The sequence below is a fragment of the Micromys minutus genome, assembly GCF_963924665.1.
Source record: "Micromys minutus genome assembly, chromosome: 1".
NCBI classification, from domain to species: Eukaryota; Metazoa; Chordata; class Mammalia; order Rodentia; family Muridae; genus Micromys; species Micromys minutus.
The window spans coordinates 175,386,883-175,531,061 of NC_137969.1; the positions used below are offsets into that span (position 1 = coordinate 175,386,883).

The 144,179-nt window shown below is 45.2% G+C and overlaps 1 pseudogene across 1 annotated transcript; it reads right to left on the bottom strand.

The window, feature by feature from the left end:
* Positions 1 to 36,223: 36,223 nt before the first annotated feature.
* LOC308416818 (tubulin alpha-1A chain-like) lies at positions 36,224 to 103,421 on the bottom strand (annotated as a pseudogene). The gene is made up of 2 exons: positions 102,764 to 103,421; positions 36,224 to 36,361 (listed from the first exon to the last, which is right to left on the bottom strand). The product of its transcript is annotated as a tubulin alpha-1A chain-like (transcript).
* Positions 103,422 to 144,179: the final 40,758 nt, after the last annotated feature.

Here is a 144,179-nt window from a genome sequence, read left to right on the forward strand (position 1 = left end):
AGGAGCACCTGAGCTCCTTATTTGGGGCCAGGGGAAGAACCACAATGAATATTTAACGGCTTTTCCTGAGGCCCCTGCAGAGCATTTTTCAGCTAAGGGTCAGTTCGGAGACTCCTTGAGTCCCACTGTCAGTGCCTCACTGTCCCTGCCAAGAGTTCAAAGGACACTCAATTTTTGCCTCATTAATATTAACTTCACTGCTATGGGGGCTTGTCCTGATGACATCTTCTCTTATTAAATATTCATTGCTGAAGTGAGTTGTGCTCTGGAGATTCACTGTTAGTTGGGGACATTGCAGCTAATTGTCACAGTTAGTCTCCCTGAACCTTGAGAGTCAGTGTCCTTGTCAGAGAGGTCTAACCTGGTCTTTTGGGGGGATTGATAAGTCCCTCAGATGTTATTCTTGGTGCACCAAAGGCCATGGACCCAGGGGACTGTGTGGGAGAAGCCTGTGTCATATTCCTCATTCAGTGGGCAGGACTCTGCCACCTGTAATTGGACATATCCGTCTATAACCTCATCAATAATGGATGTTCATGTAAACAGAACTTTCTAGACCAAACCCTCATTTTAAGAACCACATTCAGAGACACCAGGGAGTTAACCAGCTATATACAAACTGAGTTGGGGAGACCGGAGGAAAGTCTGGACTTTCACTAGGCTGCTTAGTTGTGAAACAAGAGCTGTCCATCTGTAATCAAGTCATGTTCAGATCTAGAGACCTTTAAAGTCAATCTGCTTACCCAAGTGTTTTCAATAGTCGTCAGTGAAGATTAACTGACCCACCCTTGATAGTGCCCAGCATTGATGGATACAGATGAGTAAGAGCTGTTCATAGGAAGGGTGTCCAGACCAGGTGCCAGCATCAACCACTATCTAACACTGTCCAATTACCACACAGCCAGCCACAGACTTCCAATCCAATGTACTCTGTTTAAGCTCAAGGCACTGCCCGCCTTTAAGAAGTAGAGGGTCTTCCACACACTGTCTAAGGAATCTCTGTACTGTTTTCCACCGTGGTTGTGCCATGCCATATTTTCATAAACAGCAAACAGCATTTGGATTCTCACCTTCATTAACTTCTGGTTTTGATAGTGGGCTTTGCAGAAGTGGGGTCGAAGCTGGAGCACAATTGTTGCTGGTATATTAACCAATTCATGACTAGTCTTTGACTGAAAACTCAAAGCTTTGTTGAGGTGGCTGGGGGTCTGATATGGCTAAAGTTTAAATTAAAAAAATCTTTGAAAAAATTTAAAAGGACTGATCTAATATTAAATATTTCTTTTACAGTAATAAATAGATAAACAGGGCCCACAGGGAGCTTGGCTTTGCTTGACACCATTTAAATAACTTTCAGAAGATTCATATTTAAAGTTAGAAGTAAGGTCTAAGATTTTCCCCAGATGTCTGGTTTTCGCAGAAACTCCAACTTAAGCATGCCTTAATCTATGTCTCCAAGTTCACAACCTTGAAGAAAAAAAGAGGCAGTGATCCCAGTCTGCTTTGGAAAAATGCCTTGGCCCTGTGCTGTTACAAGGTCAAGCCATGAGTCTACCACTGCTGAGCTCCTGGTGCACTTGGGGAGGCTGTGAGGTGGCCGTGGCAGTGCTACTGTAGACCTGCTGCCATGTGGCCCATAGCTGTTTCTGGGGTTAGGAGTTCATGGAATTAATACAAAGCAAAATGTGGGCAGAAAGTGTGTCCCATAGACCTAGAGACCCTCCATGTTGGTTCCGTCCTCTCTGAGGTGGGGACAGCTTGGGGACCACATGGAGAGGGTGACTGAGGTGACTGAGAACATGTATGACTCATTGTTTTGGGTGCATTAGAAAAGACACTCAGTGGGGGTTTCACAGACTTCAGTCAGCTCTGACATCACCCTGTAGTTTGAACTTGCTTGCAATAAGTCCAGGATGGTTTCTATGGTGTGGGGCTGGCTGTATATATATGTCACTCTAGATCAGGGACGGAAGGGGAGGCATGCTCCAGTCCTCAACGTATCCAAGTCCTCCCATGGCTTCCTCTGAGCCCTTGTCTCTTTCCATCACACTGAGCCTCTTTATGATGTGAGGGACACATAGCCTTGGACAATTCACTCCCATCCCAGGGAGACTCTTGCACTGAAGCAGGGTCTCAAAACACACTTGCAGTTCTCAGATTTTCTTTCTTTTTTTTTTTTAAATTCAACAAACTCTGCAAAAATAAATGAAATTTTGCAATTAGCTTCTTATTGTCCCTGAACTCAGTAATGAAGGAGTTGGGGGGTGTTTTCCTTTATCATTTTCGTGTTTCATTGTACCCTAAAATGAATGGTGCCATTTACTCTCAGGTAACTATGTAGAGTGACACGAGCTAATTGCATACTCTGCAACCTCAAATCAGCAGAATCTCACAATATATCATGATAATGCTCCTGTATTTCACTGAGGAAACGGGCTGTTGAATACCAGGTTAATTATGCATGCATTTAATAGAATCATGGTGTGGGGTGGTCGGTGGGGGAGTTGAGGGAGAGAAGATGTGGAGTCAGCTCCTTCACACACACACACACACACACACACACACACACACACACACACACACACACGGTACTTACTACTACAGAGTTGTCATCCATTGCCTTGGTGTGCATGAGTGTGTACTTATTTGTGCAATTCTATATAAAAAGGGCTCTGCCATGCAGTTTGTCCTCTGCGAACTACATTCGTGGATAGTATTGTATTGGTTCACAAGCAAACTTAGGAATTAGTAGGCAAACAAATGACTCCTGTGATTTTTTTTTAAAAAATAATTAAATAAAGAAACTGAGGCTCAGGAAGATTGTGCCTTGAAATAGCCATCTTTTTTTTTTTTTTCCTACAATAGTCAGATAGCTGGTCCAAAACTTAATACAGAAGGCAGCAACATACTATGCTTTTCTTAATTCAGACACTGCATTAAGTTTGCAGCCTACACACGTGGGACTGCCCTCAACCTTACATACTAAAGCCCTTAGGATTTTCATCACTTAAATGATGCCTAAGTCTGTTTTCTTGAATCCTCGTCTTCTCACGGGATGCTTGAAAAGTTGTCATTAGGGGTCTGCACCACTATGTGAATCTGGGGTGTTAGCATTACCCTGTTCAGGACACCTCCCTTACTTCAAGATGCAGAGCCTCATTCGCTCTGCACATGCCTCTTCAAGGTCTTGTTTTCCTTCCTTTCTTGTCATCTAGCATTGTGTGCATCATGCTTGGTAGACCTTCTGGCATATGCCCATTACCTGAAGACAAGAGTATCTGCTCATCAAGTGATGGATTCTCACATAGCTGCCTAGTGTGGGCACCATTGCCTTAGTTCCCACTGGGACTCCATTGTGAATGATGTGATGTTTATTTCACAAAGGAAAAGACAGGTAGCTCACAGGGAGAAGTGGCTCTTCTGGGTATCCAAAAATATTGGACTAGGTAAGGAAGCTGACATGTCCCTTGATAATGGGGCCTACAGAGTATGATTGTTGGTTTTCAACTGGCCCCTGGCTGTGGGCAGGTCTTATCCCATATCCTGTTGGAGGTGGACGGTAGACACCATTGATCCTCTGCCTTCAAGTTTCAAATCGGGTGATGCTGAATCCAGAATTTTTCCTCTTGGGAAGGATCCAGGCTATTGTGCTGCTACTGAGCTATGGAGAGAAGTGTGAGACAGGGAGTATGTCCTAAACCTGCAGTGTACAGGGCTCAGAGAACACCTCCTGGCAGATTCAAGGGTGTCCACAATGAGTTGTCGCTAGAGATAGGGTAAAGGAAGTCAGCTTTTCTACACACACAGCTATCAAAAGATCTTAGTAGAAGCCTCCTTTGTGGAGTTAGTGCATGGAGAGCTACACACAAATGTTTATGTGCTTACATATATGTTAATTATTCATGCCCCCCCCCCCCGATAACACTTCTTTGCCTTTGTGAATTGTGCTATGATAAACTTACTGTCAGGTAATGCCCATTCCATCCTTGCCCCATCATGGTGGACATGGTAGAGATTCTAGTGGACATGCAGGGTAGAACTAGATTCTCTCTAAGTCCATGAAGCCACACCTTGACCTGTAGCAGTCGTTCATAGATTTGGGATTTGTAAAGCCTGCATTGGGCTTGCATCTGTAACCCATTAGCAGGTAAGTTTCTGCCTTGAACCCTCCCATCCCAGGCCCCTGTTCTCTCTGATGTTCTGCATATTGACTTTGCTGGGATTGGATAACTTCATAGGCTGATTGAGGAAACCACATAATGGAAACCATCAAAGGCCTCTGGATCCAAGGTTGACCCATATGGACCAGTTCTGGCTTGGCAGATATAAACAGTACTAAACCGTGGTAGCAGAGGAAAATATAAACTAGGAACAGGGCAGAAGAGAGAAGGGTCAAGAGGCAGGGAGGAAACAGCTCTCTCTCTCTCTCTCTCTCTCTCTCTCTCTCTCTCTCTCTCTCTCTCTCTCTCTGTGTGTGTGTGTGTGTGTGTGTGTGTGTGTGTGTGATCTGTTATATATGTCCAGTCTCTGTGGCATGGTCTGTGGTGTGTCTGGAGATTGTATGCACTGTATATGTATATTTGTATATTGTGTGTGCATGTGTACATCAGCAATATCTACACATATATGCATCACCATGAAGGGTACTATCGGGCTCTATTGGCTTTTGTTCCCAGTGCACGGCTTCCATTGAAGTAGCTCTTAAAAGCTAAGGTAGTAGATATTTCTGACCCAAAGTCCTAATAAAATGCCCAGCTTTCCCTCTCTCCTCAGAATCTACCTGGGCCCAGGGCTACTGCCAATAGGAGCTACAGGCTACTGAAAGGCCCAGAGGATGAGGGCTTGACGGTCAGTAGGGTGCCCCTTGTTTTCAAACACAGGGAGGAGCTGCAGTGTGAGCATAGAGGTCCTCTGCTTGACTGGAAGTGGCTCAGATGGGGAACGGCACATCCACCAACCCCCAGTTTAGGGTACAGTGTGAAGAAGAAGGTTGCAAGAGTTGGGAAAGGAAGGCTTGGATGGCAACATGGTGCTTGAGAAGTTGGTGCAATCTCTAGTCATTTGTCCATTCATCTGTCTGTCCATCTATTCAAGGCTTCTCATATGACAGAGAGATACTCTCCAGCCTGGTGGGCAGTGTGGAGGGAAACCATCAAACAGGAGATGGTGCTGCCTCACACTAGCTTGGAGACTCAATGTTGCTGGCACAGCCTCACATGCACCTTACAATGTTCCACATACTGGATAAAGGACATTTTCCTTCCTCAACTGCAGAGAGTTTCAGAGAGTTATCTAGGGCTGTGTAGATAACACGGTAGCAAGGAGAGCCATGGTTTCAATTCCAGGTGTGTGATGCAGCACCAGGTATGTGTTATAAACCCCTGAAATGTAGACAACAGTCCCTTTCAAGCTCTGATCTTATTTCAACACAATTCTCTCCTTTTTCTTTAGGTGTGTCATTAAGGGCTTACTTTAGCATGGAGAGACAATGTGTTCAGAATAATCACATACTTCCAGGCATGCAGGCAACATGGCTAGGGTCAGGACTAACCATCTAAGTCCAGCAATCAGGATGTCACTGAGACAGACATTTTAGGATGTTCTGGGACTTTGGGCCTCACCTCTTCTCTACCTCTTAGTATCTTTAGATCCTCATTGTCTCTTACTTTCTCCCCTTCCCTCCTTTGCCCCCTTTAATACATATGTCTATGTATATACACATATGAACTTATATAATCTATATTCTGTACGTGAGAGAAAGTGTACAATATTTGTCTTTCTGGGTGTCCGAGTCTGAATTATTTTGACCAACACTATAATCTCCAGTTCTATCAAATTTCCTTCAAGTGGCATAGTTTGACTACTCTTTATGGCCAACTAGAATCGCACTGTGTTTGTATGCCACACTTCATTCATCTGGTGGTAGACACTGAGGCTGGTTTCAGCCTCTTGGGATTTGTGCAACAAGTATACAAGTATCTATCTATATGGCATCTTGAGTCCTTGGGTTAATACCAAGGTCTGTAGCTGGATTATGTGATAGTTTTGGTGTTTGCTTTTTAATTTTCAGAGGAAATTCCATTCAGCTTTCCAGGTATCTGCAGAAATTTCCATTCTCACCGGCAGTGTGGAGTGTGGGGAGAGAACCCTTTCCCTACATGGCCACCAGCATTTGCTGTCCCTCTTCTCAGTGAGGGCCATTCTGATTGATGAGATGGTATCTCAATATACTTTAATTTGCATTTCTCTTGTGTCTGTGATTTCTTTATGGATAACATGTGTATGCTGGATTATTCCCAGGTGTGGGAGAGTCAGAAAGGATTGAGTTAAAACCTGAAACCAAAACTGAAATGTCAGGTAACTCTATTATAGTCAACTTGCATAAATTAGACAAGAGACATGTATAGTGTGTAATGGGAGCTTTGAGACACACGCTTCCAGGAAAGAAGAAGAGGCCAGCAACAGGGGATTGCTTTCATTGGGCTGCAGGAAAAACCTCGGTGTGGTGACCTATGGTTAGTGGGGTGAGGGACTGGTGACCTGGAACTGGGATCAACAGGAGCTTTTGGCTTCAGCACTAGTCTTGGTATGATCAGAACTGATCTATTTGAGAGGAGCAGAGAGGCCATGGGGTCAGAGGTCAGTGGTGATGGGGATCTTCCATTTCACAGCTATGGAAGACTGTGGAAATTTTGTTACTTAAATGATAGTATATAAGGCAGTCAGAACTTTGATCAAAGAAGTGAGCTACATTTTAGAAAGTGGCTGTGCATGGATTAGACCACAAAGGGAAGGGGGATGATACATCCATATGAGGGAAAGGAAGAAATAAAGAATGATTAAGTTTTGCCAAAGGAGTCCTGAATGGCACTGTCATTTGTCAAGATGGGAAATGACAGTGCTGGTTGTCTCAGGGATGGAAAAGAGGACTCTGCTTTTGAAGGTTAGCTAAGAATGTGTGTTAAACAATAAACAGAAGTCATGTCAAGGATCAAGTAATATCAGCCTGTGCCAGGAATATTGTCAAGATAAGAGGCAGAGATAGCATACAGGTGGGACTTAAAGTTATGAGTCCAGAAAGAGTCACCTTCAGAGTAGCACAGAGAAGAATGTGGGGGCCAAGCCTGAGGCCAGAGATAAGGAGAAGCTGTGGAAAGAACATCTATAGGGGATGCTGTGATGTGGCAGTGTGAAAATGTGCCATGTGTTATTAGAATTAATAAAGGCTGGCAACGGGCTGGGTCATTGGTTCAGATTTGCTCAAGGGAGCACGTCTATGAAATGTGGCTTTTAGTGAGATTGTCACAGGGGTGAGTCCATGGAGAGAAAACAGGCGACAGCCTTATGAGGCAGTAGGATGGACACTTGAGAAGGACCTGGAAGCTGTGTGTCCCTTTTGCATTAGGTAGTTGTTGCCATATCATGACAGGATTCCAATGGGAATTGAAAAGGTAGAGGTTGATACAAAAGAGGTTTAGGAGCATCCATATGGGCAGATGGGATAGGATGAGATGCAGTCCATAACACAGGCTCTCAGTGGAAGTGTAAAATTCTGTATGTGGACAGGTATGGCAGCACCGTAGCATAGCTAGAAGCTGGGAGATAGGTGGGTAGAGAAAAGTGAGTATACAGAAGTTATGTTTTGATTGCTTCCATTTTTAAAATAATAAGACATAAAGTCATTAAATGAGTATGAAGTGAAGAGGGGAGCTGGGACTTGAGGAGATAGAACAAAACACCTCCACAAGAGGGGAGTGTGTTTCGACTAACACAACTTGAAAACAACTGGAAGGCAACGAGAAAGGTTCACCTACCTGTAATCCTAAATCGGACATGAGAAAGTCCATGCAGTTCTGTGTCTGTGAGGGTGTGTGCATTATATGAGAACAGAATGTTTTGTTCATGAGCAGACAAAAGCTGTAACCCAGCCTGGTGGCTTTTAGGTGGAGTGTGCATGGGGACAAAGCTCCAGAAGTGCATGAGTTACTCTTTCATTGCTATGGTGACACCGTGGTAAATGCAACTTATGGAAGAGTTTATTTCTGCTCAGGGTTCCAGAGGGGGAGAGCCCATAGTGCTGGAGACGATGTGGTAACAGGAACGCCATAGATGGCATCTCTGTCTATAAGCAGGGAACAGAAAGAGTGAGCGGGAGCGAGGAAACAAGAGATGGCACAGCAAGGTTCTATCTCCTAAAGGTTCCATATTCTTCCTAAAATGCAACACTGCCAACTAGGAACCAGGTGTTTAGTATGTGACAATATGTGAGTCCCTGGAGGACGTTTTTTATTCAAACTACCATTTGAGGCATGTGAACTATACGTATGCTGACAGCCATGAAAGAGTCTAAACAGTGAAAAGACGGTAGGTGATTGGGACACAAGATGGACTACACCGAATGTTCTGGTGCAGTGGTTCTCAACCTGTGGGTCAGGACCCTTTTGGGGGTCAAAAGACCATTGCATGGGGTCACCTAAGAGCTTTGGAAAACATAGATATTTGCACTATGCTTAACAACAGTAGCAAAATTACAGATATGAACAAAAACAATGTTATAGTTGGTGGTCACCACGACATGAGGGACTGTATTAAAGGGTCACAGCATTAGGAAAGTTGAGAAGCACTGCTCTAGAGTAAGTGATCTGGAAGCATGTAGGGATCAGAGGATAAGGTTTTGAAGTCAAGACCTTGAAAATGACAAGCTGCAGGAGATGCAGATTTAACACTTATACATCTCCATAAAGTTTGGCTCCTTCATTATGTGTGGGGGCTAATGTAGGACATCTATGTAGGCTGAAGGAAAAGGTTAAATGAAGTGATGTGAATTCACTTTTCTTCTTCAGCAGAGATGTGCATCTTGGAGGTTAAGTTATCATGGGATTTGAATTCCAGGACCAACCAGATTTTATTCCAGGCCTGAGTTAGCATCTCTTTGAAGATGTGGTCTAGAATAACAGGCTCCAGCCCAGGGTTTATGAACCTATTGCTATGGAGTTCTCACAGGGCCACAGCAGGGCTGGCTAAAGAGCTGGATCACCATCGGATCTGCCTTCTGGATAACAACAGTGTATCTTTAGAAACTTCTGTGTTCTTTGTGCCTGCTATGTGTTTTCATAGCCTGGTTCCTAGATGCTGTAAAGGGTGAAGGGTACAGGAAACCACATTCATGTGTGACTTGAGCCCACATAGGCAGAGGATGAGATGGCCTAGAGGATGGGGATTTCAGGCAGGTATTTTATTCTGAATGGCTTTGGTAATCTATCACCAGCTTGAACTCACTTTCTGGATGCGAGAGAGCAGGCAGTGTTATGCAGAACCCTGGAAATCTGAGTGAAGCCCAAGTTCCAGCAGATACTTTGTTGGAGCCATGGTGGTAATTCCCACTCTCTGTGAAAATAACTTTGGAAATCTCTAACCACCCTGGTGCACAAAGTTGAAGACAATCAGCCCAAAGTCTTGAGTTGAGATTCAGTCCATTTCACTGTGACTGTGGGATTCTACTGTTGACGTAACACTGAAAGCCTGCACCAGAAAAGGAGGTGGTCATCCCCGAGGCATGGCCATGAGCTACGCTGTGAGTTCACTTGAATCTGGAATACAGACAAGCAGAGAGCAGCTTGCTGTCTGACACCAGCCCTAATAACTTCTCTTACAGGAGGCATGGCCTGTAGGGCATCTATGAGCTGTTGGGAAGGAACCTTCAAGGGCTTCTACGGTACACTATTCTCTATGCCTCCTCCTATTCATTCATATGTACAAAGTCCTTTCAGAGCATGTCACACCATCCTAGGATTTGGTAATTTTTCATCTGGCCCATCTGCAACCATTTTTTCTACAAGCTGAATGTGCTCCTTGGGGCAACTGCAGAGCAGAGTTTACATCATCCTTACTAGAGTTCAGCAGTACTTGCATGGTCTCACTGTGGCTATTAAAGAAGACAGGTATTGGGGGATGCATACCAGAGATTACTGGCTCCTTCTTGTCTCTGATGGACACCCATTGAACACCTTCTATTGCTAGGATCTGTCTTGGGCACTGAATACCAGGTACTTAAGACAATGAAGTGCATCTAGAATGTCTTTTGTGTATCTTCTCTACAACATCTTACTTCGACAACATGCTCTTTTGCCCCAATTGTTTCAATAGCCTCCAAAGCAAGTTTTTCTGTTTCTGGTTTTGTTTTGCCACTCACTGTGCACCCAAGGTAATTGGAGCCCTCTGCCATCACTCCCTGGCTTGGAACCAACCAATTCTCTCAGAACCAAGTATCTAACTTCTCTTGGGACTGGGAACAAATGCCCCCCTTGGCCCGAGGGATGCCTTCTCAGCCATGTCTCAACTCCCTGCTCCCATTTATCCTCTGTTGAAGCCACAACCAATTACTCTCAGTTCATTAAGCTAGCCATCTTGCCTCACACCTCCAGATCACTGCTCATGCTGTTTACTCTGCCTGCAATGGTGTTCTCCCTGACTCTGCATTTTAATTGCCTATTTATAACTCCATCCATGAAAGCAGTAATCAGACGATCGGGTGTGGAGAGCCTTATGGCATTGCCAGTGCCTAGCATAGTGCGCGCACGCACATGCACACACATGCACACACTTCCAGTGTTTAGCCTTGTATCTACACACACACACACACACACACACACACACACATGCACACACTTCCAGTGTTTAGCCTAGTATCTACACATACACACACACATACACACACATGGACACACTTCCAGTGCCTAACATAGTGCACACACACACACACACACACACACACACACACACACTTCCAGTGTCTAGCCTAGTATACACACACACACACCACACACACACACACATACACTTCCAGTGCCTAGAATAATGCAAACAAACACATTCACACACACTTCCAGTGCCTAGCATAGTGCTCTCTCTCTCTCTCTCTCTCTCTCTCTCTCTCTCTCTCTCTCTCTCTCTCTTCCTCTTTCTCTCCTCCTCACACCACACACTGGTAGGAGAATGAGAGATCTTAATAGACCTAATAAATTCATGTATTAGTTAGTTGTGACACTTAATTGCCAATGTCCCAAATACTAGCTGTTGTGTCCTACCAGTGGGTACTCTGGGTGGCTGTGGAATGCTGTTAGCTCTTCTCCTGTGACCAAATGACCTAGACACCCAGTTACTAGTGAGTGTTCAGAAGGCTCTTCTATCTTCTCTCCAGAAAAGCTGCTGAAAGATTTTATAAAATAGAACCACTCATGCTGAAGGAAGAGGAGAAAATGAGTTTGTTAAACAATGAGGAATAAAACACATTTTTACTTCCTGGTCTCACAGTATCACAATACTCATGTCACGCAGTTTCTTTGAGTTTTAAAATAAGTTGCATCTGTGTGATGCACCATGCAGCCATGCTTGAACCATCTGTCCATAAGATACTAGATGCTATCCTTGGTCCTTTTCAGGAATTTCCCCCCTTTGCACTGTTTCTCTCTCTGTGGCCTAGTATTAGGCAACAGTTTTATGTCAAAGTTCTGAGCTGTGTTTCCAGTCTCCCATAGACCCCTATCAGAAGCTCCTCATGGGGAGGATAAATACCAGTGTTTTCTCTCCCACTACACTGAAGTAGCAATGTCAGATCAAAGTGTGCTTGGAGCATCAAGCTCTTCTACCAAAGCTAGGGCACATTGCTCTCATAGGCTGTGCTCTGGAACAATTTTGAAATCTGAATTTTAAACTAATGGTATTTAGGCCCTGTCCTCTAAATTGCTATAAAATAGCAAGTCCAGCTGGTGCCCACAAGAATTCTGGACACTTGGAGGAAGACACTGCTGCCCGAGTCATACTTGCTTTCAGTACTGTGGTCATCTCACAGAGAGCTCATCGTAGTGGGCTTAAAGGCTGTCCTAATCAGCTTCATGGAAACTCTGAAAGGCTTTTTAACAGACATTTCATTAGAGTCTAAATAAGTTTTTCTTATTGTTATCTCTACCAGTGCCCAATTTGGATTTGGGAATGCTTCATCGGCCCAACATTGTGGAACAAAAGGATGTTCTACACAGAAGACTTCCTCAAACAGCTAACATTTACCAACTTGAGCTGCAAAGCTCAGATAAGCAAGTTGATTCTGATCAACTCAGAAATACTTGCAAGTATTTCTAAGGTGGGCCACCCATTTTCCTTATGCAATGTTTGCAGGACATCTTCAGCTGTTCACCCAAGTCACAGATAGGAGCTGCTGCATGCTGCTGATGGGTTCTCTAGGCAGCTGTGGACTCTTCCAGTCTTCCGCCACCAAATGACCTAGGCACCTAGAGACCAGGGACTGCTCAGGAGGCTTCTATCTCTTTTCTCCTGAGTTTATGGCCTCCCAGAAAATAGAAAAAATATAAATAGAAAAAAAGTAGAGCTTTTTTTTCTCTACTCCAGATTCTCTAAGTGAAAATATTAGTTGACATGACTTTCTTTAATGTAAAATCTTTTTTAAGTAAAAAGGTGTTAACAGATTAGCATATACTTGGAAAGTAGACGAGAGGACCACTTCCAGGGTAAGTCGAGGGGTTATAGAGAAAGGCATGGGTCAGACGTGATTCTACTAAGGACATTGAGACTTTTTTCATTTTTTTCAGACTTGTATATGGTGTATCCACCCCTCACTTCTCCATCCATCTCTCCTTAAGATCCCCCACTTAGTTTCCCCCTCAACTTCATGTTCCTGAAATTAATTAATTTGTTTGTTTATTATCCATGAAGTCTGATTAGTGTTGCTGATATACAGCATGTGGTTATCCACTGGGACACAGGGAACTTATCAATTGCCACATTCTTAAAGAAAAGTGGCTTTTCCTCCCTGAGCAGACATTGCTGCCAGTAGCTCTCAGTGTAGCCTCAGGAACCCTCCCCTGCCAACTCAGGAATTAAAGAAAATGTGAATGTATGTGATCATGTGTATGTGTGCTTATGTGCTGTGCATGTATATGTATATGTATATGTATATGTGTATGTGTATGTGTATGTGTATGTGTATGTGTATGTGTATGTGTATGTGTATGTGTATGTGTATGTGTATGTGTATGTGTATGTGTATATGTATATGTATATGTATATGTATATGTATATGTATGTATATGTGTATATGTGCATGTGTATGTGTGCTTATGTGCTGTGCATGTATATGTATATGTGCATGTGTGCTTATGTGTTGTGTTTGTATATGTGAGTGTATGTGTGCTTATGTGCTATGTATGTATACACACACACACACACATACACACACTCACACACATACACACACGAGCATGAACCTGTGCCTGAAGAAGCCAGAGGCATTAGAATCTCTAGAGATGTAGTTGTAGTAAGCATCCAGACATGGGTTTTGGGAATCAAATTTGGTTCTCTTCAGTAGCAGTGCCCACTGTCTGCTGAGCCATTCTCCAGCCTTTATTGTGTAACTCTTAATGGCTTGGTCTTGTGCAGGCCTTACATTGGGAATCGCAGCCTCTGCGAGTTCATTGTGTTACAGCCTTACCTGGTCTGCATTTCACAGCTCCCCCACCCCATCTTCTGGTTCGTAACCATGTTCTGCATCCTCTTCTATCATGTTCTCCAAGTGAAGTTCTACAAATTCACGAATGCAAAGTATCAACACATGAGAAATTCAGGGTGGTTCCTTGTGGTGGTATCCTGTAGTGGGAGGCGTGGGGTTGTATCTGGAGAGGGTTTCCCACTTTGACAGTTTCTGTTCCAACTTTGGCTCTGTCCCTTAGAGGCTAGGTATTCTGATTAAGACTCACCTGATTTCCTCCAGGGACTATGGCCAGCACTCTCAGATTCCCTGTATAGAGTCAGGTTGGACTTGGCTGAGGGATTTTTGCTATGGTATTGGAACTGTTCAGACCTGAGATACTTTCATTGCATTGAGTCAATGGATGTTATCTGTGGTCTTCTGCCATTTTCTGTTGCTAAGTATACAATGTTACAAATGAGAAAGTTAAAAGAGAAAGTTATTTTGGCTCATGCTTCCTATACCAGCTGGAGGGCCCCATCCTTTTTGCTGGTGGGGCCCAAAGGCAGTATAGAGCCAGGACTGAAAGGGTTGCTCATTCTGGTCTCGATCTACCAAGCTGCAATTATTTCTTAATATCCTTCCCATTCCTGTAATGTGTACTTCCAGTACATGATATTCAGGGATATACTAAAACTCCAGCCAAGCCATAGCACTCTTTACTCAAATACTGGTTTAAGCCCTGGTTCCATTGTGAGTAAGCAGTCTTGGTAAGCTGACTTCAAGCTCTTTTATGCTGGTTTGTAAGACTTCCAAGATTATGTGCTTTATGAGATTAGTGATCAGAAAATTGCCAGGTATGGTGGCACATATGCCTGTAATCTTTTCACTTGGGAGGCAGAGACAGGAATGTATCAGGTTCAAAGCCAGCCTGAGCTACATGGAAATGTTGTGTCTTGGATAAAAACATGTGTGTCAGTGACCCAAATCAAAGGATCTATTTACTTAGAGATTTATGCCAAATGTACCTATTGTGCTCCTGACATAAAGAACTGGTCTCTTATACAATGTACTCACGGGCCAGGGATGTATTCCACACTCCAGTGGTTCTGCAGAGCAGAGGTTCTTCATTAAAGGACGTCAGGAAAACAGGGGTGAAGGGCAGCCCAACCTTGGAGAAAGGGCCAGTGACCTCAGTGTGCAGCCAGACTGAAGACTCTGTGCTGAGGCTCAGAAGAGACCCCAGTAGGTAAAGAAAAACCACAGGTGAGAAGAGGTGACATTTTCCCCAGCAGTGTGTCTCTCCCCAGGGAGCTCCCTGCCTAGTCCCTGCGCCTCCACCACCAGGACACTCCAGGAGGTCCCTCTGCTCCTCTAAAATCCCATTTTCTTGGTTCTTCTTATCTCTGAGGTGACAGGGTGACTTTTGAAAAATCCTTTATAAATTCTATGAGGAAACCAGAAGGGAATGATTACAGGTTAAAAATAGTCAAGTTCTCTAGCAGGCGCCTCATGCCTGCCTGGATGGCTCCTGTTAGCTCTCTGCAAATGGCCTTCTCTGTTCTCCATACCACCCACTACTGTGGGCATGGGCTCTGCCTCTCTGCAGCCCCGGGGGATTATCTCTATGTGCCTTTCTAGACAGATGGCTCACCTGTCCCTCTGATCTCTGGGTTCTCCCATCTCTCTCTTCTCTTTCCTAGAGAGATCTAATCTTTAGCCCTTGTCCCTTGAGGAAGTGGCTTTTCTCCGGCTGCCCTTGCTCGACAGATTCCAGTCCCTGGGACACAGTTTTCTCTCAGAGTCCCCTGACTTCAGTTCACAGTGTGGTGACATTTGCCGGTAGACTCCTCATAAGGTTGCATCATGTCATGTGCAGCTTCTTAGTTTCCATTTCAATGGTGATTTAAGGTCCTTGGCTACCTGTCATTTGATTCAACCAAATTCGAGTCTCTTATCCTTCAAGTGACAGTCCCCAGTGTTTCTCTTCTACCAGAGGGGAACATCCAGTCTGCAAATGCTTCCCACCAGTGTTGCCATGATGGGGTTTTCTTAACCTTGTGTGTGTTAGTTCTAACATTAAAACAACAGAAAATGAGGCTACAGAGAGATTTTTATCAACAGGAAAGGGAAACTGTGTAGGTCTCTACAGAAGCTTTGTCTATAGGACATGTTACCCAAGCTAGCCACAGAGGTGTGACACATCTATTTGGCTTCCAAAAGAGTCTTACTGAGTATCTCAGGCCATGGGCTTCATAGTCGGGTCCCCCAAGGCTGAAAAATGTAAATGCTTCCTGCTCTGTAAGCAGCAGCCCGGGAAGAGAGACAAAAAAAATCCATAGGGTGATGCTTCAGTTATAGGCACTGGGAATTAAGTTCTAGAAGTAGTAAAGGAGTCAAGCATGAACACAGAGAACATGCAGGAGTGTGAGTTTCTCTGTTATGGAGCAGGCACCGTGGTGAAGGAGTCCCTGAATGAAAGAGGATTCCCAGAGAAGCCAGTAAGGTCTTACAGGCTAGATGGGCCAGTGTGGTCAGCACATCAGCAGGCCTACTAGAGGCATGGCTGCATGGGTGAGGGGGAGAGAAGAGAAAGGAGAGGAAGGGCAATGGAAGAGAGGACTTGGAGTCCCTGCCCCTAGGAGGCCTTGCGGATTTGGTCATCTAGTCAAGGCGAGATGGGTAAACTGAGGAATTTTGAGAGTAGCACTTTCGGATGTGAATGGGAACCAGCAGAGGTGCTGGGTGAGCCCACTAAGGAGCACATGGAGGCTGTTCAGGAGTGAGGAGGGAGAACCAGACCAAGGGCTTGGTAGAAGGGGTCCCCAAAGAGCTTACCCCATGGTGTAGGTGACAAAACTTCATGAGCACAGTGAGCATGTCACCATCTAGAGGTGGGGACAGAAACCAGGGCATGGAACTCTGAGACTAGGAAATTTCAAGCAACCACATGCAACGCTTGAGGTACAGAACTACAGAAGTGAAGCTCTGCCAGAAGGCAAGTTTGTCCTTGCTTCCTGTGTGTGTGGGGGGGTCTATCATTTCCCACAAAGCCTTAGTGTTTCAGGCCAGCTCTCCACGTGGAATGATAGGCACAAGCGTTGTGCAGGACTCTCGGCAACACCCTGTGCACACTAATGACAGGGTACCAGTGATGGTGAGGGAATCTCAAATCCACAAACTCGGTGATTAGGCAGTGATGAGACTGTTCTCGTGATGCCAGGACTGATGATAGAAGGTGAAGACATGCCAATCCAGCACCAGCATTATGGAACTCATAGCATAAGTATAGTGTAGAGTGGAGTATGAATGCGTGGCGTCAGATGGTATGTGTGCTTATGTATGTTAAGTGTGGTGTATGTATTTTTACATGTTTGTAGTATATGTAGTATGTAGTGTACATGCTATATGTGTATGTGTGAGTGGTAAGGTATGTAATGTGCATAGTATATGTGTGCATTGAGTATGTATTACACATATGATATATGGTGTATGGTATGTGGTATGCATGTGTGGTATATATGTATGTATGGTGTATTATGTGTGGGGTGTATGTGTGTGTGGTATATGTTGTATGTTTCTGTGGGATGTGTGTGTGTGTGTGTGTGTGTGTGGTAAGGTGTATGTGTGTGTATGAGGTGTATCTGGAGTATGCGTGTGCATTATGTGTTGTGTATGTGATATGTTTCAGTTGACATGTGTGTGTATGTGCGCTGTGGAGTGTGGTATGTGTGGTGTGTGTGGTATATGCTGTGTAGTGTGTGTGTATGTGTGGTATGTGTGAGTGTTTATGTGTGGTGATTGTGTATATAGTGTATATGGTGTGTGTGTCTGTGATATATGGTGTGTGTGTGTGTGTGTGTGTTGTGTGTTATGTATCTGTGTGGTATATGTGATGTATGTGTGTGTGTGTGTGTGTGTGTGTGTGTGTGTGTGTGTGGTATGTATCTGTCCCTTATTTGTATGTGTGTGCTATGGTATGTTACTTTGGTCTCTGTGTTTAGCTGTATCTGTGGAGGAAGTAGATACAGCATTTAATTCCAACTCCAGGGAAGATGTCAAATGCTAAGCTCCCCAGCAAGCCCTACTTTTAGTGCTAAGTGAAATGTTTTTTTCTAAGCCGAGGCTCTAAGGGGAGATGCCATTCCCTCTACCGAGTTCAGTGGTTGCCATTTTTCCTGTTTGGTGGTAGGGGGGCTGCTATTCTCTTATAAGGAGCAGGAAGAGAGCATACCACCTGACCTATTCACCACCATGTTCTGCATGGTTTCAGCACAGTCGCTGGGATATTTCTGTTGGTCAGTAAGCACGTGGCTTTCAGTGAATGAATGCAAATGTGAGGAAGGCTGCAGTCACCACTAGTTTTGAGTTAGAAGTCAGATGGAGAGCTGAAAGGGCACCACAACAAAGCTGCTATGCTGATGCATGTGCAGGGATGTGAGAGATACTGTGTAAGATGATGCTCTAGGCGGCAGCTCGGATGGTAGAGTATTTGTCTAGCACGTACAAAGCCCTAGCTTTGACCCCCAGCACTTGCATAAACCAGGTATTATGGCACATACCAGGAATCCCAATGCTTGGGAGAAAATAAAATTAAAAAAAATTTCAAGGTGACCCTCAGCTTCATAGCAAATTCAAGGCCATCTGTAATGCACAAGACAGTCTCAATGAGAGAAATCACGTTCTGTGCTACAGTCCCATTGGGCCACACCACTGAAGCACAAGCCCCACTGCCTCTTTCCCCCTCTGTGTCCTTGATGTCTGCAGGCTCAGACAGAGCATGTTCCCAATCATTATTCCCAAGGTCCCATCACATTAGGTTAGACTCCCCCACTGGACCACACTGCCAAATATTAAAGGTTAAAAGGGAAGGGGCAAGGATCCATTGCTTTCTCCTGGTCTGGCCTGGGTGCCTTTATGCTATTTTCTATTGGGAAGGCATTCTTTAAGCTCCAAGGCTGTTTTGAACCACACAGTAGGTGTGTTGCTGCTGATCTCTGTCCTACTATGTTCTTAACTTTGCTCTCACTTCTTCAAACACACTTGAAGATTCTTTGACTCTCTAAGGACATGTTGCAGTGCATGTCTACTCTGCCTAAGGCTCCTCTGCCATCTTCCTGTGTGTCTGTCTCTCTATGTCTACTGTTAACTCCATCTGAGCTCTTTGTGCACTTGGCATGTAGTGCTGGCAGAGTCTTCATATTCATTCACTTCTTTTGTGATAGGACAAGCAGTTGGCAGGTTTTGCAAGACAGGTGTGGGGTTAATTTATTTTCTTTCTTCCTATCTGTCTAATTTAAGTGAACAAAATGTAGTGCATGCCATTCTTCAGTGGAAGATACTTACTTTGGATTCAGTAAGTGCTAGCAAAGGAACGAACTAACGTAAATTTAAGACTTGTTTCCTGGAAGGAAAAGATGGCTCAACACCCCATTGTGTAGTGAGAGGAGATGGGGTCTTGTGGTTCTGGCAACAGACTTCCAAGAGTTGGGAGCAAGCCCTGTGCTCTTGAAATGGGGTAACTGGTCCTTCAAGGCATCAGAGAAAAGATAGGAAGCTGAAACCACAGCTGAAAAGAGTCAGCCAGCAATCAAGACAATGTGTTCTATTCAGCAAAAGAATGGGACAGTGTACTCCAAACAGGATTCCCAAGCGTCCTAGGGATATATGGCAGATCTGGAGGAACTGAGGGCCTACACCATGTGGCCTACACCTCAGGGAAAGGGAAAAGAATGCCATTCTGGTCACAGACCCCCGGATGCTTCTGGTCTCTTTTAGTTGGATCTGAGCAGATAGGAATTCAGTACCAGAGTAATGAATGTATAGAAGGTGGTTAGAAGCAGGGTACCAAAGAGAAACGAAAAGGGTTGTGGCTCATGTGAGTGAAGTAAAAATCAAACTAAAATAAATAACACAAAAAGGTGGAGTCATAGGGACCCTCTTCCCCAAACATAAACATACCTAAACAAATACAAACAAACAGGAGGTAACATGTAGACCTTGTCCTCAAACAAAACAAAACACACCAATCAACCCACCAAAGGAAAGACAACAAAATAAAGGAAAGTATAGATTTCATTTCAAAACAAAATAATATAAATGGAAGAAACAGGAAAGACACATAAACTTTATTATCCTAACCAGCCAACCAACCAACCAACCAGCCAACAACTAACCAACTAATCAACAAACCAAACAACCAAACAACTAACCAACCAACCAACCAACCAACCAACCAACCAACCAACCAACCAACAGAACAAAAACAACCATGAAAGAAAATAGTTAACATTTGGACCGTGTCAGAAAATTGAGAGGGAGGACAGATAGACAGGTGGACAGACAAATTGGCTGGAAAAATTGAGTTGGTGACTAGCAATTGATTGTTGTTTAGCCTCAGGCAACATGAAGCAGGAGGGAGCACAGATCAGTGGCAACTTTCTGATGTCACCAAATCACAAGGATGCTGGCCAGGCTGTAGCAAAGCATGAAGGAAAAGTGGTGTGTGTGTGTGTGTGTGTGTGTGTGTGTGTGTGTGTGTGTGTGTGTGTGTGTTTTGAGGGGCTCTCTGCCCACCCTGGGAAGAATGCTGAGTATACAGAGGAAGAGACTCAGCATATGGGAACAGCTTGAGGAACCACAAGAGGCTGTTTGAAGAAGGGAGCCAGAAAAAGAGAGGATATTTCCACCTTATACTCCTACAAGTCAGGGCTCATTGTTACCCCAGCCGGAAAGAGATGGGCCCTCAAAGAAATCATCTAAAAAGCCATTGACATTTACTCAGAGCCTGCATTCAGCTTTTCCAGAGAAAGTCAAAGAACACACAAGTACAACCATGTGTATAATGCCACCGTAGCTCCCGTCCCAGAGTTACCAGTCCCTCCAGATCCTGCAAGCAGCTCCAGGCATCTCCATCTTTGCCCCTGAAGTTCTTTTTTTCTTTTTTTAAAATGTATTTTTCTTTTCTTTTATTGGATATTTTCTTTATTTACATTTCAAATGTTATCCCCTTTCCTGGTTTCCCCTTCGAAAATCCTATCCCACTCCTCCTGTTTCCCTGAAGGTGCTCTCTCACCCATCCATCCACCCACTTCCTCCTGCCTCCCTGCCCTGGCATTCCCCTACACTGGGGCATTGAGCCTTCACAGAACTGAGGGCCTCTCCTTCCATTTGTGCCTGACAAGACCATCATCCTCTGATGCACATGTGGCTGGAGCCATGGGTTGCTCCATGTGTATTCTTTGGTGGTTTAGTCTCTGGGAGCTCTGGGGGTCTGGTTGGTTGATATTGTTGTTCTTCCTATGGGATTGCAAACCCCTTCAGTTCCTTCAGTTCTTTTTCTAACTTCTCCATTGGGGACCTCATTCTCAGTCCAATGGTTGGCTTTGAGCATCTGCCTCTGTATTTGTCAGGCTCTGGAAGAGCCTTTCAGGAGACAGCTATATCAAGCTCCTGTCAGCATCCCAAATATCAAGCTGTATTACAGAGCAATAGTAATAAAAACTGTATGGTATTGGTACAGAGACAGGCAGGTAGATTGGTAGAATAGAAATGAAGACCCAGAAACAAACCCTCACACCTATGGTCACTTGATCTTTGACAAAGAAGCTAAAATCATCCAGCATTTTCAAAAGACAGCATTTTCACCAAATGGTGCTGATTTAACTGACATTTGGCATGTAGAAGAATTCAAATAGTTCCATTCTTATTTCCTTGTACAAAGCTCAAGTCCAAATGGATCAAGAACCTCTACATAAAACCAGATGTACTGAAACTAATAGGAGAGAAAGTGGGAAAGAACGTCAAATACATGTGCACAGTGAAAATTTTCCTGACGAGAACACCAATGGATTATGCTCTAAGATAAACAATAGACAAATGGGACCTCATAAAATTGCAAAGCTCTGTAAGGCAAAGGACACTGTCAGTAGGACAAAACTGCAACAAACAGATTGGGAAAAGATCTTTATCAATCCATATCTGATAGAGGGCTAGTATCCAATATATTCAAAGAACTCAAGAGACTCCAGAGAACCAGATAACCCTACTAAAAAATGGGGGACAGAGCTAAACAGAGAATTCTCAACTGAGGAATATCAAATGGCTGAGAAGCACCTAAAGAAATATTCAGCATTCTTAGTCGTCAGGGAAATGCAAATCAAAACAGCCCTGAGATTCCACCATCAGAATGAACCTTAGGCCACAGAGCATGTTCTCACTGAAACAGCCCTTAGCTGTCTGATTCCAAACTGTATAAGTACCCTGTGCATGCGTGTTTGAAGCATGCACTCTTGGCGACATACATAGGTACGCATGTTTCACCTTCATGAACACAGAGCCTGCAGGTACATGTCTCTGTACTGCTCTGTGTCCCATAGGCAGCTGTCAACCTTGCATATATCTGCTGCAATGCACCGGGACAAAGGTGTGCAAAAGGAATTGTTAATTCTAGCTGGTCTGCATGAGAGACACACAATCTAGGAATTTTATTTACAAGCTGTAAGCTTAGATTGAGCAGATTCTGGAGCTGTTCTAACCTACATCTCAGCCATATGTCCCTTATTGCCACACACATGCTCATGGTCCATCTCCTCTCATGTCTGCTTCCTCCTCTTTCTGTCTCCTTTGCTTCTCCTCCTCTCCCCCTCCTCCCCCTCCCCCTTCCCCCTCCTCCTCTCCTTCCTCTCCCTCATTCTCCTCCTCTTCTTTTTTTCTCCCCCTCCTTCCCCTCTTCCCCTTCCTCCCCCTCTCCCTCCTCCCCCTCCCTTCCTCCTTCCCCTCTCCACCTCCCCATTCCCCTCCCCCTCCTGCCCCTTCTCCTCCTCCCTTCTTTTTTTCCTCCCCTCTCCACCTGTGACCTCCAGCAAGGAACCTGAAAACCTGCCTGCCTCTATCTGTTACTCAACCTTAGGCTTTAGCCTTTTATTGACCAATTAACTTGAGGAACAAGAGTTGTACAAAAAAAAAAAAAAAAAAAAAAAAAAAAAAAGCCAGTTCTTGGGGTACAGAATTTAACATTTGAATCATATAGCAGGGTCACATCTATGGTATCCATGGTGATCTGGTTCCAGGTTTCCCAGGTATACCTGCTGCCCGAGACAGAGTGAAAAAAAATGATGCCAGTGTTGGCAAGGATGAGCTCCCAACCCCTTGCCTTTCTCTGTTTCCAAAATCAATGTGACTTCCTTTGAAGGAGACTTCAGCTTTCTGTGGATGTTCCTGCCACATATCCCCTCCTGGATGCCAGTGCGGCTGGCAGGCAAATCAATTGGTCCAGCAGCTCTGCCATGCAAAACACAGAGCTGAGCTGACATCTCCCAGAGAGCCCCAGAGATTCGGTCTGGGCACCTGGGTCTGTTCAGTGCAGAGCAACAGGCAGGCACTGGGCGTGCTGTCAGCTGAGCAGGGAAAAGGGACAAGCTGCTGTGTCAAAAGTGACACTTCAGCTTCTGCCGGTCTTGCAGAGATATCTGCCTTGATGTGACTGTGGCTGACATCCCGCAACAGAAGTGGCTGGTTTCTGCACTGGATTGAAATCCATCCAGCTCCCTGCATTCACAACGATGATTTCTAACGCTAATTCTCAGCGAGCCAGGCATGAAATATATGCACAGGCTCTGCTCGCGAGGGCCTTTGGAGTTATTGGCGGTACCTGGGATGAAAACATCTGTGCCATTCGCTTTTGTGAATTTTCCTTTCCTCGGTTTCAATTATGCAGTCAAAGACTCTCTGGGCAAGAGAGAGAAGGCGAGAGTGTGCTGCGATGCCCCTCTCCTCTTGATAAGAGTCAGTGTCTGGCCGCTGCCTGATCAGGGAAGCATGAGAAGAGAGGGGTAGCCTTTCATCTTCCGGGAGACACAGCACTCTGCTCATGCAAATGAGATTGTCTAAAAGCATCCCTGCCTCCCACAGAGCTGCCTGGGGTCCCTGAGCCATTCTCTCCACAGGACAAATGCAGGGTGAATTTGCTGAGATCAGGTCTGTGATCATAAGTAGTTGATAGAGCTGCCAGCTATAGAAAGGATGGAGGTATGGTAATATAGCACATGGCAGCAAACTAGGGCTGGGTGTAGACAATACACACTTGCACATCGGTGTGCAGATGTGTGTGTGTGTGTGTGTGTGTGAGAGAGAGAGAGAGAGAGAGAGAGAGAGAGAGAGAGAGAGAGAGATTCCTATTTCACACCCGCCTCTCACAAAGCTTCTCCATGGTAGATCTCTATTCCGTCCTAGAGAATGTGCGCTAATCACAGAACTTGTGGAAGACATTAGCATGTGGTCTGAAACCAAGACTGCACCATGAGGCAGAGGTGAACTAAGAATCCAGGTCTTTTGTTTGCATGGGAAAATATACCCCACATGCCTCTTGCCCTTTGGAGGCTTCTTATCTGTGACCTGTTGGTTGTTTCTCACTTTCCAGAACTCATGGTGGGGCTCCAAATGGGGGTGCTTCCATGCCCATCCACCCCCAGCTTTCTCATCTAGCTGTGCAGCATTTTGAAGGGCGTTCACATTTGATTTGCAATTGCTTTATGTGGCTTAGTTATTAAAGGGAGCACAGAAAGAAGCCAATTTCATTATTCCGAAAGTAGAAGTCCACAGACATGGTATGGAAGCTTTGAGGCGGAGACAAAACATCTCTGGGCAAAATCTGGCCCCTTGACCTGTTATCCATTCAAAGTAAAGTACTGTCATAGAATGGAGCAAGAGCTCAATCCTGAATAAGCCAGCTAGACCCATTCACTCGTAGTTAACTTACATTTTGATTCTGAAGAGCATGAAGCTGGCCAATACATGACTAACTTCCTACTGGCTGACTGGAGACAATGCTTTGGATGTTACGGCAGCTGCCCGATGTCTGCTTTCAGTAAACCCACAATTCCACCAGAGCTTCAGATACTGATAGACCAACCTAACCAGACAAGGGGCTTTCACCCCATTTCTATAGTTCATCCATTTTCTTTGCTGTTTTAAACCTGAGGTCAGACTCTCCTTCACTCTGCATATAGATATGGTCATCATTTGAAGGTATTTTGTCTAAGACTCCATTATAGGATGATGCCGATTTGTGTGAATGTGTTTCTCCTCCTGGGCTTTGTGCTTTTTTGGCAACTTCAACACCTAGAGTCTTTTAGTCTTGGGAGTAGTCAAACCATAAGATGGGACATTTGTACAAGATACTGTATATATTTTAACATGATTTTGGATGACATTAGTACCTTTTAGCCTAGCAAGCACAAGGCTAAAATTTTAGCACACAAGAATGGAAATATCTTTCAAACCACATAGAGCCAGTGAACAATTATCAAATGTCTACCTATCCTGAAAAAAAAGTTCTACTGCCTTTGCTTATCTTGGCATGGCTGCAAGATGCTGTGATCCTCCTGCCTCAGCCTCTGGAGGGCTAAGATTATAGATGTGTATGGCTACAGGGTCTCTTCTGCTCCAAGCTGAAGCTCTCAACAAGAAACACTGGCTTTGCTACTGATATGTGGCTTGGTCTAATTTCTACTGTTATAAGCCCTACTGTCTGGACCATCTTTAACTTGATCACCTGTCCCAGTTTTGTCTGAGGACACCTATCCAATCCAGGTACCAAATTCACATATCCTAGGGACTAGACTGTTTTTGCTCTGGTGAAGAATCCATCCTTTTTCTTTGGTTCTCTCTTTTGTAGTCTTCTGTCCTGTCTGTGACTTTCTGATGAAACCCTGGGTTCTCTTCATGATCCCTCCAGATTCCCCCAAATTACATGTTCCTAACAGAGTTCATTTGTTCCATTTTCTTTTTTTCCCATCAAAATTTAAGCCCCTATGGCAATAGGCCAAGGAACCTTGCACAGAAGGTACACTGTCACTTTGAGCCCAGTAAGACTGTTTGAGTCATGGCTGTTTCAGGTCCAATTCATCTCCTGCCTCATCTGAAAAAGAGGCCTGGGAAGCAGGGTGTGGCTTCCTGGGCCATTTCTCTCCTGCACACTGCAGGCTCAGTACTGAGACAGATGCTAATTGTAGGTGCTCAGGCAAGGTTATCTCTGTCCTCACTTCTTCTTTTGGCTCTTATTGTATTTTGCTCAAATTATCTCTTGAATAAGCATTCATTTCCCACCACTGGGCTTTTGTACTTGGTTGTCTTTCTGTAGACCAAAGGTTGTGTGAGGCAGAGCCTGAGGCACCCCACTAGCCAGTGGGGTGGTACAGGAAAGGAAACCCTGGCTGGTGGGTTGATTGGATGGGTGCCCTTATGAAGATCTCCTTTCTTCCCTTCTCAGGGCCTGGCCTTTTCCTCCTCGACCTCTCTCCAGTTTCAGAGAATGGGGGTGAGGGTGGGGGAGGTGATAAGGTTGTAGTGACATTGTTTAGTGAAGAAGAAACAGGGAGGAGAGAGGACAGCTTCAACCCAAAGACCTAATGGGGAGCAAAAGAATCTCAGACCCAAGGAAATCACATTCAGGAGTGGTAGGCCTGTCCTTGGTTCCCTGGTATCCCCCCAGGCTTGTTTGCTCAGATTAACATGAGTGTTAATAATGCACTGCTCATAAGCTGCATGTGGCCAAGGAGAGCTATGAATGTGGCCCAGGGAGAAAAAAAAACTATAAATTTACCTGAAACATCATGAGACTTTGTGATTTTTATTTTTGAAACCTCATCTTGATTGTGGTGTTTGTAGATGACCCATCTAGCTGCAATGTCAAAGATTGGACATAAAGGTCCTATGTGCTGTGTGTCTCCTGCTCTGGCTACCTGAACTCAGGCTGTACATTCCACCTACCCCTCAGATGTTAACAAAAATAGTAAAAAAGGCCAAAGTGTGGAGAGGCCTCTAGGATAGCCTGGAGAGAGAAAGGCTAGACTGGGGTCTTTGTATATCAACAGGCAACCTCTGCAGTTCCTTCCTTTCTCCTTCCTTCCTTCCTTCCTTCCTTCCTTCCTTCCTTCCTTCCTTCCTTCCTTCTGTTAGTGTCCTAATCTGTGAAATGGGATCATTGCTTGGAAAAGATATTTAACTCAGTTCCTAAGCACAGTCCCTTCCCAAGGCTACAGACTATCTTGTTTCTGCTGTCTGGGTTCAGTGACGCAGGGCTGTGTGCACAGAGCAAACAGGATTCAGGAAGGGAAAGAGGAATTAGAGCAAGGAAAAAATGACCACTGTCAGCCGCACCAGATGTTGCCGTTGCCATTCTGCTGGGAAGTTTTCAGAAACAGCTGGGGTCTAGTACATCCTATAACCTGGGTTTTAAACATTTTTTAAAGCAGTACATACATATGTGTGTATGGTCCTTGTATGTTAAATGTTTCTGTATATAGTGCCTCTGTAGTGTGTGTGTATGGGTATGTGTATGTGGTACTTATATGCTTATAGGTGTGTGCTTTTATATGTGGTGTTCAGGTTTATAGTATGTTTTGTGTATTATCATGGTTGTGCTATTAGTGAGTATTTAAGTGTATATGTTTGTATGTGTGCTGTTTGTGTGCTAATGAGTATGCTTAGGTGTTTGCATGTATGTATTTGTGTTTATAGGTGTGTGTGTGTGTGTGTGTGTGCGCATGTTTATGGGTGTTTTGTGTGTTTGTGTGATATTTGCTTATTCATATGTGTATTTATGTTTTTAATATGTATAGAGTTTGTACACATTGCCTGGGTGATGTTTTTGTGTATGTGTTGTCTTTGTATGTGCTCTCTCTCTCTCTCTCTGTGTGTGTGTGTGTGTGTGTGTGTGTGTGTTTGAAAGACAAAAGGCAGCTATTGGGGGTGATAGGGAGTACTGCTCTGGGGCTACAGAGAGGAGATGGATTTGGGGAGTCTTTCCTTTCTCCTAATTATTTCTGGTTGGCTGCTGTGTTCTCCCCCCTCCCGTCTCCCCTGCCTCATTCAAAGTGTCTGTCGATCAATAATAGCTGAGGCTGAGAACCTTGGAGGGAGCCAGCCGCCACTTTAGCTGCCAGGCAGGATGGAGTCTGAGGCAGTGGGCAGAAACCCAGGCTGGGTAAATGCACAGCCTGTCAGCCCCAGGCCACCTCCACCACCACATTTGCTCTGCCCACACTCCTGGGACTCAGAGCAATGACCCTGCACCACTCCAAGGGCCTCTTGCTGCTCCCCACTCTGCAACACGTGATCTTTCTCAATTCCACACCAGCCTGCCAAAGGATATTACCTTCCTTACTTGGTGCCTGAGAACAATCAAGGGCTTGGGGCTTGGGGATGCTGGATAAGACTCCAGATCACAAGGGAGAGAACTTTCCAGGCCACATCAGGAGGGAAAGTCACAGCTCACTTGCAGCAAAAAGCCTGAGTCTGAGATTCATTCCAGACTTGCAGGTTGGTCTTCAAAGAGAAATGCAGGCCTGAGGCTTATACCTGAGGCACTCAGTCATCTGCAAGGAGCCTGTGGAGATGTGCTCCCTGCCCTTTGGCTGATGTTCCAGTGCCTCTCCCTTGTATGCTACCTTGTGGGGGAAAGGGTGGGAGAGGTCACTGGAAGTCAGGAGACTACTGGCAGAATTATTGTTAGAACTTCCCTGGGGAAGTCTCACTGGGATGTGTTAATTGTGGATTCTGAACTAAGCTAATATGGGCTTTGCTATTCACAAAAAAGCTCTGTTCTGCTACCAATGTTAGAAACGAGATCGCATAGCATATGCGAAAGATTTCTTTGTTAATCATAACAATCCATGGTTTTAAAAGGGACTGACCAGACGAGACCGTGCTCCTTCAAGAACCTCACAGCCAAGTGAAGGCTTGTTAGACACACCTGCCACCACTTGACATGCCTAAGGATGCCCAGGGTGATCCAGTGAATAAGGGTGTCATGATGACGACACATGTCAGTCAGTTCCCTGTGGGTCTCATTGTCCAGAAAAACCTCCACGTCACAATGGGCTTGAAGACGGAAGAGAATGAAACTGGGGTCCGAAGACAGAGCTGTCCTCCTCCATGCTCTGGGATCTCGGGGCTGAATTCTGATCACGTCCCCAGATTTCAGCAGCACCTCTTTCTATGATACATGTGTGTTGGTACACAGGACACAAGGGTTGCTTCTCCCCTTCCCCCTCTTTCCATGTGAACAGGAGGCGCCTGTCTCTAGCAAAGAAAAAGCAGGGAGTGAGAACATGAAAGGCCTCTCTTGTCTCAAAGCAGCTAGTGAGGCTTCCTTGTGTTGTTTACTCTGTGGAAGGCCCCAAGTGACCCAGATACACAAGTTTCCTGCCAGCCAAGGGGAGGGAAGGTGCTCTGAGAAAGGAGAGGGCTTGGCCTCTGTGAGTCTTTCTCTAGAGTTTGTGCCCATTAATTTAAAAAGTAAAAGAAAGCCTGATTCCTACAGGTACACTTTGTCCTGGAGAAGGAATGGTAGGGTCCCCAGCCTGTGGCTGGACATGCCAGTTTCACTTTTTTTTTCTAATGAGCAGAATACCAGAACAAGAATGAAAAAGAGAAGGAAGCAGTCTGAGTCCAATGAGCTCCTACCAATTCTGCTAATAGTGGTTTTTCAAAAATGTGGTGTACCCTGAGTCTGATGTTCTAGTCTCGATGTTTGCATATGAAAAACAGATGTGCATCTCAGAATGAGGAGAAGCTCCACTAGTGCTGTGCCTCTTGGGCAGATCAGTGCCCTTTGTACACACGCTGTTGCACCTCTGTTTAAACATCTCTTAAATGGGCTTGGCCGTGAACTTCCAATGTGCCCACAACCTGTGTGTTCTGTGACAGAGATTTTGGGACAGTGTGGGTTTGTTTCATAAACCATCCAAGTTGTTTCCCTCAAAGACTCCTGCATCTTGCTGCCCCAATCCTTGTCATCTGATCTAGCAGGTACATGTACAGGGCCCCTCAGTCCTGACGGTCCTCTGTGCCGCCCTACATACAACTTCCTGCAGTCTCCTGAGTGGTGTGCACTATATGGCATCAGAGCTTGCCCTTGTTTCTAGGGACAGGTGATTAGAGGACTCCAGATGGCTGCCAGGAATGCTGTACCATCCATTCTGTCTCCAGCTCTGGGCTGGGCTGGCCTAGCATCCTGGCATTTAATAATGCAGAGGCCTTTACCTATTAATTATTAACCATCCTTTCTGCATTTCTAAGGACAGAAAGGAGATGGGCTTTAAGACGGAAGAAAATGGGACTGAGATCCACAGACAGAGTTGTCTTCCTTTGTGCTCTGAGACCTCAGGGTTGAATTCTGGCCATGAACTCAGATTTTGGCAGCACCTCTTTCTGTGATGCGGGTGCATTTGTGCACAGGGCACAAGGGCTGCTGCACCTCCCTGCCCCCATGTGAACAGGAGGTGTGTATCTCTCACAAGAAAAAGCAGGGAGCTAAAACATGAAAGGCCTCTCTTGTCTCAAAGCAGCTAGTGAGGCTTCCTGCGTTGTTTACTCTGTAGAAGATAAGGCCCCACGTGGCCCAGATACATGAGTTCCCTGTCAGCTGTGGGGTGGGAACGTGCTCTCCCTGCTAATTGCAACAGCATCTGTGGCTTTACAGCATTGCCCACTGCTCTTGCTATGTTGCTGCTTCTGATGCCAGCTAGAGATTTCACATTCGCAGGGACTTGTGCCACAGCAGCTGAGAGGCCATCTCAGGATGCTTAGTTTCTTTCTTTCCTCCAACCTGGCCCTGGCATTGGGCAGCTGCTCAGGACCAACCAGGGCTGCAGAGGCAAGGAAGGTTGTTGGGTGTCACCTCAACACTTGCAGACTCAACACCCCTTCCCTGATACATTCTCTTCCTCTTACCCGGACAAAGCTCAGCTGCTCCCGAGTGGCATAACAGCAAGAAAAGAGGTGAAGAATACATGGTTTCCTCAGGTTTTTCACCCAAGTGCTGAGTAGGGTGATCATTAGCGTGGACATGACTGTGTTTGTCTTCAGTGTAGAGGAGCTTGAAGGTGGATCTCTACAGGCAGATGGGGTTCTGTGACCCTGATGACCTACATTCTGTTGAAGTCTGTGGTCACTTGAGTGGCCACCTTCACTGTCTATGAATCAGTCTGACCCTGTTAATGATGAACTCAGAGTCACCAATAATGTGTAGGTGTCTCATTAAGGAAAAGATGTTAAGAAGAAATTCTCCTTAGTGCAATTTAACTAACAAAGGGCTTGGATTTAAATCTCTGCTTCTCTTTCCCTATGTCTGCTGTAATTTTCTTTCTGGGGTGTGAGTCTGGATCTGTGCTTGTCTATATGCTGACTTGTGAATCTGTCTGTCTCCATCCCCAACCAAGGGCTTTGTCTGCTCTTTATTGAACAATAAAGAGAGCGTCACATGCAGAAGGAAAGAGAGATATGTTACAAAAATCTTTAACAAGTTTTTTTTTCAAGAAATTAAGTCACTGACTCCAACTGAACCTAGATAAACTAACAAATGCTATCAAGAAATATCTATATGTTGCTTTGAACATTCATTGAGGGTAGTCACTTTATAAGGCTGCCTTTGACTTCTTCTCTGTTATATACACATACATTACTTGTGGGTATAGAGTATGGGAGGATACACTACACTACACTACACTACACACACATACACACACATATACACACACATACACACACATACACATACACATACATACACATATATACATACACACACATACACACACACAAACACATACATACATACACACACATACACACATACATATACACACATACACATACATACACACATATACACACACATACATACACATACATACACACATACACACACATACACACATACACACATACATACACACATATACATACACACATACACACACATATACACATACATACATACACACATATACACACAAATACATACACACACATACATACACACACACACATACACACACACATTCAGATTTCAGCTCTTCATTAGCTTAGGTCATAAGCATTAATTATGTGAAAAGCCCAAGGGAATTAAGGTACTTGTTACATTGTTCTCTTAAAGGCAGGTTAAACTAACTGGCGGGACACGGATGGATAGCCGTCTTCCGTGATCTCAAGTGTGTTATTAACTCTCTCTGTGAGGTCTAGTAAACGTTCCAGTCTCTTCACCTGTTCTTCCTCTTGTGTCAGCCAGGACTTCCTGTTCTCCTCCTTAAGTCATAGCCTCAACTCCCACTTAATTTCTTCCTAGAATCCCATGGACAATGATTTAGAGCCAGGTGGTATCACTAAACTCTGTTCCCTTTTCTATCCCCTAGACTTCAGCTAGCTTAGGACATGATCTTTTGCTGGAGGGTTAAAGGGGCAGCCCCCTTGGGTTACTGTTGGCTCAAGTCCATCACAGATGCACAAAGTTTATGTGCCTGTCACTCCCTGCAGAGGATATCTAGGGTGTCCATTGCTCCAAGATGGGACATGAACTCCCAGTAGTGTGTATGGGTTCTTGGTACCTGGTGGCACTTAGGTTCTGTACCTGATCATCTTCACCAAGCTCCGTCTTCTGCACTCATCTATCAATAGGTCCAGACCCAGTCTCCTGTCTGTGGCTTTCCCAAGTGTCCTCATGTGGGTTCAGCATGTCAGTTTTCCCCAACCACACAAAGGTTGTTATTTTATAGAATGTTGTCTCAACCCTTTCATTCTGATGACTTTGCCCCTCTCTTTCTCCACAGTCCTCCTAAGGTCTGATGCTGCATCTACAAGCTGTGGCTTCCCAACCCCCCTTCTTTATTTACTTGGCCTTTCCTATCTGATACAGAGAAACTATGAGTGTGGACCCTGTGCTTCCATGCTCAGGGGTCTGATAACCACAGTACCAAGCAGCAGGCCCAGGCCTTGGTCTCCCCTTCTAATCTGTAATCTGCACCAGTCCTCTGCAGGACTGTGTGCCTTGAATGAACTATGTGGCTTTAATGGTCAAAATACTATTGACATAAGTTTGACTCCTGGTGAACATGATTCAGTTCAATAACATGTGACTGACTATATGGATGTCTTTCTTTGAGTATGTGTGGTGTCCAGACCCTGTGGAGAAGCAGAAGTAAGGGGAGAAGTAGGAGTCTAGGCTGGAGAAACAGATCTGAGCCCCTCCCTACCAGAGGCAGATATAATGATTCAGACACTGGTTTTCAGATGAGGTCACTAAGAGACCCCAGAACCTTGCATAGCAATTTTTGATTCCTAAGGACTTGTCTGTGGGGGTGGAACTGAGTTTAGGGAGGCCCTTATCTGAGAAGCCATGTGTAGGCTTTGGGAATGCTCTTGGAACCACGTCAGGTGTCAGCTGCTGAGCAGGCTTATATCCTTAGAGGTCTCTTCTGTAGCATCCCTTGGAGAGCCTGGCTGGCAAGAAGCCCTTGCCCTCTATGTGAACTGTGTTCCAGTCCCAGACATGGCATAGAGACTCCTCCCCAAGCCTGATAACTTGGAATGGTTTGTGTAGACAAATCTGAACATGCCATTCTAAGATCTCAATCTCTCTCCCAACAGTCCTGGCCCTGGGTCAGAAACTTGATGGCTTTGCCTTGTCCTGGCTTGCAGGGTTTTCATGTACCATGTGCCCCTTCATAGATTCCTGGTGAGATCTATGCTTGCTATTCATAGAGATTTGGATGATGTCCCTGTGTATAGAGGGCTTGAGTCTAGTCCAGGTCATCACAGCAAAGGGAGAACACAGCTGGATAGCATGCCCTGCCCACAGCAGGGCTGTTTCATAAGATAGTATGGGCAGGGAACCATCCAAGTACAGAGAATCTAGACTGGCTGTTTCAGCACCAAGGGTTCAAGAGAAGCAACGACGATAAGTCATATTAAATGACAATTTGGTGACAAGGGAAGAGGTCATATGAACCGGCAGCCCTGGTTAACAGGAGGCTGTGAGCAGAATCATTATATGTGATATGTGAGATAAGACACAAGTAATAGGGCAAGTTGGGAGAGGGAAAGTTGGGAAATCAGGAAGAGCAGGTGGTGAACGCTATTGCTCAGAGGGAAGGTGTCCCTTGAGGAGCTGAGGAGCTTCCTGAGATGAGCAAGGCCAGATGAGGCAAAGACATAATATCCCCCAGGGATCAATTCTGCTCTGCAAAGAAGCCATCTCGATGATCGAATGCCTCTCCTGCCTCTGCCTTAATGATGAGGTGCACAGCCAGAGAGCAGGGGAGGACTCAGCCTAGGTGGGAAGCTGGGAAATTGTACTGTAAGGATGCTTCCACGCCTTCTGCGTCTCCTGCCCTGTTTTGATTGGGATGCTGTGTTCCGGTTAGCCATCAGAGCCAGAAGACTGTTCTCAGAGACTTCACAAAGTCAAACGTTTGCTCCAACTACGAAATCAATCTTTGCTGGACAGCAGAAGCTCCGAAATCTGGACAGGAGGATTAAGAAGGGGCTGCCGGTAGGGTGGTGAGGCCCACAGCTATCCCAAGGGGAGGGGGAGCAGGCAATGACTCCAGGCAACCAGCACTGTGCTATGGCTGTCTAGGTCTCCAAGTGAGAAAGCAGGATATCAAACCCCAAAGGAAATGGGGGAGGCACCTGCAGCCAATCAGAACTGGCATCCTCACCAGACCAGTACTGTCCAAGATATACCTGCAGATTCACTAGGATCTACATTATACTAGATATGCCCAGAGAGACCTCCATACAGGGAGGAACAGGTATAGGAGCTGATGTCAGGTCTGTTCTTGCCTGTGCTAAATACCTGCTGCCAGAAGTGATCACCACCATCGTCATGGCTTCCAGGAACCCACTCCTAACCAAATCCTTGCAGTGCACCTTGGCCAGTTAGGGCCTGGCTCAGGCTCTCACACAGCTGCTGCTATGATGCGGAGCAGTTTGCTTGTCTTCTGGATGCCGGACCATGCACTGTATACTTCCAACCTTGCTCAGGCTGAAGACAGAGTCTAGTTTCTATTGGTTATGTAGCCAGTTGCCTTCTGGAGGCCACCTGAAGCTCCTGAAGGCCATCTTTTACTACTAAAAGTCAATGGTGGCTCCTCAGGGTTATTCCACTCATTGCCATATAGGGTTTCCCAGCAGAACCTTCCCACTTCATCTATTAAGACAAGCAGAGGAGAGGGGAGGAAGGGGAGAGTGAAAAGGGAGTGAGAAGAACAGAGTAGAGGGGGGAAGGGGAAGGGAAAGGGAATAGGGGAGGGGAAGGGAAGAGGGAGAGGAGAGAGGGAAGGTAAATGGGGAAGGGGAAAAGGAGACAAGGAAGAGGGGATAGAGGAGAGGATTGGAAGAGGAGAAGGAGGAAGGAAGGGAAAGAGACAGAGAAAAAGGGGGAGAGAATTGATTTTTTAATTAATTAACTAATATATCCAGGCAGTTGAGAGCAAGCACAGGTGTGACCCATGTGACATAATAGTCTTACCTCTAGAATATTCTGTTTGTTAGAAGGAAAGGCCTGCTAAGACCCATGTGGTAAAGGCTTGGTCCCTACGAGGTTGATATTAGGAAGTGGCAGAATCTCTCAAGAGATGGGGCCTAGAAGATGAAAGGTCCCTGGGTGTGTGGCCTGGAACTGGAGTAAGAGGGAGGAGCTATGAGCTCTGTACATGGAAGCTGTCTTCATAGCTCCAGGCCTCTTGTAGGCAGAGATAGATCTGTTGAATGTGGTGGTTTGAATAGGTTTGGCCCCCACAGACTCATGTGTTTGAGTACTTGGTCCATAGGGAATGCTACTATCAGGAGGTATAGCCTTGTTGGAATAGGCATGGCCTTGTTAGAGGAAGTGTGTCACTGTGGTGGCAGGCTTTGAGGTCTCATTCATATATGATCAAGCTACATCAAGTGTGACAAACAGTCTCCTGCTGCCGTCGGATCAAGATGGAGAACTCTTGGCTCCTCCAGCTCCATGTCTGACTGTGTGCTGCCATGCTCCCACCATGATGATAAAGGACTAAACCTCTGAAACTCTAAATCAGCCCCAATTAAATGTTTGCCTTTATAAGAGTTGCCTTGGTCATGATGTCTCTTCACAGCAATGAAACCCCAACTGAGACAGAACTTGGTGCTGGGATCGGGTTTCAAACTGCAGACCTAAGTTTAGAATCTGTGCTAATGAAGTCTGCCCACACTGGGGTGAGATCAGAGGCACCCCACTCAGGTAAATCTAGGCATCTTCTTCACAGCCCTGGCCCTGCTCATGGCTCACTCCTAGAGCCTGTCTTCTTCAAGATGAGGTGCTGAGTATCTCACACACTTCTCAGGGGAAGTTCTTCCCATCAACACACTATATGACCACACCTCACACAAAACAAGGTGTTGATGAGAAGAATAGTTTTGGTCTTCCCACCTTCAGGGAAACTCATATCTTTCATGGCTCTCTTTGCCCAGAGAACCATCTCTTTTCATCTAACCTCTCCTTTCCCTGCCCATAAAGTACCCCACTTTACAGCCCTTTCTCCCACTGTCGCTCCAAGCCTTTTGATGCCTATGCTGAATACGACAGGCAAGTATATACCCCTATCTTCACCTTGCTCTTAGCCTCCCTCTACCTCTACACAGGTGACCTTGGATGTCCTCTACTCCTGACATCACCTCTCTAGCTCTTCTGCTTTTGTCTGCTTCTTCCATTCCTTGCAGCTTTGCCCCTTCCCACAGCAGTGTGACAACCTCCATGAATCTGCTGTGCTTTATACACATCTTTTCACACAATTAGGCGATTGAGTTGCTGGTGATTATGCTAATACATATCTTCATGTGCACATGTGTCTCTATTTGTAGCTCTGATAGTCTTGTCATGGGAAATTTGTAACTGCCCCCAAGCTGCCCTCCCCTCCCCACGGGTCTCCTTGCCCCCTAAAGCATCTCCCTGGACACCAGCAGGAAATGCCGTTCTCCCCGCTGAGTCTCCATGACCTTTCGAACAGGCTGCATCACGTCACTTCTCACATCGACCTTGCATCCCAGTGTTGCTCTCCGATCCGTGTGGGCTCCCTAAGGTGGTGCAGTGTGGGGCTATTCATCTGTAGGCCCACAAGAGCCTCATTGCGAGACTCTCTGCCCTCATCAGCCCTGGAGTTAGCGCCCTGCCTAACCTTCAGCTTCTGAGTGTATTCTGTATGAATCCAACACCCACTGCCAGGGTCTGCTGCCGCAGTGAACTAGCACATGCAGATTCACTGGTACTGTGTCTGCTAAACAAGCCTCAGGTGCAGGAAAGCAGGGGTGGATAAAGACGTTCCTTGGGATAGAAATGAGTGGGACAAGAAAGCAAAAAGAGCAAGCCAGTCAGACAATCAATCGAACGTCCTTTTACCATCTGACTTCAGCCACTATAAAATGTCCTGAAAGTAAAAGCGTTTATACATAAACTCATTGGAAGCCCCTCCCCACCCAAGCCTTGCTGTAGAGACTCCTTCATCTTTTCCACTGCCCTGGAGAAGATTTAGGGTCAAGGCTTTTAATGGTAGATCTTAGAGATTGGTAAAGCCTCAAAATTGAAAGAATTAGAAATTACCCAAATTCTTAGGGTGAGAGAAATATTTTTACCCTGACGGATTTAGATTCAGATCTGGACTTGAAAATTAAAATGGTACTGGGTGTAATGACTCGCACTTTAAATGTTCTGAGGACAGTCACCTTCTGTGTACTTGATGACAAGATAGATTTAAAAATGTCTATACAACTCTTTCACAGAGTCCAGGTGCTTCTCCCTGTGGGAGCGCATTGATGATCTATTGATAAGGCCGTCAGCAATCAATGCCCAGGGCTGCCACCTCCACGCTTTCCTTGTGCTCATCCTGAGAGGTCTAAGCCCATCTTGTTTCTGTTCCCTACCCGCTCTTTTCCTAGTCCTATCTCAGAAAGAAGCATCAGGATGGAGATTGCTTCTAGAGAAACTCACAGCCTCTGATTTAAGTCAGGGCCCCCCAGCTTCCATTCTTCCAGGCTGCTGATGAGGGTGTGAGAATTCAGAGATGCGAGCTGTATTTTACATCCCCGAGTTTATTACCAAGGTAGCAGCCTGTTGATGTGCGTGTCTCCGTGGATCTCCAGAAATGAATTTCCTGACATTTCGCTCCCTCCCTCTCTCTCTCTCTCTTTTTAAAAAAGTATATGTGTTGCTTGTCAAAAGCAGGGTTATTTATATGTCCCTAAATTCATAGGTTCTTGCAGCTAATCTTCACGAATATTACTTGATGGGACATTATAGGCAAGATTTACTTGATATTTGTCCTTTTGGTAAGCCTGCACATTCATTTAGAATAGCATCCTGGGTTCTCTGCTGAGGAACAGCCTGCAGACCCAGCCATCCTCTGCCTGGGCCTCTGCCAAGCATTGATTGCTCAAAAGATAATGGCCTCCCCAGCAGCAGTATGGGGAGGGGGAGGGGGAGACGCTCTGGTAAGTTAAAAATGAACAAGGAGGACCTGGCTCTCTGCCGAGAAGACCAGAGAAATAGACAAACCAGATGCAGAGTGGAAGATGCTTTTTAAAAAACAGTTTGTCTTTGCAACATGTGAAGAAACCCAATCCACAGTGCCTGTCTTTGTCCATCTTCCTGGCAGGGCGGACCTGGGCAAGTGTGCCAGGGTGAGTCTAAGTAGGAAATGTCCTTCCTATTTGACTAAGAAAGAATAGGACTAGGACAGCCCCAAAGTCCTTGGCTATAAGCAATGCTAGAGTTTAAAATGACTCCCCCATCTCTCATGAGAATGCTGAAATGGGTGTCTCCCTCAGGCATCTGATGCTCTGGACATGGACCAGGTGACCTGAGCACAGTGGGCAGTGTGTTGGATATTGAGTTCAAAGGAGGCTGTTAACTCCCTGAAGTCCCTCATCTGCCTGGCACCCATTCCCTTACAAGGCAATGGGGTATCTCAGCATCTGAGGCTCTTGCAAGCCATGATACCACATTCTCCCAGTGTATTTCTGACCCATGCCCAAAGATGGTCCTAGGTACTGGCAGTGCAAAAATGATGAGCCAAACATGGGAAGAAGAGGCAAGTACGTATGGGATGTCTCTGAGAGTGGTGTAAGACAGGGACGTGGGCACAGAGTTCTCCCTGGCAGGGATAAGGGGATTTTAGAAGCAGCCTTGGCCAAATGAGGGGTGTGTGTTGTTCAGTGAAGAATCTCCCACAGGGGTACTTACAGGGAAGGGCCATGTAGTTCATAGGGTTTTTACCCTCCCTCACCTGCCATATTCACCACTGGATTTGGGTGTTGGAAGAACCTCTATTTCCTCCAGTAGACTAAAGCTTACAAAGAGAGTACTGTAGGGGAAATCAGCTCACTGCCTATCTAGAAATTAAATAGGTTTCCTAGCCATATGCCCCACCTGCCTGCTCCCGCTCAGCTAGACCCCTGTACTTTGAAAACATGTTCCCCTCGACTGGGTGGTGAGGGTCCTGAATTCATAGTTGAAGGTCCTGACAAAAGGACTGGGGCAAGTAGAGACCCTGCACACTTCTGCTTTTTACCACAAGAGGGCGAAGCAACAGACGCCATTTTAGAGGCAGAGAGCCTTCAGCAAAGGAGAATCTTCAGGCTCATTAATCCTGGATCCCAGCATCCACAGCAAGAAGGCACATGTCTCTGTGCTTACAAACAGCTATGGTGTCTTGTTGAAGCAGCTAATGCAGATCCAGACAACAACAATCTTCTGCCCGCCCCATTATTGTGAAGTAGTCTCCATAAATGCGCAGTACATCTGAAGATGCGAACAAGTTTTCCAGTTTCTTCCCATGGTATTTAATCATCGGCATTGACTGGACTAGGACTCCAGTCTACTGATGTCTTCCTGATACTGCTCTCTCTTTCTGGCTCAGAGGTCACGAAACTATCTCACCTCAGCTACCTTCCAGCTCACTATTTGTCTCCTAGTTTCTAGTTCTTCCAAACTCTTTTCCCCTTTCTTTCGGAGAGTCAGGGTTTCTTTATTATATAGCCATGGACTGGTACTCATTGTATAGAGCAAGTGGTCTCAAACTCACAAAGATCTGCCCGCCTGCCCCCCTTTGCCTCCCTAGTGCTGGGATTAAAGGTTTGCACCAACTAACCTGGCTTTGAATCTTGACCTTGTGACTTTGGTGGGACACCAGGTTACACCTTGGTTATTTTTCCTTCCCTTTGTTTTAAATGTTTCTCGGTGGGAGGGTTCAGTGCCTCACATCTCTAGTTCACAAACATTTCTGGACTCTGCCTGTTCCAGCTTTCCCAGTGATGCTTCTATCTAGACGTCTGGCAGATAAGGCCCACTTGGCATCCAGTGCCCAATGTCTTGTCTTTCTTGCTGAATGCCCTCCTTCAGCTCTGTCCTCATTATCTTAGGCAAAAGAACGTAGCAGTAGTAGAGCCAGCGGCACACATCTGTAGCCTCAGCACACAGGAACTGGATACAGGAGAATCTCAAGTTTGAGGTCATCCTGGGTTATGTAGACAAGAAAGCCTGTGCCATATAGTGTTTTTTAGTTAGGGTTTGTACTGTTGTAGTAAAATACCATAGCCAAAAGAATTTTGGAGGAAAGAGTTTATTTGGGTTATGCTCCCACAACACAATCCATTATCTAAGGAAGTCAGAGCAAGAACTCAAGACGAGACCCTGTAGTCAGGAACTGAAGGAAGAGCCATGGAGGGATACTGCTTACTGGCTTGCTGCCCATGGCTTACTCCATGTTTTTTTTATTATAGAGCTTTATTATAGAGCTCAGGACCACTAGTCCAGGGGTGGCACCACATATAATAGACGATCCACCTATAATTACAAGTTAGAAATAATACCCTACAAGTTCCCCTATAGGCCAATCTGATGGAAGAAGTGTTTCAAATGTGGTTCCCTTTTCTCAACTAACTCTAGAATGTGTCAGTTGTCATAGTGGGACTCTGTATAAAGATCTAAAGGAAGGAAAAGCAAAGATACCACGTCATCTCCCATCATTCCCTTTGTCTCATACATTGAACCCAGCACTGGTGGAGAGGCTGCTAAGAACTGTCACCAAAGCCCAACCACACTCTTGCTCCATGGCTGACCCCTCTCAGCTGGTGTTTTAGTTAGGGTTTCATTGCTGTGAAGAGACACCATGACCAAGGCAACTCTACTAAAGGCAAACATTGAATTGAGGCTGGCTTACAAAGTTTTAGTCCATTATTATCATAGTGAGAAGCATGGCAGTGTACAAGCAGTCATGGTGCTAGAGGAGCAGAGAGTTCTACATCTTGATCTGACAGCATCAGAAGATTGGATTCCACAGTGAGCTGAGGTTGGAACATGGGAGACATCATTTAATTGAGGGCATGCTTACAGCTTCAGAGTTTTGGTCCATTATCATCATTGTGAGGAGCATAAGCGATAAGACCCAGGTAAGCAGGTAACTGGCCCAGGCTGACTTAGGGACAGTTAGACTAGCTGGAACCTGCTGGGGCCACAAGGCACTGTTTGTGTGATAGATGCAAAGAGCACCTAAGAAAGATGCCTTTACCCAGGTCTTTTCTGAGGTCTGGAACCATGTGTCTGGGAAGAACTATCATTCCATCCTTCAGCCCTGAAGGATGCAGAAGAGGATTGCCCTCTTATCCAGGGTCTGTGAACAGAATTGAGATGACCCACTAGAAGATGGCATCTCACACTTCCTACTCCCCCACCCTGTACCACTGAGCAGAAAAGACAAGAGGGGAAGATGGCTATTCTTTCTGCTGAACTGAGTGTCACACCTCATGGGTCAGGAGAGGGTCCCGGGGCCATTCTGTGACAGATGCAAGCTTATGTTTACTGACCTCCAGTTGCATTTTCTCTAGTTGCCTCTGCTACTGTTTTACCCCGGATTGGGAATTACCTTGGTTGGAGCTGACTAGAATGCATATTGAGGTGTGGAAGACACCCTATGGGTTCCACATGCCCTAGATACTCTTACATTGCATGCTCACATCTCACAGTCTGTGAGCACTGATGAGAGTTCTGAATAGTAGGCTCTTCTGCTGGAGAAAGAAGGAGAAAGGGCCTGACATTTCACAGCTAGAGTCTGTAGGCATGAATGACCAGAAGTATGCAGGAAGAGTGCAGAAGAAAAACCCACTGATTATAGCAAGCTCTGACCATCAGTGCAGACTTGTGACCAGAGGTCAAGGGCATAGACAGACACTGGTCACTGAAGACTGAGAGCTTGGCCAACTTCCTTTAAGGCTGGTTGGGATCATTGGGCATTGATCTAAGGAGTTTTATGTGGCCAAAGTGGCAATAAGGCTGTTCTTTAAAACAAATCATGGCTCCTGTGTCCAGCCACAACTCAGGACTTGCTTCTCTGCAAGAAGCTTATTCTTTGTCTGAGCCTGCATGGGCAGTGGCTCCAGCCAGCCCTCAACTGCTCTCTGGCTTCATCAGTCTTGTGGCTTCTCTCCAGGTGCTGATTTTAATCTGTAGCAGATGATACTCTGAATGCTCGTGGCATATTGCAAAAGAAGGCCTAGGGGCTGAATGCTTGTCCAAACACTGAAATGCCCTAGGAGACAGGCAGCCCTCAGGGTGGACCCATACCCTCTCTGGATGCTTCTTCTAGAGTCATATTATAGGGCTAACACAGTGACTTTCAGGTCACATAGATCTTCTTAAAGGTCTGGCTTCCACAATTTCCCAGCTCCATAAGGGATAGGCTGCCTTGGAGTTGGGACCTTCTCTAGAGTCACTGCATGTACAGCTTTTTCCCCATCGTAAGACCTTGCCAGGCTGGACTCAGTGTTGGCCACATGAGGAGAGATGGAGGACCGTGTGTCTCATGTAGGGATTGAAGGAAGTTTAAGCTTTGAGACAAGAGGACCACTGGCTGTGGAATAGACTTCCTGGCTATGTTGGCATTCACTGGATCTGTCTGCCCAGAGGAAGGATCGTCACTGATAAAATATTTGTTTGTGAAGTCACATGTGGTTAACAAAATGATGACCCTGCATGGTACTTGTCTTCACTAGGATCTGAATCTAGGATCTGAAACCCAGGAAATGTCCACCGTACTTCAGGCACAAGTCCCTCTCACTTCAGCTCTGACACCAAAGAGGATCCTCCAAACACTGGCTGTGAGTGACAGAAAGCTGAAGCTGGTAATTACCAAAAAGGAGTGCAGAGAGATGCTGTTCCAGAAGGACTGTTTCACTTTGTGTCTTTGTGATGTATCTGGGATACAGAAAACAACATCTTCGTAGCCCAGTGACTTTGCCCATCAGAGGGCAGACCCATAGCTGACTCTCCTTTGCATTTGACTGTGTACTTCGGGACAGACCAGAAGAATGTAGGTCTATGCCCCACCCACCCAGAGGCCTCGATAAGAAGACTCATGCTTCCTCTTCTCTTGGCCTTACCTAAAATGGGAATATCGAGGCAAACCATATCATTCAGAAATGGGTGGTGTCAGGGAATACAGTCACCTGGGGACCACTTCTTGATGGAAAGATGTTCATACCTGAGCCTGCATGGGCAGTGACTGCAAGCATCCCTCCACTGCTGTCAGGTCTCCTCAGTCGAATGGCTGCTCTCTATGTGTTCATTTTTAGTCAGGTCCAGATGACATTCTGTGTGCTTATTGGCCTAGAACTGGCTGCTTGCCCAAACACTGAGATGCCATACAGAAGGTCTAGGGTTCATGGGCAGGCTGGGAAGCTTTGCACCAGTTTTTAATATGAGACATTAAGAAGAAATGCTGAGAGCAGAGGTTGTGTGTGTATTTCTTCTTGTTAGGTACTGGAGCTATATTCTTCCTGCAGAGTGAATATAAAAGTCTGGAAGGAGGTATAGGAGGGAAGCTCTGGCCTCCCTGCTGCACAGGGCTGTGCTAAGTACCCGAGAACAGCATCCCTGAGCATGTCTTTTATGGGTGTCCTCAGCCTGGTCTTCAGGGTAGCCAGCAGGATGCAGGGACACTTGAGGGCTACACAGACAGCTTCCTTAAAGGGAAGAGATGGCTCTCATTTTCCCAGCATCTATATCCAGGTTTCACCAGAGAGCACAATTTAGCATCTATGACTGATGCTCACGAAAGCTCAAGTAGACACTTAAAAGGGGGTTTTTTCAGGAGGAGCATTACCATGAGGTTTTTCTCTCCTAAAAATGTCACAGGCATGAATTTGAGTTATACTCCATCTTATTGCCCCATGGAGAGGAGGTGTTCCTTTTATTTCAAGTGAAAGTAAGCTCGGTATTGTACTTTACAAATAACTAATATTTATCGTCTATTCCCAATGTGTTGGGCACCATGCAAGTGAGACTTCAGGGAGCTAGGTTGTTGTAGAGCAGAGCCCATCAGCCAGGCTATGGGGAAGGCACTTCATAGGTACCACATAGTGAGTCCTACATGCTCAGAGGTGGGAAGATGGGTCCTTCAGTGTGAGGCTAGCACTCTAATGGAAAAGTTCTGACTCAGAAGGAGCAGGTTAAAAGTGGCCCTTTCTCCTCATAGGTGCCATGAGAGTCTGCAGGAGCCAGTTTGTTGTTGAGAACAGACTCCCCAGGGATGCTGCCCTGTGAGGGAACCAGAGCCGGGAACTTCCTGGAGAAGGCAGCCTGTGTGGTTGTTCGGAGTGTACCAGGCATCCAAGGATTGTGCATGGTATGTGCATGAGCCTGGGCTTGTGCTGAAAAGGTCCAGTGACCTTCCTATGTGAGCAGTGGGCAGTGGTAGAAAGAAAGCCTCGGACGCCCAGAGGCCCAGAGGCATCCAAGCATCACATAAAACTGCCTCGTCCACTCCCATCCCTCCTCCAGAGAGTGTGGTGGGTGCCTGGATTTGCTGCAGCCTGGGTACCCAGCTCTCAGAAGCTCGGCACCGCTGTTGCGGGACCTAGTCTATCTCTCAGCTGCCGAGATTATTTTTCAGCAGTTGGTCTCATCCTCAAGGACTCTGAGACAGAGCAAGGGCTAAAGACACAGATCGATTTGCAAAGACAAAGCAGATCAGCCATTTGACCACTTCTGTCCCATTTTTGAGCGTGTATGCACTTTAAAAGTGTGCCCACAACGCTGAAATAATGTGATGGTGGAAATCCTTGGAAATAAATAAGCTTTAAGGGATATATTTATTAGAAATGATGGAGGATGGAGATGAAATTTGCCGTCTGAGAGTTCACTGCAAGAGCACTTGATCCTGTCCATTTTTTTATCTCATTCACCCATTGCAGTTACTACCAAAGCTGCCAGGGAAGAAAGAAGCCCCAAGTTTGGGTAGAAGCACAGGAGTGCCTAGGAAGCTGGCCTCAGCAGATGTAATGCCATCTTGACCTCTCTGGAGCTCTGCTGGGCAGAACCAGTCCCAGCCGGACCCCAGGTTCCTTTGCCTGGCTCTGACTCTTGAGGCTCTAAATGCCTTGCTGGAAAGATTTCAACTTTTGAGAAGACACTGCAGAGCTGAAGTGGAGATCAGGACCTTCAGTGGGACCAGGAACCTAGCTGAGGTCCCCAGAGTAAGAGCGTTGCGGGTTGCTATGTACATTAGCATGAGGAGGCTTACAACAACAGAGACTGATTCGTTCACAGCTCTGGCTTCAAAATCCCAAAGCCAGGTGTTGGAGATGCGGTGATCCCCCTGAAGCCTCCGAGAGAGTCAGCCAGCGAATCCTATTGTCAATTTGATTGGACCGAGAGAGCACAGATTAGTAAAGCGCACCCGCGGGCGTGGTGTCTGTGAGGGTGGATGAGGGATGAGTAGATCTTATGGGCTCAGACCTGATGAACGCTTCCATCGATCTGATGGAATCGAACAGGAGGTAACTAGAAGGTGAAAGGTGTGGCTTAGTTGGAAGAAGCTGGGCACTGGTCACGTGTGTCCTTGAGGTCCTGGACCCAGACATCACTGCACTCTCCTCCAGGAATTTTGTAGCAGAAAAGGAGTGGAGTCTCTGAGGCTGGGCCACAGAAATCTTTGCTTCAGTATTCACCTGATCACAGTAGTAGTCTAATGAACACAGGGATGAACCTTATTCATTCCAGATGCGGGAGGCTCAAGTGTCCTTTGTTCTGGCTCCACCTCCCAAACCTCTGCTTCTATGGTGTCCTCTGGGCATGCCACTGTATGTCTCTGTGACTGTCTCCAAAGACACTTGGATACAGGGTTATGAGACTCTCATGCTGATAACATGTGCAAAGACTGCAGGTAAGACTACCTCAAGAGATCTGGGGATTTTGACCCTGACAGCCTTTTGGAGACATAGTTATTATACAGCATGGCCGAGCTCTAGTTCTGAAGATGAGATTAGCCTGAGCAAGTTGGAGAATCTGGGCAGTGACCAGGAAGGCTGACTGATATGGAATCATTACAAGTAACAAAGACACATGTGAGCTAGACCAACAGGTGGGCAGGAATATTGTGCCTTGTGCTTTCCTGATGACCCCACATCATCTGTTGTCTTGTCATGCAACACTCTTCCTGGAAGTTTGTAAGAAAGCAGGCAGATGAAGGCATAAAAGACAAGGCAGTAAGTAGTGCTCCTCCATGGCCTCTGAATAAATTCCTACCTCCAGGTTCTTGTCCTGTTCGAGTTCCTGTTACCTCCTGATGGACTGTGCTGTGGAAGTGTAATCTAAAATAAACCCTCTCCTCCTAAGTTGCTTTTGGTCATAGCAGTAGTAGCTGTAACTAAGACATCTGGGAACTGAATAGCCTTATGAATCTCATAAGTTTTAGGAACTTACTGTGACTTATGAGTTGTTTACATTCTGGATTCTTCAGAATGGAGGGTTTTGAGTCAGAGAAAATTGCTGTATGCCACATTCACTGTGGCTTTAAAACCTGGCTACAGCAATCTATCATATCAGTCTCTGCCATGGTGATTTATCAGCCCTAGCAATGAGCCCACTTTCATTAGGGACTATTTTTGCTGTGTTGTTCCAACATAGTATTTCTTTGAGCCATTGGCCTCATTCCCAGCTATTACCACCAAGGCATGAGTCTCACATGGGCACATAAGCTTTGCTTTCCTACCTTGTAATGATTAGTGTTAATTGTCAATCGACAGAATTGCATGGGAGATGTGCCTTTCAACAAGGTGTCATCTTGATTATATCAATGGATATGGGAAGGCACATCCTTAAATTGTAGGCAGGTCAGTTCTGGTGGGCAGACAATCCTAGTCTGAATAAAGTAGAGAATGGAACTAAACAGCACACATGTGGTCATCACTCTCTGGTTCTGACTGTGGGTAGAATGTGATCAGATGCTTCTCCTGCCTTGATGACCCCAACAGGACTGACAGTACCTTGAACTTTGAGCCAAATAAGCTCATTCTCACTTAAGTTATATTTGTCAGACACGTCAGCATGTCACAATCCCAACCACAAGTCCTCCATGTATTGGATGTGCACAGTCATTATAGCAGCTGTGGGGTATCTAGTTCTGTCTCCTGTCCTCACTCAGTGTGCCTACTTCCTACCTCTGAAGCATTGTAGAAATCAGTTGCCATCAGTGATGGTAGTCATTAATGTCACCATCTTTGGGCTTTAGAGTTTGGATTACACACACACACACACACACACACACACACACAAACTTCAGAGTTTTGAATCTATCTATCTATTTCTATCTGTCTGTCTGTCTATCTATCTATCTATCTATCTATCTATCTATCTATGTGTATAAAATCCAAATTCAAAAGCACATATACATATATGTGTATATATATATATATGCATGTATATTCAAGTATATATACATACAACCATATATATATGTATATATACAAGCATATACACACAGGCACACACACAAACACACATGCATGCACACACACAAGCATGCACATATGCACACACACACATGCATGCACACACACACACACACATACAAGCATATATTTCCTAAGATTATTAATTCCGTCTGTCTTGATATGACTGCCTGGATTTACCATGCTCACAACGTCAGGCATCCACTCAGTCTTTTCACTCGTCACTTGGAACCTTGTGGGCTTCCAAGCCACTCACCGATACTGTCGCTTTTGTACCCATCAAGCAGGTTAATCACACAACATGCACAATTCCACCATCGGCTGAAGCCTCACTCCATGTCTCACTCCACGCCACACAGTCAGTGCCTTGGAGAAGATAGCGTTAGAACAACTCCAGACCCTGACCTTCTCCAAGGTGCGGTGTCACTGAAGTCACCTCCCCACACTCGGCCCCACAGCTGGCCCCACAGGGAAGGAGATAAGGATCTTTCAAGTGGGCTTGGTCTAAGAGGTTCCAGGAAAGGGGAACATGAGGGTCTGGATAGTCGTACCTTGGTCATGAGGGGTCAGGGGTTCATGCAGAAGGGCAATCAGGGATGTGAAAGAAGTCTAGAGGGCAGAGAGCCTGGAAAGACATTTAATGTGATGATGGTTATCACTATGGTAACTACTGCACGTGTTTTCAGCTGCAGGATGACAAGTGTACTCTCAAGACCCTTTGAGGTAGTTTATTGCCCTTTCCCTTTGAGACACAAGAAGACAGAGTGGCTCATTGGATGTCAGCATGTTCAGCTAGAAATCAGGCCTCTCTGTTCTTAAATTGCACATGTTCTTTACCCTGGCATGTTCTGGCTATCTGGGAAGCACATAGGGCTTTCCAGACGGAAAGCACCAGAAGGACTCATTAAAGTATGAGCAGGGCTGGGGGTTGCCTCAGGAGGGGTGATGGGGTGAAGCATAGCCCCAGGGCTAGGGCCCAGCCTCAAAGCTATGGAGGGAGGAGGCTGAAGCTGCAGTAGTTTTATGAAAGGCAGACACACTAAGCTGGGTTGGCACAGTGGAGGGTACAAGAGGCTGAGGCTGAGAGGGACCTTGCAAGGCACACAGAGAAGTAGAGAGTCTGTGGTCTAGTTGCTGTTTCCCTGGACACTGTATCGTCATGAGATTCACATTCTTTATCATCTATTGGGAATCTATGAGGATTAAACCCAGCATCCAAGACTCAGCCATTGTTTGGCAGAAAATGGTGGAACGGGACTCTGGGTGATGTGGATTCCAGCAGCACTGGGCACTAGAAAGGGAGGTAGACTTGCTGACATCTACTGCAGATGTAGGCATCCCACGACAACTGCAAAGTCTCCATGGCATGTCTGTGGACAGGTCTAAGGACAAAGGTCAGAGTCCAGACTTTCCACAAACTTCAGGACCTCAAAATCACCCTGTGTGAGGTGCAGAAACGAAGCATGAAGAATCAGAGACCTGAAAGAACATAGCTGAACAGAGAGCTGCAAGGGGAAATCTGTGGGGCAGGGCCTGATTTAGTTGGCTGCTCAGAGGCACAGGCTAGCACACAGACATGCAAGATTCCTTAACCCTCTCTCCAGGTCTCTGAATTTTAATTTCTTGTATCCACAAAGTACCATGCATCTCTTCAAACCACACTTTTCCTTGCTACTAACCCCAAATGTGTTTCACATTTCCCCTCCTGGCTTTACAGACTCATCGATCCTTTCCTTTCTTCCAAAGGCCCTAGCCAGTGTTAGGAGCTGCCTGCCTCCTGCAAAGTGTTAAACAGCAGCAGAGGCTGGCAGCCTTCCAAAGCACTGAGGCTGCAGGCAGGCAGGCAGGCAGGCAGGCTGGCTGGCCCCACCAGGGGAGGCATTTGCAACCCTGGTCGATGGAGGCACAGAGGAAAAGGTTGGCCTTTCTGGAGAGGTTTTTCCCATGCACAGGCTGCCTGCTTCAGATCCATTTTCTCATAAACCCCAGACTCGGCCATGAGAGGCTATAATCTGTGGGTTTAAAAATGCCAAATCCAATCTTTGGGGATGGAGAGCACAAGATGAACTGCTCCCAGTCTGGTGTTGGGAGGAGCCCAGGACTTCCCTTATCTGTTAGCTGTTACCCAACACCAGCAGCCACAGGCAAAGGCTTCAGGTTTATCACCTTGCCACCTGGAGGACACAAAAGTCAAGGGCCCCTGGTGGGCAGTTGCTGCTCAGTGGGTCACTTGCCACCTCTGTCAAGGGCAGATAAGAACCTCCCCCACTCCACTGAGAGAAATGTGGAAGGCAGATGTGATTTACATGGTGTGTGCATTTTATAAACTGAAGCAATCTGAGCAATCAAGGTAATATAAATGCTGCCTATTTGGGGTGTAATGTCTTCTCTGATGTATTTGTTTTTCTTTGAAACCAGCCCTATCTCTGAACATATTTTTCATAGTTTCCTTCTTCCTTTCATTTAAGCCTGAAATGCGGTAGCATGTTTGAAGAGTGCTCTCAATAACCAGGTAGTGGATGCTCTTTGGAGTTCATGGGCTGAGGCACAGACATTAGCATGAGGGGCTAGAGGGTCCCTAAGTCCCGCTTCTGACTATTGAGTCACACAAGTAGACACCTGGATGTGAGCTTGTTTTCTTGAACAGAACCCAGAGATCACCATCACAATCATTTTGTATACCAGCCCTGGCCATGTTTGACTTTCCTGCTAAGCCTTTATCAGATCTCCGAGGCCGAGTTCCAAGTCACTTAGTAGGGAGAAATCAAAGCCCTTTCAATTGTTTATGTGTTTATGTTTTGCATTAAGTACACAATTCGGTTGACATTTTGAAATGCAGGACATGATTTTGAAAATACAACAAAGCACAATGTGTCATCTCATCCCAGAGAGATGAAGGTTACTGTTGGCTTTTGTTCCAATGACTTCTGTCTTCATGGATGTTGTTAATTGTTCTTTGACCTGTATAGAGTGGTGACCAAACACTTGAGAAAACAACTTAAACAAAGAAGGACTCATTTCATATCATACGTTCAGAATGTTCAGCCCATAGGTGTTTGACTTTGTTCCCCTGAGCAGAGCATCACTATTGGTAGGAGCATAAGATAAAAGGGACCCCTGTACCACATGGCAGACTGGAACCATCAACAGGGAAGTGGAGAGGAGGGACTGGTTCAAAGGTACATCTACTCTTCAGCCTGCTACCTCCAGTGAGAGCCTACATCCTAAAGTTTCCAGAACCCCACAAATAGCACCACCAGGTGGTCCCCAGTGTTCAATGCATGAATCTATGAGAGACTTTCATCTCCCACTATAGCATTCTGTCCCTGGTCCCCAAAGCCTCCTGACCATTCCCATAGTGCCAGATGCATTTAGTCTGTTCCCACGAGTCCAAATCTGTGTGTGTGTGTGTGTGTGTGTGTGTGTGTGTGTGTGTGTGTGTGTGTATGTGTGTGTGTGTGTGTGTTTAATTTTTTGGTTCTTTAATTTTTGGATATATATAGCACCGTGGTTATCACTGATCTGAGAACAGGTCCCCAATGGAGGAATTAGAGAAAGAATTGAAGAAGCTGAAAGAGTTTGCAACCCCATAAGAACAATAATTTTAACAATCCAGAGTGCCCAGGGACTAAACTACTATCCAAAGAGTAGAAATGAATGGACCTATGTCTCCAACTGCATACGTAGCAGAGGATCACCTTGTTGGGCATCAATGAGAAGCCCTTGGTCCTACCAAGGCTTGATGCCCCATTGTAAGGGATTGTCAGGGTAGGGAGGTGAGAGGGGGTGGGTGGGTGGACACTGTCATAGAAGCAAGGGGTTGGGGGATGGGAGAAGGGGGTTACAGAGAGGAAACTGGGAAAGGGGATAACATTTGAAATATAAATAAAACATTTCAATTTTTAAAAATGTGGTTATATTCATTTACTTCTTTTGCCTTCTACTATTTTCCTTTAAACCTCTTTTTCACAAATTCAATACCTATTCGCTATACCATAGAAGAAAAATGACACCACCCTTGATCCTCTGACTTCCCACAGCAACAATTAATAATCAATAGCCTCTTGGGAAGTCTGAGACTTCAGGGATACCACCTTTACTCATCATAGACTGTTGAATGCTCAGTCCTGGGAGGCATATGGACACCTCAAATGATGGGATGTCAAAGAGTCTAGCCATATGCAGGTATCCACAGTCACATGCAGGTATCTACAAAATGATTGGTTACCCTGAGACAGTCATGCCACTATTGCTGCAGTGAACATGTGGTGCTTGGCAGGTCAGAACTGCAGTGTGCATGGTCTAAAGCTAGTTGGGATCAGTGATGGGTTGTCTTCCCCAGCACCCTGCATAGCCCCTCCCAGCACTGTGAATACCAGCCAATATGGAGAGTTTCCAGTTCAGTTACGACTTGATTCAAAGAGTTCAATCTCAATATTTTCATCATGGTTCAAAAATTTAACTCTGCAACCTCTACCAAGACTCAAGAAAATCTCTCAGGTGTGGTTCCTATAAGACATAATTTACAAAAGTCCAACTTACAATAATGCAGAGTAGCTATCTTCGTTATGAAAGGAAAAAGCAGGAGAATAAAAGAATGGATTGAACCGACAGCAACGTTGAAACCTATCAGGGCAAACACTAAGTTCTATATTTTCATGTCTGACATCTGACGTAAATGGTATCCTGATGTAAGCTCCAACATCCCTGGAAACCCCACTCCTACATCCCTATCATCCTATAGCTAACCTTTTCCTGTGATGACTCCATTTGTGTCTTACAGGTTTCCTCTACATTTCTGGTTCCTCCAACTTCCTGAGCTCTTGCCTGCAAGTTCACTACCAATACCTCATGCAACACTATCTGTAGGGATTCTAATTCTGTTATGTATTGTCTGACTTTCAAGATCATCATTGAAGTTTGGGCAGAAACCTTCATAAAATTAAAAGCCTGCAAAGCCAGATCACATAGACAACTCAAAGTCTGCCACTACCCCTTCCCTTGTACTATGGTGGCTAACACTGAATGCTTGGGTGTCTGAATGCCCTGTAGTGATTCCTAGAGAAACAACTTCCTGGGTGATCCTGTGCAAGCAACACGCCTGACTCTCTTCTCAAGGGACTCTTTCAAAAGAGTTTCCTCTTTGAAGATCTTGGACCTAAATGGCGGCTCAGTCAATCCCAGAGATTCCCTCAAGCATCTCTCTTATTGAAAAAGCATGCACTTTTTTCATGGAGTAGGTAAGATTTTCAACAGCTAAATCTTCACATGTTTATTTTCTGGCCAGCCTGTAAGTTTTTCAAACCTTCATATTCTTCTGATGGTTCACAATTACAGTGAAAACTTGGCTAAAACTAGCTAGCACCAGCCATGTCACAGCCAGAATCTAATTCTCAGTGGAATCTAGATGGCCATCTGAAGCCTTGTGAGTCAGGTTTTCAGTGCCTGACTTCTGACTGACATTCTAGTCTGCCAAGATTATATAAGAGTCACCCATTAAGCACTGCTATGATATTTTACGAGTTTTCTAATCCCTTTAAACTTCCTCCCATAAACAATTTCCAAGGGCCTAAGAATCACATGCTGCGTTTTAATCTCAGTAGCAGCTACAATTTAATTTTCTGTACTTAATAACTTCATTCCGGTTATTGTCAAAAATTTACTGACAGAACAATTTAAAAGAAGAAAATTTAAAAGGACAGACTCAACTCCACAAAACTGTTTTTTCACTCCCACATGTGACCATGGCATATGCCCTCCTTCCTCATCATACACAATGATACAGTTATGATAATAGTTGAGTTTTTACACAAGGAGGAACTAGAATGGCTCATGATGTCAGCAGGGTCAGTGCCTTGTGTTCTTGGGTATAACACATGGTGTTATGAACTTATGGAAAAGAATGTTCATTTTGTGGAGGCTAGTTCTGTCCACAGAGGCTCACTTCCTACAGTTAGTCCCCCATACTAAAACTCTTGCAATCTCCTAGGGTGTCATCAGTAGATGGGGACCACACATTCAACGTGTGTGGTTAGTATTTGTGTTTCTACATTCATCTGGTGTGTGACTGCTTCATAAAGTCTTGTAGTGCTTTGAATTTCTTACTTCCCCCACATCATTCACCAAGTATTGTTCCAGTCTTTGATTAATTTTTTTTTTTTTTTTTTTTTTTTTTAGCTAAAGGGCGTTTTATTTTCCTGTCTTTGCTCTTTACACTTCCAGTAGGACAGGTAAGGCTCTCTGTCATGGTCCAGTGTGTTTGTTTCTTTCTGGGCCTTCATCTACAACAGAAGTTCCAGTGCACAGGGTTTCCCAGCTGTCCTGTTGTCAGCCTACCCACAAAGAGCACAGCAGGATGCACAGCAGCACACAGATAACAGATACCTGTTGATGATGAATAGACTTTACTGTCCCCCTTTGTATGTTTTAAATGACGATGCGGTAAAATCCATGCATATGAATCTCGGAATGCATTTATGCTGTTAATTGAGGGAAAATTCTATAACAAAGTGCTGATAGTCAGAAAGTGTGGGTGTTTATATGGACCTTGATAAATTTGCCAAATTTTAAACTAGAAATGACACCGACTTGTGTTCTTATGACCAAGACATGAAACAACTATTTATTTTCCTTCCTCCAAAATATTTGCTTTCATTTATTTTCCTGTCTATCGGTTCTGTGGTCACAAGGATATATAACTTTTAATTTTAACTCTATAACTCTAGTGGGTGAGAAAAAATTTTGCATATTTATTAACTGTTTATATTTTCAGTGGGCTATTTCTTTTCATTACCAGTGATTTCCCCCTTATTTCGTTGTGAAATTTCCCCGAGTCTTAAGGACGCTGATCTGTTACACACAGAATATATTTATTTGCCCTTGTCTAATTTTGCCACAATGCTTTGGATGAATCAAAAGTTTTACATTTTTCTAGAATGTAGAAACAAAAGCTACCTCTTTATGGTATGTGAAGTTTTATGGAAGAACATTGCTCTGACTCCCCTCCCCCTACATATTCCCAGCTATTGACAACAAGGGCTCATAACTGAGGGGTCCCCTTATTACTAAAAGAGCCTGAGTATACCCACTGAAGAGAAGAGGACCCCAGTTTTCTCAAGATGGATGGATTATAGATTGATTAGTCCTGCAGCAGGGACAAGACTTGGGGCCACTTGCAAGGCAGATTTGGGTGGGCATCTCATGAAGCGGGTCAAGGGGAGTTAGAGCAATGCTTTGGGGTCCAAGCACTGATGAATAGAAGGGAAGGAAGACCACTCAGTACAGCACACCTGTCCTCTCAGAATTCATCTTAATACCACATTCCTGATGCTTTACCATCTGTCGACAGGCCTCCCTCCCTGAAATAAGTCGGGGGCTTGAATTAACTTTTTGCTGTTTGCTCGACTCTTCAGTTATTCCATATGCTCATTGCCTTCACACACAGCCATTCCTCTAAGCCTTGGCTTCCGCCATGGCTCCCCATTCCAATGCCCTTCTTTGGTCTGCAGAGCTTTATTGTCCTTAGTAATCCCTCCACTGAGACTACCACAAACGCTATTATTTTTCAAGAAAATTAGAGCGATTTTTAAAGACCTCATTATTTTATGTGGGTGAAATAAAAAGAGATGTCTTCCAATGGACCATGTCCTTGCCAAATTTATATTTTAGTCAGGTCTCACTCCACAAGACTTGGACTGTTTTCAAAAGCCTGGACTTGTGACTTGACTCATTAACAAACAGAAGTTCTGCAGGGATCAGAGGGGTCCTAGAGGGTCTTGAATAAGAGCTGAAATTCTAGGACCATCCTTTGCTCATAAGCTTTGGAGGTGAACTCTTTATGGATGGATATCTTTAGAGACCCTTACTGTGACTCAGTGAGCTCCTTGCAATAAGGGGAAATACAAATCATATGCTCCAAATTCACTTGCCATTTGCTGTTTGCTGACAGGGATGTTTTGTGTCCTTTGCTGGATCTAAGATAGTCCAAGTTGTGGTCAGGGCAAGAGGCCTGTTAGGAAAGATGTTTCAAGATCCATTTACATGCAGGCTTCACGGCCTTGTTGTTGGCTCTTCTGTTTTAACACATGGAGCTGAGTTTCTAACTTTGGCTCCAAGGGCTAAGCATTGTCAGATCCACTGGGAAGTACACCACAGGAATAAAACAAAAACAAAAAAACAAAAAAAAACAAAAAAAAAAAAAACCATTCTGAAGGACTCTAGAATCAAGATGTATCACTGAATTCTTTCCCTCAGCAACCCAAACTTCCAAGAATTAGATTTTTAAGCAATTATATCATGAGCAATGGCCAGTGAGACTCTGACATCACCAGTGTCATCATACTTACTGGGTGAAGACTCAGTATTTCCCTAGTCATGGGTTACAGTTTGAAGCCATGTCAGCTGCTCTTCAGAAGAGGCTGAACACTGGGTTGTTGGGAAACAGTAAGGCCAGATCTTGTGGCTCATAGAGGGTGGAAGTAACCTATTCAACCAGTGTATATATCTCCTGTGTATTCTCCTGAACCGTAAGGAAATATGAATGCTGGGTAGTTTATAAGGAACAGATACTTTTACCTAGAGAATTTTGGAGGCCCAAAGTGCAAATAGCATATTAGATGTCTCTACCAAGGATCCTCCAGCCACACAATGGTATCTGGCATTGTGGCAAGAATATGAGAGAGATAGGAGGGGACACCACAAGGTGAGAAGTCGGTTGGAGAGTGGATAGAGAGGAGGAAGTCTTGCTTTTTCTATGGCAACTTTCTCCTGAGAATCCCAAAAGAACCACTTTCATCCCTCCCAAGGACAGTGCAAGTGACTCACATGTCCTACTTCCTAGATGTCTCCATCACATGTCACTGTACTGGGGATAAAAACCCCAATATATGAATCCCTGGGGGACACACATAACACAAATCTTATCATTATCTTTTTCTCTGGGTCCTATGAAAAAACTAATTCTGGGAAGGCTTGATTCTTAATGGCTAGAACAGGAATGGCTTTTATTGTGAACAAAGCCAACTTAGGCTAAGTCCTTCCGGGTTGAAATACCCTCAAAGAGGATTTGCCAACCCAGCACTACTCTGCCAACCCACATTTCTCCTGTTTCAGGGATCTCAGGTGCAGACTGCAGAAGCATCCTCTATGTCTTGAAGAGGGAGGCACAGAAAGGATGTAGGAGGGACAGGTGGGATCTCAGAAGTCTTGCTTTGGGGCTGCCAGGTTCATGTTAGCACAGGTGACGTTGCTGACTTTGCCTAGCTTCTCTGAGCTGGGTACACAGTAAAGCAGTAAGGTTGGCTCCTATACTATGTAGGGGACAATATCTGAGATGGCAGAGATAAGGTCCCAGCTCATGTGGGAAAGCTTCCCTTTCCTTCCCCTTTCCCTTCTTTCTCTGGAGTGGTTACTGTTCTCGTTTTTGCAACAGAATGGGGTTGAGTGATTGCTGAGACCCCTTTGTTTTCTAAGCCCCAGAAGACAGTCAGCATAGCCTCATTGCCTGTGATTCTCTTCCTTGCCACCTTCTCCTATAAGAACCTGCCGCAGAGGAGGCTCTGATGATCAGTTAGTGTTGCTTCCCTTAGGCCCACGTACAAGCAATGGGGACAGCCTTGTTTTGCTGCCAGGTGTCCAAGTGACAGCAGCACAAGGAAGCAGGAAGAAGACTACCTGAGGAACAGAGAGGGACTGTGGAGGACAGGCACACTAGTGCTCTACTAAGTTCTTCAGGGGTTGAGCCAGGGAGACTGATCTTAGGGCAGCATCTACAAGTCGTATAGTCGGGCCTAAGCTGAAAATGAGTCTTCTAGAACCATCTGACATTGACCACCCAACAACAAGGAGCTGCTGTGGGTCCATGTGTGTGCATGTGTTTTCTGTACACACACACACTACAAAAACCTATACCATCTCTGCTCTTCCACTGATCAGCCCACCTTCCTTGCCCTCATCATCCTCTACAAACAGCTAAACCTTCCCCCCTCATCTTCTACTCTACTTTTCTTCAGAGATCTTGAACTAGGCCCGCCCAGCTTGTATCCTACCTCCACAGCTCACCAATGGCCATTCTTTCTCTAAGCGTATGGTCTAGATCTGAGAGAATGGTGGGCAAATAGAAACCACAGGACAATAGTCAAAGGCTCCTTTCTGGACAAGGCTCTCTGTTTCTCTGATTCTATTGTAAAACTCTGGTTCTTCTCGACACTCTAACTTCTTCCTACATCACTGAAGGTGAGGCCACAACTTGGCTGTAAAAACCAGGCTGGCCTCAAATGAATGACAGAGTCAAGGTTAGGAGGTGCTCTGGTCTTAATTCCGGCTGCTGTACAAGTGGGACCTGAGGCCTGATGCCAATCTTCTTAATAACTGAGAAAAGGGAGCAGCAAATGGAGAGGGTGCAGGTGGGAGCCGGAGAGGAGAGGCAGACATGAAGATGCGCTGGGCTGATTAACCTTGACACAAAGGCAAGGTCTTTGTTCTGGAACCGGAATAGGGGAATCAAATCAATCACTCTTCTTGCACTTGAGAAGAGAGAGAGAGAGATCATTTACTAGAATCATCTTTTCCTGTTTTTAGTCTAGTGATTTGCTAATGCTGTGTTTAATGATACACAGAAAAAGGGGAGGGCTTTTCAAGATTCTAGCTGCTGCCTACGCTCTAAAGACTCAAGACAACTGTCCTTCCAGGAGGTGTTCATTTATTTATATTCATTTTGTTTTACAACAGTTGGATGCTGACTCTGTGAGGGGCTAGGTGTAAGTTGATGACCCAAGAGTCTCAGGGTCTTTTTCATGAATTTCTATTGTCCCTGCTATAGTTATATTTTCACCTGAATATGTATATCCTTATATCCTTAAGTGTAAGTTATTTGAGCATCTGGTCCTCTAAAATAAGAATATGTTTGATTTCTTTCTTTATAGCTAAGAGTGGCTAGGGTATTGGTCCAATAGGCTTAAGCAGAAGGTTCAATTCTAAGCTCCAGACAGTGCAGTTTTGATGGTGACAACATGTAGGTTTCAAATGGCTTCCTCCTTCCTGTTGGTCAGAACATGTATGTTATAGTTATAGACAACCTGTGGACAATGATAATATGTGCAGGGTATGTGTGGGACCCAATGGTTTAGAATTACCCGTCTAAATTCTGAAATTACCTCATTTTAGGTACATTGAAGATAGTATTGTATCTCAACTAGACATTTTCAATGTTCCCTGGATCACACAGCAGACATGCTTTCTATGTGGAAATGCTAGAAAGCAAATTTAAAAGCAAATGGTGGTGAGTGATCCTCTTTCTCCACATCCTCACCAGCATCTGCTGTCACCTGAGTTTTTGATCATAGCCATTCTGACTGGTGTGAGGTGAAATCTCAGGGTTGTTTTGATTTGCATTTCCCGGATGACTAAGGATGTTGAACTTTTCTTTAGGTGCTTCTTAACCATTTGGTATTCCTCAGTTAAGAATTCTTTGTTTAGCTCTGTACCCCATTTTTAATAGAATTATTTGATTCTCTGCAGTCTAACTTGTTGAGTTCTTTGTATATATTAGATATTAGCCCTCTATTGGATATTGGACTGGTAAAGATCTTTTCCCAATCTGTTGGCTACTATTTTGTCCTAATAACTGTGTTCTTTGCCGTATAGCTTTGCAATTTTATCAGGTCCATTCCATATGCAGCCACAAAACCCAGTCACTATTGCTGATGCCAAGAAGTGCTTGCTGACAGGAGCCTAATATGGATGCCTCCTCAGAGGTTCTGCCAGAACCATTGGAGTGAGCATGGGGACCCCAATGGAGGAGCTAGAGAAAGGACTGAAGGAGCTGAAAGGGTTTGCAACCCCATGGGAAGAACAACAATATCAACCAACCAAATCTCCTAGAGCTTCCACAGACTAAAACACTAAGCAATGAGCACACATGGAGAGACCCATGGCTCCAGTTGCATATGTAGCAGAGGATATCATTGTCTGGCATCAATGGGAGGAGAGGCCTTTGGTTCAGTGAAGGCTCATTTTCCCAGTGTAGGGGAATGCCAAGGTGGTGGGAGTGGGTGTTTGGGAGTCGGAGCATCTTCATGGAAGCAAGGGGAAGAGGAGGAGGGATGGAAATTGGGAGAAAAGGGATAACATTTGAAGTGTGAATACAGAGACTATCCAAATGATGATGATGATGATGATGATGATGATAATAATAATAATAATAAAAAGATCAAATGGCTACATATCACAGTTGAGTTTAAAATGTCCCCCACGTGCTTAGGTATTTAGATTCTTAGATCTCACTTAGATCCCAGCTCATGGCATCACTATGGAAGGTTGTGTCACCAATGAAGCAGGAGATGTGGCTGACAGGACTGGGTGTGTCCCTGGAGGACAGCCTTCTAGGGTTTTAGCCTGAAACTATGGTTGTCTGAACTGTGAGAGGCTATGCTACATGCTCCAACCAGCATGGAGTGGCACATGGAGTGCCACTGTGCCTTTTCTATACCACAGGGTTGTATGCCTGAGTCTTCTCTCTTAGGTCATTTCTGTTACTTTCTTGGTCTCAATGATGAAAGAGAAGTAACAAGAACAGAAAATTGTTCTCTAAAACAGAGTTGCTGCTGTAGTAAATCTATGTGATTCTTAGGTCTATGGAACTGGTTTGCTGTAGGGTTGGAAGAGTGAGCCAGAGATGCTGGAGAACACTGGTTAATGTCTTATGGATCATCGTGGGAATCGGGGAAGGCCAGAATGTAACAGGAATGAGAAACTTAAGATGGCTGTGTTAGTGAAGTTCAGACAGAAAACAAAGACTCTGTTGGGAAGTGGGCTAGAGGCTATCCTCATTACATTCTGGAAATGTAATTTAGGTACATTCTGCTCTTGTCCTGAAATATTGACTGTATCTCAATTCAAAACAAATGTACAATCTTTCTTTGTGGGGGTGGGATGGTGGTGGTGAAACAAATTCCAAGACAGCATAGGAGTTAAGTTGTGGCATGGTTACTGCTTGTTGCATTTAGCCAGATTTATGTGAAGACTGTGGAGCCCAGACATAGAAGAAATGTGCAAAAGCAAACAAACAAAAATGTGCAGTTTGGCAATGAAAGGCATGCAGGAGACTCGGTTTGTAGGCAAAGTGGCTGTAATTAGTGGCAATAAAGAGAAATCACACATTTTTACCCAATGGCCTTAGGGTGAGACTTAACCCTAAGAAGTTCCATGTTACAAAATGCAAGACCATTTGATAAACATTTCCTTTAAAAAGTAGTAATAAATAATATAGACTCTTTCTGGGGTACCTTGTTCAAATAGAGACAGCTGGGGTAATATTTTCTATGTTCAGGCTCTAAGGCACCCATTCAAAAGCTCCTCCAATCAGGGCCCACACACCCCAGCTTACATCTCAAGCTGACAACAGAATTTGGCATAATCTACATGGTGTTGCTTTTGTTGGCGTGCAGAATGCAAGAAGTGTGCACCAGTGCTTCAGAGGATGACTGACCAGGTGTTTAACTGACAGTTAATGTTGGTTATCACATTAACATACCTAAAAAGAGAGAACCTCAGATTGGCCTGTGGGCATACTAGAGCACAGAGAAAGGTAATGTCTACCAAGCCATACTATCCTCGAGGATCCCCTGAGCTGTAAATAAACCATGAAGGCAAAGCTTCAGTCTCAGGATGTTGGAGGTGTCAGGACTTCTACCAAGGAAAGCTTCGTGTGCTAAATAGGTCCAGCCTAAGAGAGGAGCTACTTGAGGTGCTGGTGGAAAGGTTCTAAAAGTGGAGCCAAGCCTGTTGAAGCCCATGCCATCATCTGGCAGATGTGGAGCTGTAAGTCTTGATGTTTTCTTGCTTAGTTTTGGTTTTGTCTTGGTCCAGATTGTCCTCTCATCCTACCTTCCCCATCCCTACCTCCATTTTGAGAAAGGGAGTACTTACTCTTTGTTATCCCGAGTTAGAAATATGTGACTCGGTTTTTGTTTTTAAGTTTACAGGGGCTCACAATGAACAGATTGCCCTAAGTTCACATGGAAACTTAAGATTATGGAGACTTTTGAGGTTGGGCTGACTGCTTCTTGCATTATGAAATGGTGTTGAGACTGTGAGGGCCAGAATAGAATAACAGTTTGAGTCTGACAAGGTCTCCTCAGGGTCATGTCACTGCACATTTGTTTATCAGCTGGTAGAGCTGTTTGAAGAGGCTCTAGAATATGTGTGGTGGGGAGCAGTTATAGAGGCATGTCACTGGGGAGTTCAGACCTCTAGTGATATAACCCAGCTCTGCTTCTGGCCCGATCTCTCTGTTTGGTAGGCATACCAAGGTATGGACAGCTAGGCTGAAAGTTCCTATTACAACAGACTGAGGTCCTCTAACTGTCTCTGCCATGTGTGTCTGTAAACTCAACCTTCCTCCTTGAGGTTGTTTCTGTTAGATATTTTGTCCCAGTGATATTGAAGTGATGACTCCATTAGATTATCAGAACTTGGACTATTGATGAATATCTTGTGGTGATGTGGTAGAGAGGATCACGTGCAAGACTGCCAAAGAAGATCTCATCTCATTAGGATAGATAAAAGAGAGACTAAACTGAAGACTCTCAAGATAAACAGGGGAGTCCTAAGGAGAGGAGGCACCATGTTTAATACCATCCAGGATACAGGTTTCAGTTGTGAGCATCTCTGTTGGCAGAGTGTCAGTAGTGTACCTCAAGGACTTATGAATTTCTGTAGAAGCTGATGTTCCACCCTCTGGTGTGTTCATCTCATGCAGCTTCTCTAGAAAGGGCAGGAAAGGCTGAGAAGAACTTCAGTGTCTTTATAATGGTGCTTCTCTCAGAGCCCCATGTCTTCTAGAGCCCCTAGGCAGATTCTCCTAAAGCCTGGTGTCGTGTCCCAGTTATCCCGTGCTCTAGGAATGGAATCTTTTCACAGATGGGAGATGCCCTTCACCTGGAATCTTAAATTTCCATAATGTTCTCTTAAAAAGTCCCCACACCAACTGAAGAAGTGAGAAACAAAAGGAAAGGGAGAGCCAGTGTGTTTGTATCTCTATGTCAGACTGGGGAGGTGAGAGAAGAGAGCACAGACTGAGGGAGGAGGCACTGTGTGTAGACAGAGGGTGGGCCCAGGGAAGGAGAATACTCAGAGTAGGGAAGATGGAAAGAGGTAGGACACTCTGGGGATGTGGGGATGAGCTGAGGGAGACAGACAATCTGAAAGGAGGGAGGACAACCTAAGGGAGAGTAAAGGATGATTAAGGGAGGAGGATACTCTTGGAGGATGGAAGATAGGCTCTGGGAGGAGGGCATTCCTAGAGAAAAAAAAAGAGCTGAAGGAGGGAGCAATTATGGTAGCAGAAGATGGCTCTTTAGATAACTCCTCATCTCAGACTTTTTAGTGGTTCAATAGCAACTCACTTTGTGTCCTGACAGAAGTTCAGTAACAGGTTAGACATGTGTCATTGGGATGGCAGCCCCTAAATCATCTCTGTACTGAGTCTTACAGCGATTGTGGTACAAGGCAAGGTGGCATGATGCAGGCAGGGTGAGGATGCAGAGTTGGCATGATATGAGTAGCATCATGATGCCGTGTGTCATGATAAAAGTGGTGTGAAGGCGCAGTGTAACGTGGTGCAAGTGGTGTGAAGATGCAGGGTGACATGGTGCAGGTGGTGTGAAGACACAGGGTGACATGGTGCAGGTGGTGTGAAGACACAGGGTGACATGGTGCAGGTGGTGTGAAGACACAGGGTGACATGGTGCAGGTGGTATGAAGATGCCGGGTGACATGGTGCAGGTGGTGTGAAGATACAGGGTGACATGGTGCAGGTGGTGTGAAGACACAGGGTGACATGGTGCAGGTGGTGTGAAGATGCAGGGTGACATGGTGCAGGTGGTGTGAAGATACAGGTTGACATGGTGCAGGTGGTGTGAAGATGTGGATGGTGCACATGATGTGGGGTGATGAGAAGGTGCAGATGTTCAGGGTGTTGTGATGCTGTTGGTGTGACACAGGGTGTTGCGACTGTAACAGGTGGTTTGATGTAGGTTGATGATGATGCAGCTGGATGTTGCAGGTGCCTCAAGGATGCAGGGCGGCATGATGCCTTTACAGGAGAGTCTCAGCTTTTGGTAAAGTGGTGTTCTTACAAGCAACCCTAGAAGCAGAACTTTGAATATGATTTTATGGGAAAGAAAAGTGAATGTTGGAAAAGTTTCACAGCCTTTACTCTGCAACCAGGGTTCAAATTCAACTCTACGTTTGAAGCCACCCAGAAGCCGCCTCCGCAAGCTACCAAGGATGTGAGTAGGTGTGACAAGCTTTATGTCCCTCTTCCATGCCTTAATTAAAGCTGCGCATGTTAATTTCTCTCTAACTTTTAAACTCAAGGGTCATTCACAACTCTTTGACAATAGAAATCCAACAGTTTTTTTCTTCCTCAAAGTAAACAATAATTAGCCAAACTAACATTTAATTTGATAAATGTAATTTGCAGAGAGCCTGCATCCCACATTAACACAAGGATTATCTACTCAACAATTTCTTGAGAAATTCATGATGTATGGGGGGAGTGGGGGGGCATGAAAGGTATTCATAATGAGTCACAAGCTAACCTGGTCTACCCTGCCTGGCACCTGGTTCCCTGTGGGGCTCCTGCTTTGTTCTCAGTTTTCTCTTTTAGGGGGGAAAACATAAAGCTGTAAAGAATAGGTTCTTCATTTTGAAGGCAGAAATATTAATTTACCCGTATTAATCAGGACAGGTTAATCTACCACCATGACTCCCTCTAAAGGCTGATGGGGTAATAGAGAACTTCTGACACTTGATGTTTCTTATGAGGTCTTGTGGGTATCGGGGGCGGGGGACTATCTATGACATGTCCTTTCTCTTGAGGTTATATGAAATCACAGAGGCTGTTGGATATATACTGTTCTTTTCAGGGTCAACAGGGATGAAAGCCATCTAGAACATTCCTCACAAGGTCTGACAAAATAGCTGAGGCCATCTGGCACGTGCCCTTCCTCATAAGGATCTATGAGAATGAAGGAGGCCAGGTATGAAGGCTTCTCCAAATGCTTCAGCATTGCTAATCTGTTTACCTGTGTCTGTTTCTGGAGTGTGTGTGGGGGGGGGTGCAGAATGGAGTGAGTCACAACTGTGATCTGTGAATACAGACCAGACCTCCTGGACAGACAGCACAGAGAGCTGAGGTCCCACTGAAGGTGGAGTATGGTGTTGACTAAAGCTTGACCAACCTGTCAGTCTTCTCAATCAACCCTCACTATTCTGAGTGTGCCTTACCCTCTCTCCACTCCATGTAGATCAACTCTAGAGCCTCTGTGTATGTACTCCTTCACATTCTCTTGATTCCACTGTAGAAAGTCCTGGCCTGGCCAAGTCATCAGGGATTGCTCTGGAAGATGAAGGAGAGGATAGTGCCTGGACCAAGCAAGAGCTGCTATGAACTAGAGGGAAATATGATGTCAGCTAAGCCTGGTTGATGCTGTGGTCCAGACGGTGTCCTGTGTTCTCTCCCTGTCAGGACATCAGAGTGAAACAGGAAACTAGGGATGTCATTCAGACAGGTCAGCCTCAGAGTATGTGGGACAGAGAACAAGGGGAGAAAAGTACCCACAGTGAGACCTGAGCCTAGTATGGCTTCCTGGGAAATCCTCTGTGGGGCCAGGTGCACAGCTGAATCAGACAAGCAGAAACAGCTATGATTGAGAGCTCCACGGAGCAAGAAGCCCCAATTTTCCTGCTGACCGTGGCACTCATGGGGCCATGGGACTAAAGTAGGAAAGTATGGAGCAGCTAGAGTCCTGGATATGGTGCCTGTAGCCTGAGCTCTCTGGGTGTTTTCCCGAAAAAGAACCAGGACGAAGCTGGACCTGGGCACTTCCTGGCTCAGAAAGAGGGACAAACTTCAGGGCATAGCCAGGACTCCCATGTGATGATCTAGTAGAAGGCACACATCTGGGTCTGGTGAGTGGAGATCAGCCTCAGAGATGCTATGCGATGGACACCCTAGATTCTGGTGCTGTGCTGATGTGGGGTATAGGACCTCCCTTATGAATCCAAGTTTTCCCTGTAAGAGCTGGACTTCAGCTTCTGTTGCAGTCTTGTTCCTTATAAATGCCCAGTGGCCCTGCTGTGCTCCCCAGGATGAGGGTCAGTGTCATATGCTCCTAGGCTGACACTGGTTGTAGCATTGCAGGGTTTCTGGCCTCCTGTCCACTTCCCCAAAGTCACTGAGCTGCTGTTCCTAAGTGGCTGGGCCAGAGCTCACACTTGATATTAGATTCCAAGTCTACTGGACACATACACAGTGAAAGGTGACTCATCCAAGGATAGGCAGGTGTCACTCTGTCTAGATGCATTCACACAGCACTCTGTCCATTTGTCCCTCGCTTTCTTATGTAAATATTTTCCAAATAAGATTTGTAAATTTGAGCGAAAGAGAAAGCATATTGGAAAATTCTTAGGCTTCCATGAAGCCACTTGCACAAAGGGTATCTTAGGAGATTATGTTCCCATCATTATTACTAGCTGGGTTTAAATTGCATATAAATTAAGATCCTGAAATGAGGATAAATGTAGCCTAATACATTGTAAGTTTTACTCTCTGTAACTGTACAGAAAATATTTTAATTTAAAAATTCCCCCCAGTTAAGTCTTGCTTTTAAGGCATTATCTCAGAAATTAATACATCATCTCAGAAATTAACACATCATCATTTCTTTTTCTTTTTGAAATAAAATTTTCAACACATCAAAATTTCCATGTATGTTGTGCCCGGTTTGGCAGCACATAGAGCAACATTTTCATGTATGACTTTCAAGGTTTTTCTAGACTCTCTTTCCCTCCCTCCCTCCCTCCCTCCCTCCCTCCCTCCCTCCCTCCCTTCCTCCATCCCCACTCTCTCCTCTCTCTTTCTCTCTCATGCTCTGCACCTCTGTCTCTCTCTGTCTGTCTCTGTCTCTCTCTGTATGTGTGTGTTAAAATCATCTGGTGTTTATTGTTGTCCTGGCAGGCCTGAGGAAGATGGTGGATGGCTAGAGACAGTGGACAACAACTGATGGAAAGGAAAGACTAATGTGCAGCCCTGAGTCCTAATCAGTTGACTCAGAGCCCCCATGAGCAGACATTGTATTATAGAGAATTTGAACATGAGCAGACCCTTTGTAGGACTCTAACATGCTATCCTGTGTTCCCTATTAAGTATGCGCTATACAGAAGCCCAGTATCCCATCCTGTGACCCCCCTATGAGTATACAGTGTACTTGATCCTTAACCCTGATTCAGACAAAGCTGTTTCTTTATGACATGATTCTGAGAATGAGGCAAAAATCACTTCTGTGATCATTCCTGGGGCTTTACAAAGCCAAGTCCACAGTGGCCACAGTGTGGCAGATGTCACTCCCCTGGCTCATTTGGTGAACAGAAGAGCTGCTACCTTCCTCAGTCTTCCCACTAGAGACTCTCCTACCCTGGCAAACACATTTTCAGTGTCCCATTGGGCCTTTGCTTTAGTTACGGTTTCTATTGCTGACCATGAACAAAAGCAACTTGGGGAGGAAAGGTCTATTTCATTCTACAGCCTGTAGCCCATCATCCAGGGAAATCAGGGCAGGAACTCAAGGCAGGCACTGATGCATAGGTCATGGAAGAGTGCCTGCTCATGTATAACTTGATCACCCTGCTTTCTTATACCACTGATGACCACCCACCAAAGGGTGTCACCACTTATGGCGAGCTGAACCCAATCATCAACAATTAACCAAGAAAAAGCTCCATAGGCTTCCCCATAGGCCAATCATGTTAGTAGAATTTTCTTAATTTAGGTTTCCTCTTCCAAAATGGCTATAGCTTGTGTCAAGTTGACATAAAACTAGCTAGCACAGACTTGGCATCTATACTTTCCTACTACAAACCTACCTCAGCTCCCTGTCCTGTGTCTGTAGCTTATGTTAAATTCATTAAGTCCCAGAATTTTCTTGAGTGTGCCCCGGGTGGTCATGGGTGGAAGGGTATCCTCTACACCCCGAGTTAAGACATCACCGCAGGGCTTGGAGCAGCTAGCAAGAAGGAGCATGCACAGAGGCTGTGAGGACTGACAAGTGGCAAATGGGGAGGATGCAGCTGCCTTTGTGGGGACTATCTGTCCCGAACAATAATTTCCATAGTAACCCAGAATGTGGATGGGTACTATACCCCAGATGATGAAGCTTGTTTTATTTGTAGATACAATCCCCCAAAAAACAAACAAACAAAAAACAACTGGATCCCATCCAGATGGCTTTAGTGAAGTCCTTTCTTCTGCCCCAGGTCTTTAGCTTCTGCCTTCACAGGTAGGAATCAGAAAGGATTCCCTATTTAGCCAGCCATGGGAGAGCATGCTGTATTGGCTAATTTTGTATGTCAACTTGACACAAAGCTGGAGTTATCATAGAGAAAGGAGCCTCCCTTGAGAAAATGCCTCCATGAGATCCAGCTGTAAGGCATTTTCTCAACTAGTATTCAAGGGTGGAGGACCCAGCCTATTGTGGGTGGTGACATCCGTGGGCTGGTAGACCTGAATTCTATAAGAATACAAGCTGTGCAAGCCAGGGGAAGCAAGCCAGTAAGCAGCACCCTTCCATGGCCTCTGTATCATCTCCTGCATACAGGTTCCTGCCATGTGTGAGTTCCCGAGCTGACCTCTTTTGGTGATGAACAGCAATGTGGAAGTGTAAGATAAATAAACCCTTTCCTCCCCAACTTGCTTCTTGATGATGATGTTTTGTGCAGGAATACAAGCCCTGACTAAGACACATGCCCACCAGCAAACCAGGCTGGGGCTGTCAGCAGTGCCACTATGTTTCCCTTCTTGGTGTGTACAGTGATGGCTACTGGGATAGTCAGGACCAAGAAGGGTGCTGCATGAAGCAGGGAGCATGTGGCCGAGCATTTGCCAAGTGTCACACCTATGCAAATGCAGCATGCTGGGTCCTTGGTACTGCTGGGTTTCCTTGGCAGGTGAGTCACATCCTCAAACTGTTCTTTTAATCCCCTTTCTTCTTATTCTAACTATCCCCACCCCTCTCAAATGACCCTGAACGTCATGGTCCACTTCAATTCATCTTCCCATCTCTGGGTCTGTAATGCAACCACACCTGCAAAGTCTCCCTTGCCACAGACAGACACATTCAAAGCTTACAGGGCTGAGAACCAGGGCATCGTTGGGAGCTGTTATTCTGCTCCATAAATTACATGAGGTGGGACTCTCATGTCACCCCAAGTTTATAGAGTGAGGTGCCTGTTTGTGCAGTCTCTTGTTCTCTCCCCAAGCTATTGCAGATTTCACAGAAACAGAACAATGGCTGTCACATGCTGTTGCCGGAGCACAGCATCCTCTCTTCAAGATCAGAAGAATGTAGCAGGGAAGCACTGTGGGTACCTCCTGCACACTGTGACATCAAGGTCGCTGTGATCCAGGAACATTGTGGTGACAGTGACATGCTCAAGGTCGCTGAGCCCAGTGTGAGGCTAGGAGAAAAGCCCCCTCCTTCCTGGGGAGCAATGCTCATGAAAGGCGTGCATTTTGCTCTTAGATTTTAAAGCTCCCTTTACCTGCTGTGACATGTACTCATGGGCCAGGAAGAGCTCTGTGTTTCTAGCCGTTTCCACGCTGTGACATCGGGACGTGCCCACCTTGCTAATTGGGGAGGATTAAATGGAGCAGCGGATCACAGAGCCTGCAGCAGCACTCTATCCCAGAGCAGGAGCTGACAGCAACCTTCCTCTTCCTGCAGGCATGGCCCCGCAGAGCCTGCCTCCCTCACAAAGGCAAGAGGCCACACTGCTGAGGAATGGTGTCTTTCCACCTGCAGATTTCTGCTTCTCCCAGCCCAGAATAGCTCAAGTAGGCTGTGACCTCGGCAAGCACCCTTGAGAGAGTCTCGAGGCGCCTTGAGAAATTGCACAAGAGGCGCTCTGCATCTGGGCTGGATCTATTATTCATGCAAGCATGTTTCAGCTAGCTGGGTAATTTAGAGTCTCTCAGAGAGTGTTCTCTGCAGCAGCCATAAACCACGTTCCCAGTGCTCCAGGGGAAAATTACCTTTCCATTGCTCCAGCTAGGGGTCATATCAGAGACTTCACCCAGGGAAGTGAGGGCTGAGGAGGGGCTGAGACAGTCCAAGGCTCAAGGGCCCTCCAGAGCCTACACTCTGGACATCTCCACCTGTCACTTCCCAGATGACCTCTGGAGCTTCAGCCCTCTCACTGCAAATGAATGCTGACTGCAGATGCCTAGCAGCCAGGCTTGTGCAGGAGCAGCCCAGCCCCCACCCTTCTACTCTGAGCTGCAACTGATCTGCTGCCTCTGGCATCAGCTCCACAGGGGTCAAGGATAACTGTCTTCCTGACTTGGGAACCTGGGGATGCTGGAGGCATAGTGCTAGGCACACAGAAGCCAGGCATTCACTGTATGCATATTTATCTCACCTCCACAGAGCTGCAGTCTTTGTTGTCTTCAGAAACTACACTAAATACAGATGCAGAAAGCAGAAAGCAGAGCACCCGGCACTCACACATACTAAGGAGGAGGGGTGCATGCAGAGAGGAGAGCATAAACATCCTTTTTCAGACACTAGACACATGATAAGAACCCGAGGCCAGAGCTGGCTATAGATATTATTTTTAGCTGTGAGACTGTGGCACATGTGGTGGAGCTGCTCCCCTCTCTCCACTGCAGAGACACTCTTAATTCATCCCACGAAGCCTGGCTGCTCTATAGGGCAGCATCTCAGCCACCCCACCCAGCGGGCATGCTGGGCAGGAGTCCGGTGGGGCTTCAGGTTCCCTGCCCTGCCCTCCTCTGGTGTACTACTGGCATAAATTGGGTTCTCCAAGGTATTCCTCATTCAGTAGGCCTGGCTGCTTGCATTTCATCTCATACCTCAGAGCCCGAATGTGACACCTCCTCAGGCTCTCCTGTGCTCGTGGTTGTCGGCTGGTGACAAGGGCATCTGTGTGGATGCAGACCCCGAGGTGAGAGGAAAGATGGCTGTGAGCCGAGCACCTGCAGTCCCAGTGGGCCAGCACTGCCACCTTAGGTGTCAAATGAAGTCGGTGATGCCAGTCAAAGGCTGACAAGGAGTTGGGCTCTCACTGAGTTCCTGCCAGCTTCGTGGCCCCCCAAATCATAGTCCTGTCACTGTGGGGAATGGTGACGTTCCCCTGGGAGGCCAGAATGACAACCCAACCTCATCCTTTAATTTCTCAGGGTCTTTGTTTTTTTCTATCACCTCTTGTCTATAAAAAAAATAAATAACCCATCTGGTTGGACAATTTTGTGAATGTACTAAATGCTACCAAATTGTTCACCCTTTCATGGTGGATTTCATCTCAATAAAGAAAAAGATGTGTGGCTTAGATGTTAGAGTACCTGGCTATCATGCTGAAAGCCCGGAGTTCAGTTCCCAGCACTGTATAAACTGGATATGGTTTATACATACCTATGATCCCAGCACTTGGGAGTTGATGGAAAGAAATCAGAAGTACAAGGTTATCTGTACTGAGTTTGAGGTTACTCTGGACTATATAAGACTCCGTTTTCAACAAGATAAAATAAAACCAAAAAAAAAAAAAAAGGAAAAGATCATGTAAAATACACACCAGAGAGCTTCGATCTCTAAAACGGTGCAGGACCTGAGCTAATGATCTCACCTGCAGATGGAGATCTGAGGCCACACCAAGGATCACAAGAGAATACTGAAGCCCATTGTCTGCATCCCACCATCAGGACCACATACCCTGTTTCCATGCCCTTCCTCTGAAGCTTAAGTGTCTAAACCAAGGAGACAGGATCCTGGTTGACTGCTTTTTTTGTTGCTCATTGACCCTCCGGACTAGGTGCTGGGACTACCTGACAGCTGCTGTTTGAGGGTATTCCACTCTGTGACCAAATGCTCTGATCCTTCGGTTTCCTTGTCTAGGATTATGACAAGCTGTGGGTGGTTTTAGCCCCTGACTGTTCTCTCATTGCTTCTGTGGCCAGGGGTCCTGAGCCTTGAGGGCTTGGTCTAAGTATCCCGTGGTGGCTCAGTGCTTCTTCCAGAGAGGTCAGAGAGCAGAGCGGGTGACCCAGCAACTGAAACAAGGGAGTAGCCCTTATGAGGGAGACTCCAAGGGACTGACTCTAGAAGAACCTAGCAAGAACCTTCTATCCAAGCCCCTGGCAGTTTCACAGCAGGACTCTTGATAGCAGTAGTGAGGACAGTGCACTGATCCTCCTCACAGCAGCAAAGTCCTGTGCGCTGAATTCTTTGAGGAAAAGCTGTTGAAGCACTGCTATATGCTAGGCCTGAGAGATGGCCCAGTCCTGTGACTGGTGGCCAGAATCTGATAGTTGTCAAAACCTCCCAGGAGTGGGTGCACAGGTTCTCCTGGGGTACCAAGAGGTGAGGGTGTATCGGGGTACGCCATGACCTCTGTTAAGCTCAGGACTTGAGAGTCCCTAGGGAGCCAGTCTCCATGTTCTTAGAAATGAGACAAATAAATAACAAGTGTCCATAGCAGAGGTTGGGTGTCATAGAGGTAAGGGAGGAAAGAAAGGAGAAACATATCATGTGGAGAGGAGACTACAGGACCTGGTGTGAAGGAGGAAGCAGGAACATGGAGGGAGAGGGCAGCAGGAGAACAGGGTTGGAGGCGAGGAGCAGGAGCACTGGTTGAGAAGAAGGCAGAACATGGAGGGAGGGGGCAAGCAGAAACACTGAGTTGGGGGAGAAAACAGAGACGCTAAGGTACAGGGAGGAAGCAGGAACCTGGGGCGAGGTGAAGTGAGGAGCAGGAATATGGAGGGAAGGGTTAAGCAGGAGCCCTGGGGTGGGGCAGGGAAAGCAGGATCATGGAGGGAAAGGTGAAGCAAAATTATGGGGGCAGGGGCTCTTCATAGAGAAGGGGCAAGGGTGGTCTTCCTCATGCCAGAGCGGTAGGCAGTGAGGTATCAGTTGTATCTGGGGGAATCTGCCAGGGTAAGGCTGGGCTGGGTGAGCAGTCGGGACCACATGTATGCCAGCAGGATCAGATGACAGAGAAAGTGGCAGGCAGGTGTGGTGATGTGAACAGGATCCACGGAGAGGCTGAGTCTGAAGCTTTGAAGGTGGATTGCATGGCTGGGAAAGCTTATGGGGACCCTCTTTTCTGTCTGTTGTCCCTACCTTCCATGGGAGCAGCAGATCCAACATAGACCCAAGTCTAAGGATACTCCCATAGATCTTCTTTATGTCCTGGAGATCTGTGGTAGGGTTGATGGAAACCTAGAAGCTCTCATATACTCTGAAGATTTCTGGTCTGTAACAAAAGGAGTGAGCCTCCTCGATAGTGTACGCAAATGATCTCGTTGTCTGGAAATCAGGAACCTTCCTTGGCTATTTTAGTTCCAGCCCATAACTGGTAATTTGTAACTTTGTTCATTTGCATATTTAGTCCACACCAGGCTGTTCTTCTCCCTTCAGGTAAGTGTTGGTCAAGGACCCACCCTAGCTAGGTATGTGAGATTGTAAAGCTGAAAGAAAGTTGCTAATAAATGAGGAAGGAAGTGTCACAAGGAAGGATCACTAAAGGACCAGAGGGTTCTTGAGGGCACTGTATAGCTCAACAAGGCCAGTATAAATAAATAACCCATACACCAGCAGGGGATCAATGGAGAGTGACCGTGTGGGGCATTGAGAGTTTTGAGGTTTGGAATTTAAGAGGGACACCGAGGCAGATTGTCCTTTCAGGTAACAAACAGACCTCTTAGGTAGGAAAGTTACTCATGCCACATTCAGACAGATGGACCAACAAACAGACTGGCAGCATGGTTGGGATTGTAGGGAGAGCCAGGTCCCCACAGCGGAGTAAAAATCCCTTACAGGCGTTCAGAGGAAGGAAGAGGATTTGTGCCACAGATTGATGAGTGATGTGAAATTTGTGCGTGCAGTCATGCTGTGACTGAATCGGATGCGAGTGGGGAGGACAAACGTTTAGCAAAACATGCTATTTTAGTTCTGGAAACCAAGTTACTATCATTCCAGGAATTGTCCCAGTTTGACCAAAATGGAGGATCTTTGTGTGTGTGTGTGTGTGTGTGTGTGTGTGCACATGAGCACACACCCATGCCATGAAACACTATTCAACCTCAAAAAGAGAGTCCTGTATAAGATGGAGGTAGATGGTCCTATGCTGTGTAATGCTGTATCATCTTACCTGTGTAGCTGAGAGTACAACACACAGAAGCTTGGTGTGGAGCAGACAGCAGACTTTGCCCTCAGATGGATCAAGACAGAGGTACAGCGAAAGTACCAATGGATGAGGGGTGTGTTGAGAAATTAGTGCCTGTGTTACTTGTATCAAATCATCACACTTCACACTTGGAACATGCACAGAGCCTGTCAATTTTTTTAAATTAAAATAATAATAGATGGGGTTCCTTATGAGTAAAACACAAGGGTAGCCAAGTCTCAGCGAGATAATATATTTAAAAACACAAACAGCATAACAAAAACTAGTAGACAACTAGGAAGAATGAATAAGAAGAGAGGAAGATTTGTAAAGTTGAGCTATCACACAGGGCCCGAATCAGGGTGGGTGGAGAAGACTGGACTTTCCTCCATAGCCCCCTTGACTGCATAGACAAATCTGTGGACAGTGTGAGGCACAGCCATGAGTAGTTCAGGTCAGGCTTGCCCCTCAACCCACAGAGAAAGATACTAACCATCCAAGGGTCTTTCCGTAACACAGCAATTTGTGGCTGAGCGGAAGAATCTGTAGACTTGAAGGTCAATGGAATTCTGCAATAACACATTGGATGCGATACCTAGGACAGCTCCCTGGCCCTGAGCCATGCTCATAGCCCTGCATAGACAAATAAAGACATTCTTCTGTGGAGAGAAGATTCACACTTGCTCACCTCCCCCTTTTTTTCTGACGTTCTGATTGGGAGCCTAGACTTTAAAGGCTAAGACATCTCTAGCCCCAGCCCGTCCTTTTCTGAGCATCTTTTACCATGGTGCTCAGCATCCTTGAGGATGTCAAGTGAGGGTCTGTACACAATGCCACTGCAGATAATAAATTCCTTGTATGTCTTTGTTGCGGGCCGGGTTTCTCAGGATGGTTTATCAAACCCTTGTGAACTTCTCTTCCAGCTCTTTATCAAAGGCTACAGAAAGGCAGTCTATTTGCATGTTAAGATGAGGAAAAAGAACAACCACTTTAAAAGATAAGGGTTGGAATTTATAAGCCTTTACAAACTGTTATTTCTTTCACTGAGGGAAAATAAAAATGGGAGATAGTAAGAAGGCAGGGTATCGCAGATAACATCATTTAGAGGATTTTGAAACCTGGTATAATTTATCATCATATAAGATGCTTTGGTCTGCAAGATCAAAGCGACTGGCGTTATCTATCTACATACAGCCAATTGAATTGCCTCTTCAGAGTCCCAGACAAACATTTCATTAGTTGCCATTCATCAGGAAATTGGGATGGAGCTCCACAACACTTCTTTAAAAAAGCTGGATTGCATTTCCTACACGTGGTACTTTACAAACAATCATTTGTATGGCATTTCTCTTCTGAGTGCACAAACCATGTCGCTTCCCAAATATTTGTAGTCTTCCTGACCCTCCTTTCTACTCACAAGCTTTATTCTCCTCATTTCCCAAGCAGAGGGAGGGGAAAGACACAAACTATTCCAACACATCAAGGCAGTTTGCATCTAGGCAAGAAAACCATGATGTCATTAAAAAGCTATTGAATTCCAACAACAGCTGTGTCACTTTTGTTGGCAGTCATCTTCCTCAGAAATTTGTAAGTGGGACAGGAAGATGACATAGGCTTGAGTTTACAGAACTCAAGGAGTTGTGTTGAGGCAACTCTTGAGGGCGTAAGGTGGAGGGAGACAGTGGAGTTATGTCTAGTTAGGAAGGCTGTCTGTGGACTGTAAACTGAACCTGATGGACTATAAGTATGAGGGGTCTCATCTTAGGTGGGGAACTTGCAACAATGAAGATGTCCAGATATCCCAGGTCGGCTGCCAATAGCTCGTGTGAACTCTTCCCTTCCAAAACCACACCTGGGGCTTGTTTAACACAAACATGGAAGAGCAAGAGACACATCATTGCCTCACCAAGAACATATACACTAAGTCCAATGAAACATTCATCTGAAGACACCAGAGAGATGCCCAGGCACTCCAGGCTTGAGGGAATCCCTCCCAGAGAGAACCACCGGGAGGGTTCTTTCTTAGTGCTAGAGGAAACAAGCCTGAAAGATGGAATGAGCCACAGAGGACAGAAAAGGCTGTGCCAATTCTAAGGTGCAGACCTCTTAAGCACACAGGAAAGGATGCTACACAGTATCTTGGTCTTATAGATTGCTACCTGTTCATAGTCCTAGAGGTGAGAAGCCTGAGGTTGAGCTTCAGTAATGGCCAAGCCTAGATGAGGCTCTGCCTAGCTGCAGACATTGCCTTGTCATGACTCCTCCTCTTACAAGAGCATTAACATAGTGTTAATGACCTGCATGGCCTTGTTAAGCCAAATTTCCCCTAGAGACATCACCTTCATGCACTTGTCTTCTGCCACTGAAGCAAAACACCTGAGGTAATTTAATGAAAGACTCATTGTGGGATAAGAACAAGAGGTTTCAGTCCAGGGACACACAACCTTTGGAGCTTCGGCAGAATATGGTGGTGAATGGTTGTATCATTCATTTAATGGTGAAAAAGAGGTTGAGCGGGTAGGGTGAATAGGAACAAAATCCACCCTTCAAGGATACCCTCAGCAGCCTATTTCTCCAGCCATGCTCTGCCTCTTGCTGCTCCTCCATCTGGCTGTGTCAGTATTAACCCATAGCATCCGTGTGATCCCATCATCAGTTGGGTACTAACCCATCTGCACACAAACCTCTGAGTGAGCACATTGTATCCAAACCATAACAAACACACAACCACCAGTTTCATGGGAGGAGCCCATGTTCTTCTTTGACTCTCTCTAGGAGGACTTTGCCCTGAGATACACACTTATGCTGCCATGGAGAGCCTTGAGAGTCAGAAGAAAGGGTGAACTAGAGCTGATTGATGTGTTGTGAACGCCGTATGGGCAAGGTGGTTCCCTTGCAATGCCAGCCTTTCCAATAGAGATTGGAGATCCTCAGACATATCAGAAAGCTTCTGATTTGACTGAAAGACCTGCCTCCATGTTAAGATGGAAGAGTCATGAGGAATAATTATAGACATAAATGTCAAGCTTCTACATACATGTGCATATGCATGTACAGGCATGCATGCACATATCCACATATCCACATACACATACAAGAAAATGAAAATACATTGTAGAGGTTTACTTGATTATATGAAGTTATGCTCAGTTTACTGATAAATACAAAAAAATACAAGTACTCAGTCATCTGTTGGACTTACTCCCATGATCTGTCTGCCACCCCACTACAGGACGCTGACGTGTATGTGTTGTTACACAGCCTTGAACATGAGTCCACTACCGAACACTGCTGTGTGTATGTGTGTGTTATTTCACAGTTGTGAATATGAATGTCACAGCTTTCGTGTGGACACCTGGAGGGCCTTGTTTAGCACTTGTACCTGGGTAAATTTCTAGCAGTAGAACTTATGAGGCAAAGCCAGGCACATTTAACATTTCTGATTTCTGCTGCATAAGCATCTCCTGGAAGTTGTAGAGGTGACTGTTTTAAGTGAGACTGCCTGTAATTTCCAGCATATGAAGCCACCACCCCTGACTTGAAGGTTAGGTCTACTCTCAGTACATGGTTAGTTGTTCTAGAAATTCCCTGTGACCTCACACACTTTCTGTCTTTTCCATTACTAGGCCATCTTTTCTAGCTCCAAGGGAGGGGAAAAAAAAACCTTCATGATTATTGCACCTCCATAAACTTAGAACAAAAGGAGCATTCCCTATTATACTTTCAATTAAATTATTTTTATATATTTATATATAATATTTCCATGTTGTGCTTAATTAAATTATTTTGTAATGAAATTTAGAAACATTTTGAGCTTTTCTACCCAGTCATAATTTTTCACTAAAGATGTTTACATTGATACCTCAATTTGCAAAGAAGTAGCATTTCCACCCCAGTCTACTCCTGCAGCAGAGCAGAGTCCTGTGCCACAGAGCCACCTGCTCTCTGATTTTCTTTGGTTAAGGTGAGCAGTTCCCGTCAGGTGGGTTCTCTTCTGCTCACTGCTCACTTCCTCCTCATGTGCTCTATCTCTCTCTGTCTGTCCGTTTTTCCATCTCAGACCATTTCCTTCCTCACAAATGAGACACCTCCGTCATTAGTTCAGTATGAATCTATAGCATACTTGCTACAAGACTCCAAGTAGGAATCTTTTTTTTCCATAGTGAACCATCAATGTCTCCAAGTGTCTCCCAGATCTTCATGTCTGAGAAAGCTGCTGTTGTTTTTCTAACACTTGTGTGGAAAGTCCTATGGGTTTTTCTTTTATTTCTTTCATGACTGTTCTTCAGATTTCCAGTTGACCCTTGCTTGTCAGTTACTTACTGGTGTCGCTCTTTGTCTGTCTCTGATGTGCTTCAGTTCTCATGCAGCTTCTTGCACTGAAATCCCAGCTACTGCTTTTGTTTTGGTTTTCCTACTAATCTTTGCGCACCCCTCTGCTACTTTGCCTTGGTTTTAATGTTCTTCCATCCTTGGATGGCTCTCAAATTTGTCTTAATTCCACTGCCCTTCCCTTCTGTGGGTCCATTCTGTTGTTAATCCCTTGCTGTGTCTTGAATTTTTAATCTGACATTGTTTTCAGTTCCAGGGGCTCCACTTAGCTACCATTTCCTCCCCTGTTTGCTTCAGTAAAATAAACACAGGGCAAGACTTGTCATTTTGTCTGTGTTTGAGTACACAGGTTGCTGTTACCGCCATCATCCATTTCCCAAACCCCTCAGATTCCCACACCAGTCTGCTCCCTTTAGACCCAAGCTCCCCCCTGCTGGGTTAGTTATTTTTTGACTTGACAGACTCTAGAGGCAATCGGGAAAGGAAGTCTCAGTTGAAGAATTGCCTAGATCAGACTGGCCTGTGGACATGTCTGTGAGGAGCTGTTCTGATTGGTGATCTATTTGAGAAGCCCGGCCAGCTGCGGTGGCATCTTCCCCACCCAGGTGCTGTCTGAGAGAGCTAGAGAAGCTTGAGCCTGCGAGCCCAAGCTGGGAATCTACATCCTCCATGACAGACTGACCTGGAAGTGTAAGCCGAAATGACTTCCTCCCTGTTCGGTCAGAATATTTTGTCACAGCAGCAGAAAGCCAAGAATGGCAATTTACAGAAAAGCAGGAGGACCTGTGGTAGCTTTAGACATTCTCGGATGAGATTCTTAGCTTCCAAGTCAGTGGAAGCTGTGTTCTGTTAACACTTTCTCAAAAGGTTCTGCTTGATACTCAGGACGACTGGGTTTGTCAAGCAGACCCAAGATAATCTGACCACAGATCTGTAGCATTCCAACTCTCTACAGCCACACAGTTCTCACCAGTCTTGTGGCATCTTTAACATGAGTGCACCCTTACTTTCTGCTGAGAACTTCAATTCATCACCTACATTCATAGATGAGGAAACTGTAAAGGAGTCCAAGGCAACCCTTGCAACCTGCATGCTTGGAAATGCTGAAATCCCCTTTACTTAGAATCATGTGGAGACAGAATGCTTGCCTGTGGTGATCAGGGAGGCTTCAGGTTCCCCATTTGGTCTAGCTTCTTCCAGACACCGTATAGTGAGAACAAGAGGGTAAGGGAAAGAAGGGCCTGGGAGATGAGCCTCCTGGAATAAGCCCCCCACCCCCCGTTTTTCTCCAAAAGGGTTTTACAGCTCAAATATCTTTGGAAGTCTCCCCCCACTAGTTTTCCTGTCTTACCAAGACCCACAGGAAGACTGAGGCACATGACTTGTGAGGATCTGTGCAAAACAAAAATGCATAGCCCTCTGTTTGACATAGAGGAGCTAGGCTGCAAGCTTTCTGAGTTCAAGTTCACCCTGGGTCAGAAACTCATCTTTAGTGCCTGGCAGCGGGCTTCACAATTTATTCCAACCATGAAACCCAGGGTGTTTTGAAACTAGGCAGAATTAGCGGCCGCACACCTCTTTTCTCTCCTCACATGAAATTTAGTCTCATAGTTGTGTTTTCCTTAGTCCTGTGCATGCAAACTACAATCAAACACAGGTAAACAATTGTTTACAGGTCGACCTGCCCCTAGCTCTGTTTTGTATTAGTAGGTGGAGCCTCTACAGGTAAAACCAACAGAAAGAAGCAGGAGGCAGCCACTTCAGTTGCAGCACCTTGGGTCCTAATCGCCAGGTTACTAGGGAGGGCAGGTGCTGTATTCAGTGTCTGCCTGGAACTTATTCAGGGCTTACAGGAGACTGGCCAGAAACCAAAGCAGTAACCAGCCAGGCAAAGGTTATGGCTCAGTGGACCAGACTGTCTTCTCAGACAAGCCTAGGAGTGGAGGCAGTCAGGTACAATCCACGAATCTAGAAAGATCGACTGAAAACAATAAGGTATTCTTTCATTGAAAGTAACTACTTAAGCCGCACGTGCCCTCGATCCCTGCCCTCACACACTACATACTGATGCATAGAATGACTGGTGCACAGACACCCATCCAGAATCAAAGGCGACCAGTTTGAATTAACAGCTGTCCAGCTGTCCTTGAGCCCCAACACAAACTTCCAGTCACACATGGTTACTACATGGGAATTCTTGGTTGCACTGTGCTGACCAAGTCATGTTTAAAATGCACGCTCTGCTTCTTTATTTAAACAATCGGGAACTCTGCATCCCGCAACAGCCAGCCTCACGCACAGAATGAGTAGAGTTAACAGCAGCCTCATACCCAACACAGCTCCTTTGCAACTCGGCCCACATAGGGAACTGCCTAGGCCGCACGGCACGCCGGGACAACGCGCTGCATGCCGGGCACGGCAGTCCTCTGCTTTCCACAGCTCCCTGAGGGGCTCCTGTGCAATGCAATACTGGGAATTGTAGTTTTCAGGGCTCCGTTTCATAAAGGCAACGCCCTGGAGCAATGGATGCTGGGAAGGGTACTCCATAATTCCTCTAGTAGAAGGCGGCCTGGTCCCCGTGCAGTACACGCTGGTCTGAGGCTACTTCTTTCACCAAGAAACTGTCTTGCTGCCTTGACTGCTGGGAAATGTAGTTCCTCAGCGCCGGAGGCTGGAAGCCCGGATATAGTCCTGCTGGGCATTTCCTTGTGGTCTTCCCTGGCATCCTCAATCCCCCACCCGCTCCCCGCCCCAACAACCCTGAGTTTTGGCTGAAAACCTACAAACCTGATCAGTTCTGTCACACACACACACACACACACACACACACACACACACACACACACACACACACACACCACCACCACCACCACCACCACCAAACAAACAAAAACAACAAAAAACTGTCTTTAAGATGGCTAACACTAGGCTGGGAAAAAACAAGGTCAGCCGGAGGAATTATTAATCAAAATAAGAAATTTACAAATAATAAGAATAAAAAACATGTTAATTAAGATATAACTGAATGAAGAAGACATTCAAGAAGCCCCAGTCATCTGAGAAATAATTCTTCTTTTGAAATATACAATGTGAAAAATCATTCTTTGAAATTTAATTTTGTACTGTGTGCATGAATGCCTCTCTCTCTCTCTCTCTCTCTCTCTCTCTCTCTCTCTCTCTCTCTCTGTGTGTGTGTGTGTGTGTGTGTGTAGCTATGCACTCTATTTACTGAACTATTTCCCAAGTCCTGTTTCTGCTTTTAATTAAAATTTAATTATTTTTCTCATTGCTGAGGATAAAATTAAATTCTTGTGTATATGTAAAGCAAGCACTTTACCACTGAGTTAGTCCAAGCCCTAGAATTGTAATCTTAAATAATACATTTTGTCTTTATATTTATGGTATGCTCATAGTGTTTTGATATATGCATACATTAGGAAATGAGTTGGTTAAGAAACTAGCATGTCCACTATCACACACTTTTAAAAGTGATTTGGAATTAACTTAAATATCTATCAATAGATGAATGGATAGCAAGTGTGATGTATATCTATATTGAATTATTATTTAGCCTCAGTAAAAGAGGAAATTCTGTAACCAGCCATAACATGAATGAATCTTTGGGGCTCTATGTCTGAAGTGGAATGAGTCAGACATGGAAAGACAAGCATTGCATTCACTTGCTAATGTGTGGGGTCCAAAGACATATAACTAACCCATAGTGGTAAAGAACAGAGTGGTGGTTTCAATGGCCAGCAGCAGAGATGGGAAGTTGGAGAGAGGGAGATCAAGGAGTGATTAAATTAGAAAGGTGAAATAACATCAGCTGCACTACATAACATTGTTAATCATGGCTAACAGCAATAATGTAACTAGTGTGGGCTCACAGTTATCATTCTGATGCACCAATTTATGGATCAGAATCCAGCATACACATACACCTCCAGATATACATCCAGTAGTGTTACTGTTGGGTCATACGGTGGTTACACTGTAACCTTTCGGAGAACCTCTGTACTCAGGTTTGGCTGTTGTGATAGCTAGTCTTGGTTGTTAACTAGACCCACCTGGGAAGAGTGAACTTGAGGTGAGGAGTCATCTTCATCTGATCTGACTGTGGCCATGCCTGTAGGTAATTTTCTTGATTGCTGATTAATTCAGGAGGGCATAGCTCAATGTGGGCAGTGCCAGGGCTGGGTTGTGTAAAAGAGGAAGCTGCCTGAGCTCAGGGGAGCAAGCCAGTCAGTGACAATGGTTCTGTTGCTTCTTCCTCTACATGTGCCTGCTTCAGTTTCTGCCTTGGCGTCCCCCACTGGTGGACTGTATCCTGTAAGTTGAAACAAACCCTTTCTTCCTCAAGTTGCTTTGGTTCAGTGTTTTATTACAACACCCCAAAGGAAACTAATTAACATTTCTATTAGTCACGTACCAGTGTTCCATTCTTGGCAATACTGTCTATGTTTTGTCTTTTTGCTGTTACCTGAGAAGTTGTTAACCAGTTGGTCACAACTTCTTTCATTGGGGTAGCCTAAGGCCATCAGAAAACTCACATACTTATGCTACGATTCATAACAGTAGCAAAATTACAGCTATGAAATGGCAACAAAAATAATCTCATGCTTGTGGGTCACCACAACAGGAGGAAGTGTATTAAAGGGTCACAGCATCAGGAAGGTTGAGAACTGTTTGGAGAGCCATTCCTGACTGAATGAAGGCAAATCATCTCATGGTTTAATTTGTACCATGATTTTGTGATGTTGAACAGTTCCATTTGCCCGTTGGCCACTTGTGTGTCTTCTTTTGATAAATGACTATTTTGTTTCTATTTCATTTGGGCTACTAGTTTGCTTGCTGATGGGTTGAAATCTGCCTATTTTGAATCGTAACCCCTAACCCTTAGTAGACATATGATTTATAATTACTTTCTCTTGTTGTATACATTGTTTTATCTCTATTGATAGTGTCTTCTGTACTGCAGAAAAACTTTAATGTGGCATGACCTTTAAATACTGTAATGCCACCCCACTTGTATCTTCATGCTTCTGTTGGCACCATGGTGTTCGTATGTGAATTAGCTTTTCTCAGAGCAGTGTTAATAAGCATTTCCCCTTGGCTTTCCTGAGTTATAGTTTTACATTTTATGTTTACATCTTCAACCCATTTTGTGTTGGCTTGCGTATGGTATAATGAAAGGTCTAATTTCAGTTTTCTGTATGTCTGGGTCCCATTTATTGAGGAGACTGTTGCCTTTCCATTTGTGTTTTTGGAATTTTGGCAAATGGGAATAAACGCACGACTTTCCACTTATTCAGTTGGTCTGTATATGTATCGTGCCAGGACAGCCCTATTGCTGAAGTTCTGTGGCATGTTCTGAGACCAGGTAGCAAAAAAGAACTACCGTTTGACTCTGTTTGCTCAGCTTGCTTTGGTGACTAAACTTCTGTTGAGAAACTGCATTTTAGAAATTATTTTTACTTTGAATAAGATTCAATTTTGGATTCTGTTAGCACCTACACTTGACTCTAGATCTTCCTGGGACATGCATGAATCCTAACAATATTAATTCTTTCAATTCATTAAAGCAGAAGGTCTTTCCATTCTGTGGTCTCCATTTTTCTCACCAGTGTTCCACTCAGAGGAATCTCATGTTTTTCATTCTTAGGACCTTGTTCTGACAAATATCATTTGATCGTTATATAGTCATCTTAATGTAATGTTGAATTTTGTTTGCCAATATTTCATTGAGGACTTTTGAATCTATTTCCATCTAGTATATGGTTTTATAATTTTTTTAGAGTGGCTCTTTCTCATCAGACAAGCAGGAGTACTTGTGGGGCTGAGGGCTATGGGGGAACATAAAAGCCAAGGTAGGAAGACACAGGTTAAGAATATGGGGAGATGAAAGGTTAGATATGTATCTTATTCTTGGATTATTCCACAGTTGATGTTCAAGTCAGCAGGAGGAGCCATGGTACAGAGCAGCCCACAGCTAAATGCTCCCCTTAGGCCCAGGTATGCAAGGTCAACTGGATTCACAACTGTGGGATAGACTTGCTCAAAAAAGCTGCATAGATTCAGTCATATTCAGACCATACTTGATCTAGAAGTCCACCTCTGTAGGCTTAGATTGTTTTAAAGCCTACTTTACTTAGGGTTCTTTAATACTTCAACATCCCTTCTAGCCCACCTACCAAAGGTAGAGGAGGAAGATGTTTAATAGGACAAAGAAGGTTGTGGAGCTGTTTAGAAGTAGTTCTTTGGGGGTGATTTCAATCTTTGATATCAGGATATTGGCAGTCCAGCATATCAGTAGCCTCGAGTCTTGGCTGAGTTGACATGAGTCAGCAGAAGCAGCAAGAGTCAGCCAGAATACTGTGAGAAGTTCTTTAGCTCATTCCTCACTATGAAGTCACAGCAAGTGAGGAGGTGAAGTGGGACCAGCCAAGACCAGCAAAGACTAGTGAAGCATTGCAAAGCATAGCAATGTAAGAACATTCTCTCACCACCTATTGGGTTCCATTTATACTCTATCCAAACAACATGCTCCCTCTCAAAAGTCCACCTCAGCAAAACATTCTCTCACAGATCTTCAGGAAAACACCACATGCCCTCTCACAAGACAGCTTCCACCAAACATCACACGGCCTTTCCTTCAAGACAGCTTTCAGAAGAACACCATGGGACACAACTGAGTTTCCAAAGAAACCAGACATTTCCACTTCACACCTCCAAGTGAGCACAGGAATGAGTCTCGGAGAAGTTTCCATTTCTGGTGACTCCTACTGCTCTTATAGAACATCCCTCCGGTTTCCCAAGGCTGATTCTCACTGGCCTCCCTCAGAAATCAGAGAATTCATAATGTGTCATTCAACCCAAGGCTAGATTCAAACATGAGTTTCAAGGATTAAAGTATTCTTTGCTTTTGGGTACTTCAGGGATTTTAAAGAACTCATGTTCATACAATAACTAAAATGAGCTAAATGCAGGTTCAAGATGTGTTCAAGATCAGTTTAAATGCCACTAATATGTCCTAGATTTAATGTCATCTATTTGAAGGGTGCTGTCTTGCTGTTCTTACATCTGAAAACTGGTCTGTTACAAAGACCTCTGTGGATCCCCTCCCTGCTTCCAAAGAATTTCCTGTCCCCCCCCCCCCACACTTTGCTTTTATGGGTTTTTTAAAGCTGTAAACCTCTGTTACAGTGTGAACATGAATTTGACTTATAAGGTCTTGTGTCTTAAGCATTTGGTCATCAGCTGGTGGAACTCTTTGGGGAGCTGGTGGGACCCATTTGAAACATGTGGACTAGCGAGCAGAAGTGAGTCACATGGAGCTGTCTGTAAATGTGATACCCACTTCCGGTTCTGTCCTGAGCACTGTGCTTCATGCTATGGGAGCCCTCTGATGCATGCTCTTGTTACCTCCAGTGGGATTTACCTTAGCAGCATGCCTTACCCATCATTATGAATTCTGTCTGTCTGTCTGTCTCCATCTTCTTAAACTGTGATAAAAAAAATACACCCTTTTCCCCTTTAAATTGTCCTGTAAGGAATCTTGTCACAGTGAAAAGTAATTCAGAAAATTATCACTGAGAAGTGGGGTTTGTTGCTGTGATAAACATGGCCATGTGTTTTGTATGCTTTTACAACTGGCTTGTGGGAAAAACGTGTAAGAATTTGGAATTGTGAACAAAAGAAGCCTGAGAATTGAATAGGTAAAGTTCAGAGGATGATGCTGGTGGCAATCCAATATAATTAGCAAGGATTACACTTATAAGGTTTTAGATAGGGCATTTATCAGTATTGGGGGCAATTTGTGTGACATTTTGGCAAACAATATAGCATGTTTTTGTTTTTCAGGAAACCTGGATGAGGCTGGATTCAAAAGTATTGGAATAATTAATTTGGTGAGGGAAATTAAAAGGTGGCAAAGCATTCAGGTTGTTTGCTGTCTTTAGCCAGGTTTAAAGGGAGAATTCAGATCAGACAGCAGAGCAGAAAGGTTGGGAAAATACAAAGTTTGGTGGAAACAGGAGAATGTGCACGTTTAAAGCTGTGGAGAAGGTGAGAGGGACAAGGCAGCTTAATTGTTATTTAATTGTTAATTAGCTATTAATGCCATTGAAGAGAAACAGTGTGATCTGCATAAAGATAGTAGGAAAGATACCTTGAGTATGAGATTCTTGTGCATTGTAGGCTCCTGGATATAAAACTGAAAACTAAGAGCCCAGAACATCGTGAGGCAACAGAACATGGCGCTGTCCATGTGGTGCTGTGCTTCCATGCACGCAGAGTGCAAGAGCTACGGGGTCATTGTGATTTGTGCCAAGACTCAAGAACAAAGCCTGTTTGATCAGATGATGTGTAGAGAGATCAGCTCCCCCAGTTGAGCCTCTTAGAGTTTGATGTTTATGGCATGAAGGTGGATCCTAACTGGCATGAAAAGTCCACAGTGATGGAGATGCCAGGGACATGGAATTCTGTCAAGGAGTGCTTCCGACACTGTCATGGCAGGAAGGGACATGAATGTGAGGCAGCAGCTCACATTGCATCCACAGCCAGGAAGAAGGATGCTCTGCTCACCTTCTCCTTTTTATTCAGTCCAGGATCTTATCCCAAATTTAAGGTAGATTCCCCCTTCAGGTTAACCTAATCTAGAAACTATCTCATAGTCATGCCCAGAAATTTGTCTCCTAGGTGACTTTATATCCTGTTAAGACGACAATCAGTATCTGTCCATGTGTGACCTGAAACATGAACATGGTGGCCAGTGCACATTAGCACATACCATAGTTTACATCACTCTTCAACTTTAAAGTTTATATTATGCTGTTAGGATTTGATGATTAAGTGTTCTACACAGGGTCCTATGTTTTAACAATTGTCTCCAACTGATGGTGCAGTTTGGGGTGATTATGAAAGTTTTGGGTCATAGGACCTGACTGCCATGTCAGGGCCATTAGGATCTTGGTGGTGCTACTTGATTCCTATACTGCCATAGCTCTCGTCCTCTTTGACACCACCATGTAACCAGCTGCTAACAGGTCCCACTGCCACAGCTGAGGTGTTTTTTTTTTTTTTTTTTTTTAAGCTGCTACACCTTTTCCACTATTATGAACTATACTCTCTAATCTGTGAGCCAAAATAAGCCCTTCTTCCTTACACTGTTTCTGTCTGGTATTTTGTCATAGCAATGGGAAAAGTACTCAGCACATAAATATTCAGCACATCTCTCAAAGTGGAGAGCCTGCAGCAAGACTGGGAATCCTCCTGTCCAGCTATAGATGACCATGGCCAAGAGGGACTTCTGATTCATCTAGGGAACCCAGTCTCTGAAAAAAGTATTTCAAGAGAAATGGCCTTGAGAGGAACATCCAATTGCCTCATTGTTCTTATCAACCTGAAAGTTTACAGGCATTTTGGAAGCAAGAATATGGGCTGTGAATTCAGGAACCGGGGAAGATAAGTTTTGTTTGGGGTATGAGGGAAGGGGAGGTAGGGTAGATATGAGGAATGTGTTTGTAGTATAGCAATGCATAATTTCCATTATTCTTAATAGTCATTTATGATAGGGTTTACCATACACAAGAGTAGAAGGCTCGGGGGCTAAGTGGAGTTGAGGTATTAATAAGTAAACTCCAGTCAGGTGAAGACCACAGTGTACATAATGCGTATCTGAATGAAAAGTGCTGTCTTCCCCTGTCACCTAGAAGCCTCGAGGGAAGTGACCTCTGACCATAGAAAACCACAGATCTGTGATAATGCATCTGATGCAAGTAAAATTCACATTTAAAATTAAACCAGGTCATTTTGAGATAATAAGGAACAGGGGTTCCCTGTGCTATATTATGAACCACATCTTGCTTAAATGCCCATACCTGGGAGAAAAGATGCATTTGGGGCTCTCCTTTGTCCTTAAATTAACTTCAGTCCTATTGCACGTGTGTGAGTCGAAGACAGAGCATCTAATGTACGTTCCTAAGGAGATGACATGTACTAATTGTCAACCTGACAGGGTCCAGAATTACCTTGGAGGAGGGTGTCTGGAAATGTCTGTGAGGGACTGCCTAGATAAGTTGAGGTAGGAAGACACACACTAACCTCAGACAACACCATCCTGTGGGCTTATGTTTTAGATTGATTTTTTAAAAAAGAACCAAGTGAACTGAACACCAGCATTTATGTCTCTCCGCTTCTTGGCTTTGGATGCCATGTGGTCAGTTGCTTCCTGCACCTAGTGGCTTCTTCACCAAAATTGGCTGTGTCCCGAAACCGTGAGCCAAAATATATTTCTCCTTCCTAAGTTTTTTTTATTAAGTGTTTGTTACAGCCATGAGATTAGTAAATATTGACTGAAAGTATTCCTGAGGGCAGAAACATACTGGATAGAGGGTTTCAGGGATGTCTGAAGGCCTGTTACATTGTTTTTAGTACGTTGCTTGTCTCAGATGCCCTTGTGCTGGGACTCCTGCCTAGGTCCAGATCATAGATTCTGAACGGAAACCTTCTTCTACAGAGAAGACTCAGGAATGTGATAAATACAAATGTAAATTAGCTGTCAACTAGATATTAAAATGGATTTTTAAGAAGAATTTATCTACTTTAAAAGCGAGTAAAGATGATCCTTCTGCTAAATGATTTGAGAGCGTAATTGGCTGATGAAGGGTTAGAGGAACGGCGATGAGAGGAAAGTGCATTTAATTCCAGCCTGTCACTTCCAGCTTTATAAATTGGTTTATTCCAAATGAATACTCAGTTTTCAATATTAAATTATATCTTCTTTCTTTCTTTCTTTATTTTCTTTCTCCACCCATTTATGTGACTCCTTAAATATACCCGCCAGTGCACAAGAGCATACACCGTGAGTTTTCTGTGGTTGAAAGTCTGTTGATGTGTAGCATTACTATTGAAGGAAATTGTACTATTTATTAGCTTCAACTTGCAAACCTGGTAAAATGTCTGGAACTGGGTGTGTTTTCCTTAGTTAAACATTTTGTTCAAAGGCATGTGGGTTGATGTGACCATATCTTATTTACTGCCATCATGCCTATTTTAACCATGTGCAAAGTACCCCGACTCCCCTAAGAAACACTTTCCACATTTTTCCTTATCACTGGTCCAATAATAGGCTGTGTTCATCTGTCTGTGCTCCCACAAGGCTCCCGGGATCCACGTGTTTCTGTTTTTTCGATGCATCCTCCCAGCCTAGTAAAACAGAAAAGCCAACCAGGTGTGCTTAGATGTGACAGTGCCATGTCCTGATGACACTCACAGGCTGAGTGTAGCCACTCATGGGTCACTAAGAAGAGGGAAGGAAGGCAAGTAAGTATAGCTAGAGACGTAGACGAGGGTAATAGTCGCTAATGTGGAGCCCACAGACCAGCTGCTGTAGCACTACTTGGAAACACGCTCATAGTCCTCCCCCCCATACCCATGACCTGTGGATCTGAGCAGGTGGCCTTCCACAGGCATGAAGGAAAGGGGACAGCCCCACACCAAGACTTAGCAACAGAGTTCATGCCAAGCCACTTCTCAAACTTTTTCAGTCACTTGTAATAGAAAATTGTGAGTCTCAGGGAACAGGCCAAGACAGGATATAAGGGAGTTTGTGAATGCTGTTACCTGTCTCTAATCATGGTAAGAGGAGTTCACAGAGTCCTGTATATCCCTGCTACTGATGTGTGAACCAAAATGTGCTGTGTTGCTATGGGTTTGCAGTCTCCAGAGTTACTGGAAACTAGAGTGCAGCATGCCTTGTCATGTAGAGAGGACCATAGTGGGCTTCTGAGAAGGAGGAGAAACAAACACCCAAGCCACTGCCATTTTCACGATGGAGGGGAGTGTGCAGGGGAGGGTGCAGGGGAGGGTGGAGGGGAGGAGCTTCTGGTGTGACACCAAGCACACAACCCCAGTGTCTGCTGTCCACATCCTAGTTTCTGAGCTGAGCCTATTGTCTAAGTGATTGTGACATCACCTGTCAACTTAAAATTAAGCAAAATAGTCACATCTGTCCTCAAATTTTCTTTCTGTGGGGTGGTAGATAAACCAGAAAAGATGTGGAGAAAGACCATGGCACAAAAGCAAAATCACAGGTCACATAACTCTCAGAGGCAAAACTATTAACTTGATTACAAAAGCATTTTGACTCATTCAGAATCAGTAAGGTTTTTTTTTTTTTTTTTTCCTTAGCTTTCATGGGTCTAAGTATAAAGTCACATCTATTAAAACACAATATTCTGATGAACATTAGTATGAACCCATAAAGGCTTCTGTTAGAAAATCCTTTGGGGGAAGGACAGGGGGAGGTGGGAAGAGAGGGAGAGGAAAAGAGAAAAGTATGGGGACAAGGAAGGGAGAAGAGGGTAAAGAGCTGTGTGTGTACACACATGCATGTGTGTGTACACATGTATGTGAGAGTGTGCATGCATGTGGAAGCATATCTTGGATATTATTCCCAACCTTGTGGAGGACAACCTTGAGTGTTATTACCCAGACAGCATCTGTCCCCATTTCCTCTCCCTTCTCCTTCTCTTTCTCCTTTTTATCCTTCTCTCTTTCCCTTTCCCTTCCTCCCTCTTTCTTTCCCTTCCCCCCTTTTTGTGACAGTAGTTTCTCACCATGTCCAAAGATGACCAAGAAGACTAGACAGTCTGTCATGTGAGCCCCAGAGGCCTACCTACCTATCTCTGTCTTTCCAGAACTGGGACCATGAATATGTGCCACCATCTACAACTGGCATTAAACTATAGGCTCTGGAAATCAAACTCCGGTCCTCGTGCTCGTAAGACAAGGACTTTTTGACCGAACTATTACCCCATCCCAAAGCTGGGGTCTTTTATGACAGTGTCAAGTGATTTTCAACCACTTTTGCCATATGGTGATGCTCTAAGAGGTCAGCAGAGGCACAAGATGGAGAAATGCCATCCAGGACACAGATCACTGGTAGTTGTGAGAACATCATTTAGTAAAACAGACCACGTGTATCAGGAAGATGTATTGAAAATAGATGATTCATGTCTACTTCACCAAACTGTCTGTTCTCAGCCCAAACTATTTATTGTACAAAATAGTTAACATAGAACAGTTGTCCAATGGGGACTTTGCACTGCTTCTGGATAATCTTAAGGATGCAATTACTTTAGATGTGGTTCACTAAACAGACACAGCAGGTGAGCTATGTGGGGGAGCTGCAGAGTAGGAAAGCCCTGACCAGGCCCCAGGGTTTGAGCCACTACTGCAGCACCTCTCTCACCTGTGCGGAGTGACAACAGATGGCTCATGGTTCTGACTTTAGGATCTCACCTGCTCTGCCCTTGGCAACTCATTTCCTGTACTTCTCTTTTGAGTTCCACTTCCTTACAGCTGGTATGGAGTCTTCCTTTGTTTTCCCATCTTGGACTCCCTGAATCTGGTACAGCAGCTGTCCTGACTTAGACCAAAGTTAGTGCCAAATGATGATGGCTGCCCAAAGTCAGAGACAGGACCAAGGTCAGAACAAACGAATCTCTGAGTCTCATTCCCCTTTTCTCCATCCACAGTGCTGAGGCGCTCTCCTCCAGGTTTAGCTCAACCACCGTTCTACATCTCCAGTCAGTCCTTCCTGATGCTTCTTTTTCCAGGACACATCTTGGCATTTCTAGAAGTGTTCCACTCACAGTAGTACCAGAAGGGCTCAGGAGGCCCCTGGAGCTGGGAGAGGATGCTCATGCTGCGGTTTGTTTCTTAACAACTTCTTTCTGGAACTACTTTCCTAGAGCTCATAGTTCAGGCACTGGGCTCCTTCTGTCCATATTTGCCTCTACTTAAGTGATCAGGAGTCATTGTCCACTTTCTTCACATGAAGAGCTCAGAAAGCTGAGGGTAAAACCTTATACCATGAAGACTGGGTCACCTTCAGTAGCAGAACTTTGGGATCCTTGGAAGGAAGGAAATGGAGCCTCTGTCTATATCTCCAGACCACAAGGATGTAATGTCTAAAGTATAGGATCCATGAATACAGAGGATGTCCAGACTGTGCTGGATGACAGACTTTCAGATGTGACTTTGATGGAGTCCTAGGTGTTGAGGACCAGGAATGACCTGGAGTACAGTTAGCTCCTGAGAACTGCTAGTATTTAAAGTGAGATGGCAGGTCAGAGGTGGGGTCAGGCTGAATACTGTTAACCTCTGGGTGTTGCTAGAAGTAAGGCATTCACTTATCCTTCTTCCAAACTTCCTCCCTTCTATTCTGGTGTTTTAGTTCTCTGGGGTTCATTCCCTCTCAGTCTGTGGAAGTAGAAGAGTTTACAGGCTCAATTTCCCAACATCTGTGTGATATACTGGCTTTCTTGTGTTTCTGTAACACTTTGAAGGGAAAGAGGGGATGAGGCTCTGTCAAGGTCTTCTGGCAGACAGCTCTTGAGAGAAAACTTGCAGTCTGCATTTGGTGCACTCCTAGGAGCCTGAGAAGCAGCTGCCTGGCCTCTGGGGTCTAGATTCCAGCTATTGGTTTACAAACACATGGGCCTGAGTTCCTTGATAAATGAAAACAATAGGGTAATGGTTGCTTCTCCGCTGATCCATATCCAAGAAGGCTATAAAAATGGTAATGCATGTATTCATAATTAACACCCTAGCTATAAATCATCTCAGAACCAAATTATGAAAACTTAGGAGTCACACATACCGCTATTAGGGTGAAAATTCATTTGTACAAAAGCAGGAAGACAGGACTGGATCTGAGAAGCAGACTCACCACTGTTCAGCTTAGTGCACTGGAGATGCAAAGACAGGGTCAGTGATGACCTTGAACATCACAGAAAGTCTGTGGTGGAGAGGCCCCAGCATGATTTAGATGATGTAGCTCCTGGAGCAATTTCCTACAAATTAAAGCATTTTCTCCTTAAGTAGGGAGGGGCCTCATGAGACTCATCATAAGACCCAGGAAGTTCCTGAAACTAACCAGATTACAAGGCCTTTCACCCAGGTTTATGGAAGCAATAAACAACTTAATGAGGAGGCTCTCTGACTTGATGAGCTGTCTTCAGAAGACTCTTCAACCTATCTACATGAGTCATATAGAGATGTCTGGGGATACAGCTTCCATGGGCTGATACTCAGGTATGGGTGGACTCTTCAGAGATGCAGCTGCCTTTGGGTTATCCATGTTCTTTTACCTGGATCAAGTGTGGATTGCCAGACTGAACTTTGATGTAATGGTAATTTTGGTCTTTCATCATTTCCCTAACTGGTATGAACATATAATTGTTTTCATCTCCCCAGAAAAAGTCCCACACAATGTGAGCATACTCTAGAGCACATCAGACTGATCCCAGTGGGATTCTATGACAGTCAGGACATCAGTTGTCAGCTTATACTTTATTCAGAGAATCACAACCAAAGATATGGATTCCCTCAGCTATGGCACTCACCTGTGGCAGGTCCATCACCAGAGTTGAGGCTGTGCTGGGACCTTTGTGCTTAGTCCCTATCTTGGTACAAACTCACAGCTCTGTGCATCAAGCAGAGTTCTCTAGAGAAATAGAAGCAATAGAACGTGTACATGATGTTTCACTAGCTTAGCTCATGTAACAGGCTGAGTAATCTAAGAGTGGTCACAACTCTCTGGAAAGACTGAAAACCCAATAGCTGCTCAGTCTATTAGTACGGATATCTCAGCAGTTCTGATCTGGTGCAAAAGGCCTCAAAGATTCCTAGAGAATCATTCGTTTTCAGTCTGCACTGGGATGCTGAAGAAGCTAGGTTCTAGTATCAAGAAGGATGGGAGCTACAGCTGCCACCTGCTGGAAGGTGGGGGAGGGTCCTTATTTCTGATTAATCCTTCCGGAGAACACAAGCTGTCAATCAAGATCTGCCATTACAATTAGTGAGAGGCCAGACCAGACTGAAATCTTAAGTGACAAGAAGAGCTGAGTTCTACTTCCTGTGAGGACACTGTCCTAGTTTAGGTTTCTTTTCTGCTTCTGTGATTAGACACTGACCAAAAGCAACTTGGGGAGAAAGGGGCTATTTATATTACTGTTTCTAGTCCATCATGAAGGGAAGTCAGGGTGAGAACCTGGAGGCAGGAGTTGAAGCAGAGACTGTGGAAGAGCCAATTTCTGACCTGCTTTTTATACAACCCAGAACTACCTGCCCAGGGTGGTGCAGTTTACAATAAGATGAGCCCTCCCATGTGAGACAATAAAAATGTGTCCCCTTGACTTGGTGTATGCCAATCTGATGGGGGCGTTTTCTCAGTTGAGGTTTCTTCTTCCTAGACGACCCTAGCTGGTGGCAAACAGACAAATAACTAAGCCACACAGGTTTCTTGCTCAGCAATGGGCTGGCTGGCCACTCTCTGCAGAGCTCATAAGGTGGAACCTGAGGACCGGAGCATTCCTAACCTGGATCCCCGTAGGACCTCCTGCCCAGATTTTTTTTTTTTTTTTTTTTTTGAGTCTAAACTAGGCCAAAGACAGACTGCCAACAATAATGTTCTCTGGGTAGCCTATGCAAAGAATGTTTTCCCTGGTACATTTGAAGTTTTTAAGAGTTACAGAATAAATGTTTCCTGGGCCAGACAGATCCTTCATAGGTGATTTCCTTTTAGAGGACCAGAAAAATACACTGAGCATTTGTCATCCCTCTCTCTGAGGATCTCTCCTCATTGGTGGCATTGATGAAGCTTTCTTACACACACACACATACACTTACATACAAATACTTGCACATGATTATACAGTTTTTTTTCAATGCCAGTTGCTATACTGTGTTCTTTCTGCCACATTTTCCTTACCCTGGTTGAATTATAATCATCTAGTGTTAAGCTTTTGTTATATACAATCCAAAGATCAAGAAGGAATTTCTCCGGCAGCTCAAATCTCAGAAGAAAGAATTGTGTTGAATATCTGCATTCTAAATGTACCTCCTCCCAACCTCTGAAAGTATACGGAATAAAACCAGGCTATTATGATTTAAGTAGCCAGGTAAAATCAGAGCTGAGAAGAGGCATCCAAGGAAGCCAAATGTCACTGGAAACCAGGGTACGCAGCAGACATGATCCTTAGACTTTACTGAGCTCGGCTAAGCAAGCTTCCTGTTCCTCCTCCCCTTAAAGGAAATGAATAGAGATTCTGCAACTCAGTCAAGGCGACCTGAGACTGAGATCTCCCTCCCAGGTACTCATGTTCCCATAGCTCTGCCTTGTCAACCTTGGCAAGAACACAATCTCTTTAGAGGCAGTTAGCCCCCCTCTCACCAGGTATGCCAAAAACCAAGATTCTCCCCAGTGGAGGAAACCTGACATGACCTGACCCTCTCACCCACCCCACTTACTCTGCACTTCCACCCACCTCCATCCTGCCCTCAGTTCCCCACCTTGTAACAAACTACATTGGAATCATGATGTGGTCACCTGTGAAAATCCCCTGAAGACTACAAAGGGCCACAAGAAACATAAGGCTTTTTGGTGCCTTTGTTAGCTGGGTAAACTAGCAGATATATGGATGAAGCCCATTGAAACATCCTCCAATTGCAAATGGCAAGTGTGGTAAAGAGGAACGGGTATAGGTAGAGACACTGAGCTCTATCACAATCTGGTCTGGGCCATCTGCAAAGAAGGCTGAAGGACAACCAGAGGGCAAATGTTTGTAAGGGAACACAGGCTTGCTCTGGTAAGAGTGAACTCTATTTCCCCAGCTAGGTGCAGTCTCAGCTTTCCTCATTGTGTATAATATGGTGTATCCAGTGGTACCTCTCTTAACCAAGGATGGATACAATTGTGGCACTATCTGATTTTTGCCACTTGCTGGCCTTGTGATTGGAAATTGCCTCTCTGGTACTGTTATCTGTCCAGCTAAGGCCTCCAAATCTTTCTATAAGTAAGCAGTGTCTTCAGACCCACATGAGGGGTTCTCTTGAAGACCACATCCAAATGTTGGTTCAGAGTGGTACTGTGCAGGGGGGTCTCTGACCTCAGTGAGCAAACATGGGAACACAGTGGTTGCTGTGATCTTCCCAGTATCTTTGGTCATGCATCCTGGGACACAGATGGGTTGCACATTGATTGACGGTTAAAGCACTGTGCTACTGTGTTTCTGTTGTGTCTCAAATAAGTCGTACTTTTTCCACACCAGGGAGAATTCCACAGTTGCAAGCGTTCTGGGTATAACCCTGCCCAGCTAAACTAGAAACCAAAGAAATAGTCAAGTATCAGCATCTCCTAAGGGTGTATCTAATATGTCACCAAACCTGAGAAGTGATGTGTTAGGGGGTGGTGCTGCAAGGAAGAGTTTAAAGCCATACAGATGCCACCTCAACAAAGAAGTAGTAGTGGTAAGGACATGCTCTCTTCACTGCTCAAGAATACTGAGTTAAAGAAAGGAGTCCTTTGAAAAGAATGAGCTTCTTCAGCAAGAAAAAGAGAGGAGTAAGAAAAGCAATGGAAACTTCTAGAAAGTCTAGTTACTAGCAGAAAAACAATTACCACTAGTGAAGAGCAACATCCCTTGAAGGTGGAAATACCAGTATGTGACCACCACTTCATGGTTCTGTGTAATGAACCTGGCGCTCTGGTTAATATAGTTGACTTTATCTTTTAGGCCTGGGGGAGTCACTCTGAGCGAGACTTGAACATTGTGTTGGGAGCAAGGTTGGCTGCATCTGCTCATGCTGTATCTTTATGGACTCAGGAACTCAGTCTCAGAGCCTACCTTTCCCACCTTCCCTCCAGGAGAGCCTGGTTTAGAAGCAAAATGTCTAGAGTTTGGTCTAGCAGAGTCAAATGGCAGAGTCTTAACCAATGGTGGAGGCTCCATGGATCACTGCTGGAAGATGGTGTGGAAAACACAGAAAGCTAATGGAACACCTGCATTTGCCTAGGGGCTGCTGTGAGTGTGGGGTGTGGAGGCCGCAGGCCGGAAACTCTCATTTCAACTCCTGCTGCAGCCAGGTGCCTTGCTGCCCTTCCATGAATGATAGTCTTCTTTTCAGTTTAACAATTTCAATCGTTTAAACATGGAAGCTTTCCAAATATGTTCTGTGAGTACATTTAATATTACATGGACACCAGCCTTCTGTAAATAATCTTATTGTAAATGAATTTATAATCAAAATATCCTAGATAGTTACACATTTGCATGACTTGAATAAACAGGTAAGGACAGAAAAAAAAAAAAAACAACAGCAAAAGAACAATCTAAAAGGCTGAACACTGGACAAATATACGTGTCTCTATGAACTTTCAAGAACCTCTTGAAAGCTACTATGCGGATTTAAGCAGTACCCTTTTTTGTCCCCTGGCACAGAGAGTTCAGTCTTCTTCGTGGTTGATTTGCCCTTCAATGTGTTTGCTGGACTATACATTACCTCTGTGCTTAGGGCTTTGGTGGGGCCAGGTAAGGAGCACTCATTCAAAACAACGTTGGGCAAGTTTACAGTGAAGGATGAGGAGGGAGACAAACCCTTCTTATGCCCTGTTAGGGCAGCAGGTGCAGGTCTGCAGATGCTTTATAGGATTGGGTTTTAAGCAGAGCCCATCGCCCCTGAGGGTAAGAGTGACATCACATCGGTTTGTCTGCACTGGCAACACTGAGCTGTTTGGTGTTGCTGACATTGGTTCAAAAAATTAACGCTCATGAGATTTGTGTGTGACATGCTCTGAGGAAACGCAGTGAAAAATGTCATGAGTGGTAGATGTAGGCAGCAGAGGAACTTGGTGTAGCTGAGCTGGGAGAAAAGCAGACACTGGGTTTTTCTTCCATGGACCCAGTAGGCTATAGGCGTTGGCAAGTCTACAAGCCTAGAGAAAGGAGAACGTCTGACCCAGTGGAGGCCAGAAAGACATCAGATCAGGGAAGGAGAGTAGACAAAGGCAGCTCGGTGTCCTGTAACGGAGTCTGAAGTTCCTAATGTGTTTCTTTTTATTGGATAGTTTATGTATTTACATTTACATGTTACCTCCTTTCCTGGTTCCCCCCCTCTCCCATACTCCCTTCCCCTGCTTCTATGAGGATGCTCCCCTTCCCACCCATCTTCTGCCACCTCAACACCCTGGCATTCCCCTACACTGGGGAAACAAGCCTTCTCAGGACCAATGGCTTCTCCTCTTATTGGTGCCAGACAATACCATCCTCTGCTACATATGTGGCTGGAGCCGTGAGTCCCCCGGCATGTACCCTTTGGTTGGTGGTTTAGTCTCTGGGAACTTTGGGAGCTCTAGTTGGTTGGTGTTGTTCTTCCTATGAGGATGTAAACCCCTTTAGCTCCTTCAGTCCTTTTTCTAAATCCTCCACTGGGGTTCCTGTGCTCAGTCTGATGGTTAGCTGCAAGCATCTTGATCTCTATCAGTAAGGCTCTGGAAGAACCTCTCAGGAGACATTCATATCAGGCTCCTGTCAGCAAGTACTTCTTGGCATCAGCAATAGTGACTGGTTTTAGTGGCTGCATATGGAATGAATCCCTAGGTGGGGCAGTCTCTGAATGACCTTTTCTTCAGTCTCTGCTCCTAATGTGTGTGTGTGTGTGTGTGTGTGTGTGTGTATTTTGGAGTAGCAATCTAGTAAGAAATCTAAAGCACCTTCATTTAAAAATGATTTTAGGATAGTGCAGAGCTTCCTGAAAGACTACAAAGGCTCAGGATACACCTTGCTAGCTGCCGAAAATGATGGTGTATGATCTAACAGGGAGCATATATCAAAAGTGGGAAACGGATGTCCTCCAATATGTTAAGTGTAGGCTTGTTCAGATTTGCCAGCTTATATGGATGTGTTTTCCTGTCTGGGAGAGGGGAGGTAGATGATTCTCTGAGATTTTGTTATACAATTCAGAGAACTTCCATTCCTCCAGTACTGTCACTATGGTCATGACCTTTCCCCACTGCTGAACCCTGAACACCAGTATCTGTCTTCCTTCAGGGAAATTCTGTCATCTAGAGAGCATCCAACAAATTTGCTTTTGCCAGTGGTCAGTGAGGTCAAATACATTCATGGGTTCCTAATCTCTGGCAAAAGGTTTGGTAGGCCTTGGTCCATTTTGGAATTGGACAGCCTATTTCTTTCTGTTGAGCTTGAGAATTGATCGTACATTCTGCATACAGAATTTTTGTTGAGTTTGTAGCTTGCACAGGCTGGAGAGATGGCTCAGCCATTAAAGGCTAGGCTCTCAACCAAAAATATAAGAGTTTGTAGCTTGCAAAAATTCTTTGGCCATGTCTAAGAAACAATTCCTGGTCACACAGATTTTCTCCTTCCCTTTCTTCAAAAGGCTACTACCTCTCCTGCTAATGTCTGAATAAGGGTCTGGAGGTTGCAGTTTCAGTATGGTGGCTGGAAGGCTTTAGCATCGAAGGTGAACATCATGGGGTTTCAGGCCATCCAACAGTTCAAATTAAAGGGGCATGCACACATACATTTACAAACACAGATGTGAGTATGGATGTGTATGCACATGTTACCACATATTAGTTATCAGCTGGAAAGGTGTTCTATTCTCACTTTATTACTTACTTTTATGGGTGTGCCATGGTATGCATGTGGAGGTCAGAGGACAACTTGTGGATGTCAGTTCATTCTTCCCCCCTATGTAGGTCCCAGAGACAAAACTAAAGTCATCATTTGGCAAGTGTTTTCCTGCTGGACTATTTAACCAGCCCAATAGCCTGCTTTTTATTTTATTTATTCATTTCTTTTTTTTTTCTTTTTTGAGTTTTGAAGTAAAGTTTTGAACTAAAAAGCATTTTTCTTGGTCATTGTTGGGGTACACAATGAATAGGACTGGTTCTGTAGTCCTCTTCTGTCCCCCCCAAGTGTCTCCCATCCTTTACTTCCCATGAGTATTTTGTTCCCCCTTCTAAGAAGAACTGAAGCACCTACATTTTGGTCTTCCTTCTTCTTGAGCTTTGTGTGGTCTGTGAATTGTATCTTGAGTGTCCTGAGCTTTTGCACTAATATCCACTATTCGTTCATTTCTGTAACAAAAGATAGCATCCTCCTCTGTGCTTTTCTGCTCTGTCATGAGTTCTGGGGAGACGAAGCTGAGAGCTCTTATGGGAAGGCATGCCAGGAAGGAGGCTGACCAGAACTTCCTGCAGCAGGCTGAGCCCTGACGGGAGCACCCTAGAGGTCAGGGTTTGGAACAGTGAAGTTACTACGCCATGGAGAGAAGCAGTGGGTGTCATTTGAAGCAGCACTTTTTGCTGTATGCCACAGTCCCCCTTGTCACCCACACCTAAGGTCCCTTAGATAAAGGTTTCTTCACTCTGGAATTAGGAGACTAAGGCTGTCAGAACACAGCTTCAGACCTCGGGTGCAGACCTCTCAAGATGTTGGAAGGATTCTCCTTAAGCATGGTCTGAGGTAGCTGAGGAAGTCAGGGTTGACTCCCTCGGGAGAACTAGTCTCCTTTATTCCATATGGGACATTATATCAAATTCTTAGTACCTCTATCACATGCAACTGTCATATACATCAACTTTCAGGGTCATGAAACTATAGAGTGAGCTACTAAAGGGGGAAAGACTAACTTCTTAACTATCTGGTGTGCATTCTGTGTCAGGTGAGTTCCCAGCACATACCTGCTTCTTAATAGCCAATTGCCATTAAATAAGCCAATTAATAAGTGAGTTGAATAAATGTCGGACTAGTAAATGCTGTCCCATTTGCTCTTGCCTATAGTCTTAATGCTGCCGTTATGACCAATCTCAGGCCACCAGTTCACTATCTATCATTCAGTTCACAAAACTACTGACGATGGAGCCATTGGTATTCATCAACCAGCACAAGTCAGGAACTGAGCCCTTCGGTGCACCCAGATGGAATTCACTGTGTAGGTCAGGGTGGAATTCAGGCCTGGCTTAGCTCAAGGTGTTCTGCTAGACTGCAGGCACTTCATGGTCTCCTGTTCTTCAGCTCCCTCAGAGTTCTCTGGCCTGTGCATCAGCACAGCAGGAGTTAGAGCACACACACGCTCAACCTCCCAGGCTGTGAAAGTCTGTGGGCAATTTTCTTGCCAGGAATGAACGTCTCCCGAGAACAAGCTCTCACCAGCCTTGGGTAAGCTATGAGAGGACTCAGGATGACTGATGCCCTAGGCAACACAGGCTGGATGAACACAGGGAGAAGAGTGCTCCAGCAAAGACTGGGGCTAGAGCAAGAACACGTGCTCCACGCTGTTCTTGTGTAGAGGATGTAGGATGTCTACAGTACCAAGGAAGGCTTAGCAGAGCCCAGGACATACATCCAGAGTCATAGAAAGGCCCCTTGGTCAAGACCTGCTGTGTCTCCCATACCCGGTGGACTGGGTACCAGCAGCTTAGATTAGAACTGGATAGAGTTTGAGAAGTTTCTGTGGGGAGGTCCAGCGTCTGTTTCCTTTGGTGGCTGAGACTCCAGGAGTCAGGATTTCCTGAGCCTCATTTTGACACTACACTGACAGGTGTCTATTATACTCCATTCAAAATCCTAAGCTAGGCTTTGACCACTGAGCAACTCCACCCAAGTGCTCACATCTGCTCTGGGTGGTCCCCTACCACCCAGTGGCCTGCTAGGACTCGATAAACCTTCCACCTATAGCCCAGACTACCTAGCAGGTACCTGAAGTGGTCTCAGATCCTAGGTCTGAGACTAGCCCCTATACCCAGCCCTGGGTAGGGGACAATCCTCATGTAACTCAGGGCCTGAGTCTATTATGTTCAGCCTGTTTCTCTCATCTTCCAGTTGGAGCATTTTCCACAAGAGCACCTAGGAAGAGCCATGGCCTACCCAGGAAGAGAGCCTTCAATTTCAGTTAACCCATACATCCATTGTCCATGACTCTGAGGTTATGTAACCATCTGCAGACACAAAGGGATACACTGTCTTCAGTGCAGAATGCTGTGTTTCAGTGCCTGGGTTTTTTTTTAAGGAAATGTTAACTATGTCAACATTATTTTTCTGGAAGGAACGTTCTCGTGTTATAGAGTATATGTGGTTTAATGTGTCTTACTGTGTGTGGAGAGAGGAGTAGGACTGTGTAACACTTTTGTGTGTTTTACTATGTGACTAGCTGTATATGGTGGCATTATCTCTTTGTATGAGGTATTGTTTCTGTCAGAAGTACATGTTGTCTTTGTGAGGGGGTGTGCTTTCTCTGTGTATGGTGCATACTGTCTGTGTATATTAGGGATGTGCTGTCTCTTTATAAGGAATATGCTATTTCTTTGTATTAAGGGTACACTGTCTGTGTATTAGGGATGCTTTTTCTGTGTACTGTCTGTGTGTATTGAGGGTGGGCTGTCTGTGGCTATTAAGGATGTGCTATCTCTGTGGAAGGGATATGCTGTTTCTGTGTATTAGGAGTGTGTTGTCTGTGTGTATTAGGAATGTGCTGACTGTGTGTATTAGAGGTGCACTCTCTGTATGTATTAGGGATGTAGTGTCGGTATATATTAGGGGTACTCTGACTCTGTATTGGGTATACTGTCTCTGTGTATCAGGGGTGTGCTGGGTGTGTGCATTAGGGGTACACTGTCAATATGTATTAGGGGTACAGTGTCTGTATATTAGGCGTACTCTGTCTCTGTGTATTGGTTATACTGTCTCTCTGTATTAGGGGTGTGTGTGTTTTATTTTCTCCAATGATGGGAAAAGCCTGACAATCAAATTACCTAGAAGACTTTTCAAATTGACTTTGCCTCTCTTATAAAAATGAGCCATTTAGTGTCTTTGAGGCCATTACTGGGTCTTTCAGAATGAGAGTGAGGCGAATCAGAAGTAAAACCCACACACTCTCACTAATGGTGTTAATCTCATTTGCTGTCACCATTCAATACTCATTGAAACTCCTGTCCCTCTACCCCTGGGACAGAAACACTGGAAGAAGGGCTGCCAGAGTAGACAGGCTGCAGCCAGGCCTACACTGTAGGTCCCAGAGATCGAAGAAGGGTGTGGCTGCCATGGCTCACACTGAAGGTCAGTCTGTGAAGGGTAAGACAGGACAGACATACAGACCTGGGAGTTGCTGCTTGCTAGGAAAAACAGCACCCCACATATTAGCACATCTGTCCCATCCTCAACTTATTAGCACATTTGTCTCATTCCACTTTTCTTTTCTTTTTTTGAAAGCAGCACCTTGTGACATTTTAAATTCAGTAGTCTTCTCTTTCCTCACCCTTGCCTTCCAATCCACACCAACCTCCTCATAATCCTTCTCTAGGGCAGAACTCCCCCTCCTCCATGCCCTCACCCACATAATACCAGTGCACAAAGGCACGCTTGGCATACATCAGATCAAACTTGTGATCTAGGCAAGCCCAGGCCTCAGCAATGGCTATGGTGTTGCTCAGCATGCACACAGCTCTCTGGACCTTGGCCAGGTCACCACCAGGTACCACAGTGAGAGGCTGGTAATTAATGCCAACCTTGAAGCCAGTGGGGCACCAGTCCACAAACTTGATGGTATGCTTGGTCTTAATGGTGGCAATGGCAGCATTGGCATCTTTGGGGACCACATCACCATGGGACAGCAGGGAGCAAGCCATGTATTTACCATGGTGAGGGTCACGTTTCACCATCTGGTTGGCTGGCTCAAAGCAGGCATTGGTGATCTCTGCTACAGAAAGCTGCTCATGGTAAGCTTTCTCAGCAGAGATGACAGGGGCATAAGTGGCCAGAGGGAAGTGGATGCGAGGGTAGGGCACCAGGTTGGTCTGGAATTCTGTCAGATCAACATTCAGGTCCCCATCAAATTTGAGGGAAGCAGTGATGGAAGACACAATTTGATCTATCAACCTGTTTAAGTTAGTGTAAATTGTAATCCCACCTTTCATAGCAAACAGCAGGCTATTCACTCATACATGCAAGTCGGAAACACAGGTCTGAACCCAGGAAAGGGGGGTAAAGATGAGGTATTATCGCAATGCATTTTTTTTGTGTGACCCCTGGTGACAAGCTTAGGTCTCTGTGGTGTAGGCACCATAGAGCTAAGAATGTCTGGCCCCAGAAAATCCTGCAAACAAATTCTGAGCTGTGTAAGTCAGGGACAAGATACCCCATCTGCTAGCACATAAGAAATGAGTAGACCTTTCTGAGCCTATGCATGTTTTGCTAAACAGAGGGGTGCTGAGACCTCTTGTCTGGTTTTGGATAAGTGGAGATCAAGGATCCTAGTCAAGGGTGCCAGGTGTCCAGGAGAGCTCCTCTGTTTCCAGGAGAGAACGGTGGCTATGACAACTGCTGGCCAGAGATGTATCTGCAGAAACAAGATGAAGGGGCAGAATTCTGTTTAGAGAAAGAACAAACAGCCTGTGGAAGGGAGATGCATGCACACCTGCATACAGAGTTTCAAGACATTAGCAAGCGAATTGGGATCCAGCATACAAGGGAGTCATTTGATTTAGAGAAGCCAGAGGAAGAACCAGGGTGGAGACAGCCTTTGGTGGAACAGGCTCTGGTCTGACTCTGGCTATTTCTACATATCTACAGTACCACTCTGCTTGGGTAGGGCATGCATGCTTGGTTATCCCTAAGAGACTGTTAGTAAGTCAAGTTGGCTGGCTGCGCAGGGCCAGGGTAGAGCAGTTTGTGAATCAAGTGGAGAAAGGCACGGTATGGGCATGACAAAGCTATTTAGGGAACAGCTGGGTGTGGCAGATCATTGCTTTGAGAGCAGGGAGTTGAAGTAATGGAACATTTGGGGACTATGGTCAGGAAGGGGTAGACATGTACAAAGCCTTGTTGGATGGAAAAGCAGCCTCTTCCCTTAGATGGATATTTCTGGAAAGCTGATAAGAAATACAAAGACCAAAAGCATTCACGGATAGCAAATGGAAATAGTGCTAGACTGGGAACACACTGGGCCAAAATCTAGTATAGCTGGGAAACAAACAACAAGATACTGCCATGGTCCCCACCATGTAAGGGACTGTTGCATATACCACAGGCAAGCTGGCTGAACCCTGGGCCTATCTTGTGGAAAGTACAAGAAAGAGCAAGTCAGTCCACAGCTAACCAGGAGGATAGTGGCTGTCATGAGCTCCCTGCATAGGTGAGTTACATGGTAGTATATGAAGAATGATATGAGACTAGGTAAGCCTGGAAGTTGGGAGGAGGCATGAACATACAGAAAGCACATCCCAGGCTTGAGCGTCAGGTGTAGGCCCATGATCCAGGTGTAGAACAGTCTTGGAGGTTCTATGCTTGTTCAGAACTTCAGGACCAGCTAAGTAGAGTATATGGTTGAGCCTGACAGCAGCAGACTGGTAGCCACTGAAACACACCCAGTATCTGTGGCCTGCCTTGTCCGGGCCTGACTATCATCACCTGGCATGAGCACAGTGCCCATCATCAACTCTTCTGCAGATGACATATGTGTCCAGGGTTTAGTTTCAATAAAAGTTGTTGCTTTGGGGGGGATATTAAGGGATTAACTACTAGATTAAATGGACTGTGAATATATATATATGTGTGTGTGTGTGTGTGTGTGTGTGTGTATCAGATTGTCAATCAAAGTGACTGCAGTTTGTATGTTTATACTTGTGAGTATATTTGTGTGTGCACATGTGCAAACGTCTGTTCAAAAAATGTGTGTGCACATTCATGTGAAAACTACACGACATCTTCAGGTGCTACTCCTTAGGCCCCATTTCACCTAATTTTTGAGAGTCTCAGAATCTTTTTGGCTGGGGACATGCAGGTTAAACTGCTAGCCAGAGTCCAGGGATCTGCCTGTCTTCTCCCTGTTAGCACTGGCATTACACAAATGCACCACCATACCTTGGCTTTTGTTTGTTTGTTTGTTTGTTTTTTATGTGGGTTCTGGCAATTGAAATAGGTGCTTTGGTTTGGGAGACAAGCACTTGACTAAGAGAGCCATATACTGCCCCATTCTGTGTTTCTAGCCACGATGACTGAGAGCCCCTTTTGCTCTTCATGGTATTCTCTCTGCTTCTGCCCCCTTGGTGAGGGTGGACAGATAACCACGTTCTATGTGCTTTTCCCTGACGAAGAGTGCTGAGGACATTCTCACAGTCTGCTAGGTTCCCATCTATCTTGGCGGATTGTTAAGGTGACTGGCTTAATCCCTTCATTTCCTTGTTGAAGAGTTCTTTTCATAGTTCGGATAACAGGTGAATTTTTGGAAATAGCTCCACCTAATCTGTGGCCTGTCTTTATTCTTTTACTATCATCTTTCATAGAGAAGAAGTTTTTACGTTTTATGGAAATCCAGCTTATCGCCTTTTCCAAGGCTTGCGACTTTGCTGCTGCAGGTAAAATGTCATTTTCACATTCAAGGCCATCAGAACATTTCTTCTCTGTTACCCTCCATGAGTGTTAGAGTTCCGCATTTTATGTTGCAGTCTATGTTTCATTTTGAGTTAGTTTCTGTAATGGATGCACGCTCTATGTCTCTATTTTATTTTATTTATTTCATATGGATTGTTTCTATTTGCCTTGTAGATGCCCAGTTATTCTAGGGCCATTTTTTTTATTCAAACACCATCTTTGCTTCATCCTGTGGCTTTGCTTGTCTGTGATGGTGGATTTCTGGGCCCTCTGTCTTTTACTTACACTACACTGTGTTGATGGCTATAGCATCATGGTAAATCTTTAAGTCAGTGTACGCATTACTGTGCTCCTTCCCTTCAGTGCTGGGTTGAGAAACCTGGTCTTTGGCCTCTGTGCATATTTGAGTATGTCTGCCATGGTCACAGTTATTGGTGACTTTCCTTGGAATGACATTGAATTCACCGAACTATCCTTTTTACAGCATCAAATCATCCCACCCATGGCGATGGACCATTCCTTTTTTCGATCAGTTTTTTTTCCTTTGTTTCATTCACAACAATTTTTATACCTAAACTGGGTCTATTTTACTAGATGTGTACAGCGAATCTCACGCAGGTTTGGGAAATATAAATGGTAATCATGCGATTAGCTTCAAACCCTGTTTCTCCTTGATGTATAGAGGGAAGTTACTGGCTTTCCTACATGAAGCTTGTATCCCGTTACTGCCCAAACTGCTTGCTCCTGGTATCTTTTTTTATTACCCTGGATTTTATTTATGGCCGATCATGATATGTGCAAACAGAATTCTCTCTTTCAATTCTTATGCATTTTGTCTTTGTTTTTATTGGCTACAACTTCCAGTATGTTGACTAGAAATAGTGAGGGGGAATCTGGGTCTTGAACTTGGCCACAGTGTGAAAGCATCAGTTTCTCAGAGGAACTAAGCTGCTAGATGCCAAGTGCTTCAAAAGGTTTAATCTCAGCCAGAGGAAAGGTCCTCTCTGTTCCTAGTATATTGTTTTTAAAATTCATGCGGGTTTAATTTTGTCCAGTGTTTTTTTTTTACTGTATATTTATAGTACCGTACAATTTATTTTATATGTGTGCATGTTTTCCTGCATGTATGTATGTGTGCCACATGCGTGCAGTACATGCAGAGTCCAGAAAAGGGCACTGAATTCTCTAGTCTGAAGTTCAGGCCATTGTGAGCCACCATGTGGGTGCTGGAAACTGAAGTGGGATCTGCTGCAAGAGAAGCAAGTGCTCTTGATCACTGAACTATCTCCTCAACCCCCACCTGGAGGTTTCATCCTTTAGCCTATTTATGCAATGATTATACCAGTGTTTTTAAGACAGGGTACCACAAGCTAGCCCGTTTTTGCATTAGTCAAGACCTGAGCTTTTTGTTTTTAAGCTGAACTTTTAGATGTGATGTTTCTTCCCTCACCTCTAGAATGCTGACTCTACAGGCACACAGGTCTGGCTCATATTTACTACAGTTTTAGTGTCAACTGGCCCTGGGCTCATTCTTTCAAACCTTGTACTTACATAAGCGTGTTAGTTTATTTTCTGTTTCTGTATCATAATGCCACAGTGGGACAACTTTATGAAGCAATGAGGTTTACATAGTTCAGCTTCCTCTAGAGGTCTAAGGATATGGTACCAGCTTCTGCTCAGCTCTGGTGAGGGACTTGTTAGAGATATTATCCCAATAGTGAGGGCTTGTCTGGGAGCGATGGATCACAGGATTGAAGGCCTGAGTGAGGGAAGGGGTATCATAGCAGCTCACTCATAATAGGTTGATAGGATCCCCCCAAACTAGTCAATCATTCTAGGACAGTGTCCCTAGTGAAGACCTACTGAACTTCTCCTCTTAAAAATCTTTCTGACTCATAACATACCCACATTGTAGGGTTGGTGAGATTCAGAGAGGTTAAGAAGAAGTCTAGAGTTCAATTCCTAGCAACCACATGGTGGCTTATAACCATCTATGATGAGATGTCCTCTTGTGGCCTGCAGGTATACATGTGAACAAAACACTGTATACATAGTAAATAAATAAATCTTTTAAACAAAAAACATACCCACGTTGCACAAGTTCCTACTACTGGCCTCTTGGGAGGCAGACCCTCCTCCAAATCACAATAATAAAGGAAGTAAAACAGAGTTTTCAAGACAGCATCCCTGACCTCACAGTGTTCCCTCTGGATCAGACAGACAGGCATGTGTCTATCTCTTAATATGTACCACTAAAGTAGATACTAAATAAATGAAGTTGGCCACAGAGATTTCTGGGTGAAAACATAAATTTTAGCTGAGAAGGAAGTGTCCACACTGAATTTCAGGTGAGTTCTCTGACAAGCAGCTTCCCAGAGGAGCCATGTGATTTGATGTCGCGCGCTCCACTTCCCGCCGGCAGGAAAAGGGGTGCAACAAGAGGATTCTTCTGCGAACAACCTTTATTGCGCAATACTCTGAGCAGGGGACCCACGTGGAAGAAAAATGCACTGCTTATATATGCCCAGGAGACTCGTGTCGCTACCTGATTGGTGTGCCCTCCAGTAACTCATTAGCATGCCCCGAGAGCGAGCTGTGACGTCTGTGGCACATGCGTGCTATGTCTCTTGGGCTCTGTTTGCTGAGTCATCGGCGGGAAGCCTGCGCCATGTTTGGGTGCGGCACAAATGGCTCTCTACAATTTGATGCTAAGTAGCCTAAGACCACTGGTACCTTACTTCTGGACATTTCACCCAGGAATTTTAGGCATGTCTGGTTCATCTTTGTTCTCCAAGCCCACCCACTGCTCCCTAGACTAGCTCGTACATATTTCTAGTTTCCTATGCAGAGCCAACAATACATCATTTTCTTCTAGTTCCAGTATAAACTCTACCACAAGAAGAACTTGGTGGAGCTCCACTATCCAAAGTCCTTCTAGCAACACTTTACCTAGGAAATATTAGTTCTGGGCATGTCTCCTGATGAGCCTTGTTTTCTGTATTGAGGCTCTCTACTGTGGCCTCCTGCCAAAGCTATCTGATCCCTCCTCCTTCCTCATAGCGTGTGGTTAGCATCTCAACATGCAAATCCCAGCAGCTGTGCATGTTACTGAAAGCCCATTTGCCTGTGTCAGCCATCCTGCCACAGAGACAATGGCATTTGGGGTTTTGAGACCACATCTAATCCCTAATGCTATTTCCTGTAAAATTCCTCTTAATTGTTATCACTTCTCCATCTACTGGTCCCTAGAACATTCTGGTGGTAATATTATGACCACACTTCAGTTCTTCTCCTCTTTAAATCATGACATTGGTTCATCTTGAGAAGCTGGGATAGCCAGTCCCTGTGGTTGCTGGAGGGAGCCAGCCCTGAGCAGCCACACTTCCTCTTGAGACCTCCCCTTGAGTGACCTAGCAGAGCTGACTGGTTCCAAAAGGAGTGAGCCCTGTGTGCTGTATGCTACCTTCCTCCTCCAGGAGAGCATCCAGCTTTGTGTGCACTGGTTAGGGTGAGGGTATGCTATGCTATTCTCCCATAGAGAGCTTCCTGAAAAGACGATATTATGTCTGATTTAAGATCTTGGTTGTCTGGTCTCACAGACTATGGAATGACCTTGAAGTCTGTATTGGTTGGTAGCAACTTGGTGACTTTTTTCACTCGGATCTCACACTGGAAATGGCTGAACTCTACAGATTGTCCCATTCCCAACTTGGCATACACAGCTGAGATTCTAAGACCTTAATTCATGCTAGAACGAGAATTTTATATGCACTGGGAGCTGTGACCTCCAAATTTAAATATAGCGTTTCCTCTGGCCAAAGCTAGTACCATGTCCTCAGCACAGGGCAGCAGTATCTACCACCCAATCTTCCCTCAGCTCCCCAGCTGTTTTCCACCTCCTTCCCTATGGTACTTCCCATAAGGCCTTTGGGCACACTCATCTGGCAGTGTAGCTGGGGTGTGCAGACACACAAGGGAGTTGACTTCAGAGTGTCAGCACAAGTCCCTGCTGACATTGTCTTCCCAAGTTGTGAGTCTCTAGAGCAAGTGTTGTGGTCATATGGACCATGTTATAAGTAGTCAAATGGACCATGGGGGATGATGTCAGACTCTCCCATCCTATCGTGGCATCCACACAAACACTACTGATCTCTCTCTAGCGCTCTGGTTTTTACTCCTGGTGCATCCTGGACTTGGTTATTTCTATAACAGGTAGTGATGAGAACATAGACCTCCATTGATTTCTCTCTTTTCCTTCCTCGCCTTTTCCCTCCTCCCTCTCTTTCCTTCTTTCTCTTCTTTCCATTATCTTCTTCCTCCTCCTCATTCTCCTCCTTTTCCTGTTTTTCTCTTTTCCTTCTACTTTTCCTCCTCTTCTTCCTTCTTCTTATCATTGTCTTCTTCCTCTCCATTCTCTCCTTCTTTCTCTCCTGACCCTTCTTCCCATCTTCACCCTCCACCTCTCTCTCCTCCTTTCTTCTTTCCCCCTCCTTCACCTTCTCTTTCTCCCATGAGGTTAGCTCAGTATTCTAAAGCATTTACTAGGACTTCATATGGTCTGCACTTGGAGTTGCTTGAGTCTTCCCTTAGATGCTAGTTTTTTATGTTCATTCACTTAGCAACTACTCCATTCCTGCCTTCTTTCTGGACATTTCTATTCTCTGGGGCAGGGTTTGCCTTTAGGGAGAGTTAACCAATCTCTTTCCTTCCTCTGATTGAGAAAAATGTACAATTCAGTATTGGGGGAACCTGAGGTTCTGGGAGATAAAAATCCTGGAGACAATAATCCACCTTCAAAATACACACTTTATTTCCTGTCAGAAATGTGCCCAGAAGCTGATCTTTTCCTCACCATTATTACCTGCCTGTGTCTTACCTCCACTCACCTGAATGGCTATAGGTTGCCTTGCACATACCTGCCTAGTCTCATAATTTGTCCATTTGTCACTTGACAACAGCCTCAAGGCCATCAACATGGCCACCCAGATCACTGCAGTCTGAACTTTGCCCAGCTGTCTCCTCAGCCTGCTCTCTGTGCAGATTTCCTTCAAGGCTGTCTGGCTCCAGACAGAAGCTTGCTCCCAGGAGAACTCTTTCATGTCTACATTTAAACAGAGGACTTATCTTCATCCCAGCATTTACTGGACTTTACCCTTTTTCTTTATCTTTACTCTGCTCTGCCCCATTAGTGAGCCATGTGGAGCCAATTGTCTGACACTGGGCTGCTGGTGCATCCACATAGTCCATGCCAGACATTTTCAGGCTGGCGAGGGTCCCTAAAAAGAGGGCTGAGATGGGCTATGTTCCAATGTTGCTACAATCAACTCTACCCACATGGGTCTCAGAGATGGTAGAAAGGATGACCAAGCAGAGAAAGGCTCCCAATAGAGAGCTAGGCAGGTGACAGGGGCAAGACCTGGGTAGGCTTGATCCCTACTATGTTAATGGAGAAGTAGAGTTCAGACTCTGCTACATGCTCCCCTGGTGGCCCTAGGCTGCTTCCTCCACCACCAGCTCCTGAAAATTGCTGTCACTATCCCGATCATTCCATAGGCCCCATCGAGAAGCAGGCAGAGACAGTGCCCTATGGCATGCTATCAAGAGGAATAGTGGGATGGCAGAGAGCTCAGCTGAAAAGCACTGACTCCTTAACAGACACATTCAAGCAACTACCAGAGCAGAGATGGAGAGGCTGCTTGCTGAATCTTATGGGTACCCCATGCCTGCCTCAGTGGTGCTGCTGTTTGCTTCTGCAGAGAGCTTGGCTGGAATAAGCTTGACCAATAAAAAAGAGCAAGAATAAAAAAAGCAGTGGGCTCACGGTAAGCCAGTGATAGTTCTGAGGTAGGCCCAGAGAGCAAAACCACAACAACATAAACGCAAATCCAACAGCTCATCACATTTTCCCAAAAGGTGTTTCAATAAGAGTACAATAAAATACAGACAAGGTTACTGGGCCCACAAAGGCAATTTAGAAAGTTCCTGAGGTCACTGCAAAATGAGAGCAGTGTTTGGTTTTGGACCCTGGGACTAGGGACTGACCTGTGTATTTTACATGTCAAGGCAGAGACCTGGTCTCCAGGTTTTCCCAGCATCCCCCAGTCCCTACCTGGCATAGCCTGCCCCTGAACTTTCCAGCTCAGGGGCTGAGCTGTTCTTTTCCCCAGAGGCTTTTCCCTATATAATCTAGACAATTCGTGCCTCCCTCTTTTCTCCCTCCCTCCCTCCCTCTCTTCTCTCCTCTTCTTTCCCTTTTCTTCCCCTCCCTCCCACCCTCCATGATGACTTCCCCGGTCTAGGTTCTTGAGGCCAGTGAACTTGCCCAAGAGCAGCTTTCCAATAAACCTGCCTTTAGTATATTATAACCTGGCTCGAATTGGCTCATTTCACCAGTGGAGAAATAACCTGTCAGCCAGTTCCCTGACTCCTACTGCCCAAGCTATTCTGGACAGGGTTTCTCAGTGACCAAAGAGAAAAGCTAGAGCCTGAAGAATTGTTCCTGAGGTAGCTGTGCCTAGGACTGACCAGGACTCTCCAATAGTTGAGCTATACCAGAGTCCTTTCCCATCGGAGTGCTTATCAGCCAAGTGTTCTGTTTGCATCAGACTGTCTGCATACCCACCTCAAAACAAGAAAATTGTTCATTCTGTCCAAGGTGCCTTAGCAAACCTTAGTAACCCCTTCTTCTTCTTCTTCTTCTTCTTCTTCTTCTTCTTCTTCTTCTTCTTCTTCTTCTTCTTCTTCTTCTTCTTCTTCTTCTTCTTCTTGATTAGACACATTCTATTATGAAAGAAAATGGGGTGATCCAGGTTGGACTTGTAAATTTGTCTTCTACATTAACTTCTAAAGGGGAAAAATTGCTACTTATCATCTTATGCCTATGCAGGATTGGGTATGCCTCTGGTTAAAATCAGAGGCATACCAGGAAAGGACATCTACAATGACCAAAGACTAACACAAGCCTGTTAATCAAAACAAAAAGAACACCCATACTCTCATCCTAGCAACTATATCCTCTGCCTCTCAGACCTACCTATGCAGTCACAGGTCTCAGGGCTGCATGCCTGCTCTGGCCCTGCTGTTCCATAAAGTGTGACCACCTCTCTCACTTTGCTTGTGAACACAATCCCTCACCACTGCTGGTTTTGGATTATCCTTTAATTCTTTGACCAAGCTGTGAAGAGCCCTGAGATGTCTGGTCCAGAGACACTGGTAACATTCTTATGATCAATGAATTGTCACTAAGGTCATGACACCTGTACACCTGCATACATAGGCCTGGGTGACCTTGTTTGCTCTGAAACATGCCTTTAAGAACTAATCAAGAGCTGCACCTTAATAATGACAAGGTTATGTTTTAGGTAGCTCCGTGTCAAGTTCATGTGTTGAGGATCATCTGTCAGGAAAGGTTACCCTTCCATTCTTCTGGGGCCCTGTGGTGCTGCCTGGATCCCTCACCAGGAGTGTGACTAAATGTCACTGAGCATCCTGAGGCCAACTGGAGTGGGTTCCAGACTGCATTTGTGAAGATCTCCAGGGGAGCTCAGAAGCCCGAAGCCAACAACTTTAGGGCCCTTGGGAGAGAGATAACCTATCACAGGTGATTGCAGGGACACTCTCACATTCCTTATTCTTAGTCCTTCTCTTTTTCTCCCCTCCACTACAGTCCCTCACACTGAGAGTTCATTATGAATTACAGAATGGTATAGATGACAAATACGAAGCCTCACACAAAGAACCATGCCAGCTTATTTATAAATAAGCTGTAATTTGGCAGGAAAGTTGAGCCCAATGCTTGCTCCTGATTTTCATCTGTGCATAAACAAAAAGGCTCACCGCCCCCCACCCATACTGCCTTTGATAAAATAGCAGGAGGTTCAAAAAATTATTAAAAATAACCTGAATGTTGAATTAATGACTGAAAACTTTAAAACTGATTTGAATAAAACATAGTTGTTGTTTTTTAAAAAGATTTTTTTTTGGTAATAATTTTTATTCCTAACTCCTTATAAAGATGTAAAAGCTCTCTGTTAAAAATCTTCCCTATGAGCAGGTGCCCTTCTGAATGGAGTTACTTGTGGCCCAGCATTGCTGTGGGGCCTGGGAGTTTCACAGGAGACCCCTTCATTCCAGCCAGGCACCCCAAAATGCCTTTCACAGCCCAACCCTGTTCCAGGTCCTCTACTTCCAAGTGACCTCTGAGTTCCCTGAGAGTATATGTTGTTGTGGGTTGTTGGTTGTGTTTGTATTCTGATGTAAGTTTGGCTTCCTCAAGAGGGGCTGCCCTGATGAGGAGTAGATCATATACTCATGTGGACCTGCTCCCCTCTTTTCACTGGCCAAATAAATGCTGAGCCTGTGATTGCACAGTGGAAGGGAGAGGTGAAGGTTTTAGAGAGTGAGGAAAGGGAGGGAAGGAAACAGGAGGAAGATGGAGTAAGAGGAGGTGGAAGGAAGATGGAACAGAACCAAATGGCCTGGAGGAGCTGCAAGTAGCAAGGGATCTCATAGCTAGGAAGTAGTGTAGTGTAGTGGTGAATCTGCCCAATCTAGGTGTGCAGCTTATAAATGTAACCGAGTTGCATGGTTTTGCAGGGGCTTATTGGAATTGGAAATTTACTGCAACAGATATCAGTGGCCCATCACCTTCAGGAAAGGTCATGCCCGCCACCCACCTACTTTCTTCTGAGACTTTGCTTATTGTTGGGTTGTATTCATTTATTTCCTTACCATTGCGACCAAAATGCCTGTCGAGAACAATTTAAGGATGGAGGGGGTTAGCCTGGCTTCAGCTCAATGTTATATAGTCATCATGGCGAGTGAGACATGGTGGCCAGAACAGGAACCCTGATTACATAGCATATGCAGTCAGGAAGCAGAGAGGGATGGGAAGGAGTGCTCAGCTCGCTTTGTTCTTTCCTGTCTGGAACCTCAGCCTGTGGGGATGGTGCCACATACATGAGGATGGATCTTCCCACATCAAATAACCCATGTAGGCATTCCCTCATAGACATGCCTTGTAGTTTATCTCCCAGATCTTGTCCAACTGACAATGATATTAACTATCACACTCAGCTGCTTAGCTATCAACTGCTCAGGCCTTGTCCATCTGAGCATCCAGTTTCCCAGAGACTATAGAAGTCTCTGCACTGGATCAAACGTGTTCTTTTGGATGGAGGCATGACTTTAGCTGGACAGTGCAATGTGCTCTGTCCATACCTCAGCCCAGGTAGTCAACCTCCTTCTTCTCAGCTCAGGCTCCCAAAATATTCCATGGTCTAGGTGGCTCAAACAGTTGGCAGGGACTTTTCTAAAACTTAGAGGATGGAAATCCAAATTCAAGGTGCTGGCAGGAAGATCTTCCTGGAGGAATCCCTGTGGCTCCCAGATGGCACTTGTACCTTATGTGTCTTTCATGCCTCCCCATGCTCTATCTCTTCCTCTGTCAAGAGCTATTTATGCTGGATCAGGGTCACCCCATGACCCCACTTAACCTCCCTCTCCATAGCCAGCCACATCAGGGGTGAGCATTTCAGAATATAAACTTGAGGGACACAGTTCAGTCCACAACACCCCCCTGTCTGACATCACATCCTAAAAGCCTCCTGAGCGTATGCATATCTCACCTGCAAATGCCAGTGTTTGTGTTTATATGTGTTTGAGTCTGTTTATCCATGTGTATTCCTGTCTGTGTACACGAGTGGTATTCCTGTTTGCTTAGAAGTCTGTCACCTCACTTAGTAGATGGGGAAACTTCTCAGGCAGGAATGCATCTTATCAGGTGTAAGTATTCAACACATTTGCACCCTAGCTCCAGGGCTGTGGGAGAGGAGGTGAGGGGGATAAGAGGGGGGAGGGCACAGTGTGGGCAGCAATCAGCACCAATCACTGCCTGGCGCTTCCTAACTGCACAGCCCACAACCTGATTACCATCCAGGTGTGGCTGCAGCTTAGCAGCTAGCAAAGTGTAATCAGCTCTAAAATTGGAACCCCAGTGCTGTCTGGGTTAGGACTGCCTCAAGTGCAATGACATCTGCCTGCTCTTTGCTCGCTCTTCATCCCGGGCAGCAAAGAGATGGCAGAGCACAGGAATCAGTAAACATCCTATCAGGCTATCTGATTTTCCCCCCTTATTCCATGTGAGAACTAAGCTTAGCCAGGAGAAAGGAAGAAATGCAGCGAGTATAGCAAGAGGAAGAAAGAACTGGCCACTCAAAAGTGATGGTAAGTGGAGGGTGATCAGAAGTGTTTCCTGTGGTGACCCTGGAATCCTGTCCCTGATTTGACTAACCTTAATCCTGGGCTTGAGTGAGAACTATATGGATCCAGAGAACCTCACCTGACTGCACATAGTACTCCTGGAGGAATGAAAAGCTGTGCAGGACTCTGGGCTCCCCTGGCCATTCTTCTTTGGCACAGAAGCTCCTAGAACGCTGTGGTGGTTTCACCAGTGGGTGGGACTGAACTTCAGCAACTCTTCCCTAAAGTCTGTGACTGTGCACCTGAAGATGGTGGAGTAAGGTCGCCAAGTGAAGCATTCCTCTTGAGGGCATTGCCACTGGTGGTCCTGCCTGGTGATCAGCGTCAACTGAGAACCCCAGGGCCTCTGTGGCCATCTGTACCCGTGGGAAAGGCCATATGTCTGGAGAGTCTGCTTAGCGTTTACCCAGCCTCTGTTCTTCCTGCCGGCTGCCTCTAGACTTCCTTCAGTTGGCAGGATCTCTGCTGCTAAGTCAGTCCTGATTTTACAGACTTGTGGAGGAGGTGACAAGTCTGTTTAAAGTAGTCTGGTCAGCCTCACCTGCCTACCTGCCTCACCTACTCTGCTTAGTGACCCCCTGGGTGAGTTGGGATAGCCACTGGATAGTCTGGAGCATTGTAGAAAGAGCCTCTCTTTCGATGAAACACATAGCAGCAAGCTCTACACAGCAAATGGCGAGTGCTCACAAGCACTGGCTAAAGTGGATCTTTGAACATGAGAGGGAAAGACCCTCCAGGTGCCTGGGACAAGGTTCATTCATTTGCCACGTGGCCTAGAACCCAAGTGGATAGCCCTCCATGCCTGTTAAGGTCACTTCCAGTGCTCTGCCTATGGTAGCTGAGAAGTTCCACTTTTCAGAGGATCCGCAAGGTCACAGCCCTGTAGCCAAGGACGTTACCTGGGAAGCACTCCCTGAGAAAAGAGCCAGGAGAGAAAGCATAGAGGAGCTCCTCAGCTCCCTGCTGATCAGATTTTAAGCTCTTGTGTATACAGCTGATCTCTTTCTTGCTCAGTTCAGTGTTCTGTAACATAGATCTGCTCTTGGCCAAGTACCAAGGAAACTTTATTTAGGTGTAAAGATGTCCCCCTTGCTCTTAAGTTGCAGTGAGACCCTCTGTCCGTCATCCTGCTCAGTGCTCAGGGAGTCCCTGGTTCCAGAACTGAGGAAGGTTGTGGAGCCATAAGTGGGCGGGGCTGTGTAAAGAGGAGCCGAAGCAAGTGCTGCTTGCTCTGTGCTGGGCGGGGTCATGCTTTGCTGCCATTGAGGTGCCATGTCCTAGGAGGTCCTTTTGGTAACAGACAGAAAGCTTGGTTGACCATTATGGTGAGACCTGCAGTTTCTGTGTCTGAAGACTTAAGGCTGTAGCATTTAATCCACCTGGGTTCATAGCATCTACTTTTGTGTCAGCTGAAATGTGGGAACCCCAGGACATCAATGTGATCATTACATTTTACACTGCTGGGGATCAGTGTTTCTCTGTGACCTGTCTCCCAGTCATAGTGTCCAGGTTTGGTTGGAAGAACCAGTCTCTGGCTCTGAGGCAGGGACAAGGGGAGCCAGCAGGAAAGTATCAGACATGTTGTCTAGTTAAGGAGGTGAGGCAGGATATTGATGACGAGGAAGCCTCATAAAATTATAAGGCTGGGGGCACCTCAGGATTCTGGGTGTGCCCGATGGCTGACTAGGAACTAGTGTGGCCTCCTCCTTGGGCAGCTTGGCTCACATGAATCATACATATCAGGAGTACATTGTGCTGCCATTCAACAAGCACATTACTCTTTAGCTGTCTGAACGCTCAAGTAGCTGACCCCAAACTATCAGAATGTATCAAAAACCCTATGATCTCAAGACACCACTTAGGAGGGAAGGGACTACCTAGTGTGTACATGTCTGTGTGTTTGCAGGTGCACACGTGAACTTTTATATGGTGTGTGTGTGTGTGTGTGTGTGTGTGTGTGATAATGTATGTCTTGTATGTATATAGTATGCATATGTTGTGTATGTGTGTTTGTGTATGTGGTGTTAGGGGAGGATTGTTTCCAGTATATTATACAACCTAAACTGCAGTGGTCCCCAGTAGGAGCATCCCTTGGTTACTAGGAGAAGTAAATATCAGAGAAAATCTCAACCTAGGTTCACATAACAACTCTGGGCTGAATTACAATAGTTAATCTACAGTTGGCAAATCACAAGTAGGATGTAGGGAAAACACATGCATCCCCGAGTCTTGCTGGTGCTGCCGTTCTCATGTAGACTCTATCACAGATGCGTCTAAAGCACTTTAATAAAAAGTGAAATTGCAAAGATGAACAGATGATAGAAACTTGCATGTACATCTGAAAGTACGAATTCATGCACACACACTAAAATAGAACTATCATTTGATTCAGCAATCTCACTCTTGGGTAATTATCTAAAGGAAATGAAGTCAGTGGCTAGGAGACATTCTCCCCCGGCTCCCATGCTCATTGTAGAATTATTTGCAAAAGCAAAGAGGTATGATTAACTTAATGTCCATCCATAGGTGAGCATATTAAAATAAATGTTGTGTCACTACACAATGAGCTGTCACTCAGCCTTTAAGAGAGGACATTTTACCTCTGTAACAGCCAACAACATGAAGATCAAGAAACACAGGGCAGACAGGACGGTCAGCAGGGCGTCATTTCACATGTGAAAGCTAAAACAACCTCAGAGAGACTCAACAAACCCAGTCTAAAAACCCTCACAGACAAGCCCAGAGGTTTGTCTCCTAGGTAGTTCTAGTGCCTATCAAGTTGATAACTAGTAGTCACCACTACACCAGGAAAGACATGCTACAACCAATAGTAACCATCACAGAAGGTAAGTCATGCTACAACCAGTAGTCATCACCACAGTAGGTAAGACATGCTTTTCTCCCTGAACCATTCTACCTGGAAAACCTCCCCACCTCAGGGCCTCAGCACAAGAATATGCTGGCACGATGTTAAAATCCAAATTATGACCCAAGATGTATAAGATTGGGCCCATGAGTCTGCGTGTCTAACCTCCTGGCTCAGGATTCTACATTTTAACATGACCTCAAAGGAGGGTTTAATCCTCCAGACAGGCTGTGTGGGGAAGCACCACAGTGCATGTTGCAAAGTGGCTTCTTTGTAATGCTCACACACAGTACACAGAGAAGCACTGCTTTGGAGATCAGAAGGCAAGTACTGATCTGTGGAGGAGGGAGGCTCATCATTCTCATGTAAGGCAATGGCCAGTTCTGTCCCCCACCTCACCACCACCTCAGGTAAAAAGACAATTGCTACCCACATGTTTTGAAAGGGAACAGCAAATGCCATGGGGGCGGGGGTGAGTCCATAACTGAGCAGATCTGTCTGAAAGTCTAGAAGAAAAAATTATGTTGAAGGGTCAAAAAATAATGAGCTTTGATTGTAAGACATAAAAATGAATGCATTGTGTCTAACTTGCCAAGTCTTAGGGAGCTGACCAAGAGATTAGAAGCACAGAGAAGTAGTTGTGTCCCAAGAGCTATTTTCCCATTGAAAGGCATATAAGGATGCTGTCAATTGGAGGACCAAGGGAGACCCAGAGGAGGCAAAGCTGGGATTCAGACATCACCTGGATCAATGGAAAAGGGCTAAGAGCCTCCTCTCTGAGAATCTTGTGTGAACATTAAGCATCTGTAGATGGCAGAGACACCTAGAGGAGTCATTGACAGTTCCATGTCCATGAACTTTTCTTTCTTTTTTTTTTTTTAAATATTTATTTATTACATATATAGCATTCCACCTTCATGTATGCCTGCAGGCCAGAAGAGGGCACCAGACTTCATTACAGATGGCTGTGAGCCACCATGTGGTTGCTGGGAATTGAACTCAGGACCTCTGGAAGAGCAGACAGTGCTCTTAACCTCTGAGCCATCTCTCCAGCCCCCTGTCCATGAACTTTTCAACTCATTTTCTAAGGAGCAGTCTGGATAGTGGCAATCTCAAGGGGAAAAATCTCAGTGCCTGAGTAGGAGAATGGCCAGAAAGGATGGCGTGAAAGGATGGACCAAAGACAAACCCTCAAGATAATACATTGTCTAGGGAGAAGGCAGATGTGTCCAGGGCCCACCTCCTGATGGTTAAAGTAGACAATCAGAAATAATAGACAGGGCCAGAGAGAACTGTAATTATGGAAGATAAGGCTGGCTTGGGACTGGAGACCTCTCAAGGGAGAAAATGCCAGCAGCTAATACTTCTGCTCTATATGATAGTGCCCTCTGACCTATGTCAGGACTTTAACACAATAATTTGTTCTCCTGGTGTCCTTGATTCAACTCCTGTATTCTGAGTGTCCTGAGGCAGGTTGGAGAAAGAGAGAGAACTGCTGATCTGTGCTTACACCTCATAACCCTACTTGTTGGATGGGGTTAAGTTACCTTTACTACTAAGAGGTTCAGATTCCTCTGCCGAGCTGTGTGGATCAGTTGTAGAGAAGAGGATCATTCATATCTTTTTCAACCTCCCTTTCAGACTTGTATTTTGAACCAAATTGCTTAAGACTCACAACTGGTCTTTGCCTCCTTGTCTCCCACAAACTATTATCAGGAAGAAAGAAAAACTTTGTCCTATGCTGGGTATATAAGGTTTGGACTATAATTTGACATCTGTTTAGAAATGTCAGTACCAAGTGGGACCCCTGCCAGGTACCAGGTTGAGCCTTTGAGGGTGTGACTGTTCATGAGGATTCACATCAACTCTTAGCTCAGACCTGCAGGCAATTCAGTGTCAGATTTGGCTACATAGCTTCTCTGTGCTTCTTTTACTTTTTATTCATCTGTGAAATGTTGACAGTAATACTTTCTTTGGTAGCTGTTGGGGTTAAAATGACAGATACAAAAGTGTGTATGTGTCTACTGGTGGGACTTTTGTATCTGTGGGTAGCCAGACCCATGTGGCTGAAAATCCACACTCTCTATCCTCTGTGACTTCAGAAGAGGCATTGGGTGCCTGTCTTGTGCCAGTGGCAATCAATCTAATCTCTAACCTATTTCCTTCTTCTGACCCTGATGACAGCCAGGCCCTGACCCTTACCCTGTCTTCTGTCTCACAAGTAATAACATAAGGGTAGAATAAAATTAGTTACATAGATAAAGCCCTTCTCATCACCTGGTTCGGCCCCATTCTAAGCCCCCCCCCCCCACACACACAGAGAGAGAGAGAGATAGAGAGAGAGAGAGAGAGAGAGAGAGAGAGAGAGAGAGAGAGAGAGACAGACAGACACACACACACACACACACACACACACACACACACACATACACAGTAGTCCACCACCTATAGCCACTCCAGGTCTCTGTGAGAAGAACACACCCTGCCGAGACATCCACATTTGGATGTGGAGTCTCTCCTGACTGCAGCAGCCTGAAGAAAATCATCTCTTCATTGTGAATGTTCAGTTACACCCAAAACTTAATCTTTTTATTTTTCATTGGTGTGACACTTGCTTGACTTTGAATGAAGGACAATGAAGCCTGGAGCATGTTGCCAATACTCTATTCTTCAGATGTGGTCCTCTGACAATGAATATTAGTGTCATCTGGAATAGAAGTCAGGGGATTGTCATCATGAATGACCAGACTAAAAAGACTGGATTATTTGTGAGCCACATAAGGTCTACTCTGTGTGACCTCTCTTTCCCCCTCTCCCGCTCTTCCTCCTTCCCTCCCTCCCCCCTCTCAAGTTGAAGATATGAATTTGTTCCTAGATCACTATTTGAAAAGAGCTGAGGGCTGGGCTTGGTGCTTTGGATGCTCTGATGAGATGAGGAACCCTGAACCAGGAGGTGAGACATATAACATCATGGGCCCAATCTTACACATCTTAAAACAGAGTTTGGGTTTTAACAGCATCCCCAGGATGTTCCTGTGCATAAAGTTTGAGAAACAAGTGGCTCATCCATGTGAACTGAGTAGGGCTGCTTCTTAGAGTTTTGGTTCTTAAGTTGATTTTATTGAGATATTTAATGCTCCCTTGCTGTGATCTATATATGGTCAGATATATGGTACAAAGCACTTTACAAACCACAAAGACATGAAGCCAGGTATTTTGTCTTTCTGTGAACAATTCATAGGATCCAAGAATATACAGGCTGAGAAATGTCTCTTCTGTTCTCAAAGAGCAATGGAAATCTGGTGACCTGCTGTGCTTAACTGACCCGGAAATAACTTTGCACTTAATTTTAATTTGCTATGGGTGGCAACAGTGTTCTTTTTCTGTCAGAGAAAAAAAAGCAGCAAGTACTCACATGGGTGAAGGGCTGCATCTGTGATTGATGGCAGAGAATGGAGGAGGGTAAGGGCAGGCAGGGCCTGCATAGCCAGCTGCCCTCTTCCTGAGCAGCAGGACAGTACTTCCTGTAGTGTGTTTCTCCAGAGATTCCTGAATAAGCCCTGTCACGTTGGGGGATGCCCTGGCTAGAGAGAGATGGCTGCTGTCCTGGCTCAGACTTCCAGCATAGCTGAGTACCCTCTAAACAGGGAACAGGGAAGAAAAAGGAAAGAGGAAAATGTAGAAAGCCCTTGGGGTGCTGGGGATCTGCACCCCACCTGGAATGCCTCCCTGAGAACTTCAGCTTTTTCTTTGCACCATGACCCCAGAACAGGAGTTGTCTGTGATCTTCTTCCAGCTCCTAAATCTGTAATCCCACCCTGGAAGCTTCTGTAGCTCAACACTCTTTCCTTTGCCCCTTCATCCTGTTCTCTGGGATTCGAGTGGGACATAAAGATGCTGCATGTCAGGCTGCCTGTTCCCATGGTACCAGGTAGACAGAAGGGAACTTGACCCACCTCTTTCCTTCTGCTAGGCTGATGGCTGGCTTTGTGTAGTCATGCGACTTAGTGCTGGCTTCTCTGTGAAGTGCAGCTGAAGAGTCAAGGCCCTTGTGAGAATCTGGATGAAGCATGTAGCCAGGGTGACTGACTCCGAGCCTGTGGTGGGATCCTAGACCCTGGATCATGAGCTTCAAAGACTCAGGAACTTCAGAGAGAGAGAGAGGTCTGAGGCCACACACAACACCCATTACCAAAGCAAACAGCCGCTGGCAGTGCTCTAAGAGGTGATGGACTAATGTACCTAGACGGATGTCACGTTATCCCTGATGGCCTGTCTTTCCTCTCCTGGAGTGGATGAGACTAAATGACCTCTAGACAACATGTCCTTCTAGGGATCCCCATTAGCTCCCCCTTCCCCCTGCTTCACTGATTGATCAGCCCTCACATCCCCTCTGATATGAGCCCTGCAGTGTCCCCCCCAGAGGTACCAACCTTCCCCTACACCAGTGGCCTTAAAACACTTGCCTTCTCTTGGTTCTTGTCTCATATCCACATGAACATGCCTTATCTTAGTAAATCATGCCCAGGAAATAACACCAGAGCAACTCTAGCTGAGTCAGTGTATCAGCAAGAACTAAAAGGCCAGGGATATTTGCATTAGGCAATTTGACTGGAGGGCATCAGCTCCTGATATGAGAAATCAGGACAGAGGGGTTGGTGGAGCATGGAAGACATTTGGGGCTGGCTTTGTAGTTAGTGCTTGAAAATGCATTTGCTGACCACATTTTCTGTCCATAATTAGACCTAAATCTAATCAGGCTTCTGAGAGAGCCGTCACTATTCAAACAGTCTGAGTGCTGTGGCAGTTTTCTGTACTGTGGAGATGAATGTACACAAAGGCTCCTTGCCACTCAGATACCCACATCCACTGGCTGCTATGTGCCTTGAGCATATGACACTGATATGTACTGGGTCATAGAGTCTCTGAAGCATATATCAACACAGGTGTTAGGCCTGGGATGACATTTGCACACTCAGCATTTTGCTAGTCTCTTTCCCAAGGCAGCTGACTATGGAAAAAGGAAGACAACTTCAGGGTAGTGAGTCTGGCTGCCCACCCAATACATGCTACCTTAGGCAAACAAACTACTTAAACCTATTGACTTAAGTCCCCTCACCTGTTTATAGTTATACCTGTTGGAAAGATGTTCCTAAGTTTAAGTTAGGTGACATTAAACTCCCAGGACACTGTTCATTCATGATGAGTAGGTTAATAGTTATTGACTGGAAGAACACACATCTTCTCTTCCTCCTATGCCTGGGGTGTTATTCCTCTCCATCTCTTTTCCCCTCCTGCTGGTCTTTCTTCTCCAGGTTTCTGTTGGTGCTTGAAAGTTTCTCAGCAAGGAATTTCTTAGCATTTCATTGGAAATTTTAATTAGACTAATAGGCTAGCAGTGAGTGCCTGTTTTATTTTTATAACAGGGTCTTGCTCTGTAGTCCATGCTAGCCTCAAACACAGCCTGCACACACACTAAACCCAGATTCGCACAAGGGCTTTGACTTTTCAAATGTGCTTCACAGAGAAGCTAGCACCAAGTTTTATGACTACACAAAACCTAGGATTCATGATCCTCCTGCCTCATCCTCCTAAGGAAGAAGTGTCACTTTTCGGAAGGGACATAGTGCAGAAGGTTCTAAAACTGTAGTTTGGGCTAGAGAGAAAGAGGAAGATAAAGGTTGGAAACTAAGGGTACTTAGTAATAGTTGGGGAAAAAGGAGAGAGGACACCGGAGTACAGGTAGGACACACACACACACACACACACACACATACACACACACACACATACACACACACACACATACACACACACACACACACACACATACACACACACATACATACATACACACACACACAAACACATACACACACAGAGGGATGAGGCAGGGAAAAGCAAAGAGGGTAAATATATTAGCACAGACTTCTACACAGGATCCCACAATGAACTTAGCACTTTAGAAAGACTTAGGATGTGCTCACAAAGGAGAAAAAGGTATCATTTCAGACTGCTGGCTGAAATGAGCCTGGATGCTGTGCTTGTTTAGATGGGTAGAGAATGCACTCCTGTATCTCTATTTGGCTTGGTCCAGAGGCATAGACTTTGGGGCAAGCTGGTATTTCTTTGTGTTTAGTTTTATTGTTCTTTATTGTGCACACAATCATGGGTACATGTGTGCATAGGTGTATATCTTCACATACATGTGGAGGTCAGAGACAACTTACAGGAGTTAATTCTCCCACTCAACCATGTGGCAGGAAAAGAAGACCTAGTGAAATAAACTAAAGTTGCTGTTGCTTAATAGAAAGTACCTATATCTGCCAAGACATCTCCCTGGCCCTGGTTATTATTATAATTTTTTTGACACAGGATCTCACTATATAGCTCAGGCTGGTGTTGACTTTGTTCAGTGTTAATACCTGAGCCTCCTGAGTGCTGAGATTTCAGGTGTGTACCAGCACACCTGATATTTCTTACACATGAAAGCATGAATAGGCAAGAGGGAAATCCATGTTACTCTCAAGACCCATCTTGACCTACAAATCTTTTTAGAATAAATTCCAACAGCTTTGAAACAAATGTACATTTCCTAGGTTCCTGGTCTGGGCAGTTATGCGTAGTTCTACAAAGTCTCACACATTTGAACACTTTGTCCCCAGTTGGTGGCACTGTTTGGGAAGGTTTTGGAACATTTAAAATGTGATGTCGTACCTCAATGGAAGATGTGGAACCATGAGGTCCTGTCTTGAGGTTTTAGGGCCAGCTGGTCTCTCCCTGCTTCCCAAGTGTAAATGCAGTGTAACTAGCCAGCTTCCTGTTGTACCACCATCCATTCCCAGCCATGTCTTTCTAATAATGATGTACTATATTTTTCTAGAACTGTAAAGCAACACAAAACATCTCTCACTTATGGCATTTTGGTTGGGTGACGAGTGATAAAACCTCTTTTGGAAAGACACAAGAAATACATCTAATCACCTCTGATAGAGAACCCACAACAGACCAGAGTAAAAGTATCATCAAAGTCTAAGTTTGTGAGCCACTTAGTTTTATTGGGGTTTCTCAAAGGAATATGGGTGACAGTTTCTTACAGAAGAAGAAATGACCCAAAGACAACCGCAGCCACAAGGCCCACCCTAGTATAGATGACCACTCATAAAATCTGGAAACCTGGAGCATACTGAACAGCCAGAAGGCAGCTCAGCAGGTTGGAGAGTGTCCTGTCCATGTGCCTCAGTTGATAAATCTTCTAGGCATCTGGTCAGGTGTCAGTCTTCTCTGCAGCTTGGTTTATCCAAAGGCCTTTTTCAGTTCAGCTTTTCTTGGGATTCCTTTATATCTCTGTTCCTATAGCTTACCCTGGCAGAAAAAGAAGACCTAGTGAATCTTGTCAGTTTCAGGGACTTCCTGAGGCTATTTTGAGTTGTTTGCCTTTCTGCTTAAGGAGCTCCCTTACAAGATAGAATGTTTCCTTATTGGAGGAAACAGTTACACAACAGGGGTATTTTAGTACAGGAATGTGAAAGTCACTAAGGTATACAGTCTCTCTGACTGAAGGTAGAGATGACCCAGGGCCAGTAGGCTGACCACCCAAGAAGCACATTCCTAAAGACAGCAGCCATTTCATACTGGAGCCAAACAACCAAGACTCAGTGTCAACAACATCCAGGGTTCTTCATAAAACAAAGGAGCCCTGTTGTTATTGTCCTGGCCCAGGCTTTAGCCTCCAGCCTGCATTACTGGCTCAGTGAACTTCAATCTTGCCAACTATAATCACTTTCCCCAAGACTTCAGGTACTGCTCTGCCCTGTTAGGATGTTGGGTTCTGCCGGAAAGTAAGTACTTATGATGCTCTGGCCAGATGGAAATGGCCACTGTCTTATTCAACCTTCCACCACTGTGGCAAAATACAGAAGGAAAGTAAAGGAGGAAAGGTCCCCTCCCTTATGGTTTCAAAGAGTGAAATCATGGCCGCATTGCTATGGGTCGGTGGGGAGGCGTCAGTATAGGAAGGATGGGCACAACAAAGCTACTCACCTCAGTATATCTGGTCAAGAGAGAGAGAGAGAGAGAGAGGAAGTTTAAGTCTCCAACAACCTAATTTCTGCCTACCAGGCCTTCCTTCCTAAAGGCTCTAACTTCCCTAATAATGGCAGTAGCTTTAGAGCAAGTATTGGCACATGGCAAGTCGGAGATTTCAGATCCAACCTTCACAGCATTTTCTCCTCTTCCGCTCTTTCCTCCTCTTCCTCCTTCTTCTCTCTTCCTCTCTCACTGTCTTTGTCTCTCCTCTCTCCAACCCTCTTTTTTTGTTCCCCCCTCACTTACTCACCCACTCTCCTTTGCTCTCCCTTCCTTCCCCAGTTTGAACATGTGTAGACTCACCTTGAGTCTGGTTACACAGACAAACTTCTGGTCCCCACCCACACAAGTGCTGGGATCTAAGGGGTTCTGTGTTTTTAAAATAAATACAGTGGGCTATTTTGAGAGTCCTAACAAACAGTGAAGGTGAGGCTGGTTCTGAATGGGCTCAGTGCTGCTGACATGCTTTCCTGTCCTCCCTGAAGCACTGTAGGCTCAAGAGAATAAGGTCAAGGCCAGGCATCATTAGCACAGAGCAGAGCTGTGCTGTGTAGTAGCTGGGAGCACCCTCTCTCAACCTTGAACAGTAACTCTTTGACTTCTCTTGACCTCTAAGTGACCTTGAACAGAAACTTAAATATCTTCACCCTCAGTGATCTCATCCATAAGTCATTCACAACGTTTCTTTCTTAGGACTATTGCGGATGGAAAGACCTGTGTCAGACACACAGATCCTTCATTGTGTTTTGAAAAGGCAAATACCCTAACCCAGATGGGGTGATGACTTGGGAGATAAAATTGTTTTCTTGCAAGAAGAATAAGGACCTGAACTTGAACCTCAAAACCTACATAAAAAAGCCAGGCATGATGGTATATGCTGGCAAGCCCAGTTCCAGGCCAATAAACTACTCAACAAAACAAAACACTAACCAGCAAAACAAATACCAAACAAGAAGAAGAAAAAGAGGAAGAGGAGGAAGAGGAAGGAGAAGCAGCAGTGGCAGCAACAGCAACAACAAGTAGAGTATTTAGAGAGAAGTCTCAGCTAGCATGAGCATTTGCTGCTCTTCCAGAGGATAGACTTCTGTTCCCAGTCTGGGTGACTCACAACTAATTCCAGCTCCAAGGGATTCAGTACCCTCTTCTGACCTCTGCAGGCACCCACACTGTGTGGCAGACACTTACACAGAGATCATTTACATACATGAGTAAAAATAAGCTTTTAAAATAGTAAGTGAATGACATTCTGAAAACCAAACTTAAGGTATGTTCTGACCTAATATGCATGCTTACGTGCCTGCACATAAAAACACCACACACACACACACACACACACACACACACACACACACTGGGCTTTTTGAGGGATTAACATCAGATCCGCCATGGCAGGAGCAGACAGAGGAAGGGTAGTTATATGCCAATATGCCAGGGTGAGATGAAACAGGAGCAGGGCAGAGAGTGCAGGAAACAGGATGGATACTGAACGTCTTCCTTCAGCCTTGCACTGACCTTCATTCTTTCTCTGACCAAGTCATAACTTAGCAATGACAAAGAGCTCAGCATGCTTATTCCAGGAAACAGTGGGGCTTCAGCAATACCCAGGAGGCAGAGCGGGCTTCAGATGAAAGGGAGAGGAAGGAGAGGCAAAGACAACATTCAATGCTCTGATATGCTTGTTTGACTGGTATCTGAAAGAAAAAGAATAGGACTCCTTGTCTTATCCTCCAGTACCAAGAGAACACTGGTATAGAGCGAGGCTGAGAGGAAGGCATGGGAGAACAGGGAATCCAGTGTGGGATAAGAATTATGTCTCTGCCATGGATGCTGTCACTAGCTGACCAAAAGAGGTGGCTTTCCTTAAATTTGGCACAGGATAGAGCCTTTATCATGCTCCCCCCATGCCCTCAACTTCTCAGTTCCACCACAGTTGCATGGCAGGCGGGGCACTCCTCCAGACTGCTCCAATGCCTGTGTACTAGAAACAAGGGGGACCTCTTCCTGTTCTGTATACTGTGGGGATCACAGGTCCTTGATCTGGGGGCTGCACTGGGGAGAGGGATATATGTTGGAGCTGGTGCCAAGCATAAGAAATTGGGAGAAAGGACCATGTGCATCTTATCCTTGGAACACACTTTATACTTGAGATGGAGGCGGGCCAACCAGAGTTACATCTAAAAATGCACAAAGATGTTTTCACGTGGGAGAAGCAAAGAATGTTCAGCTTGTGGCCCTGAACACCCTTCTCAGCCTGAGGACCCTTGATGTTTTTCTGCACTGCTCACTTAATGGGGGTGCTGGCATTTCAAGGCCGATTCTGCACATAAAGCCTGCTGTACACTGTCAAGCAGGATGCAGATGCAGAGAGAATTCCCATTCAGAGCACAGCTGTGTATGGATCAGCGGCCAGGGTGGCTCGGTGGCTCGCTTCCCACTGCAGCCGGCTGCCTACAGCGCTGGCAGTGTGGGCTCTGGGCTTTGTATCTTTTGAACAATTACAAGGAGGAAATATGGAGAAGGGCTGTCATTTGGAAAAGTGAATGCTAAGTAGATGCTGGGAGATGCTGTCTCTGTGTTTCCCCGTGGGCTAAAATCCTCCATTAATTTTCTGAACTACCAGCAACTCTGAGTGTTTCCTCCAGGGACACACACAAACTGTGATTTGTGGGAGGCAGTCCCATTCATCCCCAGGAAGACGCTGATCTTTGTGAATCGCTGTGTCTAGTTTAGAGTGCTTTTTAATTCTATGTGCATAATGTGGTATGTGTGTATGTATGTTGTGGGTACATGTACACATATGGCGGCCAGAGCTTGATCTCAAGTGTCTTTTTTTTTTTTTTTTTTTTTTGATGGCACTCCGTATTAGATATTACCACGAGATCTCTCACTTGAACTTAGAGGTTACTGCTCAGGACGATCTAGCTAGCCTTGCAGGCACTGGGATTATGGGTAGAACATTCAGCATTTATGTGTGTGCTGGAGATCTACACTATGGTTCTCATGCTTGCATAGCTAGTACTTCACCCACTGAACCATCTCCCCAGGCACCTCATTTGGATTTAATTGTCAAAACTTCTTTTGGAGATACTTTTTTTTTTTTTTGTCTTGACCATTTTTATCAAGAGTATTTCAAATTTCACAATAGCCTGTGAATTTACTTTGCTGATGTGATACAGGTTTATTGTATACAACCTAGGTCCATTCAATGGCCAATCTCGATAACAAATTCCACCATGGTTCTGCTTTATTGTAATAGGTAAATGATTGTCCAGCGTGAAACCATCTTATTGTCTGAGCAGTTTTTCAAGCCTTATGGTGATTGTCTTTTGTAACCACCCTTCTGAGCACCTACTATGTGTTGAAATGGAGCTGGGAGATGGATCATTTAGAAGGTATACCTACTAAGCACTGACATGGTGATGGGCAACAGTTCATTTAGTATGAATATGTGGTGGCTGATTCAGTTGATGTCATTCATGTACCTAAGTCTCCTAGCTTGACTCACTGCAGGGTCCCAGAGAACTGAATGGGGGTGATGCTTGGGAACTGGAGGGACACTGGGGCTGCAGTACCCTGGGAGGAACAAGTGTGATGTCATTGCTGGGAATCTGTGGCTTCACACATGCACACCTAGCTGCCAAGTGAACATAACAGGCCAGGGGTTTAGTGGCAGCCCTGGGTGGAAACTGTTCAGAGAGAAATATCTTGCTGGGTACTGGGACTCCTGAACTCTGAGCCCACATCACAGACATAGAGTCCAGAACAATGTTAGGTCCACAGCTGTAGCTCAAAGGTCCCACCCTTTGACCCCCGCTGCCCAGATCCCGAGGATGAGATGGTACCGGATGAGCTCCTCATACCCTCACATTGGTACTTATTGGTCTGGTTCTTTGTCTCTGAAACAGACTCCATTTATCATTGGGGGTGTCAGTCAAAATTCTCTTTACATTACGAGATTCCTAGGATTCATGAAAGCAAGCTGTCTTCTCCAAGAGGGTTCCATTCAGGGAAAGGGGAGAACTTGATAGGGATACAGTTCTTTCCCATGTTGCAGGATCTGAGGAAACAACTCACTTTCATCTTCTGGCATTGTTTCATCACTGAATGTTCATCACAGGCCTTGGTCCTGATGGTGTGAGCACCACATGCAGTTCCTTGCCTTCAGGTGATCATTCAGAGTTATGTACCTCCAGCATCTATAGGAGATGAAAAAGCTTTGACCTAATCCTCAGATCCCTTCCAGGTAATAGAAGACATACCCTGGGTCAGTAAAGCACAGGATTATTATCAAACTGAGATAAAATGTGTTGTTGTGGGTAGTGCTAGAGCCCCTGGGGTGTATACTAGCTCCCCACTGCCCCATCTGTTCATGGATGACCTTTCTCCCTGTTCATCTTGGCATGTGTGTACATGTACCTGGTTATGGGCTCATCAGAGACTTATTTTGGGTTTTTAGAGACATCCAGCATCAAGTCCAAAGTACTGGACTAGGTAGCTTCTTCTACAAATCTTTCAACATACTACAAATTCCTTGAGAGATTGGACATTAAATCATAGCCTGTCATCTTTGTACTTGTACCAGCTTCCATGTTAATGAAGGTTAAATATAAATTCTGTACATTTTAATAAAGTTTAAATATAAACGTTGCCATAGCTTTTCCTTGCCAAATTTATTGAAACAGTATTCAATAATGCTGCTGAGATAGAGTGTGATATTTAAAATATTATCTAAAATGAATGAACAGAATACTCTAGGAAACACAGGTGAGCAGACTTTAGGATTCTGTCCACAGTACTGTCAAGCTCTGTGACAAAGGGGACAATACTAGATGTTTACATGACTTCACTTGAGTGCTCAGTATGCTGGGAGTTCTCAGACCGTTCATAACCAGAGCTGTGAACACTGAAAAGATCTTTGTATACCTAAAAAGGCCATCTTTGCTGGCTGGGGGGTTAGCATTCACTGTTGCTGAAATGTAAAGTTCTGCAGCCACTTTGGGAAGGAGGTTGGCAGTTTCTTAACACTATATATATATATATATATATATATATATATATATATATATATATATATATATATATATATATAATCTGTTTGTTCTCTGCCTTTGTGTTTTCCAGAGAGATAAGAACACCCTTGAGTATTCAGAGACTTTCACACAAATGTCCAGAGGATCTCTACCTGTAATAGTAAAAAGAAATCTGGAAGCAAATCTGTAAAGACAAATCAACACCTGGCAGGTTGGTGAAAGCCATGATAATACCACTTTTTGAACATGTCTTGTGACAGAAATAAGGTAAAAATGATCAGCCATGAAGCTGGACCAAGCTTATTTTAGGATGCCATCTGGTTAATTAAGTTTCTTTAAAAAATAAGGTCTCATGTAGTCCAGGCTGCCCTCCAACTCAGTATGTACCCAAGAATGATTCTGATCGTCCATCCTCCATCTTTCAAGTGTTCATACAACACTCTAAGTTTATGTGATGCTAACAACTGAACCCAGGGCTTCATGTATGCTTGGCAAGAACTCTACCAACTCAACCATAGCACCAGGCCTACTTTTGTTTTTGAGTTATAATATTTAATATTTTGAGGAGGGAAAATCAGGGTGTTCTCATATACCTTTGATATCAATGTTAAGTGTTTGAGCTCATCTGAAGTACAACTGGCAAAGAGCATCCAAGAACCTACTCTTGTAATCTTGGGTCATCTCAGAATCTTCAGGGTCATGATTGCCCAAGATGGGCTTGCCATGTGTGTTCTCAAAAAATATCCAACATGTTATTCAAGATGGTGAAAAATTAAAAAACTCCTTATACAACACTAAGAAATTTATCAAATCAAATTTGAGCCATGCACTCTCTCCTTGGATGTGTCTCTGTTTCTTTCTGGATTAGGGTCTCATTCTAAAGCTGAGTGTCACCCTAAATTCTTTATCCTGTCTGAGCTCCCCCAGCTCTGACAAGAGTCAGAGCACATGTGAGAAGAGCAGTGTTTGGAGTTTAAGTATTCAGGACCACATGCAGACTATATTTTCTCCCACAATTCCAATAGCCTAGTAGCAAACAACCAATAGCACAGTGTTATATAGATTTTCCATATTATAAGAATGAACCCATCTGTGAGATTCAGTGTCAGAAGGGCATTTCTAGGCCAAACCATGTCTTCCTTTAAATATCTGGTTGATATTTGTTCTCCAAAGCTCACATTACAGAGCACTTTGACTTCAGCACCTACACCTCCATATCCAGCTGTGGTCTTCACCAAATTCACTATGGGACAGGCTGCAGTACATCCTGCTCCTTTCATTCTGACAAGTACAGGCCTCTTCCTGAGTATCTGGGAGTTCTTTCTTAGGAAGAAAGCTTGCCAGTGACCACTGCCTGTCATCCTGGAAACTGAGATCTGGGAGCCTCCCTTGCCTCCTCTGTCTCAGTGACCAGAAACTGCCCCTTCTTCCACCCCGGCAGGTTCACTGAGTTAAAGTGCAGTGAGCGTAGCTGATCTTTCCTTAGAAGTTTTGACCAGGACTCTTAAGGCAGCTCTCCACAGCTAGGATCACATGCTGGAGGGAACTTGGCCTGGGTCGATGTCTCCCTTCTCTGTGGAGTACCTGCAGCCATAGCAGAAAGGGTTAGGTCAGCTCCAAAAGATTGTCAAAGGAATGGTAGGGATGACCATTGGCAGAGAGCCTGATGTGTATTAAAGTTCTAGAACAGGGTCTGCTAAGCCATAGGCCCTGTTTCTACCCATTCCGTCAGCTGATGTACTTCCTGGTTAATCCCAGAACCATTGGATTGCATCTCTTCTCTCTCCCATTTCTGATTCTCCCTTTCTTCCTCTTCCTATCCTCCTCTCACCTTCCATTTCTTCCTACTCTTCCCCTGCTTCCTCTTTTTTTCCTCCTCTTCCTCCTACCTATTGTTTTGAGACAGAGAGTCACTGTGGCCTCAAACTCATCATCCTCCTGCCTTGGTTTCCCAAGTGCCACCCGGTTGGGTTTCTTCCTGCTGCCTGATGTCAACTGTTCTTTCATAGTTGCTGAAAGGCTGGCTGTTGGCTTCTTATGAATAAAATCAGCCCTTGTTTCCAGTACCCTAATTAAAAGTAGGTAACAAGCTCTTGGAGAGCTAAGGCATGCTGGAGTCGCTGCACCAATTACTGTGATTTCTCCTACTGTCTCCTCCACTGCTTGACAAGCTGAAGTTACTGACAGGAAACGATTATACCTGAAGATCCAGCCACTTGCTCCATGCAGGGTGGGGTGGGGCAGTTTGTGACTTTGACAAAGTCCACTGTCTCTCTAGATGAAGAGCTAGCCAGGTCACCCAAGCAGCAAACTGCTAGCATGTGCAGGCGACCTTGGTGCACTCTACCTCCACATCACACCAGGTTGATTCAGGACCAGTTGGTGGCAGTACCAGCCAAAAGGAACATATGCAAAATGAATTAGGTGGTTAGTCTTCTCCTAAGACATCCAGGTCCCTCCCAAGTTGGATCAGTGGCCAGAGGAGGTAGCCAAGCAATTCTGAGACAAGGAGCGGGCAGCCAGCTCACACGAGTAAGCCAGCAGCTCCCTTCTTCAGCAGCTGTGGCTGCCATGTGGCTATTTGTGTCTGTGCCAGGCTTGAGCAGGTTGCAAAGTGGGTCCTGGATAATGTGACTCCAAGGACACTTTCCTGCAGTGACCGTATACTCTCCTTGTATTCAGGCCCCTTCCATATGGCACTGCCAGGCTTTCTCTCTCTCTCTCTCTCTCTCTCTCTCTCTCTCTCTCTCTCTCTCTCTCTCTCTCTCTCTCTCTCTCACACACACACACACACACACATACACACACACATACATACACACATTTACACAAATGCGCACTCACAGATGTACACACCACTCTCTCTCTCTCTCTCTCTCTCTCTCTCTCTCTCACACACACACACACACACACACACACACACACATACACACATACATACACACATTTACACAAATGCGCACTCACAGATGTACACACCACACACACACACACACACACGTGCACATACAGATGTACATACATACCACACACACTACACACATATACTCTCTTCATATCCATACATGTGTGCAGACTCTTGTGGTTCAGCATGTGCTGACATCATGCAGGCTCTATGTGGCCAGTTGCCCATGGAAAGAAGCATTACCTGGCTGCCCCACACAGAACTGAATAGAAATGGCTTTTCATTTCATCCTGACCTTCTCTGGGGAGCTGCAGGGCCTGTGGCTGGCCTGATCATGTTAGCTAGTTTATCTTCTCTGCTTGGGCAGGCTGGGACAAGAGCCAGGCTGACCCCTTCTGCAAGCAGCCAGACGGCAGGAGTGAGCATTACTCGGCTGCAAGAAGACTCCAAGAAATGGTGCAGCTGGTGTCATTAGCATCCTGGGGCAGAGCTGGCATCCTAGCTCTCCTTCCTCCCAGGGTCCATCCTTAATGTCACTGAAAAGGAAGAAATGTGTTCATCAAGATACCCAGGGAAAGAAGGCTTGGGAGGAGCACACGGCAAGGGCAGTCCTAGTGAAGTTTGGGGGATGGACATGATAAGGTGTGTGCTGGTCTTCCTCAAACTGGCCCAAGTAAAAGTTCCTGTCCTGATTCATAGTCAGGAGATGCCTCCTGCCTTACTCTCTTTCCTGTCTTATCTTCATCCCCAGGGGCCCGCCCTCTTTTCTCCATCTGCTGATAGCCAAGTCACTCTGTTAAATGACACATCACTCATCTCTGAGTTTGCTCCTACACTTGAGTGTTAAGTGGACTAATGAGATTACATAAAAACACAATGGAGGGGAGGAAGCTATGAACACCCATTGTCCTATTTCATAAAACAAAGGTCTCATACACAGTCATGCATAGACCATACACCACGTTGCTTAGGAAGGACTTCTGGGTCCCACTGTGGCACCAGATCAAGGGCACCCAGATCGTCCTGTGGTTTACCATTTTCCTTCCTGAGTATATCTCTGTTTTGTATCTCAGAATAGGCCCAATGGACTCTCCAGCTGTAAAGTATTCATGCTCATCCCTCACGGGTCTTTGTATGTGCTCAGTGTCTCCCATCTCGAGTAGCATGGCAGGAAGACCGTATCCTCCTGATTTCTTCCCCAGACCCCTCTCATATCCATGGCCTGGCAGGTGGAGGAGAACTGGAGGTTTCATGGTGGGCACAGCTTGTTGCAATGTCCTTGGTAGGAATTTGGCACTTACTGTTATTTGACTCGTCCTAAATTGTTCTAATTGTGATTTGAAGAAGACAAACAGGCCAATCGTAGTCAGTATCTGTGAGTTTATCATCTCCACCACCCTGCACATATGCCTTACCTACTCCTGACACTGTTTTTCTCTGTTTATTCCACTTTTTTTTTTTTTTTTTTTTTGAGACAGGATCTCTTATTGAATCTGAACCTCACTGCTTCATCTAGATTATCTGGCCAGTAAGCACCAATGGTCCTTTTGTCTACACTTCCTCACATAGATGACAGGTGTCTCTTGCCATGCCTGACTTTTTCATGGGTATTAGAGACTTGAACTCAGATCCCATGCTCGAGCTGTGTGAACTGTACTGACAGAATAATCCCTTTCCCCACTCCATCAAGTAAGTTTTAAATGTGAAGCAGGCAAGCCTGGGGTAACTGGCTCTCTGGAAGCCAAGGACTTCATTCTATCTCAGAGGTGACAGTATAGAAGTAATGTCTGGAGCCTGAGTTGTAGAAAGTGCATGTGTCGCCTCTGACTTCACACTATGTCACTGAGGCTCATGAGTTACACAATGCACTCAGCCACCAGAGCTCCTCCACACTAGCTATGCTCTCTACCTCAAAAACCGATGGTGAGAGAAAGTGACAACACAGAACGTGGAAAGTGACAAGGCTGGAGGATGATGGTTTGCCCATCTTCTAGCTTCATGTCATCTCAGGACTAAGGCACACAGAAAGTATGTGTGGCACTCTGCTGCTCTTTAGAAGTAACTAACTGGGAAGAGGGGGCATCCCTGAGTAACTAGGACAAAGGCTTCATACTGCCTGCTCCAGTGATGGAGATCTGTAGACAATGACCCCAGGCTACCAGAGCATCCAGATGCGCTCACTTCTATAAGCAGTGGGTGCACATCACATCATCATTAGATAATAAGTGTTGCAGCTGATGTGGGTAGCAGGAAACAATCTCTCAGCTGTAACCCTGTGGACGATGACAAACAACCCATGTTCCGTGGTCTTTATATTAGTGGCCCACAACATAGCTTCTTCCAAGCCCGAGCCAGGGAAGAGGGCTCTGTGAACAAAGTGCCCACAAAATGCAGCTATCGAGCTGATATCACAGGGGTGGGCTCTGGAAGAAGTGCTGAGCTTCCTAGAGAACAGTTGTGCTTGAACATCATTCAGTGGATTTGAGGCTATGGCTAAGGCACTCTAGGCAACATTGTTCTCAAAGTACGGATGATCCTTTTCTCAAAAACTACACTACCTTGTGAACTTCTTATGTGCATATTCGTATATGTATATATTTGTGTTAATATAAAGGAACTTAACTGGAGTTACCCTGCATGAAAGGTAATGTTCTCCCCAACAGCCATAGATTGCCAAATATAACCAAATGTCAGGGAGGAAGATCTCCCATGTGTTGTCAAGAGTGTCCTGGAGACTACTGAAGCAATGTAAGCTGTTGCCACTGCTCTTGGTTGACACCAGAACCCATTGTGGTTGACACCACACACTTTGGTCACCAGACATGGCAAGACTAAGTTAGTGCTGAATTTGAAGCTCCCTGCCTGGTGGCTAACTTTCTCAGTACCAGAAAGTACCATACAGGCTACTAAGGGAGACAAATCAGCAACAGTCTTACTTGCAAATTGCAATAATGAGTAGCCAATCAAGATATACCTGTAGACGCAATGGGGACACAAACTTGGGGTGGGGAATAACCAATGCTTCCTGATTGACTCTAAGGCTAACACCACCAGAGGAAGCTCACAATAATCATTGTAAATGTGACCATGAATTCGTAATTGACCAACTCACAGGTCTCAGGGAAGACTCAACTAAGGTGAAAGTATGAAACTGCCCACTACATTTGTGCATTAGTACAGCTTTCAGACCTTATCTGAGAAATTTTTTTATGCAATGGATGACAAAGTTCACACAGAAACTCACAACTAATTAGAGTGCAGAGAATCAAAGTGTCAGAGGAGTGCTCAGCCACTAAGGGGCACCGATATTACACCCCTCCCAAAGCTCAGAGACTGTCTTGAAAGAAGAGAGATCGTAGGAGTCAGAATTCAGGGAGGAGCAGTCGGAAATGGTGTCTTCTAGATGTAGCAGGGCTGTTGGACTCATGAACTCATAGCAGATGTGGTTGCCTGCACAAGACCTGTAAAAGACAAAGCCAGGCAGCATTCCAACATGAAGAGGAGTTCGAGAACTTCCTTCCACCCCTAACCCAGGTGCTATTGACAGTTGGTGAGCACTGAAAAGGGGGAGCTTCTTAAAGGTGTGTCTCTTGTTAGGTCAGCTGTGCTTTAGTGGATGTCCCCAGATCTAGAAGCATATAGTTGGTACACCTTGGACTACATGTGTTGGTTTTGTGGGTTTTTGTTGTTGTAGTAGTACTTCTTTTTTGTTTTTGTTTTTTAAATCAAAGGAGCTGGACACAGTGGCTTACATCTTTAATCTTAGCACTGGAGAGGAAGAGGAAGGTGAATCTATGAGGGTTTGAGGCCAACCTGGTCAGTCAGGGCTGTTACATAGAGATCCTGTCTCAAAAAATCAAATCAAATCAAATCAAATCAATCAAACAATCAATAAATGGACAGAAAGTTTGGAGAGGTTGAGAAGGTTGAGAAGAGGATCTGGGAGGAGTCAGAGTACAAATATGATCAATAACATTGTATGACATTCTCAAGAAAATAATAAAAGTACATTTTAAATCTTCACCAAAGTCAAGAGACAATATTCGGGTACTTCATATTCTGTGGATATTGTTTATGGCTTCATTGTTAGAAAAACAACTGCATTGATGAACAAACACCCTACTTAACATAGAAACGTTTTTTTCTTTTCATATCCAGGGAGACCAGGAAGCATAGAACAGAGGATTCTGGGGCTTAGCTGGCTTCCTCCTCCCCACAGTTATTCAGCCAGCCACAGACCTTCAGATGGTGCCGCCCATACCCAGTGCAGGTTTCCCTCTTTAGTCAGAGTTCTCTGAAAACTCAGATGCACCCTGAAATATATCTTCTGGGTGATTCGAGATCCTGCCAAGTACAATGAAGATTACTCACATCAGCATCTTATGAGTGACATCTGCCTAGTGAGTACTGAGAAGGAGAGAAGAGGCTGCCAAGGCAGAGTGACAAGGAGAGGAACAGATAAATCATGAAGGATCCTGGAAGGAGTGTGCATGTAGTAGACTGTCTGCCCTTCAGTGGATGAAGACTAGACTTAGCAAACAGCCACCAAAGATAGAGATACAATGAATCATGTAAGCAGAGCTTGGGGGCTCAGCTCAGTGGTAGGATGCTGACCTAGCATACATGATGTCTTGGATCAGATCCTTAGCACCATAGAGGGGGAGGTGGAGAGAAAGAGAGAGAAAGAGAAAGAGAGAAAGGAAAAGAAAGGAAAGGAAAGGAAAATCAAGACCAGAATAGGGTTTGGAAGCTAAAAATCAGGAGACAAAGGAGGCTCGTGAAGCTGAATACATAACAAGAAGAAAAGGAGCTATAAGCATAGCCTTGGGTGGAGCAATGAGGACTTACCATGGGGGAATACTGAGCTATCTGCACCCCAGAACTCACCGTTGAATACACTCACAAAATGTTCATCTATGACTTAAGTATGAGGACATTTGAAAGCTTAAAAAATGTCATTCCATCCTTCATCTGTTTGTAGTACTTGCCTTGAAAAATAAAAAGCAAGTTACTGCTAACAAGCTCTTGCAAGGGGATGGAGAAGAATCCATTCATTCAGTTTCAGATGCTGGCAGACTGGAACAATCCAAGAAGGCTTCAAAGGTAAATTAGGAAGTACTGTACCCATTTGCCTGCAAATTTCTGTTATCCTTGTGGCAATCACCAGATAGATAAAGCCACACAGTGAAGTTATCCACAACAGCCTGCTTTCTGGAAAGATCTGACCTGGAGACATTCTGTAGATGTAATCATGGCTTGTAGATACAGTCACAGGCTAAAAGAAGACTAAAAAACACTAGCAAACACAACCATCTTTAGCAGAGCATTGTGGGAGGGCAGTGCTTGGGGTTTAAGCCAGGCTTCCATATGGGCAAGTTGCTCGGTCCTAGTCCAGCTGTAGGGTAAGGTTTGTTATTTTTCTTGATGTCCTTCTTAGAAATTCTCTCTCAACTTTCAGAAGATATGGTCCAGGGTTTAACTGCTACTTGAGTTTCCTCCTCCCCAGAAGCCCCTGCCTTTTAAGGGTATTTTAATGAGTAGATAAAAATTAATCTTCAATAAGAGGAGCTGGTGGAAATTTGGACAGAAAGCAGAGCTCTGTTTGAATTTTTCATACCTGTCCAAATAGGTCATCTCCTGTTGCCCCTAAGGACAAGCTGTCTTTCATATCTAGAGCAGCTATGGCCAGCATCTCTCTCCTGCATGTCAGGAGACTGCAGACTGAGGTGTCAACATGCATTTTTAGTCATTACTTGTGTCAGAGTATTAAACAGTAAATGTCCCGCTATCTTTGAGTGTTTGGAGGAGAGAGAATGGGATCCTCTAGAAAGTATTAATGAGTTGGAATTGCAGGGCTAGGTGTCCCCAGCGTTCCCCTTATATTGGTTGGTACTGCGGGGAGCAAGAAGGTTGCTGGGATGAGAATGAGATGCCCCCAAAGCTGATCTGCACACAGGAGGCACATCTCTGGGCTGCCCTGGGTCCTTGTCTTCATCTGCAAGCAAGTCCCTGGAAGTCTGGCTCACAGAATGCTAGTGAAGCTGGGGTAGTAGGCATGAACATGTCAGGGTGTGCCATGGTGTGAACATGGTTCAGCCACGGGTGGAGCCACACTTATGGTAAACCTAGAGCCTTTACACGGAGTCCATTCTTCTTCACACTTCAAATCACGGAAGAGCTAGGGGTGAGAGGAAATCAGTCTCAAAGCCACCAGAGAGGGGATGATGGGCTGTGAGCACTGAAACAAAGGCAAGGCATCTTAGTATGGGGGAGATGCTGATTGCTTCCCTCTCTGGTCCACTGTCTGCCCAGGCAGTATACACATTAGTGTTACCTTCTGGGATGTCCTGTTCATTGATCTCCCTCCCTTCCATGACTGGAGCTCTGTTATCTCCCTCCTCTCCATGGCAGTGTCTTGGATGAGAGCAGCTTTAGCTCATGCACACTGACCTTGTTCTTTTGGGCCTCCCCCTCCCCCATACTCCTTAAAGCTCGAGTTGTTGCTGCAAGGAGTACCATTCATTCACAGGGCAGCCTTCCCTGCAGTAGACTGCACTGAGGCTGAGAGGGAGAGAGTTTCAAATGTGTTCCCTCCCACGCTCTGCTTTTTAATTTCAGAGCCCCAGGCGATCTGCGTGGGGTGACAAGTGGCAGTGGCTTCCCTGATGTTGGTATTCTGAGGTCGCAATGTGGTTGCAGCCAGAAGCCCAGGGATGAAGTATGGCATTAAAAATAAGAGAGATTAAAAATATGTGCCCTCCCAAGTCAGCAGAGCAAAGCTAACAGCCCCACATAAAGAAGCTGCGAGCAGGATGATCTGGTGACTAGGAAGCAGAGGGGGGCTGGCTGTGGCCATCAATCCTCTCCTGCACCAGTGGAAAGCCAGGGCTAAGGGAGGCAGGGCAGAGAGAGAGACTGGCATTGGGAAGAGTGAGGGGTGAGGGGTGAGCCAGGCAGAAAGACAGGGAAGGAGACTGGGAGGGAGGGAGGGAGGCAGGAAGACAGAAGGAGGGAGAAAGGGAGGGGGAGGGAGGGAGGGAGGGATGGAGGGAGGGAGGCAGGAAGACAGAAGGAGGGAGGGAGGGAGACAGAGAAGGAGGGAGAAAGGGAGGGGGAGGGAGGGAGGGAGGGATGGAGGGAGGGAGGCAGGAAGACAGAAGGAGGGAGGGAGGGAGACAGAGAAGGAGGGAGGAAGGGAGGGGGAGGGAGGGAGGGAGGGAGGGAGGGAAGAGAGAAGAGTATCTCCAGGAGACAGAGGGAGGAATAGCTAGGTGACTGCAGACTTAGCCAACAGACAATGGATCCATTCACTTCTTTCCTGTATAACCTGAAATGGCAGGTTTCAGCTGGTGCATTTATCTTTTCAAAATCACATTTTGCCATAAATCAAGATTTCACAACAGGCTATCTTCCTGCCATGCCTACAGCTCCTAGAACATCTCTCCTCTCCTCTACCTTATCTCTCGATCTTCACCTTCTCCATCCCCTTCACAGTCTGAGTTCGTGGGTCACCCCTCCGCAACTCCCTCCTCTCTTGCTCCCACTAGAAATAGTAATTTTTCAAATGGCAAGTTGCTTCTGTAGGGGTCGAAGCCTATCTTCTATTTCTCTAGTTGCTCTCTGCTGCTGTGACAAACATCATGACCAGAAGCAACTCCGGGCAGGAAAGAATTTATTTGGCTCACACTTCCAGGTGACAGTCCGTCACTGCGGGAAGTCAGGGCAGAAACTCAAGCAGAAGCTTGAAGCAAAGATCAGTGGTAGAATGGTTGCTAGCCTGCTTGCTGGTTCATGTTCAGCTAGTTTTCTTACCCAGCCCACAGCTACCCTCCCAGTGGGATGATGCCACTCAACGGGTTTAGCCCTCATCTGTCACAGAATAATCAAGACAGCCCCCCATAGACATGCCCACAGGTCAGTTTGATCCAGGAAATTCCCCAGTTGAAATTCTTCCTTCAGATGACTCTAGGTTCTGTGAAGGTGAAAATTAAAGCTTACAAAGAACATCTGCTAGGACACACGTACTGAGCAGGTGATGTTCATGTACTGAGCTGTATGCTGGCATGTATGCATACGTGTGTACCTGAAAAGGGCATGTTAGGAATGCGTAGTTAGTACTCTGTCATTTTTCAGTCTAATTCGGTCATGGGGAACTGAAGATCTGCAGTTTATGGCATGAGGGGCTGGTGTCCAGGACATATGCCAGCCCCTGGTGAGGGGCTGTGGAGGGGATTATTATTCTCAGTGGGATTTCTAGACCTTGCAGGCAAGCAGGTTAGGTTAAAATCATATATGAATCCTGGACTCTGAGGGTCTTGCTGGATGGACCCCCGAGTCTTCCTGTTTTTCTCTGCTGTCACACACCCCAGCCCCTCCCACAATCCTGCGAGGAAGGCATCTGATGAGGAAACTAATATATATTAAATCAAATTAAAAGAGCAAATGCCTGAGTTCTGTGTGCCAGAGGTTGTTGGACAAGAATTCAGCACCCAGCTGTGGACAGTAACACACACATGTGTACACACACATATGCACATGCGTGTGTGAACACATACACTCCTACACCTCCTTAGCTGGCCTCTATAACTATGCCACAATCCTGTGGTTCTTTGACTTTGTGCACTTGGTGTCTCCTTGGTGATCTAAGTAAAAGATTAGCCATGGGGACATCTTTTTAGTGATGACTGACAATGACTTTGAACTCCAGCCCCACTTGTCTCCATATTCACAGTCCTATGATTAAGAACATGTAGAACAGCACCTGGCTTTAAAAAAAAATCATTCTTTAATTATGGTATGTATGTATATGCATGTCTTTGTATGTACATGTGTGTATATATCTGTGTGTGTCTCTCTGTGTATGTCTGTGTCTGCGTTTGTGTGTATATCTTCATGTGTCTCTGTACGTGTCTGTCTGTGTCTCTGCATGTGCTTGTGTGTGTGTGTGTCTGCATGTGCTTAGGTGTGTGTGTGTGTGTGTGTGTGTGTGTGTGTATGTGTGTGTGTGTGCGTGTCTCTCTCTGTGTATCTGTGTGTGTCTGCTTGTGTGTATGGTTGGCCATATGTGCACACAGTGTTTACAGAGGCTGGCTTCCAGTCTCAGTCTTCACCTCTCACGTTGAGACAAGATCTCCTAGTGCTCAGTGCTGCTTCA